Genomic DNA, 128,931 nt, shown 5'->3' with positions numbered 1-128,931 from the left:
TAATAAAGAGCAAATCATAAAGAATCATAGGTCTGTTCAATGTTCCTTTGATTATAAACCAACTCGATCTTTCATTACTGTATTGGATACCCAAACTTCATATGTGTTCTTACAAACAACTACCGGTATATGTTGCTGTGTCTTATAAGTGCTCCACGAACAAACTTCTTTTTAAATTATTTATATCAAATTGATCAGCAATCGAAGTTATTGTGAAACTACCTATTCAAGAGATGGCATGAATAGTTATCAATGGTACCAGGCTTATAATGTAATATGCCACACGCGTGTTTCGTCTACATAAGACTCATTAGTGACGCTAAGACAGATTATAATATATAGAAAGCCATACCAGTACATAGTTTACGAACATTGAGTTATCTAAGGTAATCTATGCATGGGATAAGACAATCCTTAGTATTTCGCATAATTCATACTTATTGACAAACAGTCAATTTATAAAAATGACCATATAATTGATATTCATGTCAACACCGAATCTAAGTAACATCATCAGAAAACCAATCAAAACTTACTTTGTTACTTAATCATATCAAGATGGCGTGTGTATCTAATGAAAAAAAAGCTTTGCATTGCATTTTGATGCGAAGCAAAGAAGAAGAGTAACAAAATATTGGCACCCAGTTACTGAAAGCTTGTTCAAAGGATAACATGACTTTATAATCATGTTCTATTGACTAACAATGCCAATCAGCACATATCTGACGGAATTAGTGTACAGACGACGTGGCGGTCCACAGCGATATAATTTACTCACTACGACCGCTGTCTTTTGATAAATTTTTTCACATTTTGTGTGTGAAATGACAAGTTATAGGGGGTCGGGCCTGCAGCTGTAGTATGTTCGATGACCTTTCATGCGTTTATTGAAATGCTGCTCTGTCTAGACAACATACTGCATGCCACATCGACACTGAAGAAGGTATGCAATATTCTGGGTTTTACCTGTAAAATATAGTGTACGTACGCGTGTGATGTGGCAAGTAAATGTTTGAATATTCAGTATTTGTTGGCTTGTCGGACATCATTTGTCACCACAGGGTTTGTAACATCCTGTCGTCGAAGAGCTTTTATTAGAGAATACATCAGCTCTCACAAATAAGTCTTTTAGACTTGCTGGTTGCCGAAAAGCTAGAAAGGAGGTTTGGGAAAGATCTTGGATAATTTTGGGTGTTTGGCAATAATCAGCCTATTGGCACGGATCAAACGTTAATGGTTAGTAAAGGCGGGATTGTACGTTAAAACAAACGTAAATATTTCGCTTCGCCTTTTCTGTTTGTACTGTAATAGATCATTGCAGTTGTTATTGTAAGCACGCTGAAACCCCTTATCTATGTCCCATTTCTCATAACTTCGTTTGGTCAAACATTCGCGAAGTTCCTGTAACCGTTGTGTGAAATCCTCCTCAGAAGAGCAAATCCGCTTTACTCTATGAGCTTAATATACGGGATAATGTTGCACAGTGTTTTGGTTGACAGTTTTGGGGTGAAAGGTACAAATGTTTATCTGTAGGTTTACAGTAGAAGTCTGTTGATATGACAGATATTACTTTATAAATGTAATTGTGTCAAAAAAAGAATGTTTTACAGTGTGAAATTTCATATATAGATTTAATTTACTGGTGGATGTTGTTTGCATATTTTATCAAAAATTGCAGTTTTTGTTGGGATTCAATCCATTTCATGTCAACATGATGTTATCGATTAAACGGCAACTAAGACAGAGCTTTAGATTAAGATGTTGAAATGATAAATTGATTTGTTTCTCTTATCTATTCAAGAAAATATTGGCGTTATATGGTGCTAAAGTGTTGTGCTAGTTCCATATTTCCTTACACGATGGTTTCCCATCATCATGAGGTATGTTGGTGTACAATGAAGACAAGGAGAGTTTCCATAGGAAGAGCGTTCGGGGATTCTATTTTAGAGGTAATCTGTGGTGTCTTGAATGTGAGAAAGAAGATTTTCTACATGAGATCTTAAATGGAAGTCTACGAATTCCGAGATTGTCTCAGTTTGATGGTCGTTTGTGGATACAATAAGTTTACCAGTGTTGTTTTGGGAGGAAGATACAATCGACCATCCTTGCCGTTCTCTGGTTTCAAATATCCGATTATGTATACATATTAAAACCATATTGCACTTCGTTTAAATTTCATGTGATTTTCTCATGTGACAAATTACAAAATATAAAAACTGGTTTGATGCACCATATGAACACTTATAAAGGAGAGGTGAATGATACCAGAGTGACATTCAAACTCATAAATCGAAAATAAACTGACAACGCCGTTGCTAAAAAAAACACCAGACAAACAATTATATACAAAATACAACATATATAACTAAAGACTAAGCTACACAAACCCAATCAAAAACTGGGGGTTCTGGTGCTCCGGGAGGGTAAGCAGATTTTGCTCCCCATCTGGCACCCGTAGTGTTGCTGATGTTAGTACAAACCGGGTTACAAGTCTGGTTTGGTAGGTCACATTCGTGAAAAGGGAACGGGATTGTTGTACGACATTAGGAACATATCCACTATCACCTGTGAAACGGGTATTTTATAACTGTCAGCAAACTAGTAATGACGTTTGTCTTAGATTAATAATTTATACCAACTCTACCTGTTGTATCATTTTATCTCATGTATGATGGAATAGATGTGTTCAACATAGTCACCAAATTTTGAATTATTTAGTGAGAAAACATCATCTATAAATAAAGGTCCTAAACCGATTGGATGAAACAAATTCGGGTAACAAACTTAAACCGAGGAAAACCCATCAAATATAAGAGGAAAAGAACGAAACATCCGAAAACGGAAGTGCAACAAAAACAAATGACAATGCAACACATACAGAAACGCTTTCATATAAATCCTGTCATTTTCCTGACTTGATACAGGACATTTGAAAAAAATGGTGAGTTGCACATGGTTTCTTCTTAGAAGTTCCTATATGAAGTCAGCCTTATAAAAATAAAAGAACAAGTCTGCTAGTAGAGGGGCACAGTTGGTTCCCATGGAAATGGCAATAGTTAGTCCTCCAAATGTAACAAATCAAGCATCTTAATAATGTCAGTTCTAAAGATTTTTTTTAATGTAATCAGAGTAATTTTTTCAAAGTGGGATTCATGCCTCCCTAAGACGAGAAACTTGTTTCTACGTTGGGATTTCTTTTTATTAAACTAAAAAAATAACCAACTTTGTGAATTTGTGTTATAGTTTAAATGGGAAATACTTGTGCTAAGTGTAGAAAAGCAATTTTTTTAATACAGAGTCTAAGATTTGTATATACACTATAAGATTGGAAACCCCAGCAATATACCGTTGTTTTGAAGGATACATAAGTAGTTCAGGTATCCAATACAGTGATGGAAGATCCAGTTCTTCCTCGTTAGTTGAAATTGCAAAGGAATATAGAATAGCCCTATGATTATCCAGGATGTCCTATTCAAGAAGTGTCGTGGGTGGTTTAAGTTGAGTTTTCAAGTGAATTGTCCATACCTTATCCATTTATTAAGCAGTTTATGTAATGTGATTTATGTGAAGCAGGATCTGCTTACCCTTCCGGAGCACCTGAAATCATCCCAAGTTTTTGATGGAGTTCATGTTGAAATGGTATCCCTATTTTTGACATTTTTTCCACGCGTCATTTTCAATATAATGGAATTTTATGCGACTGTCGTTCAAGTGAGAGGTTTAGCGCTATAAAACCAGGTTCAATCCACCAATTTTTACATTGAAAATGCCTGTACCAAGTCAGGAATATGACAGTTGTCCATTCGTTTGATGTGTTTTATTAATTGATTTTGCCATTTGATTAGGGACTAAAATTGCAAAAAGGGGATGCACAAACTTAGATTACGTATGCATCGACATAAAGATGATACTATTAGAAATAAACACATTTGGTCTCCCTATGTCATGATCTCAAAATATGTATTCTTTATCAACACATGATAAAAAAAGGCAAAGAAGACATTTGCATTGAAGGAGAGAAGAAACAAATTTTATGAAATTGAGAATTGAAACGGGGAATGTTTCAAAGAAACAACAATTCGACCAAAGAGTCTTTGTAAACTGAATGATAAGTATTGTTCTGCTCGTCACTATAGTTATTGTCTTGTAGTTGCGTTCGCTTTGCACAATTTGGATATGCAGTACAAACATGCCAATGATAGTCCAATGCTGGTGTTATAAAACGAATATATTGACAGTAAAATAACAACTACATACAGTAGACAAAAAAAATGATCTGAGATGAGTTTAGACAGGGAAAAAAAACTGAAAGCAGTTCTCAAAAGAATGATCAGAAAACTAAATATCGAGAGGCACGAATCTCAATAATAACTCAGTGATTCACTCTTGCGCTCCGGAAGGATTTATTCAGGTCTCTGTTTACTAATGGTCATATTGGTCACAGTTTTTTTTAATGATTTCATCGAGGTAAGGTGGACCCCATCAATGCAAAATGCATGATATATGAAATACTTAGCTGTATTTTGCAAAACTTTTAGGAATTTTGGTCCTCAATGTTCTTCAATTTCGTACTTTATTTGGCCTTTTCACTTTTTCGGATTCGAGCGTTACTGATCAGTCTTTTGTAGACAAAACGCGCGTCTGGCGTAAATACAAAATTTAATCTTAGTATCTATGATGAGTTTATTTATACAGTTTCCTTTTCTTTGATTTGTATATAAGGTGTGTTTGATAATCGATGTATAATTAATTAATATCTGTTTATTTTCAAGACTTTCATTAAGTGTGAACTATTCTCACGTTTTCAATAGAGAATATTATATAATGCAAAGCATTTTTTTTTCTTGCTGATGTAACCTTGTGTTCGGTTCAATGTAGATCTATATCTTTGTCTGTAAAAAGTAAAATAACAAATAAATATAGATTGCCTGACAAATATCTCCACACCCTCTTGTTGTTACTGTTCACATTGATAAAAAGATAATTAAAAGTTCTATCCTTCTTTATTTTCCACATCGTGATCTTTGTTAAACCTCTTATTGACGTTATATATTACTTTGTCATTACTCATATAAAGGATGTGGAATAAAATTTTCGTCTCACGAACAAATTATTTGGAAGATGTCTGGTGAGTTCTTTTTTAGTTCGATTTTTTTAAAGAATAATTTGATTTTTATTCCAGGTACAGAGGCAACAAAAATTTGGCACATTGTACTTAATTTTAAAGCAATCTTTCACATCTAAAAATAATAATTTATTTCCTAAACCATTTAAATAATTTACCTGCAAATCATTTGTTTTTCATTTTAAGATGCTATAATGTAAATAAGTTTAAATGCGGACCAAACTTTCAAAAGATTAATGAAAAGACTTTTATGGTTGACTTTTAAGCATTGGTTTTTAAAATGTAAGAACTAAATTGGAATGGACATACATTTTCTGAAATGTGGATGACAAATATATTTCAAAATTAAGAATTGTAGATATGTTTTAAGGTATAAACTACATAACACGAGGACGCGAACTATAAAATGTACTGTTCAAATCTTTCGATAACTTTCTTGAATAATCATTATAATAATTTCTTTTTCTGACCGATTGTGAAAATTGTAACATCAAGATTTCCTCGATCATATTAACTGCTGTCTTCTGAAAATAAATTCAGACTTGAACTTTAATAACAATATAAAAATAAACAATATAAAAATAAACAATATAAAAATAAACAATATATAAATAAAGGCAACAGTAGTATACTGCTGTTCAAAACTCATAAATCCATTGACAAAAAACAAAATCGGGGTAACAAACTAAAACTGAGGGAAACGCATTATATATTACAGGAGAACAACGACACAACATTAGAATGTAATACACACAGAAACGGACTAAGCATTAGACAAAACCCTATGAGAATATCAAATACAACATCAAAACCAAATACATGAATTTGGAATAGATAAGTACCGTGATACGTCTTATAGTAATGTGAATTCACACTCAAAAATAAGAGAAAACAAACGACACAACGGAAACACAACGTTAAAATGTAACACACCCAGAAACGAACTATAATATAACAATGGCCATATTCCTGACTTGGTACAGGACATTTTTAAAGGAAAAGATGTTGAGTTGATCCTGGTTTTGTGGCATATCAAACCTCCCTCTTTTATGGTCATGTGAAATATAAGATTAAAATGACAACACAACATTACAGGACTACAATATAAATAAATAGGAGAACACAATTGACAAAGAAACACACGAATAATAGCTAACAAAAGGCAACAATTCTAAGATTTTTAATACGCCAGAAGTGCATTTTGTCCACTCAAGACGTACTAGTGACGCCCAGATACAAAAGTTTGAAAGCCGAAACAAGTACGAAGTTGAACAGCATCGAGGACCAAAAGTTCAAAAAAGTTGTGCCAAAAACGGCCAGGGTTTTCTGTTAGGTTCAAGAACAGCCCTATTATTTGGAATAATTCATACTTTTGCAAACAGTAAATTTTTTAAATGACTATACAAAAGATGTATTTCTTTTGATTGTTTTTATTTGCAATCAGGTCACGTCTCATGTTTTAATATTTTCTGATTACACAATTATTTGTAAATCTAAATGGTTGCCATCTTTTCAGTTTCGAATATCTACAACATGTATTGTCTTTTAAATTTCCAGTATTTCGGGGAGGGGGGGGGGGCTTTTTATGCAACGTCATTTGTGTATAGCGTGTTATTTATATTTGCAGGCTCATCAGCGTCGCCAGAAAACGTGACGTCAATTCCGTTTAATGGTACTACATCCGTCTATGATACCTATGGATACTTTATTCATCCACACTGGAAGCAGTTTCCACCTGTTCCTGACGAGTATCACTACATGGTTGGAATTTATATAACTTTTGTCGGCATAACTGGTATAATTGGGAACTCAATCGTCATATGGATCTTCAGCACGTAAGTTAAAATATATCAAAGAACATAAGTTATACGAACCAAGAATGCTTTTGAATCTGGTAGAGGAACATAAATTAAAAAATATTATTTTTTTCAAATTTTTATTAAGGAGTAGATACAAAAATCCATTTTAAAATCATGTTCTATTGCCTTTCACAATACATTGTATTCCTTACGTTTTACATTATAATTTAACTATTTCGCTTTTCCTGGCATTTATATATTATACCGTATATATAGTTTGTCATGGTACTCTATATTAAAAGATATTTAAAAAAAATAGAAATTATTGACCAATACCTGTTAACGATGCAGATAAAGGTGCACTACTGATTAAATTTGGCTATTAATTAAAACGTTAAATAAGGTACAACACAATTATCGACGTTGTTAAACAACAATTAACAAACTGATATAGCATCGATGCACACTAATGATGGTTGTAGTCCAATGAGGAGACGAAGTTTCTACTGATCGTTATTTCACTAGAAAGACGCATTCATTTCTGATTCATGTCTCCTAATTACTATATATATATTATACATATTATTTTACAGAACGAAAAATTTGAAAACGCCTTCAAATATGCTGATCATGAACTTGGCTCTTAGTGACTTGGTATTCTCAGCGGTCAACGGGTTTCCACTTCTTACAATCTCTGCCTTTAATCGGAAGTGGATGTGGGGTGATGCAGGTAAAGGCAACATAAATATTGTTCAAATCTGTAATAAGAAATTAGAAATGTGAATCCGTCTAAAATGTCTACAAATCTAGTATGTAAGATATGTGTCTCATGCACAGCAGTAGATACATTTCCAGTCCACAGCTTGGATATCACTTCAAAGAGCGACCATTGAATTAAATTCCTATAAACTTGCATTTAGTAAAACAACCTTCTTTGAGGTTTTTATCCCTAATCATTTAGCTTCCCTTGAACGCTAGATCTCACCCAATTTCCGGCGCAGAGCTCATATCCGTTTCATACATACTCTGCAATACTGCACTTAATACGAGTGTAGTGTTACAAAGTATTGAACGGAACGGATATGTGATCTCTGCGCCAGAGATTGGATCTCACCAGATTCAGCCCCTGTACATCTAAGTTTTCCGAGTATTGTCATCAGACAAAATAAGTGTGTGTTCACACTTGTAACCAGATAAAATATATAATATAAATATAAAGTCAGGCTATTACAACAATATGTCGCAAATTCTCCCAGTCGTCATTTAAGTTTTCTTTGTTGTGTTTTGTGTACTGTTTTGTGTTTACCCTTTCCTTTTTTAGCCATGGCGTTGTCAGTGTAAATGTCTCATTGATATCTTTTACATTTCTTTTACTAATAAATTAAAATTTACTTGCAGCTTGTCAGTTATATGGATTTATTGGAGGATTGTTCGGCCTAATGTCGATAATCACCTTGGCAGCTATATCAATTGATCGTTACTATAACATAGCAGAGCCCCTAAAAGCTGCACAGTTTATGACAAGAAGGAAGGCCTTCATGATGATAGTCTTAGTGTGGATATGGTCATTAGTATGGGCGGTTCCTCCGATATTTGGGTGGGGAGCATACGTCCCTGAAGGATTCCAAACCTCGTGTACATTCGACTATATCAGTACCGAGCCCCATATGAGAGCATACATGATTGGCATGTATTTAGGGGGATTTGTACTTCCTTTAGTCATGATAATCGTCTCATATGTTTTAATCTGGAAAGCAATCAGGAAACACGAAAATGAAATGTTAAATATGGCAAAAAAGATGAAAATTGAAGATATTCGCAATAATCAAGAAAAAGCAAATGCAGAAGTTAGGATTGCTAAAATCGCTATGATTATCGTTCTCTTGTATTTACTTTCGTGGAGTCCATATGCTACAGTGGCACTGATTGCTCAATTTGGGCCTGCTGAATGGGTCACACCATACGTTTCAGAACTACCAGTGATGCTTGCAAAAGCTGCAGCTATGCATAATCCTATTGTATATGCGTTTAGTCATCCCAGATTTAGACAAGCTTTACATAAACGAGTCCCTTGGTTATTGTGTTGCTGTGATGTAACACCAGCCAGATCTGCCAGTACTTCTCATTCCAAAGTCACAACAAAACGACAAGTTAGCCGACAAGTTAGCAACGATAGTTATTATGATGGTAGGGCTGATAGTGAAGTTTCCAGCTGTATAAGTCAAATTGATGATTACGGTCAATCTATTGAAATGAAAAAGGCGGTATCAGACACATCCTTCTCAAGACGTTCTAATAAAAAGCCTAGTAAGAGTAGTCCGATGGCTTCTCCTGATTCTGAAGATATTGTACGAGAACTAATACAGGCACTGGTGAGCGTTTCTAACAGACCACCGGCTGTTCAGTCACAATACACCCCAAATATCCCACCACAAAATAATCTTCAAAATCCAGATAATGCACAAAAAGGTGTTTATGTTATTGACAATGGAAAACAGATTGACATGGCAACATATCTGGCACATTTGGTTGCAACGGGAAAAACGAGTGACACTATTACCAAAAAAACAGAACCAAATTTACCCACTGTCATACAAAATATAGATAATACGGATGCAAGTGTAAAAGCTAAAGAGAAAAAAGCACACCAGGATAAACAAATAGAAGTGCAAAAGGATCATGGTAAAGATAGCGTTACTAGTAATCAACAAACTCGTGACTCTAGTTCAGACGAGGGTAACTCTTCTAAAGTTTGTTACAGTAACGATGCATATGATAAAGGAGCGGATGATACTGACAAAACTGCGGTTATTGATGATGGACATGTATAAGTCGGAAACATTGCCTTAATTTTTATTTCACGTGCTCAAATGCGTAATATATAAACTTAACATTTATTAAGCCGTTTTCAATAATATTTTGATGAATTTGTACAAATATAGTAGTAATTATGAATAGTAATAACTGAAAGAATTTGTTAATGTTTACTATTTTAATTTCAAATTAGTTGTTTGTGTGATTAATGTTTACAATGCCATACATTGTTCTAAATGACTTACTAGTATTTGATAGTAGAAAATGTAATAAAATATATAAAATGTCTTCTTATATTTTTATGGTTTCCTATTATGTAAAAAATTGTTAACCTTGTGTGAATATACTGATAAACAAGTTATAATAGAGATTTCCAATAAAATGACATACGTACCTAACTCGACGTACGCACGTAACGGGACCGATTATTGCTAAACGATTAATTTTGTTAAATGTGTCACTCAAGTTTTAACTAAGTACTTCTAAATTAGTAAACCCATTCATAAGAAATTTTATCAATATCAAGTATTTCTAAGATGATGAAAAACAAAAGAAATCATGATTTTTACGTGATTATTGAGATTCCCGCCTAAACTTCACTGTCATAAGACCACGTATATATACGTATCTTTACCTATCATACGATTCATTTGAGTTGTCTTTCATGCTTTTGACCATGACTTTGTTTTTCCGATATACTTTGCAAAATTTAAGGAACCTTTTATTATTTGATATTTTATTGCTTTTGTTTGTCGTTATCAGATTGGTGTCCCTTCTTCTATTCGTTTATTTAATGTTTTATTATAAATATTTAATTTCCGAGTGTATTTATTTTTAAATATTTTTTTTTAGCAATTCAGAAAAATTCTCAAAGTGTTAATCAGAATGAGTCTCTGTTGAAGTTGATAACTGGGATTGCATCATACTTTATTAAGCATCATTTCAAACGTACGCTTCTTCTGCAGATAGTCTCCTTAATTTACGATCTCCGATTTTTTTTTTCAACTGGGAAAACGTACGACAACAGGATGTGTATATTTAAAAAAAAAAAAAACAGGTCTTGTACGTTTTTAATTTTTTTAATAGTTGACATACACTTTTCTTTTAAATGGAAGTGAACGAACATTAAAACAAGGAATATTGTAATTGATAATAATGTATGTAAATAAATGTGTACACCAATTGAGTATATATATCGTAATTTGGAAGGTGTAATTGATTAGCAACTGATGAATAATAATCTGCATATAAACATTGGCAACTGTGGATAGTAAACTATCAGTTTATAGTACATAGTTATTTCCTAAAATATCCTGTTCTCAAGTATCTCTGATTAAGAGTGGATGAGAATGCAAATTTACATACTTGTTACGTTTTTGAGACAACTATAATGTCACTTCAGTCTTTACGGGAATTTCGTTTACTCATACTCATCCAATTAGAAGTGGATTCTAAAGCTATCACATAATTTGATTGAGTTAGCGAAAAAATGTTGTTTCAATTTTTGTATCGCTTTGGGAGTATATAATATATAAACAAGTCTAAATTGAAAACTACGTTCAAACCTATGATTGCGTTGGATAATAACCGCAATTTTTATACGTGTGCGTGTAAAACAAATTTCGTTGTAGAAGGGTCTAAATACAGCACAAACAACATTTTACAAAAAACCAACAAAGTGAAAAAGTATATTTAAACAATATATATATATATATATATATATATATAAGTGACAACTCTGCGACATATCCATGGGCAGGATCACTAGTGAAGGTGATACACGACTAAAAAACATTTTATATTCATAATTATATACTAGTGGCCACAGACCACAATTAAGTCCTCTATCAGTTCTTTATAACCTTTTGCATCATTAAAAAAATAGCACCATGCACTTTTGTCCAATTTTTTGTGTGTGTAATGTATAGTCCTAGTCCAAATATATATCCAAAATTCAGAAAGATTGTAACAATCACTTTTACAAATTTACCCAATACACATCCATACCCCTATTGACAAGTCAAGAGATGTTCCGAAAACTGTAAATATTACCTTTTTGCACTTGACCTAATCACTCATTCCAAATCAAAATAAGTTAAAATACAACATCCAAAAATTTATTTCACCTCTCTTCTTTCATTTCCACCAAAAAAAATCTAAGAAATGAGTGAGGAAGGGAAAGAAAAAAATTAAGGAAAAATACACTCTAATTAAAAGGAACTATATTCGTGGACAACGAAAAGCGGGGTCATTAATTATGGTCTTGGGCCTAGTGTGACAATGTATATGGCATTGACTGGTAGCAGGCTAGCCTCGAATACGGTTTCAATGATTTTGTTGGACTCCCCTGATCGAATGACTTTAAGACTGTATTTTATTTCGGCTTCTCCACCAAGCATGATGCATTCCTGAGTAAGAGCAGGTATTGGTTTACTCGTAAAAAGACAAGTGTGTCTTTATAGTGGTTACGCTCTCTTGATACTTACGTGTTGGGCATGTACAAAAAGATATATATGCATTTATCATTTTCATTCATCCTTAATATATATATACTAGAAGACACCCATGATATCGCGGGTCCGTGACTGATATATAACTATGCGTATGCCTTATTTTAGTATTGGTATTGTCATCTGATAAAGTTATGCCGATTATAACATGTATAAGGTGCACAGTTTTCTCTGCTTTCAAAATCTTTCTGTTTGAACCCGTCGACCTGGAACCTATCAATTATTGGTAATATTAATAATTTGGCAAACAAAAGGGCCTGGAATGGAGTATTTTTTACTCAACAGTATACAGCAAAATTCTAAATACACTGTTTGGTGGTGCGCCTGTCAGATGCGGAACGTACAGATAAGGTAATAGGTAACAGGTGAATATACTATTGGTATCGGTGTCGGACTCGATCCGGAGCTTCTTAATTATTGGCAATATTAATTACGTGGAAAACAAACGGGCCTAGAGTGGTGTAATTTTTAATCAACACCATTGTACTATATTAGTTATATATAAAGTTGAATTCTTTGATTCATCGTTTTTACGTGATGACGGCTGACAAATTGGACCTCGTAATTTTAGTATTATAGATATATATGTAATACTTGCCGCTGGATATAAGACATGCATCAGTATCATCATCATTGTACTTGAGGCTAATTCTCCGTCGTAAGTACAAAAAAGTCGTGTATTATATATAGCTTGACGCTTCTCCGTCGTTAGTATTATAACTTGAGGATTTATTATTATCTGATATTTTAGCCAATCTATGCCGAGAACTTATGTTACGCATGCATCTTTATACTACATATAAATGTCCAAGTTAAAGCCAATAGAGATCATGTCAAAATTAAAACAGTAACAAAGGGGTTGACTCGTGAGTCTGAAACGAAGCATAAAAACAGCAATTTATAGTATTTCCAAATAAACTCCATAAAATTGAGAATGGAAATGGGGAATGTGTCAAAGAGACAACAACCCGCCCAAATAAAAAACAACAGCAGAGGGTCACCAACAGGTCTTCAATGTAGCGAGAAATTCCCGCACCCGGAGGCGTCCTTCAGCTGGCCCCTAAACAAATATATACTAGTCCAGTGATGTGAACGCCATACTAATTTCCAAATTGTACACAAGAAACTAAAATTAAAATAATACAAGACTAACAAAGGCCAGAGGCTCCTGACTTGGGACAGGCGCAACAATGCGGCGGGGTTAAACATGTTTGTGAGATCTCAATCCTCCCCCTATACCTCTAACCAATGTAGTAAAGTAAACGCATAACAATACGCACATTAAAATTCAGTTCAAGAGAAATCCGAGTCTGATGTCAGAAGATGTAACCAAAGAAAATAAACAAAATGACAATAATACATAAATAACAACAGACTACTAGCAGTTAACTGACATGCCAGCTCCAGACTTCAACTAAACTGACTGAAAGATTATGATTTCATCATATGAACATCAGGCACAATCCTTCCCGTTAGGGGTTTAGTATCATACCATCATAACATATATGAGAAGAACATAACCCGTGTCATGCCAAGAACTGTTTTTAGAATAAATGTGTTTAGTTCCGATGCAAAGACCTTATCAATGACTCAATATTAACGCCAAAATATGCAATCGTTAATGACTTGACAACAGTATCGTAATTATATCCCTTCTTAATAAGTCTATTCAAAGGTTTTGTAAGTTTCTGAGGTGAATACTGACACCTTTGTGCTTTATAAAGAATATTACCATAAAAAATTGGATGTGAAATACCTGAACGTATTAAAAGTCTGCATGTTGAGCTATATTTACGAATAATGTCTTTATACCGATGATAAAATTTAGTAAATGTTTTGACTAGTTTGTGATATCGAAAACCCTGGTGTAATAATTTTTCAGTAATACATAAATTTCTCTCGTTAAAATCTAAAACATTGTTACATACACGAGCGAATCGTACAAGTTGAGATATATAAACACCGTAAGATGGTGACAAGGGAACGTCACCATCTAAAAACGGATAATTAACGATAGGAAATGAAAAATCATCCCTTTTATCATAAATTTTAGTATTCAGCTTTCCATTAGTGATATAGATATCAAGATCGAGAAAAGGGCAGTGGTCATTGTTAGTATTAGCTTTATTTAAAGTAAGTTCAACAGGATAAATTTCATTAATATACATACTGAAGTCGTCATTATTGAGAGCCAAAATATCATCCAAATATCTAAAAGTATTATTAAATTTGTTTATCAGATGTTGTTTCGATGGGCCTTTGCTTATTTTTGTCATAAATTGTAACTCATAACAATACAAAAACAGGTCCGCAATAAGCGGTGCACAGTTAGTCCCCATTGGAATTCCGATAATCTGACGATATACGGAATCCCCAAAGAGAACAAACATGTTATCTAGTAAAAATTCAAAGGCATATATAGTATCAAAGCATGTCCAATTAACATAGTTTTTTTGTTTATTGCTACTAAAAAATGACCTAAAAGAGTTTGAACATATATATTCACATTCTGATTTTTTGAATGCCCATTTAATTAGGTGTGTCAATTTTTTCTTAATGAGAATGTGAGGCAATGTGGTATACAGGGTAGAAAAATCAAAACTTTGAACAGATTCAAAATCACCAATATAAGCATGCACCGATGTACCGATCTGATAGTATCTACAGCTGCTGAACACTATCTTAAAAACAACTACAACTAATGCTTAGAGAATAATTATCCAGTTTATAAAATTGATCAATTATGTCGTACTGTTACACCATTGTCCTAGAATACATGTGCCTGTTCCAAGTCAGCAGCCTATGATTCAGTGCTTATCGCTTGTTGTTGTGTTTTCGTTCATTTATTTTAACCTTAATTTGGCCGTTAATTTATTCGTTTTAGTTGTTTAAAATTTTAATTTTGTGGCTCATTGTTGAAAGCCATACGGTGGCCTATAGTTGTTAAAATTTCTTTGTCATTCGGTCTCTTGTGAAGATTTGTTTCATTAGCAATCATACTACACCTTGTTTGTGTACATATCACAAATTAAGTATAAGAAATTGCATAGACATTCTAGAAAAGTAACCCTTTTAGTTTTGTCATGTCAAAAGCTCGGAGTGTCTGTAGGACCATAAGTGGTCATAACTGTGTAGCAGATTATATGTAGTTTCCAGGTGTCCATTAGATTATATGTAGTTTCTAGGTGTCCATTAGATTATATGTAGTTTCCATGTGTCCATTAGATTACACGTCAATACATATTCTGTGTTAAGTGAGCTAATAAATCACGAGAAAAAATCCAATTCAGTATGAAGTCTTAAACTTTTAAATCTCATGCGAGATGTCTAATGTTCAGACATTCTTGTTTTCAAAAAGTATTTATCAAAGTCAAACGACAATCAATTAAGTTTTTTTTCGTGCAATACAATTTGTGAATATGGCCGGATCCAAGATATTTAAGGTTCATCATAACAAACAAACAAATAGGGCTGTATTTACATGCCAAAAATTACTCTGAGTACAGACTTACCTGTGAAGTTGGAAAAGTTTTAATGCCTGGCATCCACTAGATATAATAAAGTTAAATGCATTTTGTGTTTCAGAAAGATAAAATCTCTTTTGGATTTTGATGGGCATTTTTTTTCCTTCATGCAAAAGGTGTGAAAATTAACTAAGTTGTAGTACAACTATGAGATGCTCCCTCAGGTAAAAAAACCGGTTTTTATTGTTTGATTGTCCTTAATTGACATGGACTAGAGGTATCTTCACAACTATAGGTGAGTTAAAGAGTTTATCTGAGTCAGTCAGTGGACAGTATCAAAGTAATTCAGGTGTTTGTTTATTTTTACACCTTCTGCAGAAAGGAAAAAAAATGCCCATCAAAAACCAAGAAAGATTTTATCTTTCCTAAACACAAAATGCATTTAAGTTTTATATATCGAGTGGATGCTAGGCATTAAATCTTTCCAAACAGCACAGGTAAGTCTGTACAAAGAGAAGTTTTTGAGGTGAAAATTCGGCCATATTTGTCCATTTGTTATGATGAACCCTAATGAGTGTTTAATTCCGATAATTGGATTTATACTGACGAGCGGAGCGATGAGAAAAATAATTTGAACGATTTAACGGTAAAAATTTGTATAGATATTGTGGAAAACATGAGATTTTCAAAACTATTTAGCGTTCGAAAGGGAGGGGTACGCCCTCTACCCCTGTATCCTGCAATGCGCCACGTTTAGGTTTACAAGGACAAAAACCTCGTCCCAAACATTAGTATAGGTAAAGACGAAAAAGTACTATTTGATAAATATATCAATGTTATGAATTTCAGCCCACATCAAATTATCTTCAATTAAATTCTAGAAAAATAATATTTTAAAAAAAATATTCGAGTGTTGGAATCTACTTTAAACGTTAAAACTTGTAAAATAAAAATAAAACAGCCAACGTTCTCGCTTCGGAATTCATTATTTTAATATTGTCATGCTAAATTTGTTTTGGTAGTTTTTAAAATTCATAATTTGAGAAGAAGTAGAGTATGGGTCAAGTGAAATGACAAGAAATGATGGGTGTATTTAATCACAAGTTGCTAACTTACTTATTCCATTATAATATTTGTGTGAATAAAATCATTCAAAGATTAATGACAAAATAGTCAAAGATTAAAACAAATGGTTGGGATTGATTTTACATAAAGCATATTCCAGCAAAAAATGCGTGTTCAAAGAGCAAAACATGCATGCAGTGTATTCTCCCCTCCGTCATGCTTCAATACAATAGGACGAAATACGATGAGTTAGGTCGGTTATGTCGAGTAAAGTCACTTTATTGGAAATCTCTACTTCAACTTTAAAATAACGTTACAAAGAACCATTATTTTGATATGATTATAGTGTTAATAACATGTTAACTTCTAAGGTAAACTGAAAAAACCTTGAGTAACTAAAATTAAAATCATCTGGAATATATGAGTGAAAAAATTCCAAAATACACAATATACAAATTGAAAACGACTTTAATCTTTAAGTACAATGTATATGTTGGAGTATCTCTTCCTTTCCAGGTGTATCAGATCCCTAACAATACATTTTCATGTGTGAAAGGTCTCTTACACCAGCTCTTCCTATGTACTCGATGTCTTAAAACAGCTCTTCGTATGTACAACATCACTTGCACAAACTTTTATGTAAAAGACCCCTCCCTACAACTCTTCTTGTGAACAAGGGTTCTTACTACAGTTCTTCCTATGTACAAGATCCCTAATCGCTATACCTATGTAAAGATCCTTTACAACAACTCGTCTTAGGTATACGATCCCTTATTCCTTATAACAACATGTTCCTGTGTACAAGATCCCTCACAACAACTCTTAAGGATGTACACCTCTGAGGAACCAAACATTTCTAGAATTAAACTTTTTTTTCTAAACCTGATTTTTGGGTTTATATAACTGTAAAAAAATAATTGGTTTAGAAAAAATCATATGATGGTGCACTTCTTTTTTGCTACGGCTCTTTCAAAGTACCATATTTTGATGATTTTACCATTTTTCACCAATTTTTACCTATTTTTGGGCTATTATCTTAAAAAAATATCACAATTTCACAATTAAACTTTTTGTCATACTTTCAATAGAGATGAAGGGGACCAATCTGTATAAATTTGAATTAACAAAACTATAGGTAGGTGTTAATATAAGAAAGTTTTATCATATTTTGATGATTTTTTGTGTCAGATTTACCATGTTGTCAATTTTGTAAATTTGTGATTCTCCGTTTTAAGTACAAATTGCATATGTTCTTAACTTCTTTGTAATAAATGATTGAGAAAATACATTAAGAAATTTGAAAAGAAAAAAGGGGTGTGGGATGTACATGTTTCTGGTAAAATCGTTGTTTGTATCCCTCGCCCATTTTCTCAAAAATTTAAAAAGACTGACTTGATTGGTAATAAAATTTGAAAAATTGATAACTCAAAATCTACATATTGGAAATACCAAATCACCAAATTTTTCACAGAGTTAAGTTTGAATATAACATTTTTTAAATTCATTGATATTTTCCACTTGTATCAGATATTTTATAAATAATTCCAGAACGAGATTTCAACGAGACTGAAACGTCAGTGTCGTGTGTACTATTGTTTGTCTGATTGTATTTTTCATTTTTAGCCATGGCGTTGTCAGTTTATTTTCGATTTATGAGTTTGACTGTCCCTCTCTCAGAAGAATACATCCTTAAGTACAAAATCATTTACCAAAAAAAAATTATTTCCAAATTCCTTTACAACAGGGGTTTTTATGTCCAAGAAATCTGTCAAAGACATTTACAATTTATGTTATGTAAGAGATCTTTACAAAAACTTTTTCTAAACTGATTTGGACATATCTGTATGCCTGAATTTGGTAACTATCGATGATGGTTTGGTACCTTGATAAACTAGGATTTTATTGATTTAAAGTGTCATTAAATATCGCGCATATGTCTCAAAAGTTATTTAATATTAAATTCAACATTAATCGATCGCGTTTTTTTTTCTAGTCTTTCTTTTTGTCAAAATGATTCAAGAGGTCAAAATTAAAGATTTGTATATCATGATTAATCGTCTAATTGCATGCAACCGGGTTGGAATGTAGAGTTGACAAAGTTTTACAGACACGGCTTCCGTCTCCTCATTTTAGATTATAACCTGGAATTCGACATAAATGGTCATCTCAGTACCAGAATCCATGACAAACGAGATGATTCTAATTTTGAAATAATCAACTTGATACCACCTCAGAATTGGTTGACAATTGTGGAAACAACCATTTGGAGTTTTTCTTAGCAGCAATATACCATCTTAACATACATAAGGGAAATACATTTCCTCTCACATTCGGTATTCAAGAGCTTGCAGCTGCTACACAGACTTTATAAAAACGGTAAAGATATATGTGCAGGAAGTTGATAACCAGGATTATATCGCAATACGTCTCTTCTTTTTTTTCTTCAATAATTCATCGGAAAAAAATCAATGCCTTGTTGATAAATATTCCGTATCAACTTCACAAATAATACATCATGGTCTTGTGGTATAGATTGTCGGTACTGACGTTGTTTGTCATCTTTATAACATGTTATGCTGTTATTTTATTTATCTTTGTATTTTATAAACCTTTACTTTTCAGCCAAATTTTGGTAACATCTTTTTGGTGTGACTCTGTATTAATACATCCCGCCATTGTGTTATTTGTAACCCGGATTTATTTTTTTCTCAATCGATTTATGAGTTTCGAATAGCGGTATACTACTGTTGCTTTCATTAATTGGTCTATGGTAAAAAAAAATGCATTCTTGTCTGTCATCTTTGCTTGTGTGCTGTGTATATATACCGTTTTGTTTTTCTTTCATAATTGTTAGTTTCTATCGATTTATGAATTTCGAACAGCGGTATACTACTGTTGTCTTTATTTTACAATTAGACTATTGAGGTAATAACACAATGTTGACTGCTATATCCCAATTTTTACACTAGTACCCATCATGTCTGTTGAATTTGTTCCTACATTGTTGTAACTATACTTGAATGTTATGTGATTGACATACAAGTAAGAGGTTTAGCTAGCTATAAATATATGTCTAATCGAAAAGTCCATAATCACATGGCAAAATCAAATGACAAAACACATTAAAAACGAATGGACAAGAACTGTCATATTCCTGACTTGGTACAGGAATTTTCAAATGTAGAAAATGGAGGATTAAACCTGGTTTTAATTATTGTCCTTGGAAAATGTCTGTACTAGGTCCGGGACACGACACACATATGTCATCAATTCGTTCTGTTAGTTGATATAGTAGAGTCTTTGATTTTGTCAGGTTTTATGAACTTCTCTCTTTCTAAATTTATCTTGGGAGTCGGTATTTAAGTTAATAATTTTCCCCATTGTAATTGAAAAGTTTAATAACACTATTGGTTACCTTGATGACAATTTTGCTTGAAGAAATGAAGAATTCTATAATCGTGTTTCCGAAATTTACCCAAGCGAATTTATTTAAACAAATCCTATATTAACAGCAATTGTTCTTTTCCAGATTTTAAATATTTCAGTTTCAAACGAGAAGTACCAATAAAAATATACCTTAAAATTATCCTGGTTTTCGTTCCCTATTGTATATTTATTTTTTTACACGAACTCATTTGGTGCATAGGACAGTCGGAATCAACGGAATTAGTAAGAATATCTGAAAGCTGAAGCACAACAAATTATTTTGCGTTTGGTTTTAAATATTACGAAATATACATTCTTTTTTTTTAATAGCTAAACTCTGAAAATTGTAGTCTTAATTGTTGTCTGCTTTATGGTCGGGTTGTTGTCGCTTTGACACATTCCCCATTTCCATTCTCAATTTTATTAACAATGTTTTTCCTATCAATGGTAAATATATTGTTAATCTGTTTTCGCTATTCTTTTATCTGTAGCGAAAGTGAATTTGACGACAGCTCGTCGAACTTGAAAAAGGCCGTTTTTTTTTTATTGTATCTCAAATAATGTCCAGCAGCAAATTTTACGAATATCAACATATACAATGATTTCAATACAAATGTGTCAATATTGTATTCACTTATATATCTTAGAATTTTTAACCGTCATTTATAGACGATACCGTCTACAAAAAACAATGAATTTATGTATAAATATAAATGAAACCCTGTATGCGATGCCAATGACTGTCACGGATAAAATTAAAGTGTCGGACTTCACGAGTAATTGGAATTATGAAATAAGCTTACTGACCTAAACGACGGCTAAAAAGTGAAGCGCTTGAAAAATATCAAAGTATATCTATGTTGTATACCTCATGAATATTGATGATAAACGAAACAACAATACAATATTTTCCAGCTTTACTAATCGAAATGCTGGAAAATACTATTCATGGTACTTACATTGATTTTGTTTCGATAAAAAAAAGATTATGTATAAAAAATTATTGTATTTTATACTGTTGATATTAAGAATTTGTAATTCGTCATTGCGCAATGTTAGTTTTCACATTTGAATTGTTTAAATATAATTGGCAATTCGGCGTTTTCTATAGTTAACTATGCAGTATCAGTTTTACTAACTATTAAAGCCAGTACGGTGACCTGTAATTGTTAACCTCTATGTCATTGGGTCTGTGGTCGAGTGTTGTCTCATTGGCAATCATACCACATCTTCTTATTTCATACCAGTGCAACATATCAAACATATTGGTGTAAAGACGTCATAGAAAAGCATGACAGGCTGCTTAATGTACAAAACAATCAGCGAAAAAACACCTTTTTGGCTTTCTAACTATTTTGATCTGAACGTCACTGATGAGTCTTATGTAAACGAAACGCGCGTTCAAGTTCACATACGACATTTTGGAAGCATGCATTTTGCCAAAATTTTCAAAGCCTGTTTGTGAGATATTTTTTTCTTGAAAAATTTGTTATTTACAACATTTTAGAAGCCCAGCGACGATAAGCCTTGTACCTCTGATGACTATTTACACAACTGGGTCGCTGCCATTGCTGGTGGGAGTTTCGTTCCCGAGGGTTTCACCAGCCCAGTAGTCAGCACTTCGATGTTGACATGAATATCAATTATATGGTCAATTTTATAATTTTACTGTATGCAAAAAAAAGTAAGAATTACTCGCAATACTAACGATTTTCTTATCCCAGTCATAGATTTAGCCTAAGCCGTATTTTGCACAACTATTAGAATTTTGGATCATCAATGCTCTTCAACTTTGTACTTGTTTGGCTTTCTTAATATTTTGATCTGAGCGTCACTGGTGAGCCTCATGTAGAAGAAACTCGCGCCCTGGCGTGTTACATAATAAACCTCAGAGCATACGTAGTTATATAAAGATGATTCAAAGCCAACAGCAACTAATGCATGTATAAATGATGCATAACTTTATCTAGGTTGCATGATTAATGCATTAGTTATTGGCTTTGAAAGAGCAACTGTGAAAACTCTCGCATCTGGAGTGTCATTTGTCCTCTTGTTCATTCTTTTTGTTTTTCGGACCAATCTGAGTCAAGAATTTTACAACTGATAAACAGCTTGACCATACGTTGTGTTTTACACCATCGTCTTTAGTTAAAAAAGACATTAGCGATCACAACAATGTTTAAACACACAATTCTATATGTGTATGTCCTTATTCAAGAGACTGTAAAGCACTGGTTATTTTATATATTTATTTAACTTATAATGAATTTGTTTTCGTCATATTAGCAATTTTGTAGATCTTGTTCTGCTGATCATTTTTGCCTTTACGGTTTCCACCTGTGTATTATAGTATTTGAGATTATATGCAAAACAACGTAAAAAGGTTACGACGACGATTTGAGGCCGACTTCAGGCGACAAATGAGAGCAATAACGTGCAGCTCTATGATAAATCTGTTTTAAACTATTCTTGGGTTTCCTCGTTGCGCACATTGTTTACACACAGTACTTGTGGAAGGAAAACTAAATAATCTTATGTAACTCACTTATATTTCTTGGGTTTTTTTTTCATTTCGATACATTATGTGCAAATTCGCAACAACAAAAAAAGTATTGTATTTCTAGTACAGTCTTATGGTGTAACTGATACTCCTGTGGGTTGAATTGTTTTAAAGTAAATCAATCTATTACTCTCCCAAATCAATAGATTTTCAAATGCATCTTAGGTATAATATATCATGATAGTTCCAATACTAAATTATCTCAAAATTGATTTCTGTTAAAGGAGATATGATTGTGTGTATATCTATTTCACATCTTTCTTATAAGTAATTCATAATTTACTACCAAAAGCAAAAGATAAATTTGTTCCCGAATGAATGTTGATGTCTGTCTTAGGAATTATCAATCTCCTCAATATTATATGTGGCTGTCTTTCTTACCAAGACATACAAGGTAAATATAAAATAAAATTATCAATTATACCAACTTACATGACTTAAAGTTCTGGTTATGTTTTAATTTTATTTACAACATAACGCAAACTATTTTTTTCTGTTAGATGTTAAACGTGAACAAAAATACCAAATGGAACAGCCTTATCATGATACCACATTATTTATTCTTATTGGACAGTCTTAGTTAAACATTGTTTCATGGGTTTTAATAGGAACAAGAAGAATACAACTATCTAACATGCGACCGTTTACTATAAAAAGAAATGTAACCATTTCATTAAACAAGAATGTCATAGTAATGAATTAGAGAATACGTCCAGCTTTCGGTTTGATATTTTAGACTTGTAAAAATTCATTTAAAATTTTGACTTCAAAAGAATTTTTGATGTATAGATCTATCAACCTTGTATAATGGCATATGAATATTTAATGTGAAATTTCTCAAAATTATCAGATCAGAAACTTACCTTGTACCTTTTTTTTTTTTCTAAACTAAAAAAACGAAATTTTCAAATATATGAAAACACAGTTTAAAGGAGAGTGTACTGCAGTGAACGCTTTAGTCTGATCTTTTTGGCCAAAAAAAGAACAAAACATTGTTTAATTTTGTTTGTAAATCACTAAAGGATATAGTTGAGTATGAAATGTGATTTGTGTAAATAAAACGATTTGGATCCAAACCGTTGGTATTAAGATTAAAACTAACACATATATGTCATTTTATCTTATAGACGAACTCAAACTTTTAATTGAAACAAAACCTTAGAAAAAATATTAACATTAAATAACTGTCTTAAATAACTCTGCAAATAAAACATGTTCACTCATGTAGGTATAGACTGGAAGACTGACTTATTGGGAGCATCATACAATGGAACATTAAGTGTTACAATCTCAGGACGTACGTGTCAAGCATGGGGATCTCAGACCCCACATAAACACTTATATAGCAAAATATCCGACCAATATAATTACTGCAGGAATCCTTCGTTAGACTATCCTGGACCCTGGTGTTACACAACAGATCCTAATGTTAAATATGAATATTGTCCTATCTATCTATGTGGAGTATGTAAGTAGTTAAATAAATATTTTAAAATTTCATCACAGATGAGTCTTTTGTAGACGATATAATTTTGGTATCTTTTTGTGTATTTTAGTAGTGTCCTTCGTTTTGCTTTCCAGATGTTTGCTTTATTCATGAGTTTAAGAAGACTTAATTTTTATGCATACATACGCACAGTGCATTCGAAAGGACTGGATTGTTATCAGTTTGTTTTGAATCCATCAAGAGAGCGACACAATATATGTACTTTTTTCTAAACTATCGGACTCTCTTAGACAATGGTATTGTGTAGTTTTGGCGAGGATCTGAATTTCAAATCGTCGCCATCATTTATGTACAAATGAATCTTTAGATTTTATGTCATTCACAATTAACGTTATAATGCTGGATCTTTCATGTGCTCCACAACATACCTACGATAGGTGTCAATCTGTTGTAGATACTAAACGTTCCAAAGATCAATAAGAGTACATAGTTGTTTGACCGTTATGGAACATCTGCTAAACAGATGATATCGGATATGTTCCTTATGTCATGACTACAATTCCGTTCCCTTTTTCACGAATATGACCTACGGAATTAGCCTATTTACCGGCTTTGTAATAAAATGAGCAACACGACGGGTGCCACATGAGGGATATGCTTACCCTTCCGGAGCACCGAAAATCAACCCAGGTTTTGGTGGGGTTCGTGTTGTTGGTGTACCCTTATTTGTGACATTTTGTTCACGCATAGTTACAACTCTATATAATGAAATGTGATGCAATTGTCGTACAAGTGAGAGGTTTAGCGCTATAAAACTAGGTTCAATCCACCATTTTCTACATTTGAAAATTCTTGTACCAAGTCAGGAATATAACAGTTGTCCATTCGTTTGATGTGTTTTATCATTTGATTTTGCCATTTGATTATGAACTTTCCGTTTGAATTTTTTTTACAAGTTAAGTTTCTAGTAAAAAGTAAACAAAATTACCCTTTAACTTCATCTCACTAATTATTAAAGTTTGGTGACTATGTTCGATGTTGAACGTATTTATTCCATCGTACTTGAAATATGGAGTATATCTCCCAGTTGATACAATATTCTAGAGCTTACATTTCATATAATGTCAATTTGTTTACGACTTATGAGTGTATATATATTATATTTACCTTATGCCTTTGTATCGCCTAGATTGTAGTGGTGGATTTTTCAAATGTGACGACGGGGAATGTATACAAGAACATTTAAAATGTAATGGATTTGAGGATTGCTCCGGTGGAGAAGATGAACTGAATTGTTACGATGAAGGTATTATGTAATATCGTACAGTGGTGTTCGTAGAATGGATTTATTATAGTATACCGTTTTTCGTCTGTTCCGTCAGTCCACGCCATGTTCAAAATCAAGAGAATAACAGCTTACAATGTTTTTTTATCAAATTTCATAATCCTTGTATGGAATTGTTGAATTGGTGTCTTTCATTCGTTTTAAATCATTGTTTACATATCAAACAATAAGGCGAGTATGATTGCATCCATTTACTTGAATTTGTAGGGTATTGTTGTTATTGTGAAAAATAAGCTCCTTTTCATTTTTAGAATTGTCTGGGTGATATTGAACCTGCAATTTTTTTACGTTTTGCGCACTTATTCGAGTATGCTCACAATATTCTATTTTCTAATGCAAAATTGTGGTTTAATATATGTTGCACTTTGTAAATACAACTACAACCATGCCTCTTTTGGAGAGATGTATAATGTTCGTAGAGTTTACTAACTGGTTTCCAGATATGATCACTATGTTTTATTTCATAGTTACATATCTTAGAACTGTTACCAGTATAAATACAAATGATATTGAATTCTGAGGGAAACTCTACGAAGTTCGGGGCATATAAATGCCGGGGCACTTGGCCTTTTACATTACAAAAAAGGGTTATATGAGTAACAGCAATGAGAATTTTTCTATAAAAAAAAGGAGGAGGCCATTTGCTTAAAAGTGTGGGAGTGTATACATATGCGAAATGTCTTGCTGCTATGAAGACCCATGAGGGGGCTTTGGCTATCAATTCTATATAGTGTACAGAATAGAAACGTCACAGATTTTAACTAAATACAAAGGACAAAAAATAGCATGTGTCTTTAACATCCAAATAGTAAATATAGTTTTTCAAAGATGATTTATTTCATTATTTGCATATGCTTTATTACAAAAATTAGAAATGCTTTCATGAAGTTTGGAAACTAGTTAAAACGTCGAGATGAAACGATATTTGAAGGGCTGTTATGTTAGCAGTACATACATCCTTAAGTAGAGGCATTCTATTATAACGATTTTATTATATAACATATTTTCTTCTCGGAAAAACCATTATGTTTCGACACCAATTTTTTTTAAATTATAAAACTGTATGCACAGATAAATTAAACAACACCGTTGTTATTGGTTTTTTTTAAACTATAGTGAACGAGTGTATGACAGAGAGCACGGGGTTAACATACAGAGGAAAGTTCAGTACGACACGGTCAGGAGACAAATGTTTGCGCTGGACAGATACAACTTTCCAAAGACAACTAAACCACTCGTATTGTAGAAATTTTAGCGCGAAACTGAAAGGTCCATGGTGTTTTATATCTTCTGATGACTGGGGTTATTGCGAAGTACCTCTGTGTGGTAAGATATGTGACTGTTGATGCCTCTATCCCCACCATGGGAAAAATGTGATTATGTGCACTTCTTTTATATTTATCTTGATCAATCAAACCGTCACTGAAAAAAAATCGGTTATTTTAAAATACTACGTGATATGATTTCCCCGACAAAAAAAACAACCCAACAGAGTCCAAATTAGCTGATATAAGAATAAGAAGATGAGTCAAATCTCCACCAGAATTCCAAATGACATAGAAGTTAACAACTCTGGGTTGCCGTACGGCCTTCAACAATGGGAAATACCCATGACTGCATACTAGTAGTAAAATATAATTATAGGCCCGAACTAAAAACGAAAAACATTACAAACGAGATAAATAACGACCTGATGTATGTACAACACTATTAACGAAAAACACATGTTATACAACATCAAACACCAATTGCTGAATTACAGGGTCTTGACTTGGGACAGACACATACAGAAAGTTCATTTTAAACAGATTCACTATTATATCGTGAGAATCCCCTGATGGATATTAAAGGGGTGATTTAGTTTTGTACTAATTTATTTCATTTCTGATGACTTTTATATTTGAACAATGATCATTTTCACCAAATTCCTGAGAAATACCGCTGTAGTCTTATACTTAACGTAACAAGAGTATGATTGAACACATTGTGTTCAGACATTTGCTCACCATTTGGGTCGACTGAAATAAAAGTTCAGTTTCATTTAGATTAGTTTATTCCAAGGACCATATAGATTTACTTTAACAAAATGCTGAAAACCTTACTGCATTAGAGGGGGCCCTAAGAATATGCTCAATCAATTTATCAAAAATTACTCTTCTAAAACAAACACGAGCCCGTAAATTCTTGTAAAACTCTATAGATTACCAAACTAACTCGTGAGATTAACCCGTTAGATTATGCTTAATATGTTAAACAATTGTGACATTGCTGGTTCTATTTTATCTAGAAAAGCAAAGAGAGGATGATTGTGAATTAGTTCGACAATATCGTAAGTTAATATTTCAAATGATGCCGTATTTTCAATTTTGTGATACTGAAAAGGATCGATAGTTAAATGACACATTCTTCTAGAATACATCAAAGTGTCATTTAAGAATATGCTTCTAGGGAAATTATACACTGCATTGCATTGCCATTTCAAGCATTGCGTTATTTTCGGTATATACATGTAAGTAAAAAAAAAAAAAATGGTTATGTTATACATTAGTAATGTTCAATGTTTTGCTCTCTGTCAAGCTTGTCTCTCTTTTTTTGACCAAGCGTAAATATGATGTTTAATTCGACATTTGGTCTACAATGTTAATCTTGCCTCTCAAATTGTTACAATTAAACAAATATTCAACCAATAGTGTGTATCAAACATGTATAATGGCATTATATCATGTATCATTTCTTATAATATTAGACTTGAAACTTGAATTTAAATCTCGACACACTAATGCCATAAAATAAAACATTTCTGAATTTTTAAAAGTTTTTCAAAAAAAGTGTAAAGTAGTGAACAGTTTGGTTTGAACTGTACTGTTGACAAAAAAAATCCATATTTTTAAACGCAAAAAAAAAAAAACACGAATGTTTAGTAAACCACTTGAAACTTGTTTAAATAGACAATAGACAATATTTTATTGGCACAAACGCATTTACAATAAATGGTAATGACCGAATGGATAAACAATTTGCATCGTAGTATAATACAAACAATTGTATATATGTAAATAAAAAATTAAAGGTATAATGAAAATCTATCTTTCAACATAAAAATGGTAGCATACGCTATAAATTTATTACTTTGGGATTTCATAAGGCATATTTCGTTAATAGTGACAAACAAAAAGGTAAAACATGCTACACAGAAGAATAAGTGGTCAGTATGCTGGAGTTTCTTATCGACAACATATTTGTTGAGTTTGGAGGTAGACTTTTTCAACAAATTGTCGGCATTCCTATGGGAACAAACTGTGCGTCTCTTCTTGCCGACCTCTTCTTATTTTCATATGAATCGGAGTTCGTTCCTCCAGACACTTGTCAAAAACAAGAGGATCAAAGAAGCCAGATTATTTAATTTCACTTTCAGATATATTGATGATGTTCTTTCCATAAACAATCCGAATTTTTCTGATTGGGTTCCATTAATATATCCCCCAGAACTAGAGATTAAAGAAACAACAGACATGGCTTCCTCCGCTTCATTTTTAGACTTATATCTCGAATTTGACTTACACAGTCATCTCAGTACCAGAATCTATGACAAACGAGACGATTTTAATTTTGAAATTATAAATTTTTCCCCACCTTAGTAGCAATATACCAACTTCACCTGCATATGGGATATATATTTCCCAACTTATTCGATATACAAGAGCTTGCAGCTCCTACTCAGACTTTGTAAAACGTCATCAGTGTCTGAGTAGAAAGTTGATGAACCAGGGGTATGTCAAAGAACGTCTGGTCCTTTTTCTAAAAAAGTTTATCGGAAGGTACCAAGACCTTGTTGATAAATATTCCGTATCAACTTCACAAATAATACACGATGGTCTTGGTGTATAGATTCTGCGTACTGATGTTGTTTATCATCTTAACAACGTGTTTTATAGTTCTCTCATTTGTCTTTGTTCTATTATTAATATTACTTTTGCTGTTGAATGGTTTTATGTGATATTCGTTTGACGTGGCTCGGTACTTATACATCTTGTCAATGTGTTTGTATTATCTTTCATTTTTTAGTGGTGTGTTTTGTATATGCGACTTTTTGTATTTCTTTGGTTCTTATAACGTGACTCTGTACTTTAAAAGATCCCGTCAGTATGATATTATTCTAATTTATGTCATTATGATATATTTCTATTATGAATTACTATATACGTTGAACCACAAACGACACAATCATTCAATCGCGTAGTGGAATTAACTATTTGTGGATTCTTATAAATTCTATATATAACTTTTGGACTAGTTTAAATTTCGGTCTATTTCTGAAATTTATTCTTACATCTTTTTCATTTTTTAACCCTGTATGCTAACATTGTCTAGGTAAATTTTAAAATTGTTTGTATGCACATTGAACGACAAATCTATGTGACGTATAAAATTTTCTGACGTCAGACACACAAATCAATGAATGTGTTTGTAGATAGATGTTTTTGTGTTCTGTTAAATTGCTCCTTTTAAAATTGTTATACGATCATGACTGATGAACCCATATTCTGACTATTCTATTTATTGTGTCTGTTTAGTTAACGCATCAATGTAAATATAACGGAAATTGATGAGACTGTCATCAAAGTGAGAGGGTTAGCGCTATAAAACCAGGTTTAATCCACCATTTTCTACATTTGAAAATGCCTGTACCAAGTCAGGAATATGACAGTTCTTGTCCATTCGTTTTTGATGCGTTTTGTTATTTGATTTTGCCAAGTGATTATGGACTTTCCGAATTGATTTTCCTCTAAGTTTAGTATTATTGTGATTTTACTTTTTGCAATAGATTACTTCTTGCATTTAAACAATTTGTTACGAAAGAGAAATATAGTTTTAATGCCATGTAAGATTTGTTATTAAGTATAAGCTTTATACAAAAGTCTATCTAAAACTGGAGCTACCTCTGCAGTGGGACAGCATGTGCTGTTCATTCTCAATTTCGCCACTTTTACAGATTTCACAATTCTTTGATCTCTGGCACTTTAAATATCTTCCTCTTTCAATGGCAAGGTTATGAGCACTGACTCTTTATCTACACAATCATGATCGATCTGATCTATTTCTTAAAACATCAACCGTTCACTTATTTTTAATCATTCTGGAAAAATGTTAATTTTAGAGATACTGAAATATTTACGTGTTGTTCCTGAAAACCCAGGATGGACAATTAGTCTTTGTTTTATTAAACCAAAAAGGGGTCTAATAGAAAGGTAAACGTTTGACAAATATGATTCCCTTCAGGTATAAATCGTAGACATATATGTTAATGCCAACATGTATGAAAAAAGAAATATTATCATCTTATGAACAAAGTAAACATTTTCATTGAAATATAACATTGGGGAAAAAAATCAACGATTGTATTTCAATAACTGTGACAGATGAGCATGTTTATTTGTGTAGGTATAGATTGGAAGACTGACTTGTTAGGAGTATCATACAATGGAACATTGAATGTTACAGTATCAGGACGTACCTGCCAAGCATGGGGATCTCAGACCCCACATAAACACTTATTTACCAAAATATCGAACCAGTCTAATTACTGCAGGAATCCATCATTAAACTATCCTGGACCCTGGTGTTACACCACAGATCCTAATGTTAAATATGAATATTGTCCTATCTATTTATGTGGAGTATGTAAGTAGTAAAGCAATAATTAAGCTGTGGTATGGCTTTCATATTCCAAATATCATCTTTATTCATTGGTTTACAAAGATTAAATGTTTGTACATACGCACATACTCTGCTTCTCAATGTTTATCACAGTGAAAACACATAATATATTAACTTTTCCTATATTATCGGACCTGTAAGACATAGGAACATGTTTTATATTTTGATTCCTTTTTAGCTGAGATTGTGAAAACATCATGAAAATTCTGACCATACATTACACAAATGCTATTACACCGAATGAAATATCATCTATTAGAATGGCTCCTTAGAAAAGAATGTCACCCTAATTGGTCAAGTATTTTTAGAAAGAAAAGGGGATGTAGACGAAACGCGCGTCTGGCGTACTAAATTATAATCCTGGTACTAGTAGAAATGGGCATTTTGCCTTACGTCATACGACGTAGAACCCCTTAAATAGTTCTTTCCGTGGTTCTTGAATGTGTAAAGGTCATTGCATTCGTTCTGCACGATGCGTTGAATTTATATCTTTTAAACAAATATGTTTTTAATAGCAAAATATAAAACGTTTAATGGATAAAAACAAATTTGAAAAAAAACGTGAATCGTTTTCTATAACACATTTGGCAATTTTTAATTATTTTAATGCAATATGCATTCAATAGGTATCGTTTTGTTACGCTCATTTTGTTCCATTTCGTTGCCAGTTTGTACTCGATTGATGAGATTGAATATTCCTTTGCAATTATCCGCCTCTCTTTTACATGATATAAACTTTACTGAATCTTTTTATTATTTCTTAGATTGTAGTGGTGGATTTTTTAAATGTGACGACGGGGAATGCCTACAAGAACATCTTAAATGTAATGGATTTGTGGATTGCTCCAATGGTGAAGATGAACTGTACTGTTATGATGAAGGTACCTTAGAATACAAGTGTCGTTTTCTAGGGATGTTCATAGTTGGGAAATCATGACATACTGCTGTCCATTTCTTTGTCAATTAACTCTAAATTCAAAAGAAAGAGAACATCGATACACCCATTTCTTTTTTAATGAAAGGTGTAGGTTCAGTAAGACCCAATTTTGGCCCAAAAATATAGCAGTTTAACAAAATTGTTAAGATGTAAACTTTTATCTATTTATTGAAAAGAATACTTCTGTTACATAAGTATGGGCTCTTTTTGACAATACAATGCACATGTTTCGAGTACTAGCATCATTAAGTCATGATAAATTACCGAAATCTTCACAATATTAGCATTTAAGTTACATTGTATACGGTTTCTGTCTTAAATGGAAGTGGTCGTATTCGCGCTCATTCTTTATATTAAAAAGAAAGTTATATTTGATGATAATACATAAAGGTTGAGAGTGAACACGGATGCGGCCACTTTCATCTGAAAAGTGACATATTATGGCATATTTAATAGATGTTACTTATCTAAGCTTGAAATTGATCGTCTTTAATGACTAACTCAGTTGAAATCTCCCTAATAAACTAATTGAATCAACTGATGTAGACACGTAAGTATTAAAAAAGTGTCCAAAATCTTTCATCAGATCAACCTTAATTTTGAGGCCCAAATCGGCCCTTACCAGACCTTCTCTTTTCTCTTTTCCTGACACTTGTATGGAATAAAATGTATTTGGTTCGGCTACAAGACAAAAAGAAAAAGCACCTTGCAATATTCTTTTATTTTACTTATAGATATATATGTCATATCACTGAATAACCCATATTTCTGTTAGCGCTTGCATCACATATATCCCAGTGAACTTGAAATTAAGGGTTCTACTGATACAAGAAGAACTGCCCCATATCTTGATCTTTTCGTCGTTATTAAAAAAAGATGGACGACTTCACACTAAAATAAATGACAAACGGGATGATTTCAACTTCCAAATTATCAATTTCCCATTTCTCAGCAGTAACTTTCCCTCTGCTCCGTCGTACGGTGTTTACATATCTCAATTGATACGTTATGCTCGTGCATGTTCACACTATAGGTTGCACTTTGTACAGCTGTTTCTCAAATCACGGCTCTTTTGGGGAGATCTTGAATATTCATAGAAAATTAATTTTGTTTACATACTGGTTCCCAGTTATGCTCTCTGTGTTGCATCTCACAGAGACATAACTTGGGAATATTACCAGTAAATTTACATGTGTTTATTGTTTATATTGAAATCTGTGGAAACCCTACAGTCGAGGAGGGGGCAGTTAAGAAAATGAGTGTTAGTTTAAACTCTTAGAAGTTCAGGGCATATAAACGTTGAAAATATGTCGCACATCCCTATAGTTTGACCTATGAAAAAAATTGTGGTGTATATAAACTTTCAATTCTAGGATATGATTTTTTTCAAAACTTCATAGTAAAAGTGGTACAGTTTTAGTCGTAAAAGGATTCCTATGGGAAATTGCATTGTAAATATTTACAGAAATGCAACCTATACTGGCTTCATATACAGGAGCGTGCTCCTTACCCAGAAACTGTTCCATCATAGTTATGAAGAGGAAAGATTAGAAATGACACTCCGTTTATGTTATGGACACCATCACGATTGGTTGATCTATATGATGTGTCTTTGTTGCTAAACTAACTGTTGGCAATTTTACCACGTCTTAGATTGTGGTTAAACATCTATGTTGTTAAGTTCCGAACTTGACCTATTCCCGAATATGACTGTCATACCGAGTGTACATTTACATTGCTATACGATGTGTCTCGATATTTTGTACATCCGACATTCATGTAATTATTTTTTTTATGTTTCTGTTTATGATTTCGGCTCAATATTGTGTTTTGTCTTATCGTTCATAGTCCAAATAATTATAAATTGCCTTTCAATACCAACATTGTCATGCAAATTGATTAAACTAGTAATGTGAAAATAATTGTTTAAAGTTCGAGATTACATGTTCGTGACGTAAATGCGCCACTGTTTGTGGTATCCTGTGGTGTATGTCGTTGATGGAAGATGTTCGTTGTTGTTCTTTGGTTTGCATGTTGTGGCGACAATTATATAATTATTGTGCGTTTTTCTGTGATGAGTGTTCTTGTGTGTGTTGGTGTTATATTTCTGTTATGTAGTGTTGTTATTTAAGCGATATTTTTTAACATTGTCATTTAAGCAGGAGGTTAGATTAGCCATAAAATCAGGTTCCATCCACTATTTTTGCTTAAGATGTCCTGTACCAAGTCAGGAATATGGCAGATGTTACCAAATAATTCGTTTCTATGTATGTTGGTGTTTGTTTTGTTGCACTTCATTGTTCCTGCTGTTCCTTTGTTTTCCTCTTATAGTTGATGTATTTCCCTCGGTTTAGCTTGTAACCTGGATTTGTTTTCTCCCATTCGAATTATGGCTTTTGAACACCGGTATACTACTGTTGCCTTAATTTATTGTGTTGTTTTTTTAAACTTATAGTGAACGAGTGTATGGCAGATAGCGCGGGACTTACATACAGAGGACAAGTCAGTATAACACAAGCAGGAGATAAATGTTTGCGCTGGTCAGATACAACTTTCCAAATACAACTAAACCACACGTATTGTCGAAATTTTAGCGCAAAACTGAAAGGTCCATGGTGTTTTATATCTTCTAATGACTGGGATTATTGTAATGTATCTCTGTGTGGTAAGATACTCGACTGATGATGCCCCTATTCACACAATGTAAAGCAAAATTATGTGCACTGTTTTTATCTTTTTCTAGATCAATCAGGACATTGTGTTTATTAATTTAACCTATAAACTTTCGCTGAAAAATATTGTTATTTTAAATGAGATGTGAAATAATTGCCAGCGAGACAACTATCCAAATGAAGCGGATATTCACTTAAAAATATTCCTCTAATATCGTGATACCCTTATGGTAATTGAATAGGTCAGGTTGATTTTGTATTAATTAATTTCATTTTTGAAGAAACTATATATAGAACAATGAAAACCCTGTGTCTTTAGGTTATCATTGTTTTTATTTGTAATTCATGAGAAGTCCGCTTAATTTGTATGCTTAGAGCAATTTGAGTATGATCAGACACATTTTCTGAAGACATTTCAGCACCAGTTGGACTGGCTGCAGTAAAAAATCAGATTCATTTACTGGTATTTGTACATGTATTAGGGGTCACATAAATTTGGTTTTATGAAATGTAAAACACTTTACAGCATTATTAAATTGGTACCAATAAAGAATATGCTCAATCAATTCATGATCAAATCCCTTCTCTAAAGAAAAACTACTAGTAAAACAAATGGAACTACAAAAAACTGTAACACACTATAGATAACCTGTTAACTAACTCATGAGACTGAAGCGCTTAAATATTATTATAATATTGCACGATATTGAAATTGTTGGTTTTATTTTATCCAGAAAAGCAAAGAGAAGATGAGTGTGAAACAGTTGAATTATACCGTAAGTTAAACTTTGAAATATTGCTGCATTTTCAATTTGTACTGTTGATAAGGATTCATGGTGAAATGATGAGTAATTTAAGAAGACAATCAAGTTATTGTTTAAACACTGTTCAGAATGTACAGATTGTTTAACAACCCAGTCCTATCATGATCTACGGCTTGTTACCAAATCATCACAAAGACAGTCTATCTGTATACCAGTAGTTTAATCATGCATACCAACTTCAGCTGCATGTATTGCTATCAATAAAAGTGTATAATATGACTCGGTTTACTATGTTTGGTGTAGATAACAAATCTCAGCATTACATATGCAAACAGATATAGGAAGATGTGGTTTGAGTTCCAATGAGACAACTCTCCATCAAAGTCACAATTTATAAAAGTAAAACATTATAGGTCAAGGTACGGTCTTCAACACGGAGCCTTGGCTCACCGTGACCGAACAGCAAGCTATAAAGGGCCCCGAAATTCACTTGTGTAAAACCATTCAAACGGGAAAACCAACGGTCTAATCTATATAAAAAACGAGAAACGAAAAACACTTATGAACCACATAAACAAACGACAACTACTGATTATCAGATTTCTGACTTGGGACAGTTGCAAACAATTGCAGCAGGATTAAACGTTTTAATGGTACCAAACCTTCTCTCTTGTCTGAAACAATAGTGCAACATCACAACATAGAAAGACTATAATGTCGTTCATCATATTTGTCGTTTTTCATAATATTGATCTTTTTAGGGAATGGCAGTGTCATTGACAAGCCAGGAAAGACCTTAGCAGGTTGTATATCTTTTTAAAAAGAATATTGTATATTGATCTCGATGTCTTTTTAAGATATTCAACGTTTTGAAACTAAAAATGTTGAAAAATCTTAATCATCTGCTTTTGCAACAAAAAGGACATTTGTAGGTATTTTGGTCTTGTGTCTCTTCAGGTGTTTTGATTTTATACATCCTTGGCAATCATATGTTTTGGTTTGAGCCCCTAATTAGATAAATCCAGAATTGAAACCGTAAATGGATGCGCTAAATTACTAGTTGTCATTTCGGTTTTTTTTTCCATTCCATAGCGAAGTACGAAGCTTTTATCCGTTTTTCGTCTTTTTTACACAAAAAAAGACATTTAGACTATTTTTAGAATCGAAAGCATCAACTGTGAGATTAAAACAATAATAAGAAATATACTGAATATAACTGATTGTACACAAATTTCTTAGGTTTCTAATTTTTTTTTAATATTGATGTTCTACCTATAAATATAGATGACCCAAGCTAAATGTTTCACCTGGCACCAATTTCTTATTTTTGTATGTTTGTTCATATGCACTTTAACTTGGTAGATTTATTTACTCTTTTATCTCTATTGATTTGAGCGCCGCGGTTTTTTATATATTAAAAGACAAGCGCGTGTGGTGCGCTAGATTATATCTTTGATGACTTTCTTCGTTTAAAAAAAATCATAATCACATTACTCAAAGAGGAGTAATCAATAGAGTAACCTTTTCCTGCTTTCGATGTGGTATCCGTCAAATGAGTCCAACGTCATGTCCTTAACTTAGTCTCAAAACCAAGACTATGATGAAACGAGTAATAACGTCAGACATGTGAAACATCTATCCAACCAAAATCCGTGCATGCATATCAGAGTTGTAACATACAAACCATATTCAACATTCAAAAATTCAGTCAAAGGTTTATTATTACGACATAGAGTTGCTAATTTGACGAGTGATAGCATTGGTGAATAGCAAAATAAAATGATAAGTATTATCAAAACACTTTTTTCATTAGTATTGCTATCAATTTGTTTAATTTTGCGAATAGTGTGACTACCAAACAAAAGTGTTTTACACTTTAGAAGTCAGACAGTTGAGACAATTTTAACAAAATTCATGTATAGAAGAAAATCAAATATATATTTGAAGGATACACTATTACTACAGTTATCGGCATTGCTGGTGCTTCGTCTGCAGTTATTGTTCTTTACCAGTTCAAAAAACTTCTGCGAAATAAGATTGGATCAAAACAACAAACGAAGGTAGAATACGCTAATTTGATTCCAGAATACTTTCATATCTTTTTGTCAGACGAAATACATATACTGAGTAAAACAAAGTAGCAACATATATTTAAGGTTTCATATTTTCAAAAATATACTTTACTTCTAAAGCATAGCAAAACATGCATTAGTATATAAAACAAAGAAAAGAAACCATAAGGTTCAACTTTCTGAAATCTTGGAATTTTCTAATTTAATGTCTTTTAATTAAAATTTATGTTGCTGATTTTATTTTGAAAAAGTTAATAACGCGCAGTAAAAAGTAGCTATTTCAAGGAGAGAAGATATCTAGAAATGTAATGTGAAGTAAGTGATATGAGGATACGTTAATGAGACAATCCACAACGAGAGCAATAACCAAAAGTCATCAAGAGGGCAATAAACATTCTTAAACAAGGGATAGCCACGAGGGATATTCAAGATGTTAAATTTAAAATCGTCTATATAAATTCAGAAACAATCCTGAAAAAACTCGGATCCACCCTGACTAAATGTTTTCAACGATACACCTGGGGTTTTGTTTATTTCAGGTGCGACCAAAGAGCAAAAAGGACAACAATCCACCGAAAACATTGCCTATTCCAAGTGTTCAAAGTAAACTTGGGATTGCACAACGCCAAACTGTGCACGTCAATACAGATCTGAAATATATTTAACAAAGTAATAAAGAATTTATTTACCAATTGTGTCTTAGACTTTTATTAAAAACTATAAAAAAAAATGTTGCTTGACTACTACATGTTACTGGTAATAACTATCGTTAATAGTAGTATTACATGATGCATTAAATTTTAACTAGTTTGCTTAAACAGTTGTCCGATAGACAGGTCAGTAGTTAAATCTACCAACTACCGACAGACCATTTGCTTTTTAAAGCTAGCTCTTACTCTAAATATGATTAGCATGATTAGCGGGAAAAGTAGTAATATTTCTATTTACGATACATGTACATGCATTTAATGCCTTGGTATTTAAATTCAGACCAGAGAGCAATTATTGCAGTTATCGAAAAGCGTTCCCGTTCCCTCCTAAATAAACTTTAAGGAGGTGGGGTGTGTATATGCAAAGTCTTTGATACACACAAGACGTGTAGTTTTAGAGGAGTTAAAGATTTTGATAAGAAAGTAACATTTATACACCAGTTTTGAAGGTGTCGTCTCTTTCATAACAACAACAAATCGATCGAGTGATTGGGTCGTCATTGTCTTATGTCCAGGGACAACTTAATATTTGAAGTTTGAGAAACCCATGCTTTAATTTAGTGTTTGGTTTGGGAATTTAACAGGTCTGTGGTAGGGTTTGATATGGGTAAGAGTTAGTTTGAAGTCCCTGTGCTCCATTCTGAATTTGTATGTTTGATAATGTGTTGTGTAAACATTTGAAAAATATCTTCGGAAAATTTTATGGTCATTGATATTAAATTTGTGTGCATTCTTACATTATTTAATAGTCAAAGGAGGAGGAGCTAGACTGTGCAATAACAACTTATGTGATGGTCTAAGCTCCTCTCATTCTTTGCTTTATCTATAACAAGCGACCAATAGTTGGATTGGATAGTACAATAACTAAGATATCATTCAGATAACGCGCTCATCTAAAAATAACAGAAGGTAACGCACTCGAAGATATAAGCGAATTAAGATTACCATTCATATATAAATATTGTTTAATGTAATAAATCTATAGATTTTTGTATAGAACAATGTCTCTGCTTTTATGTAACATTGTTTTAACATTTATAATGTACATTGAACTTGTTAAGAGATGATACTTAAAACATTGGTTTTAACTGACTAAGGTGTGCAATCGTCGCCAGAAAATCCGCTAATGTAAAACCAAACTTTCATAATGATTCAATATTTCGTCATATGATGATATGAAGATTTTTACCTTTTAGAAATAACAATATTGATATCATTAAATCTCAAAATGACGTCAGTCCAAATAAGCGTATGTTTAAAGGTGGAAGTATTATATTGACAACAAAATTCTTCCATGGTTTAAACAACTGTGGTATGTAAACTCCAAAAGGAGTAACCAGTGGGAAATAGAAGAAAAAAAAACACCTCAGTTGAACAGAAAATGTTGGTCTGTTTAACATTTAGTCCCAAGATGGACGAACATCACATTATTTTTAACTTGTATCTATGAGCAACTGAGTATGGCAATAGAGATATTTACCATAATAAACCGTTATAATATTTTGAAAATACTATAATTTCTAGTTGTTGAAACAAATTGTTGCCATACATTATTCGCTTATTTGTCAGCTGTCAACGAAATATGCAAAATTTTATGCAGATGAACATGATATATGTCACCTCATTTTTTTCTTGAATCATCGAAAACATCTTTAACATATATTGCTGGTACACAAATAACCTCGATTTGACGAATGTGTATCTTACGTCAAAAATGAATGGAATTTAAGATTACTTCTTTTAATTGTTCAATGTTGATCTTATATTTTCTATACTGATTGAACCTTTAATATTTGATATGATCAAAAATGATTAAAATTGTATGACATGACAATAAATAGCGCAGCGAATTTAATTACATGTTTTAAATGTTGACTGAATTGAGAGTGCCAAGGAATATCTAGTTACGTAATCTATGTTGACAGCCGTATTAACAAAAGTTACAAAACACTTTTTATGCGTATCTTCCTATGTAGAAATTTGAAGTAGACGTATTAAATTATTTAAATTAATCAATTTCCTTTATCAGTCATCATTCACATGCGATTTTAAAGAGTTTGATTTACATAAACAACCATTGTTGTACACTGTGTTCCTGTCTGCATCATATATATACATTTGTTGTTCATAATCGGCAGACAATGAAATCGAAATTCTTTATTAAAATAACTCTTCCTGTGTGTAAAATAATTCCCCAAAACATGTTTTTTCTTACGTTAATACTGATGTTCTTTGTCTTTTAGCGTGTCTCTCTTTGTGAAGCATGATATAGGGCCTACAAACAAGACACACGTTTACTCTAACAGAAATTCAGTTTGTATAGTCATTTTTTTGCATTAATACACTGCACTGGAAAATATATGACTGGTATGAATTTGATGCATTTCCATAAAATAATGATGGACGTACGATATTTTCGGTTTATACAATGCGACTTATATTGAAAAAAAACCACAGCTCAAATTAAACTGACTGTAATGTATGACTCTAATAGAAAATACTTGAAAATTTCAGACTACCGAAATATAAAGTTTCAATATCAGATCAATGATGGTTGATTTTTCCTTGTTTGGTATTGAAGGTATTGAAGTGTCACCAGGTGTCAGTTTTGAACTATTAATTTGATCAGTAGACTTGCAGTAATGGTCATGATCCGTTTTGGTGCGCTTTTCTTATTGTTCGCTGGCTTGTTTGTCATCTTGATGAAGTGTTATACCATTCTTTTATTTGTCTTTATAAATAAAACTTTTACTGTTTAGTCTTTTTTTTATTGATACCCATTTGACATGGCTCGGTACTTGTACATCCCGTCATTATGTTATTCTGTGATAATTCTCGTGTTCTTGTCTTCATTTGCTAAAGAGCTTTGTCTATATGCCTTTTGGTGTTTCTTTGATTCATATGGCTTGGTTTTGTGCTTGTAAATCCCGTTATTGTGCAATTGTAAAACAATTTTGTATTCTTGTCTTTCATTTTTGCTGATAAGTTTTGTTTGTATGCCTTTGAGTGTTTCTTTAATGGATATATGATGTGGCGCTGTACTTGTGCATCCCGTCATTGTGTTATTGTACTATGGTAAATTTGTGTATTCTTGTCTTCAGTTTTTGCTAATGTGCCTGGTTTGTTTGCCTTTTTGTCCTTCTTTGTTGCATGTTTATTTGTTTTTATAGTGAATTATAACACAATGTTGACTGCTGTACCCCTATTTTTGACATTTTAACCTATTATGTCTGCTTGTGTTGTTCACACGTCATTGTCAATATAATGGTATGTTGGTGTGACTGTCATATAAGTGAGAGATTTAGCTATCTTAAAAACCAGGTTTTATCCACCATTTCTTCACAAGAAAATGCCTGCACAAAGTCAGGAATAAGACATTTGTTACCCATTCGTTTGATGTGTTTAAGCTTTTGATTTTGCCATTTGATTAGGGACTTTCCTTTTTTAATTTTCCTCTGAGTTCATTACTTTTGTGATTTTATTTTTTATTGTTTGCATGATGCTTGATGCAACTGTTGTTCGCTGGTTTGTAGTTCGCTAGCTTGAGTCTGGTTAATTTACTTCAATACATCAAACAGACAAACAACAGTCCATGAAACAATACACAGATAGGTATCCATGAATCTGACTGGAAATCCAAAGTTTAGTCAGGTCGTCTAGAAAGGTTTCCGCTACACTAGTGGCACCAGTTGTGTCGCTCATGCCAATGAAACAAATGAGAAAATAACCAAAAGTACATCCAGTCTTCAACAGCTCACCGGTGTCTGTATAGTCTGTCAAACTCTGTATCACCGATTTTAAAATGCCTGTTTGTTTTGTCCCCTGGCTTCTCAGGAAAATTTACATCGTGAAACAATCAATATTAACTGACTTTTTGATTCTCTTCGTGTATAACTCTTGCAACATAACAGATGGTGATCTGCATTTTACGAGCATTGATTGACGAAGTCTTTGTGATTTATTCATTTTTTTTCTGATAATATTATATCATTATTCCGATTCTCTATTTTTTTAAGTTCTTATATATGGTTTAAACCATAAAATCGAAAACCTTAATAATGATAGCATTCACTAAGTAATTGGTGTTTTATAAAAGCTTTGTTTCGAGCCGATTGACGGACAGGCTTTTGGAATATCATGTCATAGCCAGCTTAATTGCATATAGTATGAGGTATCTCGTTTATGATAACACCTGTTGATGTGAAAAAGATCCACATCAAAAGTTTAAAGGGATAGTTGTATTTAAGCCTTTTGTTAAAAAGGCATTAAAAATTACTTCTAAAATCTTTAAATGTTGTCAATTGAAAACAGTTTAGCTTTTGTTAATTTTCATTCAGATAGAAACTGTTATAAAGAATGAGTCTAAGTTATTCCTTTGGATTATTGGAAACGACTTCTAAATTAGTTGAAAACTATAAATCAATTTGCAATCTGAAGTTGTAGCACAGCAGGCGTTTAATAACAAGCGAACCTTGAATCGAGCAATTGGATAGCGACATATATTTAAGAGTAAAACAGACATTTTTATCAATTTATATATGTTGAGTGTACAAATGAATCTAAGCAGCATTTTAATCGTACATACAACTTTAAAATCTTGATTTCAAAACAACTCGTACCCAAGTTCTTAAACAGCAGTAAATAAAGGCAACAGTAGTATACCGCTGTTCAAAACTCATAAAGCTATGGACAAAAAACAAAATCGGGGTAACAAACTGAGGGAACCGCATTAAATATTAGAGGAGAACAACGACACAACAAACATTAAAAAGTAACACACACAGCAACGGACTAAGCATTAGACAACATCCGATGAGAATAACCAATATAACATAAAAACCAAATACATGAATTTGGGATAGAAAAGTACCATGACACGTCTTATAGTAATGTGAATTCACACAGTAAAAGAGATATTTTTATCTATTTTCTTGTTGAGTGTACGAGTGGATCTATGAAGCATTTAATAGTATAAACAAATTTAATATGTTGGAATCAAAACCTCTCGTTACCAAGTTCTTAAACAGCAGTAAAAGTGACATTTTTACAATTTTCTACGTTGAGTGTACGAAAAAATCAAGGAAGCTTTTAATTGTATGAACACATTAAAAATGTTGAATTCAAAACCTCTCGTTACCAAGTTCTTAAACAGAAGTAAAAGAGACATGTTTACCAATTTTCTACGTTGAGTGTACGAATGAATCAAAGAAGCGTTTAATGGTATGAACAAATTTTAAAATGTTGAATTCAAAACCTCTCGTTACCAAGTTCTTAAACAGCAGTAAATAAATTGAAATATCGATTTAAGTGATGTCAACATTTTAATAAATTATCATTTGTTTGGTAAATGTCTAAAAGTGTATGATATGTAAGTCAAATAGTTACTTATATTGTAAATTTAAACTGTAGGATATGAATAGGACTTTTGTCGTTTAATTCAATAGAGAACTGTCGGACATATACATACATAACATAATCACTTGTTTGAAAAGAGGTAAATTTATCCGTGTACAAGCAATAAATTTTCAAATTCATTACATTAAAGATTAAAAAGATTTTAATTTGTACATAAGATTAGTTTGTGTAATTTAGTTAACATACAACCTCCTTCAATATTTGCAGATTTATTTAACCTGATTAATTAGCTTAAATATTGGTCCAATTTATAAAACTAAGTCCAAACTTTATAATATAGAATCTTTTTAAATTAATCGGTTTAATTTTTAATGAAGAGTTGTTATAAACTTAACCCGAAATATATTTGGGTTAATACTTGTGCTGTTTTATTTCAGATAGAAAGAAATATTTATAGTCAGATGTCGTATTATGAGGACGGTTATTTATTTCTAATAAACATGTCATGGCGGGGTTTAAATTGTAAAAGAAAAAACTACTTTTGTATGTTATTTTTTTTAAATTAAGAAGAATACCGTGAATCATCAATATTTTACAAAACACTCACCAGTGATGCTCGAACAAAAAAAGTTAAAAAGCCAAATAAGGTATTGATTATTTTCTGAGCGATTTTCTCTACTGAGAGGAGAAATATCGCTAAACCTTGAAATACAGAAATTTGGTGTTACCAATGTGAACAAATCTACACAATATATGAAACTATAAACAATCCCCTCTTTTTAAATAACCCATAAATATGAAACAAGTTAAATAAAGTGACACTCGTCTAGAAACTGATATAAGAATGAAAACAATTTTAAAGACGGGCAATTATAGTCATATTGTGATTACATAGTTTAGAGCAAGATCTACTCACCCTTCCGGAGCACCTGGGAATCACCCCAAGTTTTTGGTGGGGTTCGTGTTGCTTAATCTTTAGTTTTCTATGTTGTGTCTTCTGTACTATTATTTGTCTGTTTGTCTTTTTATTTTTAGTCATGGCGTTGTCAGTTTATTGTTTAATCTATGAGTTTGACTGTCCCTGGTATCTTTCGCTCTTCTTTAAAATACACTTGTACGGTTTAAACTCAGATTTATTATCCCTTTACCTCATCCATTGACTCTTGGCAAAGCAGAAATTAAACATGAATACGGCAGATATGATCAGCTGTCGATCAAGTCTTTGTGGTGTGACAAACTAACAACAAAACACGTTAGTCTCATTTAATACTTGGGAAAGAACTAGCAATTTTGATACACAAGGATTAGCAAAATTACCTTTACTTAGGATAGGATTGGACGAAAACTTAAGAACACACGGAAAGTTGAGTAAGCTGGTTAGTTCTAACCAGAAAAAGCAAGAACTAAAGCAAATCAGTTGCCGAACAAATCAAAGAACCAATACCAGTTACCAAACTAATGAACAAATCAAAGGACCCTTAACAGACCAGTTACCAAATTATCAACGAATCAAATGACCCTTAGCAGACCCGTTGAATAACTAAGGAACAAATAAAGGGACCCTCAGAAGACCAATTACCAAACCAATAAACAAATCGAAGGACTCTCAGAAGACCAGGTACCAAACTAATGAACAATTTAAAGAACAAGTAGATCAATTATTGCGCTGTATCATACGAAGAGCAGTTTAAAAATGAACCAAATGACCAAATATTCCCAGACTGTGTTGTCATGTAAGGCTCCCTTGTAAAACACGCATTAACACAACTTGGAGAAAATACCGTCTTCTTAAAAGTTTATGTGTGTTCCAAATATTTCTCATAAATTACATACCTAAACCCGTCTTTAAATTGTTAGGCGTTCATGCTAAAAGATGTGTTATACAAGGCTGAAATCGTGATTCAATTGTCATATTTCTATTCGTGTTTTCGTATGTATACATCATAAGCATTTCTAATAAAACATAGCATATGCTGCAGAAACACCTCTCATTAACTATATTACTTTATTAGCACATTGAGAAGGACGTGTTGCTTGTTTATTCAATGACATATACATTATGAACAGTTTGGTTTTTGGGGTTTAGAAAACATAAAACATTATCTTTTATATGCAAAATTTTTGGCTTAATTCTCTTTTATAACAAGTTGCAAATCATATTTAAAAAATACAATAAAACGCATCATTGAATGTTTTAACGTTTTTGTAAATAATTTAACGACAAAATGAGCTGCTTCATTTTTTATTCATTAACCATGAAATGTGGGTCATATGAAAATATTGAATGTAAATATAATGTCAATGACTTCATATTCAGGCTTTCAGAATTATTTGGTTTAAAAATCTTTTACGATACATTCTTTTGAAATATGATTGAAAAAAAACACATCTTTTCTAATCTTTCAAAGCATTTTACTTTTAACTACATGCCATGAATAACATAAAAGTTTGCAAGGTCTTAAGAGTATATTATAAATGTTTAAATATGTCTGATTTTACCCATTCAAGCTAAACCGGACTCTCCTGCTAAATGTACAAAATTCTGATTATACCCAACTGAGCAAAACCCCACTTAACTACAAAATGTTAAAAACAAAATACACCCAACTTGCTAAATATATTGTCGCATAATCCGTTTCACACCCTTTTAATAGAGTAAAATTCATTATACACGCTATACACCAAACACTTAACGCAATTCCAAGCATCAATCTAAAGTAAGACAAAGTTGTCTGAGGTCGACTTAGTTGGACATTATTTAAGTACTGCTTAAATATATATACAGCAAAAGATGGGTACATTCACCAAGCGGCGCATGTGAATTAAATAATTTATCATTGATAAATCGAACTGTTGGTCTTAAAAACAAAGTCGATTTATAACTCTTTCAATTTATTATTGCATCGTATTTACTGCCCTAGGTAAGTATATTACTTCCACTTCTGACAATTTGCAACTTGGGTATATCAACTAAAATAACATATATATATATAATAATGGAGTCAAAAGTCTCTTTGGCAAGGATCTTTCGTCACAATATTTTAACAAGTCAATTTCACACCACGAACCACAACTTTTTCAATTGTTCATGAAACTTTAATTTTCAATGACGTTTTTGAATGCTTCTTGTATATTGTAATATATTTCTCCTCTATTGTTTTATTTTTTGTCTTTGGCAGTTTTCTTCTCCTTTTCCTTACGACCCGACTTTTTACCAGATGAATTGTCCTTTTTGTTTTTCCTTTTGCCAAATATTATGGCCATGGTTGATTTCTTTGGTCTACCATCACCCTTCTGTGATTCAGGAGTGGGAACTATAACTCCGCGACGATATGATGACGTTTTCTGGTCAGCTAATTGCGCCATGATATTGGCCAATGTGGCTTGTTGTACGTTTGTAAGCTTTTTCTGTGGTGGTTTTTTGAACGTCGCAAACTGTTTATTTGCTGACAAATCTAAGAGCGCAAGTGATCCTCGGAAATTCAATGAAGACGGCGGAGTAAGCTTCCCTCTGTTCGTGATGTTGCCATCACAGTTGGTCATATATTCTTGTTCAAGATCGTCCATATATCTAACGGATTTTGTTTTGGAAATATCCGGTTTCTGAGCTACGAAAACTGTATTACGACGTGGCGTATCGTCTGCGCATGAAATTCTGATTTCTGGTACAGACCGGGATAAATTTTGAGAATTTTGGAGAGAATTCATAATACGGCTTCGTCCACTTATGGCAGCTTGCTCAAAATTGCTCATTCTTCTTTTGGCTTGTTGCCTTTCTTTTGCCTTTTTCCCGACTTCTATCCAGTCTTCGCCATTCCTGAATGTAAACCTGTCTGTTTGTCCTAAGCTTGCATTGCCTTCTTCTTGAAGTATTTTAGCTATGTTGTGATAACCAAGTCTTTTGGCATGTAAGTAAGGTGTTAGACCTAACTTATCGTGGACATCTACAGACAAACGGTATCTACGACACTCTTTACATAAAATTGATACTATTTCATCATTACCGGACTGGCAAGAATGATGTAAAGGGGTCATTCCGTTACAGTCCTTCTCCAAAATATCGATTTCTCCTAAGAATATATCGAGAAGCAATTGTAATTCTAAGGATCTGCCTAGGATACAAGCCCATGCCAAAACCGATCTACTGTGTCTTTCATCTCGAAATGCTGGATTTGCGTTTCTTTTGATGAGAAATCTAAACATTTTCCCTCTATTTTCTTGATCCTGTATATGAAGAGCAGCAATCAACACGTTGTAACCATAGTCATTCAGAATGTTAACATTTAATCCTTTGTCTAACATTAATTTCACTTTTCTGAATCTGCATTTGTATACGGAATTGAATAGATTGTTTCCCATGCATCTTTTCAAATGATCGTTCTCTACATTCCATTTTGATTTGACTTGAGGTGGAGGTTTGGCAGGAAAGATGTCCTCCTCCATTTCATTCAAATCCAATGAATTTTCCATTTGATGGACTAAAGACTCCACTTGTATGGTAGTTTCCTCACGCAGCACCATTTCGGAAAATGTTGTTTCAAAATTATCACTTAAATAAGTTGCATACACAAACTAGAAAAGTGTGTTAATAATTGATGCGTTTTAAAATTCCATATTGATCATTTCAAGTGAAAAGTATATTTCTAGTCAGATTTAAAACATACCAACTGATCTACTGAATACACGAACATATGTGAAATATCTTTTCATAAGTTATTAAAATTCAACAATTAAATTTTAAATTCCAACACAATACCTTATAAAATCCTCACTGGCTTCAACGATTAAGTGATCAAAACGTGGCTAACGTTTCTTGATAAAGCTGATGTTTTATATTCAATAAAATAATCCAATTCATTCCACGTGTTGTATCCAATGACGGAGTGATATAAATTCCCGTGAACCTTGATCAACGAAATAATACTTCCATGTTTCCAAACAACGTATCGTGGTTTTTATTTTAATATTTTGTTTATCCACAGGGTAAAATTACATCCGAGAGCCGTTTAAATTTTAACCATTTAAATATTTAAATGATCCGTCTATGATTGTCGGATTTAAAGATGGAAAATCAAAATGTACATTTACTGTTAGAAAAGGTGAAACAATTTTGACAGTGTGACAAATCTACCGTGAAGTTTGTCATTAAATAAAACTAAAAGCAAAGATTTATATAGAAAGATCATTGCTTTAAGCAATATACAATTATGAAACCAATAAAAATATTCTCTCATACGTCAATCGTTTATGCTTTTAAAAGTCTATCAAGTAACAATTTCATGAAAGATCACTAATAAAAGAGGCAAACTTTAAATTGAAACCCTTCGATAAACCTGATAAATGAATCCAATAATGTGAAATGTTATTTGCTTTTAATGCTTTATCCAACACTTTGTCTAAGATTCATTAGGTGATATGTCAATAAGTATTGTCAAGAATCAAAGGTAATCCAGGTACAACATCACCGAGTTTCTTGGGAAAAATTTCATTTTAATATAAAACACTGCTTTATTAACTTATAATTGGATATAAAATCAACATAAAAAGAAAATTAAATACCACAGCCATGTATGTTGCCACGCAGTGCATGCGTATGTATGTAATATGTAAGATCAGTAAGTAAAGATGAAGAGGTTTCCGTCAATGACATTACTAAATGGGAATACATAAATCTAAAACACCCATGTAATTCTCGTAATGGAGATTTTCACCTAATCCTGCTATACTTAATGGTCTTTTGTGACGTCTTCTTTCGAATATATTAACCGAGCAGAATGTCGAAAACAATTTTATGTTTCTTTTGAATAAATGAAGTAAATGCACAAAAACACTTAAAAATTGCTTCTTTTTGTAAATTCATTGAGATGTAAATAGTTATCAATAAAGGTACCAGGATTATAAATTAATACGCCAGACGCGCGTTTCGTCTACATCAGACTTATCAGTGACGTTCAGATCAAAATAGTTAAAAAGAAAAAACAAGTACAAAGTTGAAGAGCATTGAGGACCAAAATTTCCAAAACGTTGTGCCAAATACGGCTATTGTAATCTATACCTGGGATAAGAAAATCCTTAGCATTTCGAATATTCATACTTTTGCAAACATTAAAATTTATAAAAATGCCCATATAGTTGTTATTCATATCAACATCGAGGTGCTGACTACCGGGCTGGAAAAAAGTGCTGACCAAGATGTTGTGGCTTTTTTGCATGACCTGTATCTCCCTCTTTGACGAATCTGATCTGCTTTGCCTCTGTTGTTGGTGGTCTCTTCTTTTTTTCTCAATATCAAGGACCTCTGTCACATATTTTTGGACCTTGTCGTGCCGCCATCGACATCTTCTTTATGTCTGAGCAACTTCACACCCTAAAAGTATGTGTGTCATAGTGCCTCTTCGCCCACATAACTTTCAGCTTAGTTCTTCTATCAGTCCCCACTGGTGTAAGTTTGAAGGGCAAGAAAGTGTATCATAGACTGACCTAAGCATTAATGAAAGTCTGAATGGTTCCATCCTCCATAGCTCTGCCCATGTGATCTTTCTTTCTAGCAAATTCCTTGCTCCTTGACGGCTAAGCTCTACTGCTTTTTTGCCCTTCTTGGTTGTTGTTCTTGTTTTATTTTACTGCACCATGATGCTCTTTTCTGTTGGTGTTGCCTTTGACCACTGTTGTAAATATGTCATTCCTAAGCCCTGTCTCCACCAGTACAAGTTTTGCCCACTACGTCTTTGTGATGAAGAATACTTTCTGCTTGATCTATTGTACTGTCTTCACATTGATATTGTCTTTAAAGGTGTCATCAAACAATTTCCCAAGGCGCTTATAGGGTTATCGTCTATTGCCGGTATTTTGTCTACTTAGATCTTCAACTGCGTTGTTATCTGACCCTTTCTCTATAGCATTGATCTTGACTTCTTTGGCTGAAATTTCAACCTGGCCCAAGTGACTACATTTTCCAGTGATATCAGTATCCATCTTGCTTAAATATGGGATGACGTTGTTGTTGTTAGGTCATCCATGAACCTCGAAAAATGTCTGAATCCTTCTTTGGACTTCTTGTTTTTTCTTTCTGTTGCTTTCATGATATGCATACTCATCATGAATAGTATCGGTGAGATGGTACAACCTGTAACGTTTTCTTTCTCTAACTACTGTCATGATGTTGTCTTGTTTTCTACAGTGAGTCGCAGCTGTAGTGCACCTAAATACTTTTGAACTATTTTTTTATGTGATCTGGAATGTGGTAGTGATCCATCGCCATCTCTATCAATTCGTGTAGTACTTAACCATATGCGGTTGCCAGGTCTAACCATACAAGATAACAACCACAAACTGCATAACTGCTAAAAAATGACATTTCTGGGATAATGGATTGTCTGCTTTTTCTGTAAATTTCGTAATTGATAGACCCTCACCAGCTAACCATTTCTTCACCAAGAGATTTCTCCTGTTACTGCTGTATATAATGTACTTTTGCATGATAGAAATAAGTGTTTTCTTTGTTGCACCAACACATCAGAGGATGACTTGATAGGTTCGGGCCAAACTTATCCTAGGCATAGATTACCTGACCCCTATTTGGCACAGTTTTGGGGAATTTTGGATCCTCAATGCTCTTCAAACTTTATACTTGTTTGACCTTCTAACAATTTTTATCTGAGCGTCACTGATAAGTCTTATCATATGTAGACGAATTGAATAATAAGTCTGATACTTTTGATAACTATTAACAATGTCATTACATTTTTTTTTACGCTGGTCCACAGACACTTGCTCTAAAATTTTGTTTGCCTGTATGCTTAGTATATTAAAGTATATAGGTAAAGATATTTAGAGACAAGTTTTTGACGACACAAAGCTGTGATATGCAATTTTATGACGCACTGAGCAGAGTGATTCAGACAGTGGGAACACCGATAATAAAACTTGCACCGTACAGTAAGGGTGGTTGGAAGTAATTGCTTTCATGATAGAAAATTTAAAAAAATATTTTTAAAAACATTAAAAAAAAACCAGTTATGCTTGATAATTTGTATTTATATTTAGCGAAATTGTTTAAAGTTTTTTTTTTATCGCAAAATCTCCCAAATTCGATGTCAAATGTTTGATGAGTGCCATGTTAATGATGCTCTCTGTTCTTTATCGAACATTTTCTGCAAGGACCTGCATACCCCGTGTTATAAATAAATAATTTTTAGCAAATATTTTATACGTGAAAGTTCATATTTAACTTTACAATTGGGTTTTAATTTTCAATTGATAGTTTTTACAATGATGTTTAAAAAGATAAAAAGAAGTCTAGTTTACGCCATTTAAACTTATGTATTTATGAGAAGACATTTGTAGCAAAACGGGCAGATTAAATCATTTGACATGCAACAATTGATCTAAATAATTTAAAGATAATTGGAAGACGGAAAAGGGACATTGATAAAATTGTTGATTTAAATTTAGCCTTGAAAAAAAATATGAACTATTGTTAATAGTATAAATCGAATAATTATTCTGTAAATGTCATTTTTGTAAACATACCGAAAGTATTTAAAACCAAATGACGCCTGTGTCAGAATTCGTTTGGAAAAGAACAAATCTAGAGTGCTAGCATAAGGCAGTTAAACTACCTAAAATTTGAATGACCAAAAAGCAGTTTTAGCATTTCTTGTTTAATTGTAAAAATTTCAAGGATACACTACTTTCATGGGTTGTTAAGCCAATAATACATATCCGCTCTATGTGGTTGGAGCTCATTTGACACCAAACCTCATTAGATTAATCCAAATCAGATATTCTCTCTAGATATTCACAAGCAAACTTATATTGCACCTTCCTCAAACATTTTGCTTTTTCAAAACTTTTTACATAGCTTGCTTTCCATATGCAAGCCAGAGATATATGATATAAGCTTTCTGAGACTAATGTAACAAATGTGTGAACTAAACATGCCTCTGTACAAACTAAATAATATATAATCGATCTGAATATTTATGAACATGAAATATTTATTGGGATAGATACAAACCACTATACTTCTCTTCTCAAATGAAATTTAAATCTTCTTTTGCCATGTTAACGATATAAGAATATCCTGTGCACTACGACAATTTATTTATAATAATAATAATATAAGCTGTGTCTATCACTAACTAGATGCCCCTCAGGACTGAATCTCTCACATGCCAAACGTTTATTTTGTATCATTTCCCAACTTTTATAGTTTCTGCAAAACAAATTGAGGAAAACGGACTTTCAGGGGCAAAAACTCCTTAAATGGTTGATTGGACGATTTCTGTGATGATTTATACATCTTATTGTTCAGGTCATATTCCTTTTTTGAAGATTCTCTCTAACTATACTAGTTTTCAAGATAACAACCACAAACTGCATAATTGCTAAAAAATTACATTTCTGGGATAATAACTCCGTAATGGATAATGGATGGTGTGCTTTTTCTGTAAATTTCGTAATTGATAGACCCTCACCAGCTAATCATTTCTTCACTAAGAGTTTTCTCCTGTTACTGCTGTACTTTTTGAGATAATAAACTTCATTAAAACAACAGACTACCCTCATGTTATATTTTTTTAGCAACAGCAGCTTGCTTTGATTATAGATCAAATAACCTAATATTATTTTAAAAGTTAATACCTTCAGGTAATGTCTTGTAACATTTAGCTGGATGTTGTTAGAGAAGACAGATTCTGACAGTTGTAATCAATGAAAGGACGAAAGGACAACAAACGAGGATGGATACCAAGTGATGGCAATAACTCACATGGTCCTGTGGGTCTAGTGACCATAAAATATATGTTTTAAAGATACGGTTGAACCCAACATCTCCATTTATTAATATCATGCTGAGTTTCAATTGAAACCTGTTCCCTGATAACTTATATATCATTTCTGTTGAAATTATCAATGAAGTTAAAACAAAAATATTTTCATTATATTAAGACTAACAGCTATTGTTCTACAAACAGAAAAGATAATTGGTGACATTTCTGACATTAGAATAATTCTTTGAAACTCAATGGTGCAAAAACACTTACAAAAAGAATCAAGAGGAATACTATTTTTAGAAGAGATGTAAAAATGAAAAAGTTAGGTATAAGATGGCAGTTATTAGAGGATGATAGATACACTCATAATCCCCATTTGGTTATTGGTGAATTATGCAATAAAAGAAATCCAAATTCATTATCTATGTGAAAATAGTCATTTATTGAGAGTAATGTTTTCATCCTGAACTAGTGTTTATACAAAACCAATGAACTTTGTAAGTGGCCAACACTTTCTGTGTAGTTGTAATCTTTAAATCAATCTGCTAATCAAATGTCTGCTGTTCCACTATTGTCCAGCTCTAGTGGTCAGTTCAAATTATCTTTTCTCTGTGTACTATTAGTGTCCAGCTCTAGTGTTTATTCCCGAATATCTGTTCTGTCTCCTACTTGTGTCCAGCTCTAGTGGTTAGTTCAGATTATCTGTTCTCTGTGTACTATTAGTGTCTAGCTCTGGTGGTTATTCATGATGATCTGTTTTGTGTCTAACTAGTGTCCAGCTCTAGTGGTTATTTCTGATTCAGCTACTGAAAAACTGTCTAGTCTATAATCCATATGTAAATGATCTGCCATCTGTTTTATAAGATCTTGCTGTTGTTTCTGTAGATCATGTAACTTTGTTATCCTGGAAAGAAACAGCAAAATAAGTGTTTATATCTTTCTATTTTGACTGACTAGTTGATATGTATAGATATCAGGTTTTTTACACATTGATATCATAAAATATTACCTACAAGCCACAATTTTAACTTTTTTGGTGAATGAGCAGCAAACGAGCTAAAAATCTTCACATTGTGTCGAGCGGCTGATATTTCATTATCTGTTTATCTTTCTATTACTGGTCTTTCTCTCTAGGATAATTTTACACATGATGAAAGCAAGCTTGATAATTTCTCCTCACACAATGATTACTTCTCCGCAGACATTGTGATGTAGCTGATAATGCCTGCTCTCATCTCAAAGCTGTGATACAAGAATTACGAAGCGACTGAGCAGGGTGATATAGGCGCAGGGAAGAAAGATAAATACTGGTATATGAGGATGAAATTTTTTTCCCTTTTTGTGATTTTGTGTTACTCAAAGGCTTTCTTTATATTTCATTTACAAAGTTAGAAATGAAAGAAACTATTTCTTTTTCTATATGTTGTCACTTTGTTACACCTATAGCTGTATGAAGTCCAAGTAGCGAAAATACAAGATTTATTTGACTGTAAAATCACAGTATTTCATTAGAACCGATGTAACAATTCTCTTTTCTTATTTTACATTTTATACTCCTCATTGTGATGTGAAGGACATTTGAATATATTAATTTTCATAAACATCGGTAGACATGTCTTTGGAAGAAATCGGTAGACATGCCTTTGGAAGAAATCGGTAGACATGCCTTTGGAAGAAATCGGTAGACATGTCTTTGGAAGAAATCGATAGACATGCCTTTGGAAAAATCGGTAGACATGTCTTTGGAAGAATAAAATTATCATGATTTATAAGTATTTTTGTGAATTCATTGAAACTGTAAGTACTCTCTTTCTCTTCAACCACCATACATCATAAGCTACTCAACATTAAACAAAGCATAACAGTATTACATTCTTTTTGTTTTTTGTTTTGAACTGCAATGAACTTTGGGGTTTAAGAAAGCTAGAAAGGAACTCTTAGTTAAAAGTATTCAGAAGGGGAAAGTCATATCTTAACTTATAATTCTCTTTTTAAAACTCAGTAGAAGTTAACCTATTAACTTCAAAAACACTCTACATGGTTATCAAAAGGTATAAAATGTATTGCTCCCTCTACATGGTTATCAAAAGGTATAAAATGTATTGCACCCTCTACATGGTTATCAAAAGGTATAAAATGTATTGCACCCTCTACATGGTTATCAAAAGGTATAAAATGTATTGCACCCTCTACATGGTTATCAAAAGGTATAAAATGTATTGCACCCTCTACATGGTTATCAAAAGGTATAAAATGTATTGCTCACTCTACATGGTTATCAAAAGGTATAAAATGTATTGCATTAAGTTTCATGGCTCCTCATTCCCAAACAGTCAAAACAAATTGTGTAATAAAGAAATAAGTGTGTATATCTAATTTCACCATGACAACTATCTTCAACATCATTTACTTACTGTGAACTTTGCTTTTTAATTAATGACTTTAATTCATCTGTCTCATCAACATGATCAGCCTTCCCTGTATCTAAATATCTTTTTATCAACTCTTCTTCACTCCCAACCAGCACTTTCTTTACCTATTGTGTAATACAATGTAACAACAATTATGTTTTTCATGCTGGAATTATTCCTGATGAAGGAAGTAGTCAACTGGTGTTTGTTGTTGAAGGATATATGTATGTATATTGCTATAGGTAATATGATGTCCATGTTAATTGAACCACGAAATAGGGGTTAAAACCCTAATTAGGCACATGTTTTAGAACCTTCATCATGAGCATGTGTGCTACATTCCTGGTTGATATGATCCTAACTTCATTCGGGAATAATCATTAACCAATACTATAACCTGACAATAAACTCAGTTCACACTATCACATTTCCATGTTCAGTGGACACTAAATTCTGGTAAAACCTTAATTTTCAAAAATTTTATTATTTTTCTTCAAAATAAATGACAAGGGGTTTGCTTGCATCATTCAATTACTTCTTAAAAAGTACACAGTTCTATAACATATTTGTAGAATCTAAACCAAAGAAGAGGTTGATTATTAATCTGTTGTGACTCAAATGTTTTGTGTTTCACTACCATCACAGATGAACACCCTTTTCTTGTCCATGATTACCATTCCTTTTTTTTACATTATTTAGATACTAGTGTACTGGACAGGTAGCAATGTAAGGATAAACATACCTTTTTCCATACTGTACCTTCTGGCTTGTTTGGATATACAGTATGTTTTAACTTTTGCCATTTTCTCTGTACTGATCTAGGAAATCTAATTTCCATTAGATAGCTTTTGTCAATCTAAAAGAGGTAAAAAAAAAAAAAAAACATGTGAGTTTATATCAACTGTATTGTTCCATATGTTCAAAAGTCTTTTGAAGAAAAAAAACATTTGCATACAAATTTGAAGTGAATAGAGGGAATTTCAATAAGAGATCAGTGTACCAAAAATGTTTTCTTTTCTAAATTGTATTTCCTGATCTATATTAAGTAATAAAAGCTTTGTGCACACTAGTTAAGATATCAAAAATGTTTTATTGGATGTCTTACGTCCAATGTAAAATTAATATTCAAAACAAATAAGCAGGCTTCTGAAACGTGATAATCTGCAAAGCCTAAATCAAATCTTTCTTATTAGATCTCATCAATTAAAAAAGATGTCTTTTTTATCTTCAAACCTTATAAGAATAAATTCATTAGAACAACAATTATCTGAAAAAGATGTCCACAAAAAGTAACAACAATGAATACCACAGAAAAAAAGCTGTATAAAACAAAAATGTGTCCATAGTACATGAATGCCTCATTTGCACTATAATTTTTTATGTCCTGTGTACAGTAAAATTGAGGTCAAAACTCTAATTTGGCATCAAAATTAGAAAAAATAGTCAAAGATCTTACAGGGAACATGTGTACTAATTTACAAGTTGATTGGACTTCAACGTCATCAACAACTACTTTGACCAAAAAAATTAACCTGAAACAGGACAGATTGGTTGGACGGATGAACGAAAGAATGAATGGATGGACATATCAACCAACACATGCACAGACGGATAAACATATTGCTTCTAGCTGGGGCATATAAATAACATTTAACTCAACTTACAAAGATTGATATTTTGGAAATGTATGCACCAGCTCTTACTTTTTCAATGTCACCAACAGCTATACCAGTCTGTATAATAAAAACACAACAAAATTAAAAAAAAAAAAGGTAGGTTTAATTTCTATCTATGGTTAAATCTTTTGGTATAGAAGGATTATCTGATATTTTTATCTTAAAAGTAATTCCATCAATTATGTCTTGTCTGTTGTGCAGATGCTGATAGAGAAGACCAGACCTTGATCCTTAAACATATTAAATTAAATCCTATCTTTAATTGATTTTGAAAACTTACTACATTTTAGTGATCAAAGATAAAACAGTTTAATAAATTTAATGTTACCATAAATCAACTATTTTATGTAAATTGAAGTACTCAGATTCTACAACATGTAATGCATGGGTTGACAAAAAAGATATAGTGTTTTAATAAATAACATATTTGACTTGAATATTTAATTTGTGGAAACCCTGTGCTCTGCTTTCCAAAGCCTTCATTGGATGAAATCTCAAAGATCTTGTCAAATTGCACGAATTTTCTCATAAGATCCCATAACATTTGCTTTTTCTTATGAAGACTGTTTAAATATTGATTTTGCTGAATTTTATAATGGAGTTTCATTAAACATGTAATAAGGGGTTAAGAAATGATGTCAAATTTTGTTTTGAAATTTTACAAATTTGTATTAACTTAAAGAGAAAATATTAAAAAGAGAATAATTTTGTCCCCTTGCTGGCATAAGATGTGGTACAACTGGTATTAGTGTAGACAGTACCACATTTTTTCAAATTAAATACACAATTTGACATTTAATTAAATGGAGTAACATGGAAGACCGTACAACTTCTTCTAAAATGGTACCATTTATTTCACAGATGTTTTACCATTGTCTTCCAAATAATTATACTTGTTATAGAATTTAAAAATACTTACAAGAAAATTCATCAATGCTAGTGGCATCACTAGGAAGAATAAAAACATGATGCAGTAACCATCTATAGCAAATGGATCATTTGCTCCTGTTGTGAAGGTATCTATATAGTTAAATTCTCCTAACATCATAGACAATGAAGTTAGAGGATACACATCACGATCTTTAAACCCTGGCTGTAACAGAAACAAAGTTATCAATGTAGTTTTATATACTTCTCCCAGCATCATACATGTAGAAAATTTAGTTAAAGGATACACATCACTATATTAAATCCCGGGCTGTAACAGAAACAAAGTAATCTATGTAGTTTTAAAAATTCTCCTAACATCATCGACAATGTAAATAGAGGATAAACAGCACAATCTTTCAACACTTGCTGTAACAGAAACAAAACTATCTATATAGTTTACTATTCCTAACATCATAAAAAATGTAGTTAGAGAATATGCATCATGATCTTGAAACCCTGGATGTAACAGAAACAAAATTATCATATGATTAAATTTGATAGAGTGTGTTATGGTTTTATTGTTTGTTTGTTACTTTGTTGTCTTTGTCTGTGTTTATTTGCTTGTTTTTTCAACTCTATTTGGGAGAGAAGGGCGATTTATTTTCATTTATATAATATAACATTTATTTAATACTACAATCATGGGTTGGGAAATGGGAACCCCCTTTAAAAAATGGCTGGATCTGCCCCTGGACCCCCCTTATTTGTAATCATAATTGATATAATTATGTTCAGAACACTAGGGGTCTAATTTGTGAAAATGTTTAATAATTGAATCAAGTAAGAACAACAGCTAAAGGAAATCTTCCGTATCAAAGACATAATTTGTCATCTGTAACCAAGCAATTTGTCATCCGCAGCCAAGCCGTAATGACCATTATTAATTACCACTATTACAACTAACAGTAACAGTTATGTAAGACTATTGAACAATTACCCTGACCCATTGGTACATGCATTTATAAAGTTGAGTCGTCTGCAACGGTCTGATGTTCTATCTTAATGGGAAAGTGTTGTCGTCTGCAACGGTCAAATGTTCAACCTGGATGGAAAATTTTGAAAATGTGACCTACCGGGGTATTTGGTCAAACGAATATTTCTTTTGTTTATATTGTTGTTCAATAACATCTTAGCCTCCCGAACAATTATACTTACTGTATTTGCAAGTGTTATGCTGAAGGCTGAAGAAAAAGCCATCAGGAATATACACAATATCAAAACAACCTGAAATATATGACAATGTAGCATTAAAAAATTGAGTTTTTAAATAACTCAAGTAGATAGATAGAAACAGGGTTGGCAAAAACCCGGGTTTTATGAGTATTGCCCAGCCCAGTGGGAAATACTGGGAAAACCCGGGTTTACTGGGTTTTAGTGGGTAATACTGGGCAATACTGGGTAATATAAAATATTTGTCTGAATTTTAAAGAGGATTCAGTGATAAACACAAATGCAATACATTTAATAAGATATGTATACCCTATTTTGTTTGTTTAGCATTTGTCTAGATTGGCAAACTGTAAACTAGAAAGCAAATAAATCATTTTTTTTCAAATGAATATACATGTAGCTCCTATTAAGAAATAACAATTACATGTATTAAAGAAACTTCCCATTTAAATAATGTATATGTACTGTCACTAATTAATAAGTAATTGTTCAGATTAGAACACAGATTTGTTTATGTAACAATAATCAGTCCTTTCAATTTTATAAAAGAGGGACGAAAGATACCAAAGGGACAGTCAAACTCATAAATCTAAAACAAACTGACAACGCCATGGCTAAAAATGAAAAAGACAAACAGAAAAACAATAGTACACATGACACAACATAGAAAACTAAAGAATAAACAACACGAACCCCACCAAAAACTAGGGGTGATCTCAGGTGCTCCGGAAGGGTAAGCAGATCCTGCTCCACATGCGGCACCCGTCGTGTTGCTTATGTGATTACAAATCCGGTAAATAGTCTAATTCGGTAGGTCAAATTCATGAAAGGGAAGGGGATTGTAGTTACGACGTGAGGAACATATCCGATATCATTTGTGAAATGGTTATTCCATAACGGTCAACCAACTCGTGATGGCGTCCGTAAAATTTACGAAGGGATGATTTCAACTTCACCATTTGGAACTCTTGATTTAATAGCTTCCTTGTGAGCAGTAACCCTCTATCAAGAAAATCATGATAGGAAATGCAAGCACGGGAATATCGTATCATTTGAGAGATATATACCCCGTATGCAGGTGCTGCTGGAATGTTGCTACTTAGAAATGGAAAGTTCACAATTGGAAAGCTGAAATCATCTCTTTTGTCGTAGAGTTTTGTCTTCAACCGACCCTCATTGTCAATTTCTAGATGTAAGTCAAGATATGAAGCTGACTTAACTGTATCTGTAGTATCCTTTATCTCCAATTCGATGGGATAGATGCGTTCCACATAGTCACCAAATTTTGAATTGTTTAGTGAAAGAACGTCATCTATATAGCGGAAAGTAGAGTTAAAGGATATTGCTAACTTCTTATCTTTCTTCCTAAGAAGTTCCTGCATGAAGTCAGCCTCATAATAATAAAGAAACAAGTCAGCAAGTAGAGGGGCACAGTTTGTTCCCATTGGTATGCCGACAGTCTGTTGAAAAACACGTCCTCCGAACGTAACAAATATGTTGTCAATCAAGAAATCAAGCATCTTGATAATATCGGTTTCAGAGAATTTTTTGTTTGAATCAGAGTGATTCTTTACAAAGTAGGATAAGTGTTAATGGCATGACCCTGTAGGGTGTTTATCTAGCAATATGAATGTATAACAATTAAAATTAACAATTCACCTAAACACTGCAATAAAATGCATTTTTCAAAGTTTGGATTATAAAAACAATACTTGGTAATTAAAAGGTATCTTTAAATGTGCAAATCTTGTATTCTGCCAACATTTAAAATTAATAGAGAAGCGATGAAATTGAATTTTCTAGAAATGACTGTCAATGGTTATCTGTATAAAAAGTATATATTTAGCTGTTATACTATGAAAATATAACAAGTCTTTACTATTTTGTGTTAAAATAAGCTTAAAAAATCATATTGCCCAGTAATGCCCACTATTACCCATTTCTGGGAGTATTGCCCAGCCCGGGAAAACCCGGGTTTTCCCGCCCGGGAATTCCCGGGTGGGTAATACTTTGCCAACCCTGGATAGAAAGGATATGAGTCATAACAAATGTCTATAAATAAGACATAAATGTGAAACGTAAACAAAGTAACTCAAATATAAACAATTAAGAGTATATACTCATATAGTGGGACCATACATGCATAGTCTAAGTAATTTAATACAATGAATGTTGAAAAGTTGTTTTATTAAAAATGCCTACGGTATGAATAAATCTTGAAGCAGTCATAAACTAAGAGTTTCTACTAGAAAAAAAATGTTTGGTGGAGTTCTGGGGGTTGAAATTCAATGCTTTTAAATAGGGGATATTAGTTGGATTGTCGCCTTTATGCTGAGTGGGAATCCCTCCTTTTAAAAATGGCTGGAATTGCCCCTGCATTGTTTTTATATTTATCAATTATTTACTACATTACACCTTTATCTACTTACCTTCAACAGTGTGATTATTACTTCACTAAACATGATAAAGTATATTCCAATAGAACTGAAGCTGAAAATTAAAGTAGACATTATCAAATTATGTACTGTAAATTCAAAATTTATTAACTGCATTTATCATTGCAATTTAACCATGTTCAACTAAATAATTATTTTAATTTAAGCGATATTGAGAAAAATCCAGTTTAACTCTTATAAAACAAGAATGTGTCCACAGTACACGGATGCCCCACTCGCACTATCATTTTCTATGTTTAGTGGACCGTGAAATTGGAATAAATTCTTTAATTTGGCATTAAAATTAGAATGATCTTATTAAAGGGAACATGTATACTAAGTTTCAAGTTGATTGGACTTCTACTTTATCAAAAACTACCTTGACCAAAAACTTTAACCTGAAATTTGCACTATCATTTTCTATGTTCAGTGAACCGTAAAATTGGGGTCAAAACTATAATTTGGCATTTAAATTATAAAGATCATATCATAGGGCACATGTATTCTTAGTTTCAAGTTGATTGGACTTCAACTTCATCAAAAACTACCTTGACCAAAAACTTTAACCTGAAGCGGGACAGACGGACGGACGAACAGACAGACAGACGGACGGACGGACGCACAGACCAGAAAACATAATGCCCCTCTACTATCGTAGGTGGGGCATAAAAATTCAAAATGCTAGATTAAATTATTGCGATTATAACCCTGTTGCATCTTTCATAGAACTTGACATATAATAGGCCTACATAGAGCTTGACATATAAAAGGCCTACTTAGATCTTTACATATTGTAGGTTGACTTAGAGCTTTAGGTAAAAAGTGTATTTTTCCAATGAATATAAACTAGACTTAATCACAAACTAATACATTGTTGACGCCGCCACTGCTGGTAACAGCATACCGATGTCTTGCTTTTTGACTCTGTCTAGCGTATAACCAACTATACAACAATAGAAAAAATAAGGAAAACAAAAATAATTGTCAGCAAGAGTTAAGCCATCACTTTAAATAATCATGGTTAATATAATAACAAATGCAAGTGTTGGTCATATTTTTCACGATTATAAATAATGGAAAATTACACAAAAGATATTTAACTATTAGGCCCTAACTATTATGGAACTGACCCTCTGAGAATGTTCATCAACATTAACCATCCTAAGGCAGCAGCCATCCATCCTGCTCTCCAATTATTCAAACAAGGAAGATTATTAAATGGTAGTAAAAACACTATAGTAGCTATAATGGTAGTCCATGATAACCAATTATCTAGTGATGTAAAGTATTTCCATCCCTACAAAATAAATATAACTGTCAGATTCAAAAATGTTCACTGTATTTTATAAACTTTCAATAATACATAAAAAATACATCTAGTTATCTGGTTGATCATATTAGTTTTTCATTTATTGTTTTAAACATAGTCTGCAATCATACATTATTTTCTTAATTCTAACATTTAAGAAATTAATTCATAACGAGTCAAATTTTTAACTTACTGTTGTGAAACACATAGTTATCTGGTTCAACATCAGAATAATAACCATAAAAAATACACAAGCTTTCAGTGCAACCATTTCCGTCTTGGGTATTTCCATTTTAGAATATAAACCAAGCTGAAAAAATTATTAGATCACATTGTTATAAAATTTTGTTAAAATTAATCATAGTTCTTTTAAACTATACTAGTAAAGCTTTTTTTTAAGTATTGTAAATAACATTTCTACAATATTGCAATATTTTTTTCACATTTTCTTTCGTTTAAAGAGTAGGTGAAAATTTAATAAATCAAATTTTAAAATCAGTTTCATAAATAGTTCTCTTTTTAATGTTTTTTTTCATAAGCATATCACTCTAACTGAGACCTCTCAGGATATAGCAAGAGTTTAAAATATTATCATTTTGTAAGGAAGTTATCTATTATTTTGTCATGGTTTAAAATGGTAAATGTTATGCTTTTAAGCGATATAACATCGTAAGATGTGTCTTAAATACACAATATTCAATCAGAAATTTCCAAAATGTTTCCATGCCTTGATTGGAGGATTATAAATACTCTCGCAATCAATATAATTATTCCTTAATAAAGCAATGAATGCTACGCCATGAAACACATGTTTGTACTTAAAATGAGCAACACGATGAGTGCCACTTATAAAACAGGATTGTTTATTCTTCAAGAGCACCTGAAATCACTCTAGGCTGTTTATGGGGTTTGAGTTGCTTAGACTTTAATTATCTATGTAGTATTCCATAGGCTGTTATTTGTAATTTTCTTTATTTTTCATTTTTTGCCCAGGTTTTTCCTAATCTCTCTTTTACTAATGAGTATTTATTAACACTTTGACTAATGAGTATTTATTAACACTTTGACTAATCAGTATTTATTAACACTTTGACTAATGAGTATTTATTAACACTTTGACTAATGCGTATTTATTAACACTTTGCAGTGTCTTTCCCCTCTTCTATTTAAATTGTAATGGCAGAAAGAGTTTTCACATTTGTATATTTTTGGTTTCATCATTTGTTGAATAATATGAGCAATCTTACCTCTTTGTGTTGAGCTACGACAACAGGATTTGCTAACAGTGTGGCATTAAGAAGAAGAGGACGCTACCGTACATTATCAAGTACTTTGGTAGTTATCTTACCTCTTTGTGTTGAGCTACAACAGCAGGATTTGCTAACAGTGTGGCATTAAGAAGAAGAGGACACTGTCGTACATTATCAAGTACATTGGTTGTTATTTTTGGCATCATGATTGAGAAAAACTGTAGACAGCAGAGAAAGGCAAAAAATACCAGGAAATTAATATAGAAATATATATAACCCCTTTCAAGCCTGAAAATAAAAAAGAATAGAGTTCTAGTATCCCTCACATTACACATTTTAAATCTGCCCATGGGCAATAACTAAAAAAAAAATATTATTTTATAATTTTTTAAAGACATGAGATCACTATACAATACTATTTCAAAGGGTCATAACACAAACAAACAAAAAATCAACTCAACTTTTTAATAAATATCTTATGCGAAATGTAGCATGAGATCACTCACAGTGCTATTTCCAAGGGGATACACCATATCTCCTGTAAAAAATAGTTTGCCAGCAATCTTCCAAGATCTTTCAGAGAATAAAAATACTGTCTGTTTTTTAGGCTATAAGTTATAACTAAATAAAAGTATTGTTCCATAAGCATTTCATAAAGTGTCTAATATTAAGAGAATAAATCAAGACTTACCATTTGTGCATCAAATTACTTTGCACCAGTATATGTGACAACAAACTTTCTCTTTTATACCGAGCCATTGCCTGAAATACATTAAAGAAAAGTTTTGCCCATTTTTTAGAGATTTTTGCCGCTGGCCTTACTCAATTTTCTTTATTACCCTTCTTAACTACCTGGATACAACCCAATCACAATCATACATGTTATTTAAGGAATGACTGTAATATTTTTTCTGTCTATGAAGAAATAACATAAAAAATTTGGTGCACACTGAATAACGCGCGTAGCGTGTTATTTAACAGTGTGCACCACATTTTTTATGTTATTTTGAATAGACAGAAAAAATATTACAGTCATTTCTTATATTTTAATTCTAAATTCCATTTTAAAACGTAGAAAACCATGAAAAAACGTTGATGACGTCACAGCCACATGACTAAATTATGCAATGGGCTCATAACTAAATAACGTCAGCCAATGAGAAGACGCGTTACATCAAAAATTAAATTATAATGGTTTAATTACTAAAATAATGTAATGTGTTCCTTTATTTAATTTTTAAACAAGAAAATAAAGAAAGATGTCAAAACATTATATCTGATGGTAAGGATTTGCCAAGTAAGCCAAAAGAAAACTTTTGTTACAAATATTCAAGGGATGTTTGTATCATAAACCTTCTTGATAATAACCTTGTTAAAAAAAAATTCCTGCTGAATAAACATAAGAAGATGTGCAATAACTGCCAAAGAAACATTTACTTTCCACATGAAACCAAATGACATGTTAGCCACTACAGTCTTTATCAATAATCAAACTCATACAATATAGTAAGCTATAAATTTAAGTCCCAGGCATGAAAGAATGTAAATGATTCATAGGAAAAAACAATTGCCAATATTTCGTTATGAGTGAAGACATGCACAGATTTTCTATTATGAGTTTTGTTGCTGCTTTTCATTCTAAGCATCCAATGATACATCTATTAGGTGAGTGAATCATACAAAGATATTAATTAGAAGAAAGAAATAATTGTTTAAGAGGACAGTGAAATATTATGATTCTTTAAGGTTTAGATAAAGTAGTAATTAAAGACCAATTCTATTTAACAGTAAAAGGAATTCTACTGCAGCAAATTCATTCTGTGGCATTAATTGTCTTGGATTTCATGTGCATAGGAAGCAAAGAATTTAAATATTCATTTCCTTTAAGATTGTATGTATACATCACCAAGAACACAAAATCAAGTAGCCATTAATCTACAATTTTTCTTCCTTCAACTTAAGTGTATATTATGATTAAGGATATTGCCCACTGTAACATATAAAATTCATCACTATAACGTAATAAAATTATTATACCTTTGGTGCATAAAACCTGGATTTCTTAGACATAATGTCATCTACTCCAGGGTCAATGTAGGTGTAATCAAAGGTCACCTGAAAATATAAGTTATCTAATTGTAAGATTATCAGCATTGTTAAAAACATTTCACAATTGCAGAAAAGTGCATTCAATGGACCAGATTTAGACAGGTTTTTTCAACTTTGTGGAGTATATCAATTGTTTATATCCAACCTTACCTTTTTACTCTGATTACCAGTAAGCATAATTGTGTTAAGTTATACTGCAATCAGTCTTCATGGTGTGGGCAATAAGATTTATTTTCAAATTCATCAGTTTCTATTTTACTATAATAATCGTCAAACTGATATGTACTGATTGTTATTAAAGCAACTTTTAGAAAACATCATTGGTCTATCACAAGTATTTCTATCAAACTAACTTTTAAAAGAAAACTATTTTTTATGATGTTCACGATATTTAGCTACACCAAATTTGTCGATTTTTAATATGAACTTTCAAAACATATCCACTTCACTATTTTAAACTTCTTTATAACATATCTATTATCTAACTCTCACTTACCATAAAATTTGGATCATCTTTCTTTTGTTTAGAGTATTCAACACAGTTGTCTAAAACTACCTATAATGAGATACTGTAAACATGATAAGCGTATCCCTAATTTATTTTCAGTGGTTTCTCTTATAAATAAAGATTGCTATTTATTTTGTTAGACTGCTTTCCATGTGCAACTGTAATAACTTTTTATTTTCCATGATGAAATGTGCAATTGCTTTAGAAATACATACGGGTATATGATCTAGATCCTAGATTTGCCAGTACAAGAGATCAAGATAGTTCACTGATATTTTAAACATGTGTAAATTCAAAATCATAAATTCAAGAAATAGTAGATCCTTTTATATAAAGTTTATTTATGATGAAGAAACTTTTCATCATTTCTGTTGTTGTATATTCTTGAAAAAACAACTTATAAACCACAAGTATATTGTTTCTTAAGTGATACTGTTTATTAAATATTTATAAATGATAGTGAACTCTTTTGTTTTCTTTAGATTATAAACAGACCAAAGCAGCTTCAGGACATCTCTGTATAAGTCTCTTCATTGGAGTAAATCCATCAGAGTTTCTTACATTCATACTGTCTCTCCAACTGTAAATACATATATGTATGACTGATATATACTGTAGTAGACAACCTTATTGCTATTCATTAACATATACATTGTTGTTGTTTTTTTTGGCTTTGTAAAAATTGACTTCCTAAGAGAAATTTAAATTATTTACTGTGTCCATAAATAAAATGGTAAATTGATAAATCTATGTACAATTATATAGGCTGTTGGTATTTGCAATGTAAATATCATAGAGTTACCTGCTCTTACTGAACTGATTTGTTTGTTTGTTCTTCTATGTCATTAGTGTTCACATATTTTACATATCATCAACGTTTAGCTGCTCACCAAATATGCAGTCAATCTGTTCAGTATATTTTGTGGTATTAGAGAAATGAGTGCCGAGAAGTTTAATGTTCATTGAACATATGGAATTTTTCACAGTAGCTACAAACAGGAAGTTGGTGTCTGACAAATCCTCAGAAGAACTCACATATTAAAACTCATCAATGTTAATCAGCTGAACTAACATTAGATCATTCTGTTCAGTGATTGTTTAGTGGTGCATGAGAAAAATGTGGAGAAAATATTTTGTTGTAAGATTGGCATATGTAGATTTCATCAATTCAGTATCAAATGTAATTCTATAAAAGTATTAAATCATGTACACTTTGCTTTAAACGTGAGTTACCTGGAATGGCTCAATAAAGCTACAGCTGCCTCTGACTCATTACCGTCTACAGCCATACCCAGTGGAGTACATCCATACGAATTCATCTGAGTCACGTCAGCATTGTAACGTAATAATATCCTTATACAATCCACATGACCATGTTCACATGCTACATGTAGAGCTGTGTTCTGAAACGTATAATGAAATTGTCATATGAAACTAATAATTAAATTAAAATGTATCTAATAGTAACAGTGACCTTAACTTTGACCTGTAAACCCAAATATCAATATGTTTCTTTCCTTTCATTATATCTACCATCTGTGAATGTTTTATTCCATTAAAGCAAGGGAAAATAAGGCTATTAGTTAGAATTTTTTTTTTCTTCAAAAAAAATCTTTTAGTCACAATAGTGACCTGAACCTTTGCTCTATTGACCCCAAAATCAAGACTTCTCCCCCTTCCCTGTATCTTCCATTTGTAAAACTTGCATTCCAATCATGTAAGGGAAACTTAAGTTCCAATCATGTAAGGGAAACTCAAGTTCCAATCATGTAAGGGAAACTTAAGTTACAATCATGTAAGGGAAACTCAAGTTCCAATCATGTAAGGGAAACTTAAGTTACAATCATGTAAGGGAAACTCAAGTTCCAATCATGTAAGGGAAACTCAAGTTCCAATCATGTAAGGGAAACTCAAGTTACAATCATGTAAGGGAAACTCAAGTTCCAATCATGTAAGGGAAACTCAAGTTATAATTAGAAGACAAATTATAAAACTTCGAGAGAATACTAACCAAAAGACATAGATAGAACAGCCCAAATTGTCCAGAGTCATCTTTAGAACATTTTCAAAATTCTAAATAATGGAAATTTACAGAAAAAATGTATCATTTAAATCATATTAAGCATGTTAAGCAAGCAATAACCAACTCGCACTAACCATCAGTTAATCTTCCTCCGTATATGAAAATCAAGTATTTTGTGTATTAAGGCTCCCATAGTTAGCAGTAAGTTACAGGTAATTTGATATTATCAGAGAGTAGTGGGTTTGAGGGAAGAACTTTCCTGTTGGTATATGGAAAAAGACCCATAACTAATAACAAACCTTTATCTTATCAACTTGATTAACCTCTGCATAATTGTCTAGAAGTACTTTGACTATGTTAGCATATCCATGTCTAGCAGCAAGTATCAGACCTGTACAGGAATCTTCATCTCTGCAATTATAATACAAAATATGCTAATAACTTTCAGGTAAATCAAAATATGAAATCATTTTTGTTTTACTAGTAAAAATATATCTGCTTCAGAGTTAAATAAAACATGGAAAAATTAAGATAACAATTAAGACTGCTCAAGAGGGCACTTTTTATTCCTCCTAATATACTAAACATTCTAGTTGGTAAGTTCTATGGTCATATGTTTAATAACCCATAATATCTGTCTAAAAAGTTTGTGCTTATCAGTATAAAATTATTAATAGAAAGACCATTCACTAAAAGATTTTCTTATTTGCTACTAACCAATCAGATTTTTTTTATCAGTAAAATGTGGCTATTCTTCTACATTTTTGTCTTGACAAACTGTTATGCAAAGGATGATAAAATGTTATAGTAGATAAATAACTCCACTAGAATTACAAATTTAAAGAAATATGGAGAACAGTTTTAAAGAAGACCATTTTCTTCAGTCAAATGTTTAATTCAATAGATGATGAATTATTACCTCCTTGCTACATCCATTCCTTACACCACAAAACCCATACTTTTTAATATGACAACAATATTTGGCAAAACTTAAAGAGCTGAGTATCACCATACCTTGCAGAGATGTCAGCACCCAAAGTAAGAAGTGTCTTAACTGATTTATAGTGTCCTGTTTGACAAGCTAACATCAATGGGGTCCTTCCATCATCATCACCATCATTCAACTCTGTCTGACTAGCATTATACAGAATCTCTATAGCATTATCATTGTCATTCCTGGTAATAAATAAGACATATTAAACAAGTGTGATCACACTTAAATTCTTACAATCTTGATTATAAATGATGGGTAAAAGTATTGCTACATTTTCTCACAAAGAACTTGCTATTGATGAATGAACCATTAAATAATGTTGTTGTCAGGTGACCAATATCATACTAAGATACAAACATTATAATGATATATTGACAGTAATCTCATTGACAATCAAACCACAATGCAAATCTTATAATTTTTATATAGGTACTTTGAAGACTTGCTATATATTTTTTTGTTGTAGAATAGTTACTGGAATGTTCATTAAAGAATTTTTAACATGCTATTAAATAGAATTATCTCCCATGTCATAATTTACAGCAGTCTCAAATTGGGTTATTTCCCTTATCACAACTTTCTGTAGTCTCAAATATTTATCTCCCTTGCCACAATTTTCTTTAATCTCAAATAGAGGTATCTCCCATATCACAATTTTCTATAATCTCAAATAGAATTATCTCCCATGTCACAATTTTCTATAATCTCAAATAAATTTATCTCCTATGTCACAATTTTCTATAATCTCGATTAGATTTATCTCCCATATCACAATATTTTATAAATTTACTTTAATCTCAAATACAGTTATCTCCCATGTCACAATTTTCTATAATCTTGAATAGAGTTATTTCCCATGTCACAATTTTCTTTTATCACAAATATGAGTTATCTCTCATGTCACAATTTTGTGTTTTCACAAATAGAGTTATCTCCCATGTCACAATTTTCTATAAATTTTCTATTATCACAAATAGAGTTATCTCCCATGTCACAATTTTCTATAAATTTTCTATTATCACAAATAGAGTTATCTTCCATGTCACAATTTTGTGTTTTCACAAATACAGTTATCTCCCACATCACAATTTTCTATAATCCCAAATAGAGTTATCTTCCCTGTCCCAATTTTCTGTTTACACAAATAGAGTCATTTCCCATGGCACAATCTTCTGCCGTTCAAATACAGAGTTTTCTCTCATTTCACTTAATTTCCAGGGTTTTTTTTATTAATGTAACTGGGTGAAAATTGAAACAATAAATCTAGCTTTTTTTGACATTTTCCAAAATGATTGTGTAAATTGCTGCTTCAATCTCAGAAATACAAATAGTAAACTTACTCAGCTGCAATGTGGAGTGGTGTTTTCCCATTAATATCTCTACTGTCTACAATTAGGTTGTGTTTAATCAATGTGTTCAGAATCTGTAAAATCAAAAACTTAAAGGAGATTTTCATCAACATGAAAAGCAAAACTGTTGGATTCTCCTAAAGTGAAAACTATGATTTCAGTAAAACTATCATTTCCTTTTAAGCTAGAACCATTATAAATGAATCATAATAGTGAATTTTACATATAGTCAGTTACAAAAAAAAGGGCAATATATGAACCTATTAAATTTGATATTTGATTTTAGTTAATACCTCAGTCCCACTAGGCCACAATCACACTAGGATCTGTGAAAAAAATGAAAATTTTGACAATCGTAGTGCGATCCTGCAGATTGCAGTAAGGTTGTAGTACAGTAGTGGTGAGGTCTTCATGATCGTGATGAGCGTAGCCAATTTTGAACATGTTCAAAACAATTGTGGTGAGGTCATGGCAAAATCAGGTCCTAGTAGAAGTGTAGTGAGAGCGCAGTAAGGTTGTGGTACAATTGCAAAGGAAGCTGTACTATAGTAGTGACAGCGTAGCGAAAGCGTGATTCTCGTCGGGGAGAATGCGTTAAGATCTCACAGTGACTTTACTATGACCTCACTACGACCATCACATTCTTACCGTGACCCAAACATTCATACTATGATCATCAAGCTTATTGTCATTGTCATATAAAATTTGGAAAGCCTTTATTTTGTCTGTAAGTAATTTGGACCCCTTGTCCTTTATCCCTAACGGCTCAATCATTCTTGACACATCTGTGTCATCCCTACTATTGCTCACTAAAGCATCGACGTTTGATCTTGATGGACCAGCAATAAGTTGTGATTCAGGTTGGATTGTTCAGTACGACATATATCTTCTGGATCAAGATTGGTTACTATCAGATTTCCCTCTGCCTCTACCCTTACCCTTAACGTAGATTTTGGTAGCATGACTGTGTTGTTTCAAAGAAACTTTATGTATCAATGAAAAATAGAAAGAATGATACAGTATTTATATGGAAAAGGATATTGATGTCATTGCTGGGAGGGTGGTTAGATCGCGGTATGAACTTGTTATGATCGTAGTATGGTCAAGGTAAGAGCATGTTTTAATCGCAGTCCAAGTGTGGAAAGATCGTGTTGCAATCGGATAAATTGTGGTATGGTCATAGTGAGGATGTGATGAGAGTAGAAAAATAGTAATAATCATAGTGTGGTCACAGAATTAGAACGTGGCATAATTGTAGTGGGGTCTTTGTAGAAGCGAAATGAGGACATAGTAAAAACGTGATTGAAACGAAAATTTTAATATTCATGCCACTTATACTGCTAGCTCACCTGATCTGAATTTATTTTAGATCGCGGGAGCATGGTGCCATCGTGGTCTAGTGAGACTGGGGCTTAACCTGTATTCTCCCTTTTTTGTAGCAGCTTATATGAGGCTCACCATAGAGAGGCTAACATAGTATATTTACCATTGTATTGCCATTCTTGGCTGCATAATGTAAAATGGTCTGATCATTCAGGTCAATGGCTTCTATCAAATTAAAACAACCTTTCTGCAATTAGAATTAGAACATAACTAAATAAAATGCCTTAAATACAAAAAATTATCAGCATCACTGAATCCTAAAGTATTTTGAAAAGTGAGGATGTTGCATTGTCTTTAAAAAGGAATTGTGTACATAAAAATGAAACAGCTATTGTGAAATGATTAATGTTGGGTTTTTGAAATCAAAAATAAAATATTTGTCTTCTTTCTGGTTAAAATAAAAAATAAATTAAAATTATCTATTAAAAAAGAAAACATATGTCTATATGACACCTAGCCCTAAGCAATATTACATTTCCATCTCAATTGAACAGAGAAATCTGGGTCAAAACCCTAATTTGGCATATCTTAAACTACATAAGGAACTAAGTTTCAAGTTGATAAGCTATTCAATTCCATTATTAAATTCATACTGCCTTTGGCCATCTATAAATCATTTTACCTCTTTCAGCAAAGTTTCTATAACCGGTAAATGTCCAGATTCTACAGCTAGATGCAAAACAGTTTTGTTATTTATTTCTGTCTCAGCTATTTGTGCTCCACTTGATATTAACAGCTGTATGGTCTCAAGGTGTCCTTTACTACTGGCCATTAACAATGGTGTATACTGGTCAATAGCTGTACTGTTTATGTCAGCTCCCTGCAAAACAAGGACCAATGTTTAATATCAATTTTTAAAGTACATGGACAATTGTATAGGAATATATTTAGTATAAATTGTCTTTGGTTACATCTCAATATTGTTTGTCCTTTGGAATTAAAGTTTGATTTTGGTTGTGACAGACCTCTGATAGTTGCTGTCATATTTGTTTACCACTTTTCTAGACATAGAGCTGTTTTGAGCTTGTCATATTATATTTGTTGAAGACCTGTTCAACCAACCCGGAATGGTATTTGGTTAATTTGTGTCATCAGGTTGTTGTCTCATTAGTATATACATTTACCCTACTATTCCTTCTAAATCCACAATAAAAATTATGATCTGTATCAGCATATTTGATTTGAAAACTAAGTTTGCATATTTCTTATTTTGTCTCCAAATTTTTTCTAAACATATTTATATAGCTCAGTCAAGTAAATAAGGAAAACTTAACAATTAAAGATAAAAGTCCCAAAACTATCACACAAAAAAAATTAATTTAATAAATTACCTGTCCCATAAGAACACTGATGATTTTATGTCTGTTATGTAAAGCAGCCCTACAAAATAACAGTGAAACATAAGAAGGCATGGTACGATTGCCAATGAGACATCACAGACTAAATGACTTAGAAGTTTGCAACAATAAGTTACTGTACTGCCATTTGCAATACCCAAGAACCAGATATGACAAAATTAAAAATGTGATAACAATACAGTAAACTTCAAAATAAAAAAGATGTTATGAAGATAATGCAGTTTTATGAGTGATTCTTTGCTGACTTTTGTTTATCACAGATCTTGTGTTATCAAACTATAGTGTTGGTGGTGAACTGCAAACAATTCTACTGTACTCTTCATGCTTTTTCATTAGAAGAACAAATTAACATCAAAGTACCATAGATGTTACGAGCCAGCCAATCGGATTATCAGAAAATGAAGCAAACAGACACCTGAATTATAATACTAAATTTTGCACTTATGAAAGTGTTATTCAAACCAGTTGTTATATGGATTATTGAGTGGGGATGACAAATTATTCATAGTTTCTATTCAAGTCATTTTAAAATTTCCCTAGGTACTTGAATATTCAGTGCAAGACATAATGCAAAGACTTGTCTTTTGTGTAAAAGCGAATGCTGACCCCTAAATCATTTTTGATTCTGTCATTGGGTTGCTGTCTCATTGATGTGTTGTAAATTCAGACATTAATTATGAATCACTGATTGCTGGTACAAATGTCAGATTTAATTAATGCAATTGCAAAAATTTGTAAAATCACTACTGAAATGATGAATATGAGTTTTTATGATTACAAACCAAATACTGTTGTATATTTTGCATTGATAAAAAAACATTGCAATAATTTCTGAAATATACCTATGACAAGGAGTCATCAAGTCTTTGTCTAAAACATTAACATCAGCATTATGTTTCAGCAACAATTCAACCATCTGTATATCACCATTATTGGCTGCTATTGATAGAGGAGTTTGGTTACAGTTCTGAAAAATAAAATTTAAAAATTAAAAAATATACCAGTTTTGTACTATAGATAACTCAAACTACTGTAAAAGTAAAAAATGAAGACATTTCTTTTTTTTAGATAATGTAGTAAACTTTATTCACTTTAAAAAACTTACATTCTTCAGCTTGCTTCTTTTAACCTCCCTCCTGAGATACATATGTGTACTGTTAAAAAACTTTTTTAGATACTGATAAATTTTTTAAACTGTAATTGCTTATTTTTACAAAATAGTCCGGCGGCTACAAGCAAATTTCAGAAGAATTGTGCACATCCTGCTACAAGCATGAAATTTGGCATATACCTTCCTCAACTATTACTCTTTTATTTCAGATAGGGAGGCAATTGAAAAAAATGTCTCACTTCCGGTAAAATCTAAAATGGCGGACATCATACTTAAATCAGCCCTATATCGAAGGCTAGACAGTGAAAAGGTGTTATTATCATGCTACTAACATAATATTGGGTACCAACCTTTGTTATATACTACTTTTGGATATATGATATAGATAAGATGTCTTAAAAAATCCTACTTCCGGTAAAATCCAACATGGCGGATGTAGTACTAGAATAAGCTTATTTTTAGGGAGGGTAATTGAAATGTGTTTTAATGTATTGCTACTATCATTACATTGGGCAGGAACCTTTCTTTTGTGCTTTTCATGGATACAATGTATATGACATATCTCTTTAAAACCCTTACTTTCGATAATACTCAGAATGGCGGACATAGAAATATCAATTTTCTATTCAAATATTCAACTTTTTTCAAAATGTAAAGAAAATGTTTTTTGTTGTTATTTTTTGCTTGTCCTTAAACTATTGGCTTCTAGTTATCCTCAAAACCACTAGTTTTATTCTGTTGTAAACTTTTAAATCACACTTCCGGTAAAACAAAAACCAAGTATGGTGTTAATTTCAAAAATGAGTTCTCAATCCATATCTTTGATTTAGAGTTATAGATAGATTGGTTAAAACAAAATAAAATTACTGAAGTACTAAAACATTTTTCAAATTACAACTAGTTGGCTCAAAATACATGTTTATTCACAGTCACAACAACACATGCCATCAAAGCAGTGCACGGGGACCCTATTTTCCACATAAACAACGACCGCGACATCCTCTGTATCTGTATCTGTATGAATTCGTTGTCAATACCAATTCTGGCTTTAATATAACGGTTAAAGAGAGCGCCGGTGATTAACTGACGAGGCGTAAGAGCAGATTTGACGCTCTCTACACTTGATATGCGCTCTACAGTGTCGTCTAGCTGATTGTACGCGATCACAGTCTTTACAAAGAATGAGTTTGAGTATTGTGGTGTTTTTCTTAGTGGAATGTCAAAACACTTAGAGTGATTCTTTACTTGCTTTTTCACAATATTTGTTGCGTGGTATTCTTCGAACTTCTTGGCAGTTATGTTTCTCTTAGGACGTGCTTTATTTTGAGAAATCAGCCCCTAATCCACTTTGTACATCAATATCAACTTCTAGCTTGTTTGTCTTGCAATTTTCTGGAGGTCTTGTAGTTCCAGTTGGGCAAGCATATTTGAGACACAACCGTCCTCTCTTGACTCTTGCCGTTTGACGTTGTATCCTTTCTAGCTTATTTATGTTTGTTACCGTGTAGGGGTCACATACTATGGCTCCAAATTCCATCGTTGATCAACGAGCGAGATGTAAGCTGTTTTTTGCAATCTTCAAGTTTCTTCTTTGAAAGCCTAGTGTTGAAGTTGCTTTTTTTGCCACGTTTAATATGTGGGTGGTCCATTTGAGGTCTTCCGAAATTTGTAGGCCTAGGTACGGGTTATGCTTGACTTTTTGTAGTATGTGTCCATTTAAACTGTAGATTTTATGGCTTTTGTTTCTGATGCTTAGGATGTAGCATTTTTTGGCATTGAACCGCATTCCCTAGCACATCCACAATGTACAAGCTTCTGACAAAATTATGAGGCCTTAGAAAGAGTTATTTAAAAGTTATCCTCTTTGTCCCTTCGCCATCCATTAGTGCCTGAACTGGGTAGCATAACAGTCAATTCCAAGCTCGTCCCCCTAAACACCTGCCTTAGGATATTGCACGTTTTACATGCTTGAAAAATTAGCTTAATGGTGTATGTGTCTGATGCAATGAAACACGAACTTGCAGGAGTCATGATTCGAATAGTCGTTCCTGTTTCGCTAGACCAAGTTGAGAGAATACCCTCAATTAGTCTTCCCTTTTGCGCAAATAGTTATTTTCTTTATTCGTTAACCATGTTAACCCTATCTGATAAGTTTGTGTGATCTTACAGTTAAACCTCGGTGATTTAGGTTGATTAATCATCATTCTTTATGTCAAAATTACATCTTCAAATGCGATCAATGTCTCCCACGCAGTCTTTTTTTCCTTTTCAAGCATTCAGAGAACCATATCAGAACTTGTAAAGACATGGAACACAATAAGTGTGTGTAATCACTCATTGCCAGGTACATTTGAAAGGTCATTGATATATATTTATCCACAGCTTTTTGCCCTCCCAAACACAATCCATAGTTCGTCTACCCCTTTCACGGAATAGCGAAACAGTAACGACTATTCGAATCATGACTCCTGCAAGTTCATGTTTCATTGCATCAGACACATACACCATGATTCTATTGTCAGCCTCTTAATGTGAACATGGTAATAAACTTGAAATACATCTCGAGGTAGATAAGATAGAATATCCTGAGCATTTGTTATAAGAAGCAAGAGCTACATTTAGGGGAAAGGAGATACACAGACGAATCCAGAGTCAAAACAAGATTACGACAATAAGAAAGAACTTTTTAGTTTTCATTCGCAACAGCTTGCTCAATAGATTTTGCGGAAAAGGTAGTTGTAGCAACAATTGTCAGGATGTTCTGTGTTATCCACCACATGGTGATGTTTCAAGTTTATAACCATGTTCACGTGCATGTGCCTGATGCAGTGAAACACAGATTTAACTGAGTCATGACTCAAACAGTCGATACTGATGTTGCTGTCATTGCTGTTTCGCTTTTCAGTGACATACATTTTAGGGGCAGACAAATTTTGGCTTGCATTTGGAAGTGGAAAAAGCTTCAGATATATTTCTATCCATGAGCCTTTAAATACTCAAGGCATTGAGAGATTACACGTTTGCTGGAAAAGGAACTGCGTTGGTGACATAGATGGTGTTTAAAGATGTGACTCTATCATTTAGAATGATGATTAATCAACCAACATCACCAGATATGGATTTGACAATGTCACTGATAGAACGATACGTGGTTTTGTTGTAAGATCGAACAAATTTATCAGATGGGGTTAACGAAGCAAGACAAAATGTGTTTTTGGAAGAGGAAATACTTATTGAGGCTATTCCCACGATTCGGTCTAGTCTTTTCAGCAAGTAAAACGTGCAATATGCCATGGCGGGTGCAAATAAGTAACAAGCTTGGTATTGGTTCCTATGCTAACCAGTCGTCTATGAATGGCGAAGGGAAAAATATGGTCCATGGGAACCTTTTGGACAACTCTTTTTGTGGCCTCTTCGTCTTATCAGGAGCTTGTACATTACACTAGTAGATGTAAATACCACAATCTTTGTAAATTTGAAAAATAAGCTCCCCGAATGTGAATAAACATGAACTTGCGGCCATAGATAAGTCATTCTAAAGATGTTCAAGAACTTTGAGTGATTTTATTTTGTTTTAATCAATCTATCCAAAACTCTACATCGAAGATATGGATTGAGGACTCATCTTTGATCATCTTTGTAATTTACGCCATATTGGTATTTTTTTCACCGGAAGTGTAAATTTTGTATTCAAACATATAAAGCTGAATAAAATTAGTGGTTTTTAGGATGACTTAAAGCCAAAAGTTTAATGACCAGCTAAAAAAACCCATTTTATTTACATTTTGAAAAAAGTTGAATATTATCAATAATTCTATGTCCGCCATTTTGGATATCACCGGAAGTAAGGGTTTAAAAGACATATGTCTTATTCATTTTATCCATGAGAAGCACCAAAGAAAGTTTCCTTCACAATATGATAATGAAAATATATACTTTAAAACACATTTCAATTACCCTCACTAAAAATAAGCTTATTCTAGTACTATATCCGCCATGTTGGATTTTACCGGAAGTAGGGTTTTTGAAGACATCTTATCTATATCATATATCCAAAAGTAGTACTAAACAATGGTTTTTACCGAATATTATGATAGCAGCATGATAATAACACCTTTTCACATACTAGCCTTCGATATTGGGCGAATTAAAGTATGATGTCCGCCATTTTGGATTTTACCGGAAGTGAGAATTTTTTTTCAAATGCCTTCCTATCTGAAATGAAAGAGAAATAGTTGAGGAAGGTCTATGCCAAATCTCATGCTTATAGCAGGATGTGCACAATTTTTCACAAAGCCACCGTACTAAAAGGACTTTGTCTTTAAAATGTTAAGATATAACAACTTACATTCATACCATTTACATTTGAACCTCTCTCCAAGAGACTCTGTGCAACCTATTACAAAAAAAATTAAAAATATACAATATATTTGTCCCAGTCCTTATTCAAATGAACACTATATTCATCCTAATCAACCAATCATTATTCAAATGAACAATGTATTCATTCTAGTGAAATAAGCATTATCCAAATGAACGCTATATTCGTCCTACTCAACCAACCATTTTTCAAATATGAACATTATCTCCATACTGGTCAACCAATTATTTTCTAAATGAACATTATCTCCATACTGGTCAACCAATTATTTTCTAAATGAACATTATCTCTATACTGGTCAACCAATTATTTTCTAAATGAACATTATCTCCATACTGGTCAACCAATTATTTTCTCAATTAACATTATCTCCATACTGGTCAACCAATTATTTTCTAAATGAACAATATATACATCTTAGTCAAAATCCGTTTCATAAAATTCAACCCCTGCAATATTCTATATGAGCCTTTCCCAAGTCAGGAACCTGTATTCAGTGGTTTGTTGTTGTATATCATATTTGTTTTTTATTGTTTTGTACATAAATCAGACTGTAACTTTCTCATTTCGATTATCCACATTTGAAATTTTGAGGTGTTTTATAGCTTACTAAGCAGTATGGGCTTTGCTCAAATTTGAAGGCTGTATAATGACCTATTGTTGTTAACTTCTTCATCATTTGGTCTATCATGGAGAGTTGTTTAATTGCCAATTATGTCACATCTTTTTATTTATTATTAATCAGTATAAATGATCATAAATTATCATGTGGAAGTTGGTATAATTTTATAACTCAAATGTTTTTAGATTATTTTAGTGACATTAAACTTACCTGTAGTTTGTTATTGGTAACAGCTAGATGAAGAGCAGTAGTCCCTTCTTTATCCTCATGATGTAGTAAGTTCTCCTCTGACTCTGTTCCTCCTTGCCGCAAAGCTGAATAACATATTAGAAATAAAGGTATGTATTTTTTTTCTATTGTGTTTTAGGGGAAATATTTCCTTTGTAGCAGATACAGTGCAATTTAACCTAAAACGCATGGAGCTTTATCAACTAGGCAAAAATTCAAAAATTTATTCATTACCAAAAGTACAATATCAAATTATGTTAAAAATGGACCAGGAGAGAAGCGTTTTCAACACAAACAATTAGAGCAGGAATAACTATTACATGTAACTGCTTACCTGTCTTTAGATAATAAGACATTGTATCCTTCATGTCTTCTGCTGCTGATAGGAAGAAGGGTGTGAAGTCATTTATGTCTGTAGCAAATATGTTAGCTCCATTCTGCACCTGTAATTTTATATTATAGAAACTTTAACATAATTACTCATTAGAGAATTTTCTTTAGGCCTAACAAAGGGAAAATACTACATAATATCTGATCATGTTTCACATTAAGGATGTTTCAACACATCTATACTATTAAACGAGAAGAGACCTCATTTTGGGTGTCGCTTCTCTTCCTTCCACAATAAATCAATCATCATGCCTCTGTGTCCTATAGGTAACATGCATAGTCGCATTTGTCATCCATTCTTATGATTATTCAGATTGAGTTATTTTAAGAGAAAAACGACAAAAAAGGAGTCCCGATATGATTCCGTCATCAGACTGACTTTTAATCATAGATAAGATTTCCGGTTTGAAACATGCACAAATACAACCAATCATACGATACGATAGATAACAAAAATGAAAAATAAATAAGCCAATCAGAGCGTTCTCCATATTATGGTGTTTAGATCGCAAGAACCACAACTATTATACCTCCTTATAGAGGACAATTATGTTATGCTTTTATCTACATGTAAAGTACGATTAAACTACTTTAATTTATAGATACTCTCTGTATTCTGTCTACTGTTTTCTTTGAAATGTTTACTATTAAAGGGGTCATACCAGTTGCATATTATATATATTAAAATAAGTAAAACATGTGACACAAGTACAACCAATCGTATGATAGATAACAAAAATGAAAGATAAATAAGCCATTTAGAGCGTTCTCCATATCATGGTGTTTAGATCACAACTATTCTTCCTCCTTAGAGAGGCCAATTATTTTTCGTGTTTCATATATATCATGGTGTTGCATCGAAAGAACCACAACTATATACCTCCTTAGAGAGAACAATTATGTTTCGCGTTTATCTACATGTAAACTACGACTATACTATTTTAATACATAGAGACTCTTTGTATTCTGTCAGGGACTTTCTATGTTAGTATAGAAAGTCCCTGATTCTGTCTTCTGTTTTCTTTGAAATGTTTACTATTTAAGGTGTCATACCACTTGCATATATATTAAAATAAGTAAAACATGCTCAACTTTATCTAAAACTACCTCGACCAAAAACTTTAATCTGAAGCGGGACAGACGGACGGAAGGACAACCGAACGCACTGATGCACAGACTAGAAAACATAAATGGGGCATAAAACTTTATTGTTGAAAGGGAAAATAGTGATTTGGCAAAAATGAAAGTAAGGTAGAGATTAGAGGGAGGCAAAACCTTTTTCGGGGCGTCGGGATCGGGGGTTTTTAAGCTCGGGATTTGGGGATTGATCCTTACGGGATTAGGGAATATATTTTTCGATTTTGGGATATGAATTTCTTTGAATTCTGCATCATTTCATGGTTATAAGTTGATATATGAAGATGTGGTGTGAGTGCCAATGAGACAACTCTCCATTTAAATAACAATTTAAAAAAAAGTAAACCATTATAGGTCAATGTACGGCCTTCAACATGGAGCCTTGGCTCACACCAAGCCCGGGATTTTGGGATCAGGACCCCTCCGACCACCCCTCAAATTAGCCTTAGATGGTCTTAGTCGTTTATACATGATTCATATCCTACCAATGTCATGTTGATAAGGCTCTTACCAGAAAAAGCACTGATGGGTTGTCCTAGAAGCATATTTTGTTAGAATCATAATGGTCTATATATAAGCAGTTACATTTATTACATGTTTGAAACGGTGCAATTTTTTTAATTTGTTTTAACTTTTACCAAACGAAGCATTGTAGCAAAGGAGAAGAATCCTTGTGGTATGAGGCCAGCAACACCAAAATAATTGAATTTAACAGAAAGGAAACAAATATCGGACTTTGGAAAAAGGGAGAGGGCTTTTGGTACCTTTTATGAAATTCTCCATACGTTATATATTTTACAAAAAATCATCCTACAACAGTTCACAAGCTGTATATGCCCGCGATTTCGCGGGTGTGTTCTAATATTATATAAATTCCTAACATGCACAAGTGTAGACATAATAACACTTACCAAAAACTGCACTGTTTTTTCTTGTTTATGTGCTGTTGCTTCATGTAAGGCAGTTTGTCTGTCCTCATCTACAGCATTAACATCACATTGATCAGAGTCCAGTAACACCTTAAATTAGAGACAATACTTTAAGATCTCAGGTGACCAAACACACTTTGACAGAAATAAATTGGATATTTCATATCAATGGTTCAGAAGAGTGATGTTCAAGTTAAATGAAATATTTAAGATAAAAAAATTACAGGTTTAGGATATACATGAAGTTTTGTTGTAGACTGTTTTGATTGAAAATTAAACTAATTAGGAAAAAAACATGATCAAAATTACTAAATTATATAAGAAGATATTTGGGTTTCACCAGTATTGCCAAGTTTCACGAAGAAAATTTATGAGATTTGGCCAAAACTGTAAAGATCAAAGAGAAAAACAGTAGATAAAATAAACATGAAAATGTGTGAGTCTCAAACTATTAACTATTTGCCAGAGACTTAGCATAAATAAGACAATAACCCAAAAACAAAACAAAACTAAAAGAGGTATCAATATTTGATTTTCTATTATGAATTCTGACCTTTATAACAGGAATATTACCACGTCGAGCTGCCACATGAAGAGGAGTTTTCTGTTTAGCTTCTCTAACATCCACACTGGCGCCTTGCTGTATCAACATTTTAACAGCCTCCACACAATTATTCCTGGCAGCCAGATGAAGTGGAGCAACACCATAAGGTCCTTTAACATTCTTGTCTACAATAAAATATCTCATTAGTTGTATGATGAATACAAATTTAACTTTTACAATAGGTAAAACAAAAAGATTATCTAAATAGATTTTTTACAAATATCTCTAAAAAAAAAAGGAAGTATAGAAATGCATAAAATGTGGCTAATAAATGTCCCGTGTAGATGATCTAAACATCTCATCTTTGTACCTATGTATAAAATTGTATTGTAACTTCAATTTGTAAGATTTTTTTACTGAACATAGAACAGCATCTTCTGCAAAATTCTAAATGTTCGATGAGAAAATAAGCATGGCTGAAGACTGTGGTTGTCGTTTTTTGCTGTATACCATGTTTGTATTTTATTCCTTTTTTTTTATAAAGTCAGGCCACTTCTTCCCTTGTTTGAATGGCCTTTTGTAGCTAACTGTGCAATATGGGTTTTGTTTATTGTTGAAAGCAGTTCAGTGACCTGTAGTTGTTAATTTCTATGATATTTGGTCTTTGGTGGAGAGTTTTCTCATTGGCAATTATACCACTTCTTCATATTTTTATGCCCTGTCCTCTAAAGGTCTTGTGCTTATTGTGTGTTATTAGGTTGCTATACCCCACTCATGGGCCCACATTAATTAGTTAATTTTTTTTCCTGAGGTTTTTTCCTATAACTTTATGACATCCTTTACCAACCAATATGCTCAACATCATAGTCAGTATAAGTGCATTTTTTCTTGTCAATTCTCTAAGTTTTTTCTTGTAGACAATCAATTATTGACTCCATTGAGGTTAATGTACTAATACACTGAAGCACTTGATTTGTTTACATTTAGTCAAGATTTTTCTTTGAAAATACTTCTGAATATTTATATCTCACACTGTCCTGCAAATCACTTAGCTTATGTAAACACATTAATACCTGCATTGTATTTAAGAAGAACTTCAATAATCTTTGATTGATTTAATCGTGAGGCATAATGTATAGGTTTAAAACCATGACTATCTGTTTCTGTTGCCTTTTCTGGGTTTTCCTGCAGCAAACTTTCTAGTTCTTTCGTTAAGCCTTCTTTCACAGCCTGCATCAATAAATCAACTAGCTAAGACTCAACTTATAATATGCTGGATAAGTAAAACCTAAATCACCCATTTTGCTCCTAAATTTTTTTATTGATAAATATATATTGATAAAACAAATGATTTTTTAAACTAGTTCACTTTGGACTATGTAATTGGCATTTTTAAATGATTATGAAGACAGATTTATAATTTGTTGCAATATTTTTCAATAATTTAAAAGGACATGTTAGGAAAATTTCAAGCTCTTTAAATGTTTAACAACTAATGGAAGTCTTTAACGACCTTTACTGGCTATACAGCCCTTGCACGGTCAGCTAAATGTTTAATAAGAACTACCGCTACAATGTATTTTTCATGAGGTGATCTGTAAGCCAAGTTAGTTGAAAGGCAAAATTTAACATCTTGAATATTGACATATTAGATCAAAAGATTTCAATATAATATTCATCAATCACTATTCTGTAAACAAGTTCTCGTCCTGAATATACTGGTTTTGATAAGTGCAATTAATCAATATTTGGTTTGTTTAAACTAACAGAACAATTAATGAGCTAACATTGGTAAATGTACAATTTTTATCAATTTTTATAGTCTGATTTTTTTTTAACCATAACAAAGTAATTTTACTAACCTGGCTTACTGTAACCTTTTTAAATACTTGTCTTTGACCTCCAACCTTTAATCTGTGTTTATCAAGAGCTGGTGCTACAGCTGCTATGCCTTGTACTTTAGACCATTCTGCACCATGATGTGAACTTTCAGAAAACTCAGCATCTCCATTCTTCTGTGAATCATTTTCTCCTCCTTTCAATGGAGTAGGATGCACAGCAGAAATTGTATGAGCTTTGGACCAATGATGATTTGTTGGTTTATGAGATTTCATGTCCTTTAACAGAGTGTTGGTTGGGGAAGGATTTTCATTGGCAAGGACCATGGGTACTTCTGACACTGTTGTCTGTTTTGGTGACTCTATTTCTGTAACATTACTTTCTGTTTCATATTCTTTATAAGTGTGGTCCATTTCTATTTCAGTTCTGCAACATAAAATCAATAAACCAATTCAAATCTTTTACAGAATTTTTTATAAAGTGCCTTTCATTGTCTTATTGTATGTAGGTCAACAAAAATAATGTTCTGAAAACAAACATATTGAATTTGCCAATATTACTCTTTCTTTATATAGAAAATAAAAAATGCAATTAACTATTTCATCAGCAATTAGTTATTTTATTGAATATGAATGTCTTTGAACAAATAAGATGTAAAATAAACACAAACTTTGTTTGCAGTGTTCTAGTTGGTGTAGGATTTGTAGTAACCATGGGTACCTCTGATTCTGTTGTAAGTTGATGTAATTGTGGTTTTGAATCATTTTTTTCCATAACATCACTTTTTGTTTCTTTTCCTGAGTTATTAAAGACATCTTTATTACTGTACTCCATTTTATTCTACTTCAGTTCTGTAACACAAATATATTTAACATTGTACATGTATAACTTTTTAAACATAAGCTAGCTTTACTTTTTTGTGTTTTGGCCCACAGACTGCCTTAGATGGGGCCGCTCCAGTCATGCTTCACTGATTCCCAAAATAATCAACCAAAATTTTCCCACAAACAGAAATAATGAACGCATAGAAAACAAAACTGATGAAACCAAATTTGGTTACTGGTAATTATAAATAATTAGTTTTAGTTTATACATAAACCATGGATTTATTTTTTGATAAATATTTAATAGTGAGAAAGTTTAAGTTGTATTTATTTTAAATACACTTCATTTATCATTTATTTATTTTTTTATATCTCAGCATTTAAAGTTTTTATTTAGTTTTTTGGAAACACTCATCTATCAATATTCAAACACTTCATTAAAAACCAAAATGACTAGTTTCAAATACGGTCAGTTCAATTAAATTAAATGGAAATAAGATATGAACATTCAGTTAAATGTTTGAACTAAAATACAATCATTGAATAACAAAATAACAATATGAAAAGAAAACTGATTTTTTTCTTTTTGTTCCCTTTGGAAAATAACATCTTTTCGATTCTTTTCATTATCAAGTGTGTATTGTCAATTTTTTGGTTCTGTTTAGCATATTGAATTTGCCATTTTAGTTTGGATCTCAAACTCATAAATCACTACATTTGTATTTTCTTAAGTTACATATGGTAATTATGATAGTTAAGTGATTTTATTTTGAAAGCCTTTTTCACTACTTTTTGTAATCAATCATAGAAGTTCTATATTGACTTTAGGATAGAAATCTTTTAAAAAAAAAGATATATAACAAACTGCAACAGATTGATCTGGATTCCAAATTTAACACAACATCTAGCTGATAGAAAAATCCACCTTCCAAGAGGGTTAAAGTCATGCTCTACAGATTAATGTTCTCTTTAAATAATTATTTTTTACTAAAATTGTACTTATAATATTTCAGGAAGAAAGCCTAGTTCTAGATGTTTGATTTCATATACATTAAGTCAATTATTGTGATACAAAATATGTAGATGCTATCTACTTCAGCATGACTGAGGCATTTATCCACTAAGGACCATGGGAGATGAAATTAGACATTTCTGTATTCACATGTGATTGTAAGGACTTGAACAATGATTAAAAATCTCAACTATGATTGATAGATCAAATGTGCCAGATTTAAACTTATCTGTCATCTCCCCAACCCCTCTCCCAGACATTGACAGTAATTTCTTACATTTACAAAAATCAATTAGAATTTGACTTAACTCGTCATATATATCACAGGCAATATTTTCCAACGTGATTTTAACATTGGAATCACAAGATATACACGTTGTTCATACCCGCACTTGAGTAGAACGTGAAATGAGCAGAAACGTAATTTTCAGGTTGTGAGCACAATGTGATATAAACGTTCTTCAAACATGATATTCACCTTGCGGATAAAGCCACATGATATCAACGTGATAATACAACATGATATTCACTTTGAATATAAAGCTACGTGATATAAACATGATAATACAACGTGATATTCACTTTGAATATAAAGCTACGTGATATAAACGTGATAATACAACGTGATATTCACTTTGAATATAAAGCTACGTAATATAAACGTGATAATACAACGTGATATTCACTTTGAATATAAAGCTACGTGATATAAACGTGATAATACAACGTGATATTCACTTTGAATATAAAGCTACGTGATATAAACGTGATAATACAACGTGATATTCACTTTGAATATAAAGCTACGTGATATAAACATGATAATACAACGTGATATTCACTTTGAATATAAAGCTATGTGATATAAACGTGATAATACAACGTGATATTCACTTTGAATATAAAGCTATGTGATATAAACGTGATAATACAACGTGATATTCACTTTGAATATAAAGCTACGTGATATAAACATGATAATACAACGTGATATTCACTTTGAATATAAAGCTACGTGATATAAACGTGATAATACAACGTGATATTCACTTTGAATATAAAGCTATGTGATATAAACGTGATAATACAACGTGATATTCACTTTGAATATAAAGCTATGTGATATAAACGTGATAATACAACGTGATATTCACTTTGAATATAAAGCTACGTGATATAAACATGATAATACAACGTGATATTCACTTTGAATATAAAGCTATGTGATATAAACGTGATAATACAACGTGATATTCACTTTGAATATAAAGCTACGTGATATAAACAGGATAATACTAGTACGTGATATTCACTTTGAATATAAAGCTACGTGATATAAACATGATAATGCAATGTAAAATTTATGTCAAGAAGACACATGGAACAAATGAAATATTATCTGTTGCACTCATTGACAACATTTTGTTTCTAAGTTATCTCATTTTGAAGACGTCTTTTTTTTTGGTTCTTAATTAAAGTATTGTAAAACATTTTTAAACCGTCTTTTTGATAATAATGATTATCAGCTACCTCTTATTCATATTTCATTCACATGCGTGACTGTGTATGCAATATTTGCAGCTGGATCATCCATCAACTCTCATATAACTATAATTGCAATGGATTGTACTCCAAATTATATTTTCTGGTTGTATTCAATGAAGACCTATTGGTGGCCCTAATTAAAGCTGTGTTCATGTTCTTTGGTCAGACAAAATCCCAGAAATTATTTGATTACTATAGTACCTGTACTACAAATTTGACAGTGTAAACAAGAGCACTACATTTGTAATTTAATTACTAATAAATACTTACATGATAAACAAGCCTTTCCTTATGTGATATTATTCCTCTTCTGAATAATTCTTAAAAACTAATCACAATCGTGAAATTTCCATATCTTATTTTAAGCCTTCTGTTTTCCTGGTGTCTTGTTTCACCTTATGATAAATCAGATAAAATGTACATGTAGCTAGAAATTTAAAGGCAATAAAATTATTACCATTAATCCCTGTACACATATATATATATATATATATATATATATTACCTTGCAAGTTATTTTAAGTAAAGGAAATATCTTTTAAAAAATCTAATTATTCTAGACATAATTAAAATTTTTAAACTTTGTAGAAATATCAAAAACAGATTTGTATGATAATATGGTAAGATTCATTACAGTTTATATACTAGATGTTCATTATTGTCAATAATTCTACATATTGAACTTTGACATCAAAATTTATTAATTGCTTTTAAATACATCCATACTATTATATTAATAGTTATCAAAGGTACCAGGATTATAATTTAGTACGCCAGACGTGCGTTTCATCTTCATAAGACTCATCAGTGATGCTCATATCAAAATATTTATAAAGCCAAACAAGTACAAAGTTTAAGAGCATTGAGGATCCAAAATTCCGAAAAGTTGTGCCAAATACGGCTACGGTAATCTATGCCTGGGTTTACCTGCATGAAATAATGAACAAACACTTTCATTAACTTGATATTTTAATATACTTCAAAATGTTGTACTGTTACACAAGTGTTGGTTAAAATGTTCTCAAAATATTTGAAAAGTTAAAAAGTTTCTGACCATATAAGTACAATGTAATACAAATATTGTTTGGGTGATTTTTAATATCATATATTCATACATTTATCAAATATAATATGTGAGTAATAGAGATTTATGATGTGTCAAAAAATAGCCAGTAATTATTAGCTTTAGGTATATTTTCCATACCAAAAAAGGATAGAATAAAATTTCATTTCAATAACTGTATAAATATTTGAAATGAATTATCTTCTTATCAGTGACTTTTACTTGACTATAAGATTAGAGATTATGTCTTCAGGCTTAAATATATATATATTTTTTTAAATATATATTTAACCCCAATGCAAATTATAAGAATAAAATTTCATTTCAATAACTATATAAATATTTGAAATGAATTATCTTCTTATCAGTGACTTTTACTTGACTATAAGATTAGAGATTATGTCTTCAGGCTTAAATATATATATTTTTTTTAAATATATATTTAACCCCAATGCAACCGTACAGTGACCCAAAGCTGTTAATTCCTGTGTCATTTGGTCTCTTGTTGAGAGTCGTCTCATTGACAATCATACCACAACTTCTATTTTATATAAAACCAGATGCTCCGCAGGGCACAGCTTTATACAACTGCAGAGTTCGAACCCTGAACATTGGGGCAAGTATGGACACAACATTCAAGCTTGATACAGCTTTGAATTTGGATTGTGATTAAACAGTTGACACAACACAGGTTTCTGACACATAATGAATGTGGTCTAAGAACTTAAACTTAAAAACTTAAAATTTTAAATTGGACATTACCTACACAGCCAATTTTGCATAGGTACTATGTATGTACCAAAAATTTGTAGTACTGGAAATTCAGTACTATTTTGTTACTCTAAAATTATTGTAATATTTAGGTACTTGTATTTTACAGTACTAGATTTGTACTTGAAAATTCAAGTACTACATATTTTTGGTTACATTTTCAGCATTTTGATAGTATGTCTATTTTAAATCTCTTAAAATTATGATTTTCAAACATGGAATATTGTGATCCCTTTTGGTATTATTTCTGTACCAAAATTTTAAGTACAAATCAAGTACTGTAAAATACAGGTATGTAAATAGTACAATAATTTTAAAGTAAAGAAATAGTACTAAATATCAAAAGTAAATTTTCAGTACTACAGATTTTAAGTACAAAAATAATAACTATGCAAAATTGGCTGTACGTTTTATGGTCCAAGATCAAAAATCTAAATACATGGTTAGATTCAGCTTAACAAAGAAACGCCAAGAATTCAATTTTTGATGAAATCAAATAAAGTTCAATTTTGAACCTTTAGACCTCAATGTGGACCAATTTGATAACCGGGCCTAAATATCAAAAATCTAAATACATGGTTAGATTCAGCATATTGAAGAACCCCATATATTGATTTTTTGTTGAAATCAAACAAAGTTTAATTTTGGACCGCAATTTGGACCAACTTGAAAACTGGGCCTATAATCAAAAATCTAAATACAGGTTTAGATTCAGCATATCAAAGGACCCCAAGGATTCAATTTTTGTTGAAATCAAACAAACTTTAATTTTGGACCCCGATTTGGACCAACTTAAAAACAGAGCCTATAAGCAAAAATCTTAATACTTGTTTAGATTCAGTATATCAAAGGACCCCAAGGATTCAATTTTTGTTGAAATGAAACAAAGTTTAATTTTGAACCCGGATTTGGACCAACTTGAAAATTGGGCCCATAATAAAAAATCTAAGTATATGTTTAGATTCAGCATATCAAACCAGATGCTCCGCAAGGCACAACTTTATACGACCGCAGAGGTCATACCCTGAACAGTTGGGACAAGTATGGACACAACATTTAAGCTTGATACTGCTCTGAATTTGGATTGTGATTAAATAGTTGACACAACATAGGTTTCTGACACAGAATGAATGTGGTCTAAAAACTTAAACTTAAAAACTTAAAAATTTTAAATTGGACCTATATATTATGGTCCAATACCAAAATCTAAATACATGGTTAGATTCAGCATATCATAGAACCCCAAGAAATCAATTTTTGATGAAATCAAATAATGTTCAATTTTAGACCCTTTAGACCTCAATGTGGACCAATTTGATAACCGGGCCCAAATATCAACCAGGTGCTCCGCAGGGCGCAGCTTTATACGACCGCAGAGGTCGAACCTTGAACAGTTGGGGCAAGTATGGACAAAACATTCAAGTGTGATACAGCTCTGAATTTGGATTGTGATCAAGTTTTGACATTATAGGGGTTTTTTACACAAAACAAATGTCAAGATTTTACAAATCAATTAAAGATTTCTTCTTCAAACTTATTTAAATCTAAAATTAAATAGTTGACACAGCATAGGTTTCTGACAAAGAATGAATGTGGTCTAATGAACTTAAAAGATTTTTTTTGCCTTTGAGCAATTCACTTTGCTGTTGAATATTAATCCTCTCAAAAAAATGTTTGAAGAAATTTTCTTTTTATTTATGAAATCTGAAATGAGAAAAATTTAACCCCCCTCCCATTTTTTTTTCACATCCCCCTTTCCCTTTTTCCAAAACTGATATCAATTCAAATTTCTAATGGAGTTTGCAACAATAACTACTCTTAAATACATCATAAAATATTAAAATGTAAAATAAAGTGCTTGTTATCACTGAATGGTAAAGATTGTTTGGTAGTAAAAGTGAATATACATTGTATATTGTATAAAACAATGATTTAAGTTGATTCAACTACTATTCTGAACAAAGAAAGATAACTCCAATTGAAAATTTCTTGCTATTGCACAATATTGTGCAATTAGATATTTCTTGCTATTGCGCAATACTGTGCAATTGAAAATATTTGCTATTGCAATACTGTGCAATTGAAGATTTCTTGCTATTGCGCAATACTGTGCAATTGAAAATTTCTTGCTATTGCACAATACTGTGCAATTGAAGATTTCTTGCTATTGCTGAATACTGTGCAATTGAAAATTTCTTGCTATTGCACAATACTTAATGTAATAATTTTGGATCCTGATTTGAACCAACTTGAAAACTGGGCCCATAATCAAAAATCTAAGTACATGTTTAGATTCAGCATATCAAAAAAGCCCAAGAATTCATTTTTTGATAAAATCAAACTTAGTTTAATTTTGGACCCTTTGGACTTTAATGTAGACCAATTTGAAAATGGGACCAAAAATTAAGAATCTACATACACAGTTAGATTCGGCATATCAAAGAACCCCAATTATTCAATTTTTGATGAATTCAAACAAATATAAAAAAGAAGATGTGGTATGATTGCCAATGAAACAACTATCCACAAAAGACCAAAATGACACAGAAATTAACAACTATAGGTCACTGTACGGCCTTCAACAATGAGCAAAGCCCATACCACATAGTCAGCTATAAAAGGCCCCGATAAGACAATGTAAAACAATTCAAACGAGAAAACTGACGGCCTTATTTATGTAAAAAAAATGAACAAAAAACAAATATGTAACACATACACAAACAACAACCACTGTATAAGAAAAATGCTTCTGCACTGAAACGATTCAACCCTTTCATTCTTACAGTATTTTTTTGGAACCCTAGGCACATGTCAAAGTATATATCCTTTTTAAATAGCACCACAGAGCAGTAGCCAAAGTAGCTTTAAAGAGTCCTAAAACTTTTTATATTCAATAAGATATTGAAATCAAAAGTTGATTTTAAAAATTTAGCTTTGGGCACTCTCTCTTGATCATGAAGAGCTTCCTTTATAAGGTTTGTAACACGGCTGAAACCAGGGCTAGGGGTTGTTTTAAACTTCAGTCAGGTGACAGATTTTGCACTGTATTGAAGGTCTCGCTGTAACTTTGAGATGAATAACAGCAATAAAAGTGATGTTTCTTTGCTTTTTTGTGTATTTTTCTGTGCACATACTGAATTTCTCATGGATGGATACCCCAGACAGTTTTCTTTTCTTAAAATTAACTGAAGGATTGATGAAGTAATTGATCAAACAAAAACGTAAAACCATTCATAAAATGTAACTGTAACCTAAAAATTACAAGTTTGACTGCAATAAAATATCTATTTGTCTCAGGCCAAATACTTTTAAGTCTTAATGATAGTCTAACCTAAAGCATCTTGTCATTATTTATTAAGCACTGTTTTTTTTAGATGTAACTGGAACCATACATACTATTTTATTTGGCCTCAACATTTGACATTTGTTGCAGGAGAGACAAACAGTATAGAGGATAGCAAAGACAACTCCATGTTGTACATTTACCCAAGCTTTCATATATATATATATATATACATGATCTCTAAATTGAAATACATTAACACAATATGTAGGACATTAATAAATGATTTTAGGTAAAAAAACAATGTGACAGCAACCCAAAACGTTTTGTATAAAAAGTATAAATATTGTTACTTATAAACTTAAACTACAAAATTCACACACATACTTCATTTCAAAGTTGTTTTTCTCCAAAAAATAATTTCCATATAAATGGTTATCCTTGAAAAAATGTAGGGTATCCTCTATAATCCAGCTAAACAAATGTTAAACTAAAAAATATCAGTTGATCAAATAGAAATAACCTCAAACTGATATATATAACGAAATGCATACTATCTGATAAAAGCAGCTAATTATTAAACCACTCTCCACAGTAAAACTAAAATTTCATTCTATACTCTTTTCAAATCAAAAATCTAACCAAGTATCTATTTTGCATAGACATTTTAACATTAGTTTCTTGAGCTTCCCAAGTTAAATATCAAATTTAAATACTTAGATCTTAATAATACAGAATTAAAAGTAAACTTACTATACATGTGACCTGTTCAGGTAATTCTGTTTTAAATCCTTGTTAAACTATAGTGACATCTTTATATAACTGATTAACAACAAAATTTAAACTGTGGAAATCAGTAAGCCGTTTAACCTCAATAAAAGTCCCAAAAAATTTCCATTTTACCTGTCCAAGGATAATTAGGATGATTATCCTAACAAAACTTAACTTTTTGATGATAATAGAAAATATACAATACATATACAAGACTCGTATTTAATTTGACTGTTTGTTTAACATGTAAAAAACGTATCTGAAAACATTTGCTTAGCGAACTTTTAACAACATCTTCTTTCATATCTATGGACAGTAAGGGACAACATCAAAAGATCAATGTAAGATAAAAAAATTAATTCAAATAGTTTGGGGGTGGGGGGTTGAACTGCTACAAGATTTGGTTATCCGACATTGATTTTTACATTTATCCATATGGGTCAATCAATTTTTACCAAATTAAGTTAAGAAGGGGGTGGGGGTTAGTGAAACAACTATGTGAATTAAGTTTTTTATCCTTCATTGAACTTTTGATGTCATCCCTAACTGAAAGTTAAATTATTAATGTTTAATCATACCAAAAATTGACCAAATACATTGTCCAGGCTAACGCCAAAAGTCATAATTCTATTTACAAATAGATATCTAAAATAAGGAACTTTAATTAACAGTAATGAAGTAATGAAGATGAATTCATGAATAAATTTTCAATTGGTTTTTGGTGGGTTTTTTTAGGGGAGGGACAAAAATGACTGGTTCTGCCTCTGATTTAAACATGTTTAAAATTGATCAGTATTGTTGAAGGTCATGTCTGGAAAAAAAGAAGTAAAAAAAAATCCTTATACAGTTCCATATAATTATTATAAAGTGTACAACTTCAATATATTTGCAATCTTCCTGTGAAGTTTCATGGTTTTAGATCTAAGAAAACTGTAATAGGATTTGTTTACATAAAACTTAAAACCCTCTTTTATAAATTTTGCTAGAAAAAAAAGTTCTAAAGTCTGAAAAAAATAGCAGGAGAACAACTTCAAGATATTTGCAACCTTCCTGTATAAATGTTTTAAGGATCTATGTTGAAAACTTGTACCCCCTTTCATAAATTTTGCTGAAAATGAATAAGTTCCCAGGCCAAGTCAAAGAAAAACAAAAAAAAAACAAAATCAACAAAAACAAAATCAACAAAAAAAGAAAAAGAATGTCAAACACTACACAGAAAACTCATGACTTCATTAAGAAAATGTACTCCACCTGAAACTGGGGATGACGTAAGTGCCCCAGAGTGGTAAACAGACCCAAATGTATCATCCCTCATGACAACATATTGAACTTAGAAGGGACACCAACTTTTAGAAGAAAAAAAACATTTGAATCCAAGATATCTGAAACAAAATAGATAAGTGGTACATGTTCTACAATTACATGGAAGAAAGTTAACAATTGTATTGACCAATATAAAGTTTACAGTACATTGGATCTTCAGTAATAAATTCATAAAACCAAAGGAAATTCCTAAGTTATTATTGAATTGAATTTCATTACATTTACTATAGAGTATCTTTTACAATAATGCTTCTAAATTTAAAACCAATTTGAAAATAATTGTATCCATTAAAGATGAAACTTCATCAATACCTTAATCAATGTGCCATTTAAGTTATTAACAAATCATTTTTAAAATAGAACAACTAAAAAAGTAATTTTAATGCAATCAAGATTTTACAAGAATGCACTATTGTTGTGCTAAGCATTATATAACCTCCACTAGTAATTTAAAGTATCCAGAGACAGAAAGTAATTGTGTGGCAGATTCCATAAAAGCACATCACGATTGAGCTGGTCACCAAATATTAAGTCATTCTATTGAATACTTTCCCAAAAGTATGAAGAAAAATGTTAAGGTTCATTCATCATTTTAAAAATCCAAAGTATCGGTAGACAGAAAGAAGTTATTGGAAAGATCTCAAAAATAATTAATGTTACCAGACATCGATGCTGAGTTGTTGACCAAATATGAAATAATTCAGTGTTTTAGTTTGAGAAAAAAAAGTGTGACTAAAACATTTTCAGACAACGTGATTGCAATACATCCCTCACTTTTAGAGTGGAGCAATAAAAATAAGTGTAGTAGAAATTGCTTACCCTTTTTTGAGCACCTTTTTTATCCTAAAACTGGCTGATTGATGCGAAATACACCATTTTATTTTATTTTCTTGCTGTTTTTCCTTTTATCTGTTGGGCATGGTGTTGAAGACCTGTCTTTAAACTTATCAAATTGATTGTCCACTTAGTAAAATGCTATGTTTTAACAATATAAAAGTAAGAAAATGTGGTAAGATTACCAATGAGATAATTCTTTACCAGAAACCAAATGACATAGATATTACCACCTATAGGTCACTGTACAGCCTTCAACAATGAGCAAAATCCATACAGTAAAGTCAGCTGTATGCATATTGTACAATAAAAGTATTGAAATATTTATCATTTGTAATACTGCAATCGGTTTCGAGGAGAAATTTAAATTTCCTATAAAATGAATACCACTGAAAACAAGTCATTATATTTATATGTCACATATCACTCTGGAAAACATTGTAAATAACCAGGTTAACACTAAACTCATTCTGTTTTGTTTTTTTTCCTTTCCAATAGCAGTTTATACCTATCTCATACAGAATTTGATTTAATAGGCATAAAAATGAAAATTAGCCAAAAATTGTCAGTTAAGGGTAATAACTCCTGTGTGCAAACAGGAAATATGTAGATCTCAACATTCTAAGCGTGTTTGTCACTATCAGATAAGTTCTTTTATAGTTTATAAGACATATGACAATAAATGCATGTTACCCAGCTGTTCTTTTTTAGCCAAGGCAGTCATTATTCTTGACAGACAAGAGTAAAATACAAAAACTTTGTATTGGATATGCAAAGGAACAGTTCAAAACGGTTTTGTAGGTTCAGAGAAAAAGATTTTAGAAAATGTTTACAACAACAGACCTAATAGACCTAGGAAGGCTAAACGCTAGGCTTATACTGCCACATGTAAATTTGTTTTGTTGAACTGGTATTGTTAAAATTCCTGTATTTCAGTTTCCAATTTTTGTTTCCTCAACATAGTTTATTAAGTGCTAAAAGAACACCTTTTTTTTTAATTGTCACAGATTGACATTTTGTTCTTTACTTATGCTGTGTGCTTACTGTGCTATATTTTTCTTCCCATAAAATTATTTGCCTAAACCTCATTTCTCAATCTGCTGCTATTGGCCATTTTTAGAGTTTTTTTGAAACACTAGCACAGAGGTCAAAGTGAAATATTTTCTGTTTGATAGAAAGGTTAATACTACTTTAAAGATATGTTTCAGAGATACTGTATTATGTGGGGCTGGTGAGAATTTTAAAGCAAGAATATACAAGTTATTTTTGATCCTGAAGATTAAAAAAGTCAGGTCTTCAGATCATAAAACTAACAAATAAAAAACTATGCCCAACAATAAAATGAGTCAAGGTTTCAACAAACATAAATTTATTTGTCCTTATAATACACTAATTCAAACAAATATCGTTCTTTTCACAATGTTTTTTTTAAAGATTCAAACTGTCAGAGCCATCTACACAGCTTCAGGTGACTTTCGTCTTTCCCAGATCATTCTATGCTTTTGTTTCATGTAAGCCTCAACAACAGTAGAATTATATCCTAAATCACCATCTACAAAGGATGAATAAGTTATACTTAAAAAACATGAAAGAATAAAATCCAAGTTGTGTAAATCACCATCTACAAAGGATGAATAAGTTATACTTAAAAAACATAAAAGAATAAAATCCAGGTTGTATAAATCACCATCTACAAAGGATGAATAAGTTATACTTAAAAAACATGCAAGAATAAAATCCATGTTGTATAAATTACCATCTACAAAGGATGAATAAGTTATACTTATAAAACATGCAAGAATAAAATCAAAAGTTGTAAAATCTCAGTATTCTTTAAAAGACTTTAAAAAATGTTCTCTTCACACAAGGATAACTTTTTTTACAAGAAAAAATTAGGTGCACAACCACATAGTGACATACTACCTGAGAAGTCTGAATACATTTTAAGAAATGTTTTCCAAAACTTGGACTGTAAAAAAAGGTGTGCAATACATTGCAAGTAATGTTTTCAAAAATTTATACTGCAAAAAAAAAAGGTGTGCAAGTTTCAATGTAACAGGATTGGGAAGGTTAGCTGTGGCTATAGTTAATTAAGTTACATTAGTGTAGTATTTTCATACATTCACATAGAACATGTGTATCAAATTGTACCAAACTACCATCATTATGACAATTGATGGAACTGTGTCCCTATTTAAAGTGTACTCAAGTCTAATATTTCACTTCAGTAATCTGATGATCATTCTATTTTGATATTTTTATTAAATTTGTTTACAATATCTAATCACTGCCAAAAATTTTATTTATCCATTTTCCAAATAAAGTTTAGTACAATGTATAGCTTACAGTAAATGAGATTCAAACTAAACCTTGATCACTGACCCTTGAAATGTGGTCCATGTGAGGTGACCTCTATCTGATGGACATGTAGACATTGCGAGGAACTTATACACAAAACATAGTTATCCTATTACTCATATAAAGTGAATATTTCACATGAACAAACAATTTTTTTTCTAGAAGTCACTGAACCATAAAAATAAGGTCAATGACATCAAACATATGACAGATGGAAAGTTTGTAACAAAAGACATCTTTACACGAGGTATGAAGCATTTCACTTCTACCTTCTTTAAGGGAGTTCGCTTCTCAGTTTCAAAGTAATTAACTTTTCAAAACACTAGTTTATATTGATAGGAAATTAATAAAGAAATCCAAAGAGCAAAAAATATATATAGGTCACCGTACTTGTTTTCGAGATATAAGCCATTGAAATTTTGGCGGGAAAATATTCTCTCTTGACTTTTCATAGCTTTATCATTGACAGGTTGAAGTTCTCAAAAACTGTTAAAAAGTAATTAAAATTCTATAAGACTATTACAGATGGCTTATCATTATACATGCAAAATATTTACAAAAAGAAAAATGGGGGTCACCGGGCAAATTTTTTCAAGGCATTCAAATGTATAAAACCAGAGGATTCCGAAAATCTGACAAAAAATCCAAAACATGACAAGCCAGCTTCCTTAAAATAAAGCTTGATCAAAATAATTTATTAGTTGTCATAGAACATCTTTATAATCACTTCCTTATTTCTGTTTTGGACTTTACATGTACTGATTAAGTCTGATTTTAAATAACATAAATTGTGTAATGCTAACAAGTTCAGATTTGTTAAAAATGTTACTGACAATGAATAATGCAGTCTTCATTTTAATTAAGGTGGTACCCAACACCTTACTTAAATTAATTTGGCTTGTTTAATTTTCATAAAATTTAGACAAAATATTTACTTTTTTTCAAAACAAATGAACCAATCACTTTCTCAGAAAAAAATGGTTGGATACATAGCAGTTTGACAAACAGTGGCGTAGCTTGCATGTATGCTCAGATGCTCAAGCATCCACATCATTTTAATAAAAAAAAAATTTTTTTTAAAAATTAAAAAATGTATTCGTAGGAGTTGAACTCGTATGTATCCAAATGTAACAAGGATGGAGATATGAGGATAACGTCCAATCATTTCTAAAGCAGTATGCACGGTCTTTTATGTATGATCAATAAGTTTATGTAAACAAGATGTATCAATCGCAGAAAAGTGTTCTGACTTTCTGACTTTTTTCGTGAAAAGTCTATGTCGTCAGCTACGGCAAGCCCAGACAGAGGATGATGACAGGCAAACCCCTGGAGATGTCTCATCTGAAATTGGGCCAAGCGGAGAGATGCTTCTACATCTGACGTAGCAACGTTACTAACAACTAAACCACCATTTATATCCTGGTATCGTTTCCTCTGACTTGAAAGAAGAAGTGATAAAAACATGAATTGAAAAAAAAATAGAGTATGATAATTAATTGGCTTATATTTACCCGTTTCCATCTAGATACAAATAATATTTTTTCAATAAAAGAAGAGCCAATGCCCCCCATATTGCAATTTTTTTTATCTATCCAAGAAGCAAGAAAATAACTAAAAATAATATCTAAAGAGAAATAAAAGCTTCAGAGCAAATGCAATGGGATTTCCATTATAATTTTTATTTCAAAGGGGCATAACCGGTTAAAAATATTTGATCAGGACTTATTTTTGATAGTGTCAAAGAGATTGCTGATGATTTAAGTTTTTTAATAAAAATCTGGAAAGAATTATACACATGAGTGCCAACAAGACCGAACAGACGGAGGGACGGATGCCCTATATTTCCATGTCCCCTGCAACGCGTTAAGTGAAAGAATAATCACTTCGGTTCCTATATTCCGAAGTTCCAGCATATACAGAAGTGCCGCTGTAATGGGTCCGTTTTTGAGATGTCAAATATAAGATTTGGTGGAAACTTTTACATCAAATATTTATCATGTTTATGAATTGAATGATAATAGTTTTGAGAAAACAATAAAATTATGTTGGAAATATATAAATGGGTGGGTATTTTGAAATTACATAAAAAATCTAACAAGTGATGGATTCTGGGGGAGTACACGTGCAAATAGGAAATGTCAGAAAAAAATATATAATTTTCTGCATAAAAAGATCTCTAAAAAAAAATTCGCCTCGCTATGCTCGGCAACAGTTTGGCATCCACATCATTTCAACCCTGGCTACGCCACTGACAAACACTAATTTTAATCATTGAGAAGCTTAATATATCCTTAACAATACGACGTGATTAAAACGTTTAGCTGATTTTACAGAGTTTTCTCCGTGTAGTGTTAGGTACCACCTTAATAAAAAATCTTACAACACAGGCCAGTACAAATATTGTTGTACCAGCAAAATTTTTCTTAAAGACAGATTTCAAAGTTCAAAGTTTTTTGTGAAGAAAGATTATTTTGATGAGAGAAACAACAGTGTTTGGATACATACATTTTATAAACCAGTTTGTAGCTGCCTCCTCACTCACTGCTGCTATAGATGCACACTTAACAGGAGCATCTTCTCCCTCATAGTAATTACAATCTATATAACGATCTTTCAATATTCTTACAATTTTACTGTCCACCATTCTGAAAATATGAAAAGAAGAACTTATTGATAACTTTAATTTGTACCTATATATGAAATGAAAGTAATGCAATAACTAGTAATGAAAATGAGATTTGTTTTTAGTTTTTTTTACATCATAGTTTAAAATCTTTTGATATACATAATGCATGTAATATTTACTTACAGTACCAACACAAATACCTGAACAGTTCTCATCAACAGGATCTTTAATTTGTTTGGACTATCTTAAATCTACAATCAATGTCAAATTTCCATAATGATACAAAAATATAAAGATATGACACACAACCACCACTTTCAAACAGGGATAAACTAGCTTTTTGATTTTAAAAATTGATAAATAAATTAAGCATTGACTGCCAAAGATTGGCCAACAACTCCTTGTCTCCTGACAACAATTCTTTTTTTTCAAAACACATGAAGATATGAAATTAGGCAACCACTGACAAAGTCCTTGATTGTGGGTTAAACTAATAATTACTATACTCTAAAATCTCATCCCTTTACTGTTTCAATCTCATCCAATGGACTTACAAAAGGTTCAAGAAAGAACACACAGTTGACTCTCATTGTCTAAAACTTATTTCAAACTTCATGTTCTCTCAAATTTAAATGTATGTCTATCCCAATTTGAAGATTTACCTTATATTTACTCCTGATGTCTCAAAATTCTTGCAATTTCAATTTGTTTTAGTCACTCACAGTCAGTCGAATAAACTTTTAGGTAACAAGAGTGAACTGTATGTTCAAATATATGACAGAAAAAGTACTTTAATTCTTTAGTTATATTCAAGTAAAATAAAAACAAAAACAGGAGTACCAATACAAGAAAAACGATATAAATCATATAATGGTCACAGTTACCAGTGGATATGATGTCATGACCATTCTTCCTTCTTCTAATGTAGATGAACTTACTTGTCTCGTTTCCACTGTTCCTGTGCTTCGTATATACATGCTGTTTCATTTACATCACACTGATCAATTGTTGGTACTCGGTTAAACCTTCTGTGGTAGTATGGGTACTTTTTCTGGAATGGCTGAACAAATGTTTCTGTAATGATAAAAAAATTCTTTACAGTACTACATATTAGTCTGCTTAAGCATTCAAATATTTTTACATTTCAGGCTTTCAATTTTTATGCTGTTGAGGGTTCCTGATAAAAGTAGATTCAGAAAAGCATGCAAGACTAAAGTGGTGGATTAAGAAGGCTTACACACATCCCCCCTTTTTAGATTGGAATATAGTATCCTTTTTTAGCATAAACTCATACTCACTTTTGCAATTTTGCCTCCACTTTAAAAATATCTGGAAAACCCCCCTGCTTTGGACACAACAAATGTATATAGAACTAGTGTTATTTTCATTCTGCTAAGACTAGCCGTCACCAAACAATTATTACTTGACAATTACATGTAATGTGACATACAATTCAAGAATCAGAATTAAGATTAGTATACCTTATAAATATTGTTAGAGATGATATTTTTTTCTTTCTAATCAGTCGTTACCAAATAGTAATTACATGTATACAAAAAGAAAGTCTCCAAGAGTCCAAATACTGTGAAAGTACTTTCATTTTTGGGTATAGATTTTAGTGGTTTGAGCAAAAGTTATGTGTTAATGGGTTTTTAAATTCATGGATTTTAGTCTTCTAAAAAAAAAAAGGAGAGAAGAATTGAGGCCATGATAACCACACGTTTCATTGTATTTTATAATGATTTAATGACATTGCAAAATGAGATGTTCATATTAACTTACTATACTGTAGTTCGTCTTTAAAAACTGACAATGTTCAACAAATTTAAAGTAAAATAATTGATTTCAGAAACAAGCCAATTCATCTATGCTTACAAATTTACTCGATTGAAGGAAATTGCAAAGTAAACATTTAAATTATTGCACACATGTAAATCGTAGTAATGACACTAGTTAGCCCAAGATCGAGTGATCAACAGATAATTAGACTATCAAAGGTGTTAATTAGGCCATAAACATGTAACTTAACATGCTTAAAGAGAACTTTTACATAAACAAATGTTATAAATGTACATTGAATTGTAATATTTATTCTTATCAAAAGCATGCCCAACCTGAAATTACTAATTGTGAGGCTACTAAAAATAACACTTTATCCTAGCAAATCATGACCAGAAATCTGACTTTCATCAATAAAATTTCATTTTTTTAAAATTGAAAGATCACAAGTTTGAGCTTTTAACAAAGCTGTGGACCACATCGCTCTATCCTAATTTAAAGTAATATGGGTGTATGTGGTTGTTGATTTAGTATTGGAAATTTGGTATTTTTAAGAAATCGATTAATATAAAATGGATTTTTTAGACTTGGAATATCAATTTTTGTATATATACTTTTTTCTGCTTGAAAACAATTATGTGATTGTGGGTACATTGGACAGAATGTGAACTTTATTGTCATTACAGAGACCGTGATAATTAAACTTTAAACTTTAAAATTTATTTTACACATTTTATTAAATTAATTGTATGTTTCAATTATTCTGGGAATGTTATGCACAAACCTTCAGAACATTAACTTATAACATAATGTTGCTACGGCAACCACAACTGTATATTTCTTAGTCATTATTAAAATACTATCTGAATAATCAAGTCTTGCTCATCAGATCTTTAATACAGGAACCCAAAGGCATTTTCATTTGATTATACCATAATACATGTACATGTAGCTGAGAACAGTATATCTAACAATATATCTATGTTCCTTGTAATAGGTACTTCTATGAGTAAGCATGAAAATTAACTATAATTGTACACTTGAACACTGAGGTGAAAACATGGAAGCATCTTGAGTTTACAAACTTGGTGAAGCAGGAAACAAAAATATAAATTGGCATTTCAACATTTGTGCAAGAAACAATTTTATCACCTTCTGCAGGACCGGCAAAATCCAGTTAAGGGGTCTCTTGGGGGTTCCAATCCTGGATCCCGCTTACTGTTTTGTCAGATTCCCGTATCCCGCTTACATGACTCAATAAGTTGACTTTCACGTGTCACGCTTACAAAAAATCAGCAATCCCGCGTCACACTTACTTGTAGACCCCAATGAGACCCACAGTTAAAACTTAAGTTATGAATTTTTTAAATCATACAATGCATTTGAATTGATTATTCTATTTATCTAGAGCATGCTATGCCTTAAATCTTTTCCAGATGCACAGGTTTGTCTGTACTCTGATTAAATTTTGAGGTGAAAATACGGCCATTTTAGCCATAGGGTCCACATGAACCTTAAACAGTTAAGGGAATACGATACAGTAGCAGGGGCAGATAATAACGTTTTCAAACCTGTTCGTGTTGTTTTCGCGACGTTGGTAACCAGAACGTTGTAATTTCGCGATGTTTCTAATAAGAACGTTAACATTTCGCGACTTCGCTTTAAAAGAAGTCATATTTCGCGGAATATTCACTGACGTCATTAATTTCAGTTGCGCGAATTTCAAAAAAAGCATCTGCTAAAAAAGTGGCCATACCGTTTCTAAAAGACGGAGAAATCCACCCAAAAGCAGTGAGATTAAACTAAAAGGAAATACTTGAGATGTACAAAAATAAATCAAATTCAATTTTTGCATGACGAAATTGAATAAATGGTGATAGACACAGAAGAGAGTACTTACAGTATAACATGAAAAGACGGAAGAAGAATTGTGGAGCTTTATAGTCTGGCACTGAATAACTGACAAAACTGCACAACCCAGCGGAATCTGCTCAACGTAGAGAAAAAAAAATTGCAAGGAATTGGGGTCTATCTTACTATTCGTTGCTTAAACTGTCACATGCTGAAAAACATTTTACCAATAACGCAATTCGGAACAAAACGACCTGCAATAGCTAATTATGAGTATTGGTAGCTGCTTAATGTCCAGCGGCAAATATTTAATTGCACATTTATGACATCCAAATGTTATTTTAATGAAACTTAAAGAAATGAGAAAAGGTATGAACCCGTGATAATCATACCACGTCTTCTTATTTGTATAAGCATGTCCCTATTGTACTTCAATGTATTGAGAGATAAAAATTGAAGTATCGGCAAATGTACACTAATTGCAGACAGACAGATCAGAAAGTGTACAGAAATCAGACAGACGAACAAAGTGTTTTCAATATAGCTCTACTTCTAGACAAACAAGTACGCCATATTCATACGTATACGCCGTAAAAAGGTTATGTAACTTAATTATCTATTGATAAAGACATCGTTCAATATTATTCTCTTATACCAGCTGCTGTACTTCCTATGAAATATTATATTACAACTTCATTTTGGTCGATTGAGGCAATAATGGCATGAGTTAAATTGCACTCTTATTATAAAACAAGAAGTACTGCTTATAATTTAAATTTGAAAGATGATTATCTTTTGAATGTAAAAAAAATAAAATCAAAGTACGTCGGGACCTTGTAAAGTTGACGATACGGTATCGGTTTTGTCATTGTTGAAGGTTATACTGTTGTCAATTTATGGTATCTTTTTTTTTTTTATTATGAAAAGGTTTCTGTCCAAATTTTGTTTTGTAAATGATTAGCACAAATGTTTTTTCTATTTTATTATTAACCATCTTATAAATTTTTATGATAAGTATCAACGCTTTCAAAAACACCTGCATATACTTGACAGCGAACGCGTGTACGGCGGGAATGATTGCACGACGTTGTTGCGATTAAAACTTAATTTAACGTAATTTAGCGCCATACTGACAGACGTCGTAAAAAATTAAGGTATATGGCTTTTATTGAAAAAACAAGCACATGGACCCCAATTTTTTTCTTTTGCAATCAATCAAGTACTGTTTCAAGAACACTCCGCCAAAATTTCAGGAAAAAATCAACGATCAATTTTTTTCTGCACTTCCGAAAAGACGCAAAAATATGGTCAATTTCTTTATTTCGGATATAGCAATCTAAATCCGGAACATGATGATTTGATTGAACCTTAAACTTATTTCAGCATGTTGATGTCATGGATCAAGGGAATATTTTACAAAAAACCCGGTTCAGTTATGACTTCGTTCAAAAGTATTGTTACTTTCTTTAAAAGTCATAATTTATGAAATTTCAGGGATTTTCTTCCAAATATGCAAATTTCGAACCAAATTATCTCAAAAAGTAAGCCATGAAGGTACTTTTTTCTTTGCATATTTGAAAAGTACACATTAAAATTGACCTTCTATCCAAATTTTAAGAAAAAATCAACGAGGGATCTCTACTGTATCGTATGCCCTTAAAGTATAACAAAACCGACTTTCTGTGCCTTATATAACAAATTATTCTTCCATACTATAGCAAATTTACCTGACCATATCGGGAAATAGGTATTTAGTCGGATCTTAACACGTACTTGTGATTTGTTTAAACCAGTTTTGATAAAAATAAGCAAAGAAATGTCGAAATGTTCAGGACTTAATTAAATCCCTATTTCGGTAAGATGGTGCAAGCATACGATTTTTATTGCGTCTATATAAGTACACTTTGAAAAGCGAATAATCTTTTTAACACTACTTTATTCAAATATAGTGTAAAACTTAATTTTGAGCTATGAAAGTCAAGTGGCTCGAGCATTTTTCTGAGGAAGTTTTAACAAATTGCAAAGAAATATTTTTACAGTGGGTTAGCTTTCATTAGTCTTCACTATCTATAGATAAACAACTTTTGGTTATATTTATAATTTAGAATCATCATTAAAGGTGGAGCACGACTGCAGAGTTAATTAATTATACTGATATGCCATTTGTATGCAAGAGTGACATTCCGTTGTATTATGTGCCAATTCAAAAAAGTTATGCGAGTATAGTCTCCCCTTAGCAGGTTCATTTTTTTATAATTAAGTTTAGGTTTCTGATATAATTTTGAATAATTACAAAATGTATCAATTCAATATATTTCAGTTTTTGTTATTGGTGTATCAAAAACATTGATGTACGAATAAAATTTCATAAATTTGAAACGTTTAAAATGATTACATACCAATATAAAGAACCGTTCATCATTTTTGAAAAAGACTATGAATGAAAATCGAATTATTTACTTTCCCTTGATTGGGACATGCACCAGAGTTATCTAATGGTAATCACAGAGAGGGATTAGCAAGTAATTTTTAATTGTAGCTTATTCAACGTTAAAAAAAAATCCACTATAAACGAATGTTACTTTGTACAAATATAAGGACTTTGTTAGCTAAATCTACAAATTTTATTAGATTTTTTATTGCAAAAGATTAATATGCTACATACTAGTTAAAGAAGACAACTCATTTACCCTTAACCCAAGATGTAGGACCATCAAGAATTTTGTACATTGCCACCAGACCACGATCTACTCCTTTTGGGGACCTTTCGTCATTATTAGCCATTTCATGCAGTTCATCGACAGAATACGGAATCCTTCATAAATGACCTTCACCGATACCTTTTCTGTTTTACGGCATTACCCTGGAATAAAATATCATATATAATGAGGTCATATAATTAAATCAACAAGTGAAAAGAAACAGTTTGGGTTTGAATGCTATAATCGAGCGTATAAGACATTATTATTTAGTTTAATAAGTGTTGCCCTTTAGCTGGCTGTCGTAATGGTGAGGCCGTAGGCTTGAAGGGTAAATTACGGAAAATTTTTTTTATATGTTTCTTTTTGATTACTTTAGAAAAGGGAGATACAGTCATGACTTAAAATTTTTCTTGAAGTCGATTTTTTTATCTTCATTGATGTAATTCAAATATTCTTTATTGAAAGTTTGATGATTTATATTTCCTTATTGTACCTCGTCTGTGGGAAAGCGGAAGTTGCCGTACGCCTAATCTTTCTTTTTGCATGCCGAATTCAGACGATGGTAACGTGTAATTTCTATCCGTTAAAATCCGTTCATTTTCAACGATATAAATGACAATTTTATAGCCTTATTTGCAAAATTAAACATTTAATTACATGTCACTTAGTTTTGAATTAAGTTTGAGACATATTTTATATTTAAAACTGTCCTCGCGCGGAAGTCTGAAAACTGACCATTTGCCGAAGAAGTTGCAACTTCACTTATGTCCTTCTTTGGTTATAAGTATATCTTTAAAATCGAATACCAAGTACAGTTTTTACTTAGAGTGTTATGTTATTAATTTTACCAATTTGTTCGTAGAAAATAAACCCGATCCCTTGGTTCTTTAAGGTTTATGGCCCCTTCTGTAGCCATTTTTGTACGAAATTTTCAAACTTCAATTGTATCAAAACTATAGATATAATTAATAATAGAGATGGGTCATTTTGTACATATACCGAGGGGAAACTTGATGCAAAGCATTATTTTTTACTGTTTCATTGCATTAAATAGAAAAAGAGTACTTTGTGGCAAATAAACCCAAGATTTTTATAGAAAATCCACAGCCTTTATTACAGAGATTTTTGTTATAAAATTTAAAACAGATTACTCACTTGCTTCTATGATGTGCTAGTATCTATTTTTTACAAAAAGTTCTAACCAACCTGTAAATTCCAAAATACCTCGTGCTGAGTCACTAAAAGGTGTACTTGATTTGGTCCATATTTTTGTTTGTTTTAACCAATAACTACATTAATAAACTTGTTATAAGGAAATCAATGCTAGCACTGCATGGAATAATCCTATATCAGTCATCAAATTGCTAAATTTGAGATTACAAGGATGAAGGCTGTGGATTTTCTATAAAATTTCCATATGTTTAACATTGAATCAACACAAGGGTACATAATCCTTAAAGCAAGACAAGATAAATTGCCCCATTCTCGTTAACCAACTCTCCTTATTTAATGAAAAAGTTTTAATTCCAGACAACTCGCCAAACTAAAATTATTCACAGAAATGCTGATATTTCTGCTTGATTTGCACCAATAGAAAAAGCAAAGATGACAGACTGAGAAAAGACCATACACCATATTGCTAATCCCAGCTGACTTTTGACATTCAACAATCACTTTTCCATTGTTGCATCAGATATCATTTTGTTTTATGATGTTGAAATTTTATGGGAGGCTGTGTGATATCCAGTAATGGCAGACAAATAGCGATAAGGTGTATTACAGAGCATATTAAAGGACTCAAAAACTGCCATCGCTCCACAACTTGTGTACATGTTCGTCTTGAGAGATTACAGTTTTGAATATTGCTCAGCTCATAAAGTCCATAGGCAAAGTTGTTACATGTTTTTGTAGCTCTTCCTGTAGACAGTTTCCATGAACATTGTCAATTCTTTAATTTGGCTGTCTTTAGTGCTGGCCAAGTACTTCTCCATCTGCTGTGAATTTCAAAAACTGCATTGCGACTTGAACATGTGTAACAGAACTTACTAATTTTTATATGACCGCTAAAATTTAAAAACATTTGGTCATATATAAGTAATAAAGAGAAATTGAATGTACACAAGTGTTTTGATATCTGAATATAATAAATTGTAAACAAATTATAAAAAGTCCTCATATTTTATTTTTATATTTTCAGTCTCATAGAAAATTCTCGGCTCCTCGGCACGGTTCCAAAGGCTTCCTCCCCAAGAAGAGGGCCAAACGCCACCGTGGAAAAGTAAAGTCATTTCCCAATGATGACAAGAACAAGCCAGTTCATCTCACAGCATTTATTGGATACAAGGCTGGAATGTCCCATATTGTCAGAGAAGTTGATAGACCAGGATCCAGTATGTTGTTTTTAAAGTTATTTTATAGTTAACTAGAACACACCCGTGATATCGCGGGTCCGCAACTGAATTAAAGTATATAACTATGCGCAAGCCTTATTTTAGTATTAGTATTGTCATCGGATAAAGTCGTGCCGATTATAAGATCAGTGTTCTCCCCAGGCCGTTTTAGCGCCGCGATTTTCAGCGCTATTTCAATTTCCCGCTGTCCTATTGCACTGACCGCGTCGCTATCCCGTTCAACCGCGTCGCTATATTTTTTTTCGTATTTTTTAAAATTTCCCGCTTATTTTTCTTTTCGGATCACGTGATTGACTGGTTAACGATTTTTGAAAGAATTATTTCCTTTGTATTAAAGTAACTCCGCGGGACCAGTCTAATAAATTTTACAAAATGGCGTCGTTGAGGGATCAAAATAAACAAAGATTTCAACATTGACATCTATTTAATGAATATATAGAGGCATATATGAATGAAATGAGAAGAAATAAATTGACCGCATTTCCCAACGACATTCACAAACTTGTTTAACGAACTTTGAACAAACACTGATTTTAACAACGATCAAATTGGCTTCAATGAGCTAGTCTTTGAAGTATTAATTATCACCCAATCGAACTAATACCTGTTTAATCAGCAATTCTACAGTAATGAATTTTACCCTTTGAAAACAATTAAGAGGATATGATTAGAAAAGCAAACCCCAAGCTGATACTAGACTTGAGAAATTCACTTTCTCGATGTCCAGCTTGGGTGAAGCCAAGTTAAACGTCGTAAGGTTAACAGAACACTGCTACATTTTTTTGCTTTATAAAGATGCCGAAACGTATGAAAGGAATGGACAGTGCTAACAGAGACATATAATACATGTCTCGGGTGCTGAAAAGTTCATTTCCAAATTATATAAGGGAAGTTTTACCCCCTTCTCTGACAACGTTGTCTCGACCATTTTTTGAACCATCTACGATTATATCATTACTTTTTTTGCGTTTACAACCGAACTGTCGAACCTGTATTGCTTGAAAGAAGCATCCCTGTTATCAAGGGATTCATTATAAGCCCGTATTTTACGATTACTTGACCATACATGGCTCTTTTTCAAATGGATAAGGGAATAAAACAAAACGAAAATTTCGTGTAAATATATATAAAATATCGATATTTGTCAACCAATCATCAATATAACTTAATTTAATATTGCTTTAAATTTAATGTAAACAGAGGATGGCTTGGATAAGGAATAGTATTTAATGCTAAAAAAAGACACAGGTGTAAACAGGAAGTTATGTCAGCCAGTAAGGGAGATAATTTGGGAGGGAAAGACCTAAAAGAAGTATTGTCAAATCTTGGCAAACTTATCTGGTGGCATGTATTCAAATGTTTATAAAATTGTCAAACAAAACCGTTAAAGGTGGTAGTTGTTTCAATTGGCATACATAACGTATTTGATTGGTAATTCACCTTTGAAATAAAAAAATCTCTTTAAAATATTTTTAAAGGATTTCTTTCATATTCATAATTGGAATATTTTAGCCTTTTTTTTAAGCAAGTCTTTGATAAGATTTGAATATTATTAAAAGGGCAATTTCATTTCTTCCTTTGAAATACTATACTCATTTTTATTGAAAAGTTGTACTTTGCTAGAAATGTTAATAAAAGTAAATGTAAAAAATACCAATCTTGTCTTTGAAAACTTTCTCACAGAAGCTGACAATGACTTTATTGTTGGTCCTACATGTTCTGCAACATCACCTGTTAGTGATAAGAAATCTTCACATCTAGGCAGTCTGGTATAGACCCACCATGGAAAAGACTTCTCCTTGGGTTTTATAGACAGATGATATGAGGATTATATGTATTTACAATGGAGACAAAAAGACTTTTCTTCTATCATGTCTATATCCAGACAATAACATTAGCAAACAAAGGGGTAACTTCCATGAGCATGATGAGGACATCATTACAAGAGAAAACATCAATAGCATTATATAAGAAAAACACATAACAAATCAATTACAAACCAACCACGCGCCGCGACAAAGTTACTGAGAATTGTCGAAAATCACGTGCTTACCACAGCGCTATCCAAAAATCCTGGGGAGAACACTGAAGATACAAAGTTTTCTCTGCTATGAAATCTTTCTGTTTGAACCCGTCGAACTGGAACTTATCAATTATTGGTAATATTAATTATTTAGAAAGCAAAAGGTCCTGGAATGGAGTATTTTTTAATCAACAGCATTGTCCTTTATTAGTTATAAATAAAGTTGAATTCTTTGATTCGCTGTTTACGCCATGCCCGCTAACAAATTGAAAACTGTACCTATACGCCTTATATTTAGTCACAGATTTTTAGTATTCGTATTGTTATCTTAGAAAGTCTTACTGATTAAAATACTACAATAGGTAACAATTTGACAATTTAGTAGTGTCAACCCTGTGATTATGACCCGTGTATATAGCATATTAATCCTGAATACACCGTTTGGTGGTGCGCCTGTCGTATGCGGAACGTACAGATAAGGTAATAGGTAACAGGTGAATATACTATTGGTATCGGTATCGAACTCGACCCGGAACTTCTTAATTATTGGCAATATTAATTACGTGGAAAACAAAAGGGCCTGAAGTGGTGTAATTTTTAATCTACACCTTTGTACTATATTAGTTATATATAAAGTTGAATTCTTTGATTCGTCGTTTTTACGTGATGACGGCTGACAAATTGGACCTCATAATTTTAGTATTATAGATATAAAAGAATATTATCAGACTACATTTGTAGTAAAGGACATGTATTAAATCTAGTACCATAAGTGTTCTTCCTGGAAGGTTTTTTAAATGCAACGCATTGCTATTCATATCTATATAGTTTCTAATTTCCTGTGCCTTTCATAACACTTTTACCCGACAATATGATCAAATATCAAGGTAGTATACAAGCTTTTCAAATGGTATAAACATTTCACTGATGGAAACTAGGTCCGTGACAATTTTGTAACTTATTCTCTAAGATTCAATAAAATGCCAGCTTCAATTTTTCAAACGATTTAAGATGTTTGATGGGGCAATCACCAGTGCTCCTGCCTACAAGTCGGATGACATTTTTCCTAGACTGGGTCTTCGGACTACTCGTTCAGACTATTTTGATTAATATAAAATTTAATAAATCATGTGGTTATTTTAAAGTTGATATATACAAACTGACATTTCAATTTTATTTTATAGAATCTCACAAGAAAGAGATCGTAGAAGCTGTAACTATTTTGGAAGCACCCCCCATGATGGTTGTAGGTGTCGTTGGATATATTGAAACTCCAAGTGGTTTAAGAGCATTTAAAACCATCTTTGCTGAACATCTTAGTGAAGAGTGCAAAAGACGTTTCTACAAGAATTGGTATGAACAAAAGTTCTTTATATATTGCTGTAAAAATGATACTTCACGGAAATTTATTGGCACAACACAGGGCCTACGTGTGTGATCTCTGTCATGATCTCTATGGATTTTCATTTCTCACAATTTGATTATTTAAAAATTCCAGAGCAATTGAAAGACATATTTTGGAATTTGTTTCCCACAGAAATCATTGTTACCAGGGAATGTAGTTTTGAAAATTTCCAATTTGAATAATTATACAGAGAGGGCCTTTATAATAATTAATATTAGAGCTATGAGCTAAAATCTAAACACAAGTAGAACAGACTGGATGATTAACATATAGTATATCTGTCTAAAGGTTGTTGAAAGTTCAGGATTGATATACATATAATTTTACATTTATTGAATAGAACTGATTTGCTAATTTATTTTGTGCACTCTTTTTCTTTTTCAATATTTACAGGTGATTGATGCCAAGAGATTGACAGTGTCTCATTATCAATCACTAGGAAAGTGGCTCAACTTGAAGCTCCTCTTGGTTTTAAACCAATGAGCTTGTTACAATGACGTTTCCGCTCATGAACATAATTTCATGATGAAACGGTTCATATTTATTTAAGGTACCGATCAAAGAAGAAGGCATTCTCCAAGTCTGCTAAGAAATGGCAGGATGAGGCTGGAAAGAAAGAGATAGAGCGCGACTTCAACAAGATGAAGAAGTACTGTAGAGTCATCAGAGTCCTTGCACATACTCAGGTAAGGCAATTATTTCGATGCAAAATGTAGATACAGTGCAGTCGAGTGTATCCACACACCTAAGACTTGTGATTTCATTTCGTTCAACTAATAAAACCAACAATTGGATAATACTTTTATTTCATAAAATCTTCTGTTTGTATGGTTTCACCTTCAAGATTTTGTGTAATGTATGTCCAAAATTATGGGAACCCCTGTTCTGAGAGTTCCTCAAATATCTGGTGATATGGTGCATGCCTTCCAAAAATATCTTACTTTGAATAAAGGAAAGATTTTCTACTAAAAATTTGGCTGAACGATAACCAAGCACACTGCCAAGGATGCAGAGCAAAGGTTATTTCTATCTGATGATGTAATTATTTTAATGGAATTTGGCCAAATATTGTAAATCGAGGGATTGGAGTAATTATTAACTCTTGAACTTATATAAATTTTATTCTTTTTTTATCCCTTCAGAAGGCTAAAACAATAACAAGAATAATTTTATTTGATGAAAACCGCTAATGGGCTGCATCATCGGCCGCTGGACACTGGGGACTCCACTGTACGTCTTTAAAGAAACACCACAGTAATCTTAATTTGTGGTAGCGAGCTGACTTTGAGTGCAAGAGGTCTGGTTTAAATATCTGGTGCAGTCAAACCAAAACTGCACGTTCAAAACGACATATGTTACATGACAACACTCGAGACATAATAAAAAAAATCATCCAAAAATACAGAAATGAAAACAATTACAGTGAGAGAAAAAAATCTAAATGATGTGTTATTACCAGATAGGCCCATTCTAGTGTTTGAATCTAATACAGCATAGCTTAAACATCAAAATATTGTTCAACCCTAAATGAAAAGATCATTCTTTCTATTTCTGGTGGCATGATTTACGTTGTGGTGTTTAGCTTATATAATATAGTACTGAACATTGTCTTTATTGCAGACCAAGTTGATGAAGAAACGTCAAAAGAAAGCCCACATTATGGAGATCCAAGTTAATGGTGGCACCATCTCCCAGAAAGTAGACTGGGCTAGAGAATACTTTGAAAAGAGCATCCCAGTAAAGAATGTGTTTGCCCAGGATGAAAACATTGATATCATTGGTGTAACCAAGGGTAAAGGAGTAAAAGGTAAGATTGTAAACAAAAGAAAGGTGTTGAATAACATTCTGTGTCAAAAAAGTTTTAAAATCCACTAGTACAGAAACTAAATATTTCAGCTTGTATCCCTATATGACTACAAATTTTTTTTTTATTTTTTTAATTTTCACCTAGTCCAAATCAATAATTATTAGTCTGGGGCATAATACTAGTGGCTAACAGTGCAGACTGGTACAGTATCTTTCTTTTAAAGAGACTGTTTATTACATCAGTTCAAATCATGAAGAATTTTTTCATATTTTATATAACATCTGTAACATCTGTATTCTTAGATTGAGTTTCTGTTAGATCTGTCTTGTGACTACTGAAAGATCCACTCGTGTTTAAAGGATAAATGCAAAAATATCAAAAGTATTGGTAAAGCTCTCTGTGACAACTCCCAACATTTCCTCCAGTTTAATATATATAATGTATTATGTTAATAGGTGTAACATCCAGATGGCACTGTAAGAAATTACCAAGGAAGACCCACAAAGGTCTACGTAAGGTAGCCTGTATTGGAGCTTGGCATCCAAGTCGTGTCCAGTTCACTGTGGCCAGAGCTGGACAGAAGGGTTACCATCACAGGACTGAAATCAACAAAAAGATCTATCGTCTTGGTGATGGATACCATACTAAGGAGGGCAAGCTTATCACAAGCAATGGTTCTACTGAATATGATGCTGATGAGAAGCCAATTACTCCAATGGGAGGATTCCCTCATTATGGAGAAGTATCAAACGACTTTGTCATGGTTAAGGGATGTTGTGTTGGACCCAAGAAGAGAGTTGTCACACTTAGAAAGGTACATTTTATTTAAACTTCAACATCATTATGATAAAAATAAATTGCTGTCAATAAAGAATAAAACAAGTATGTGTTATTATTATAACACTATAAATGTTTTCTATACAGTTAATTATTTTTGTTAAATTTGAGAATCGATCAATGATGAAACACATGGAAAGTATCCCTGCCAGGATACTCTGAATTTGATGAAGATTTCACCCATGTTGCCTTCCTTCTGATGATTGATTCTTGAAATACATGTCAATTTTAAACTATACAGAGAACAATACCTGTTGTATTTGTTAGATGGGACAATAGAACGGCCAAAAGTTTAAATGGACAAGTAGTGTGAATCTATGGAAAGGTTCAATTGGGTTCGCAATAAATACAATTAAAATAAATACCATCTGGGAACATAAGCACATTGTTGCTTTACAATAGTATATAAATTTACATTTTATGTTTGTTTCTGTTTACAGTCTCTCTTGGCATCATTCAAAAAGAAGCAAATGGAGAAGATTGACCTGAAATTCATTGACACTGCCAGTAAATTTGGTCATGGACGTTTCCAGACATTCAAGGAGAAACACAACTTTATGGTAGGTTTACTTGTATACTTTCAGGCATCATTATTTAAATAGATATACTGTATAAGGATGTGGTGTGAGTCCCTATGAGACAACTCTCCATCCAAATTACAATTTTTAAAAGTAAACCATTATAGGTCAAGGTACGGTCATCAACACGGAGCCTTGGCTCACACCAAACAAAAAGCTATGATGGGCCCCAAAATTACTAGTGAAAAACCATTCAAATGGGAAAATCAAAGGTCTAATCTATATTTTAAAAAAAACGAGAAACATGTAGTAAAGACTATAAATAGAGGGGTAAAAATAAGTTGTAGGGAGTTGCAATATAACCCTTGTTAATTTAGAGCTGTTAATCTAAATGATGAAACACGTGGATGATATCCCTGCCAGGATATCCTGAATTTAATGAAGATTTAACCATGTTGCCTTCCTTCTGATAGATTAACTATTCAATTGTTGGGCTTTCACAAACACCAAACTATGCAAAACTACAGATCACTATAATGATTTTGGTAATACTTTACAAAATCACTATATAAACGTACATATTTATTACATTTAAGTGTTGTTTTATTTGCATTACTCTTGTAAACAGGATGATACTCTTGTTTAAAAAGTATCCACCATGCATACCTGCATTTCTAATATATATGTTTTGCTTTTTTTAGGGTCCATTGAAAAAAGATGCTGTAGCAAAAACAGAGGCTTCTTAGAAATGGGACATTTCAAATGAATAAAAAATCTGTGATGTAATAGTACATGTCCATTTGTGTAAAAGTTTACTCGTCTAACTTTTTTAGTTACTATATATTTTTTGGTGGCCTTTGTCTGTTGTCTGCTCTATGGTCAGGTTGTTGTCTCTTTGACATATTCCTCATTTCCATTCTCAATTTTAGTGAGTCGTTTTGTGCTGCTATAATAACTATATATGTTCTCATTTGTATGCAATATATACTACTGGATGTTAAACGCCAACAAATGAAAAAATATCAGTTTATCAATGTGCATGTGGTGTGATTACCAGAGACAACTATAAATCAGACCAAATGTTGAGGAGTCACCTATTGCATTTTTTACTCATTTGCCTTCAACAATTTGAGAGAAAAAAACACCTACAGCATTATGAATTGCTGAGAAAAGACGAAGTAACCAAGGTATGCAAGTCTGATTTATAAAAATTATATATAGCAGCAAACGAAATAGTGTCAAGATTATGTATCGAGAGACAATGTACACCAGTCACTGAAACTGTAACTTGAAAAGTTGCAGTTAGTATAAATCTGTCCCAACACATAATGTAAGTTTTTCTCAAGTCCGTCCAAGAAAAAAATTGTCGAAGATGTTTTCAAATCCCCATTGATGTCGAATAATTTAGTTGCTGCATTTGGCTTCTTTGCTTTAAATCTCTACAAGTTTGCCTGATTGGCATGCTGCAGTAGGATTAAACAAATATGTGATATGGCCTCGTCTTTGTTACTGTTTTCAAAATTGAAATAGAAATCAGATGTAATTAAATGCCAATGAACAATTACAGATTGTTAAAGTAAGCCACGAGAACTTCAAATCTGAATTACGATTGAGTGGAAATATGTTGTGGCATGAATTCTCGTTGATTTTGTAACATGTCTTGACATGTCAAAAAGATTGATTTACTACTAAAGGATGGGTTTGAATTATGGTTTACAGATTTCAAGAGTCCCCGGTCAAAATGTCCAGTAGCAAATATTTCTGCCATCACCTAGAGTTGTAATTTGCAAGCAGCTGTATGGGTTTCTGATGCATTGGTCAAAGTTCAATTTTTGTCTCTATTAAACTTGGATACTTCCATCAATTATGAGACCAAATGAATTGTTTCTGTCTTGCATCATTTTTATACGACCACTAAAAAAATTTGGGATCGTATAATGAATGGTATGATGTCGGCATTGGTTTCCGGACAATAACTAGTAAATAGATCTTTATAAAAAAAATTTCAGAATGATCAATACAACAAGTATATAAGTATTTCAATTGGTATGAAATAGTACCACAAGTAGAAGGTTTGAATTCAGATTTCAGAAATTAAAAAGCGTTTTTCTTCAAATATTTTTTGGAGGGGATTAATATTCAACAGCATAGTGAATTGCTCAAAAGCAAAAAAAAAATAATATACATTTAAGTTCATTGGACAACATTCATCCTTTGTCGGAAACCTTTGCTGTGTCAACTTTTTAATAAATCCAGATTCAGAGCTGTATCGAGCTTGAAAGTTTTGTTCATACTTGCCACAACTGTCCAGGGTTTATAAAGCTGCACCCTGCGTAGCATCTGGTTCTCGAATCATGACATCCTCCAGCAACAGTTAAACAATAGTACACATGACACAACAGAAAACTAAAAAAAAGTCGACACGAACCCCACCAAAATCTAGGGGTGATCTCGGGTGCTTCTGAAGAGTAAGCAGTTCCTGCTCGACATGTGGCACCCGTCATATAACTATTTTGTTAGAAACCGTCAACAAGACAAGTATTTGAAAGTATACAAAAAAAAAAAAAAATATAGAATATCCTGCCTAAAGATTTGCAAGTATCACTAAAATGATGGAGATACATTGTTACCAAATTAAACTTTGGCCAATTAGGTGTAAATAAGATGTGTTTTATTGCTAATGGTTCTCATTTTAGTACAATGATCGGTTTATGAAAGTTTGTTACCCACCTACTACCAGAATCCATTCTCCGTACTAAACCAATATTTGATATAGTGCTAGCGGAACAGACCGACAGATTTGAAAGAACCAAAACTAAATTGCTTGTAAATATTTACTTTCAACATCAATTTTACTATACAGAATTATTCGGCACAAGGGGGCTGCCCCCAACACAACCCCTGCTTACAATTTATAATCCAGTGCTTAAGAACGTATAACTATTGGTCAATAATCGGGGATTTATTTATAATTGTTGTAAACTCTGGCTTTGAAAATCTGTATGTGTATACATGTTTAAACAAAATTGCCATTTAGCTCATCTAAGCCAAACAGTCGGTGTCAGCTTTTGGAGTTAGTTGACTCATCATTGTATGAGTTATTGCCCCTGGATAATAATTATTAACCATTTTCAGTTATTTTGCGAAAACTTTAGTGGATGAAGGGAAACTAAGAAACAAAGGATCATCAAAACAAGATCTCTAATGGCAAAAAAAAAACATTCCCCCTATCCCCTTATAGAAGTTATTGTCCTTGAACGTTGACTTTAAAGTCGTAAGAAACTTCAAATTAAAAAAAAAATGCATATGTTTTTTTTATAACTCAATGGATAGTTTTCATTATAAAACTTATGTACATATACTTTTTTCTGAAGAAAGTTCTTTAATTTGTTCATATCTAGAAGACGTTTACTTTATTTTAATTTTTTCCTTCCAGGAAGCAATTCCCCGAATTTTTTTCCGTATGCAAAGTGACCTCAGTGTGACCCATCTCGTAAAAATCCGGTGATCGCAATACGCATGGATGTGCCAAAAAAAAATATAATATCTTACACAAAAGACTAAGTTTATGATGTTTGTATGCATTGGTTCAAGAATTGGAATAACATTTATTTTTCACCGGTCACTCGTTTTATATGACTTTAAGCCATTTTGTGTTGGGGAATTTTAAGACTAAGTTAGTAAACAATTCTGCAGGAGTTCTAGCCTTTGAAGGATGTTACCTTTTTATGCGTTTTTCTTTTTTCTTTCTTGGAACTATTCGAAATGCTCTCATGCATTGTATGAATTTTATGCAAAATTGACAGCTCCTTGATGTCTACAGTTTTTATTGCATCAGTGGGTAAAAAGTTTGTATACGCCCATTAATGGTAAACCGTTGCCGTCTGTCCATCCGTCGTCAACATGTTTGACATTAACATAAACACTTTAAGCAATTTGCATTAAACTTTGGTGAAATGTTTTAAAATATCTATTGGTGTAACCTCCCTTTTGATTTTTTATAAATTTTAGATTTTACGTTTCCGACTTATGGGGGTTTTATTCATTAAAAAAGTGTGATTTTACAGTTTCGGACTATTAATTACAAACACTTAAGCAAGTTGCAAGATACTTTGGTAAATTGTTGATATCTATTGATTTGAGCTCTCTTTTGATTTTTATAAATTTTAGATCTAAGTTTCTGAGTTACGTGGTTTTATTCATTACAAAAAAGGGGATTTCTAGTTTTCAGACAATAACTCAAAAATGCTATTAGCAGTTTTCATTAATCTTTGTCGACTGATTCATATCTGAGGGCCCTCATGGGGTTTTTGATTATGTGATTACTTGGCCGTTTTTTTAATGATTATTTGATTATTAAGCCAAATATTTCAGGATTATTTGATTACCTAGGACTGTATTTTTAGTTTATGATTATTTGATTACTAAAGATAAGCAAATATTTAATGATTATGTGATTATATTGGCAAAAAAATGGTGATTATGTGATTACTAGGACCCCCCCCCCCCCCCCCATGAGGGGCCTCATATCTATTAAGATAACCTCCCTTTATTTATTTTTTTTATATAAATTCTGATGACATTGAGAAGTTGTTGAACTTTCTTCTTTGAAAACGCAACGGGCGTATCGTGCGCTCATGGCGCAGCTGTTTATTGTTATTGATGCAAAACAACATGCACTTATCAATATACTCATGAACGTGTCTAATAACAATCACATTTTATCTGCATTATAAACGCAGTAAACTTGTCTTATGTTAAAAAGGTGATATCCCCGGCAGAAAGCATACCTTATAAATTATCAATCCAGATTAAAAATTTCTCATATATATATATTAAGACGACATATGCCTCAAAACATGCTTTAAAATCTGCGATGCAATCACAGAACTATCAGTATGTTAGAGCAACGTTTTTGACGTAATTGTCTTAACGTCAGAATTACTTCCTTAGCAACATATAATCTGGTATAATGGAGGTAACGTGAATTCGACGACCGCAATTATATGGTATAGACATCAACACGTAAAGACTTTTGACGACTCATAATACACTGGCGATTCGCAATGTCGTCGGTAAATTTGCCGCCAATTAAGAACCATGTTAAATTCACAAAATCCACCAAATCAATCTCGGCTCTTGATACTGAGAACGTAAGTAATAGTAGAAGGAAATCAGGAGTAAAGAAAAGCAAAGAATTCGATCCCGACAAAATTGCAGCAGAAGTTCGATATTCGCAACTGCAGTCCATATTTGGAGATGCTGAAGACGGTTTAAACATAGAAGAGTTTAAAAGAGCAATGAGAGAGACTCTTGGTAACAAAATGACAGATGATGAAATTGAGCTACTCTTCATGAAGGTTGATGCTAACTGTGACGGAGTAGTTGATTGGGAGGAATATGTAACATATAATTTGTTAGAATATCAAGGGAAATTACTGATGAAAGAGATGATGAAAGAAATACCTTTTCCGCACGAACCAAAAGAAATTCCGAGTCGTCACCGAGAGGTAATTGTTTCGATTCTATTTTACCCAAACGTGCGGAGACGAGACGGTCGTTGTTATATAGACCATGCAAATGGTAGGTATGTTACGATCAGCAAAGAGGGAATTTTGTCAATTTGGAACGTGCATATGAAATTTATCACAAGCTATAATACTATATCGGAGATTGGAGACAGAGCAACACAGCCATGGTTGATCGACTTGGCGTGCATTTACAATGTAGGAATGGTAGCAATTTCGTCAACAGATCGTGACATAAATGTTTTTGATTTGCAGGGAAACAATTTTAGAAAGAAATATCATCTCATAGGACTAGATGACTGCATAACATGTATGCATTACTGGGTAGACTTAAATGATATGAATGAAGCAAAACTCCTGTGGGGAGACACATCGGGAAGCGTTTGTGTAATTGTATTCAAACAATGTCTTCGCGGAGGCCTGTTTGGTTCATTTGGTGTTAAAAAGGGTGGATTTAAAAAAATTAGCTTGCCTGAAGTTATTAGGGGTTTCTACAAAGGTGCAAGGGGATATAGATTTAACCGAGTACATAGTGATTGGGTGTTGCGTTTAAGGTATATTCCAGAATTAACCGCCTTCATATCTTGCAGTCAAGCTTCTGAAAACTCACTTTGCGTGTACGAAATCGGAAAGAAAAAGACGAACTCAGTGATTAAGATCAATAAGGGAATCCTGTGTTTTGATTACTGTCCAGGAAATAACATCATTGTTACTGGTGGTATGGATTACTGTATCCGAGCATGGAATCCCAAAGTTAATGCAAAGTCTATGTATGTGTTGAAAGGATACACTAAACCAATTAATCAAGTTGTAATTAACTCCCGAAAGAGCCAGATCATTGGTATAGACAAAAGACGTACTATACGAGTATACGACATGAAAGACCAATCATGTCTTCAGCATGTTAGTGGTAGAGTGGTCAAACTTGGGAAAGTTCCATTATCAGCGGTTTACTTTAACCCAGTGTTACAGACATTAATCATAGCTACAAATCATCTTGCCGTGCTTCAGAAATCTAATGAAGAGGAAAGGGCTGCAGATATCGAGTCTCATACCAAACCAGTTGTCTGTGTTCTATACAATAAGCTCTTCAAATTCGTAGTTAGTGCTTGTCAGGATTCTGTGATCAGTGTTTGGGACCTGTATACTGGAGAAAAAGTTATACATGCTGCCAATGCACATGTCCGTGAAGAGAAGGGCATCATAGTACCAGTAGAAATAACATCAATGGCATTTGATGGTCCACTGAGACGTGTTATCACTGGGGCAATGGACGGTAGTATAAAAGTGTGGAATTTTAATAACGGAAGTTGCTTGCAGACATTCAACACTCCGGATGGAGTAGAAATAACAGGGATAGTTAGTATCAATCATCGAATATTTGCCACTGGATGGTCAAGGAGGATGCATATTTTCATTGATGGTAGAGGAGAGGAGCATCGAAAGGATTGGAGGCAGAAACACAACGAAGATATCCTGTGTATGTCTTATTTAAGTCCAAATATCATCGCAACTGGTGCTTACGATGGAGATGTTGTTGTGTGGTCACGGGACACTGGACACGTTTACTGTACTTTAAATGCAGGAAAGAGTATAAAACCGATTGGAGATACAAAAAACAAGAACAAAGATGGCAGACCAGACACAAGCCAAAGTGGAAACTCGGAAGCTAAATCAAGTGAATTAGGTTTTTCATTTAACATATTTGAGAATCTTGCTTCAGAAGAAATGCTGAAAAAGAGAGTAAGAAAAGCGAGTTTTTTACATAAAAACATAGACATTTTAAACAGAGTTAAAGGAAACGTCTTAATGAAAGAAAACAAATGGTCACAGAAAATCGGTCGCTTAGATGATACACCAGTAGAACATCCGTTACTCCCATTGTATAGGAACCAAGAGGATTCACCAGTAGATGGGACAAATCAGAAACCTCCGAGTCGAGCCGCGAGTAGACGAGAAGATTATGATGAACTTTGTAAAATGTATGAGTCGTCTATTGAATGTATCTTATTTTTAGAATCGCGTGATAGAGAAAGCGAGGAAACTGCCATCTTAATTACGAGTGGAGCAGAAGGATGGGTTCGTGCGTGGTCAATTTACCACCAAGGAGGCCTTTTAGGTCAATTCAATGCTGCACACAAAGTAGGAGAAGGTGTACATACAATGTGTACTGACGAAAAAAATAAACTGTTATTCACAGCAGATAGCTGTGGATATGTTAAAATGTGGGATTTGTCAGAATATTGCACAAAGAAAGTGCTTACCAAGGCATGTAGGACAAAGCGATGGAAGTATCTTAATGATACGTTCACATTTGTTAAATTTTCATATTGTTATGAACAGCCACCGGAAATCCTTATCTCATCAAACAAAATGCCATCAAACATTAACAATAGACCACCACCAGCATCTTCCTTGCCAAAGATAACACTAAAATGGCCCTTACTAGTAAACTCATATCGGGCACACACAAAAATTATCAACAAAATGGAATATGTTGAAGGCGAAAAACTTCTAATTACTGCAAGTAGCGATTGTGCCATTCGACTTTGGACTCTTAATGGACTTTATATAGGTACGTTTGGTGAAACATGGGAATCTATTCCGAATTTAATAAAACAGATGCCTACAACAAAAGTCCGTATTCCATCTGATTTGCGTCGATCAGGTTCGGCAAGTACTTTAAAGGTATTAAACGGAGGACGTTCAAGACTATGGCAGCAAGCACTCGATGGGGCAAAGAAAATTATCCGCGATAAAGCAGAAGAAGTGGAGATTGAAAAAAAACTACAAGAAGAAAAATTCGAAACGAAACCACCATGTGATGACGGTGATGGCCCGGAAACTGCAAGGTCAATCCCAGCTAGTCGTCAAAAACCCAAACCAACAGGCGGTGTTTGCAGTGACATTCTGGGGAAATCATACAAAAAGACAATGAGACACAAGATGCCTCCTAAAATGGACAAGTTTGTGGAAATCAATTCATCGGTGAGTATTAAACATTTGACAGTGATTTGCACGCGTGGTCAAACTCATGAAAATACTAGATATATGATATATAGATATAGGAAGATGTGGTATGAGTGGCAATCAGACAACTCTACATCCAAATAACAAGTTATAAAAGTAAACCATTACAGGTCAAGGTACGGCCTTCAACACGAAGCCTTGGCTCACACCGAACAGCAAAGTATAAAGGGCCCCAAAAATTACTAGTGTAAAACCATTCAAACGGGAAAACCAACGGACTAATCCATATAAAAACGAGAAACGAGAGAAACATCATCTTAATGATAAGTTGGATATACATAGTGGTTGTAGAACTATTTTTTATCCTTGAAGTTATCAATACCTGACTGCCCTTTATCCCGAGTGTCTGAACCGATCTCTGTTAGTTCTGTAAACAGTATAGCAGGGTAAATTATGTTTGATTTTACTAATGGTTCATCTTGAAATTTAAAATTTATACATGGTCATCGTTTTAGAAAACATGAGAAACATAACAATATGATAACTAACAATATACATGAACTTTGTCCAAAATAAAGCCACACGGGGACAGGTTTTTTTTAGTCTTTAGCTTTTTTTCCTTCCAATTCTTTTTTTGCTATTAATTTCAATCATTTTCACGTTTTACTGTATAATATGAACACAAATATACTAGAAATAACTTTGCTATTAACTATCAATTCGAAGGTTACTGTCCAAAGATTTTGCAATTTGATCTGTCAACTTCTGAAGCAAAGTTGTCATAACCGATTTTCCTCTATGTAATTTCTGTTATTTCAACGTATTTGTGATTTGCAAAGATATCAGCAACTTGTATACTAAAACACAACAATATATCTAAATCACAATACTAAAAAGTAACTGTGTATCGACACCCCTTAGCAATGCACTATTGCCATATTGAAGTTTATCATGTCTCTTTTTCTGCTTTAATAGATTGCAGTGTATCGTTGCCTGCCATTCTCAGAACTCAACGTGGACAATGATCCAGAACAAATGAAACGTATAGATGAATTAAGAACACTTTATTTCGGTGGATCTCTTCTGTCTAAAATGAAGGGAAATTTATATGCCCGCAATCGAGAGAAAGGACCAGCGTTTGCTGGGCTATACAACAAAATTACACAGAGGCAGCCTTTACCAAAAGGCATAAATCAAGGTGGAAGAATCAAACGAGCCCAGAATAAAGTCAAAAAGACACCAGCATCTTTCTTTGACGCACTCACTATTAAAGAATTCAAACATGAAACGGATACAATAGACAAAATACTCAAGAAATGAACATTGTAAATGAAATGTTATTACGTAGATGTAGGATAAACAGACGAGTATGATACTTCCATTTCAAAAATAAACTGAAGAAGATATTGAATTCAACGATGGTGGTGAATAAAAAGTTGTAAATTTATGTTGAATATGTGTAACAAATGAAAATAAATTTTATTTATATTCTCAGAACATTGTAAGACATTTAGTTGATTGTAGCCAATTAGATCTTGACTTTTTTTTTACTATAATCACTGACCAGGACCAGCTGATACAAAATGTTAGCTACTATAGTAAACAATGTCCCGTATCAAATATTACATGCACACTCAATATATTAACAAAATCAAATCTAAATTCTGTAGAAATAGCGTTATATTATTATAATTTCGTTTGGCATATATATTTACAATTATACCTTAAAAAAGTTTGTTAATCATGCAGTTTACATATTTTGAATCATTAGTTCCCGGGAATACACAGAACTAATCTACTAGTCCAGTAGATAGGTGAATAATTGTGCACTTTGCGTTAAAAGCATGAAACTTGGAACCATTCTAAACAAAATAAGATATGGAGGCTGCTCATCACAATCTGCATACGAAGGCCAAATTGTAAATGCAACATGTCGTGGAAAATCTAAGAGATTTATTTCCCATGTATTCCGTAGTACCTTTTTATACATTGCCTTGTTGAGCGTGCAAATGCTCGATTGACTGATTGGTGTTTAACGCCAATTTCAACACTATTGTGCTATTTCGTGGCGGTCAGTTTTTATTGGTGGAGGAAGTCGGAGTTCCAGGAGAGAAGCACAGTCTTTTGGCAGGAAACTGCCGCTGACTGAGAATCCTTTTCAATTAAGATTGAAGTCGAGCACACCTTCTCAAGTTAAACCATCGGCCATCGATGTCCCTAACAGGCATATATAAATGTGGTTTTATTCATATCAATACACTTGTATTTATTGCTTTATTTATTGCTTTGTAACGGAATGTCTTTTTGCTGGCTTAGTGGATATTCTATTGCAGTATTAATTTCGGTCTACCCGAGGCCGGGAAGACCATGAGGATTCTTGGTAAAGGTTGGAATAAAGTTCTGTAAAAATTTACAACTTAAGAGTGATGCTTTTTGTGGTAAGAGAAGCCGGATAAAAACGGGTATTTTATTGGTTTAAAATCCAAAGTTACAGGATATATATATATCTAGGACTCTAGAGTGCGATGGTACTCTAAAGTGCGATTGTCACGCTAAAGTGCGATGGTTTACGCTAAAGTACGATGGTGACGTTTTCAATATCGCATCCGTATCAACCCGAGACACCAATATAATCCCAAGAGCTCTGCAAATGTGATGTCATTTTGGTGTCTTGTGGACAGTTCTCTCATTGGTGTTCTTCTAGCACCCGATAAAAACATATTTGAGTCAGCCGACACATTCACGGTTAGGTCTGAAATTAAGATATGGCCATTTAGATTAAAAGATGTCAATCAAATATTTTTAATTTGTTTTCCGGCATATTCAGTTGAAAAGCATGTCCTTAGTTCATTTTTTGGTTTGTATAAACAACTGTTAATGTCATAATCCTACAACTTTTCTTACGTCTTTATACTTTCGCAGACCATCGTACTTTAGCGTATGGAGGCATCACACTTTAGCGTAGACCATCGCACTTTAGCGTGACCATCGCACTTTAGCGTCCTACATATGTCGTATGGAACTTGGAATATTGAACATTTTTAG

At 32.3% G+C, this 128,931-nt stretch overlaps 7 protein-coding genes across 7 annotated transcripts; 4 read left to right on the top strand and 3 right to left on the bottom strand.

Moving 5' to 3' along the window:
* Positions 1-6,757: 6,757 nt before the first annotated feature.
* On the top strand, positions 6,758-10,020 carry LOC143047061 (rhodopsin, GQ-coupled-like). Its single transcript, XM_076220039.1, has 3 exons — positions 6,758-6,960; positions 7,518-7,654; positions 8,323-10,020. The coding sequence occupies exons 1-3, from the start codon at positions 6,884-6,886 to the stop codon at positions 9,753-9,755; spliced, it is 1,647 nt and encodes a 548-aa protein (XP_076076154.1). The 5' UTR covers positions 6,758-6,883; the 3' UTR covers positions 9,756-10,020.
* A 13,979-nt stretch (positions 10,021-23,999) lies between these two features.
* Positions 24,000-38,410, top strand: LOC143047060 (plasminogen-like). Its single transcript, XM_076220038.1, has 11 exons — positions 24,000-24,231; positions 25,400-25,516; positions 26,672-26,881; positions 27,843-27,884; positions 30,998-31,237; positions 32,038-32,154; positions 34,666-34,875; positions 35,617-35,658; positions 36,408-36,449; positions 37,594-37,706; positions 38,258-38,410. The coding sequence occupies exons 3-11, from the start codon at positions 26,683-26,685 to the stop codon at positions 38,381-38,383; spliced, it is 1,131 nt and encodes a 376-aa protein (XP_076076153.1). The 5' UTR covers positions 24,000-24,231; positions 25,400-25,516; positions 26,672-26,682; the 3' UTR covers positions 38,384-38,410.
* An 8,247-nt stretch (positions 38,411-46,657) lies between these two features.
* On the bottom strand, positions 46,658-48,889 carry LOC143046069 (uncharacterized). Its single transcript, XM_076219045.1, has one exon. It carries the CDS (start codon positions 48,302-48,304, stop codon positions 46,943-46,945), a length of 1,362 nt encoding a protein of 453 aa, XP_076075160.1. The 5' UTR covers positions 48,305-48,889; the 3' UTR covers positions 46,658-46,942.
* A 4,983-nt stretch (positions 48,890-53,872) lies between these two features.
* On the bottom strand, positions 53,873-89,457 carry LOC143046067 (uncharacterized). Its single transcript, XM_076219044.1, has 31 exons — positions 89,297-89,457; positions 86,316-86,496; positions 85,669-86,071; positions 84,880-85,036; positions 83,816-83,991; positions 83,245-83,352; positions 81,141-81,249; positions 80,789-80,892; positions 79,924-79,971; positions 75,307-75,431; positions 74,438-74,486; positions 73,729-73,926; positions 73,210-73,293; positions 71,715-71,797; positions 70,395-70,556; positions 69,680-69,791; positions 68,591-68,760; positions 67,853-67,937; positions 67,346-67,405; positions 66,778-66,855; positions 65,432-65,502; positions 64,839-65,028; positions 63,684-63,800; positions 63,312-63,478; positions 62,176-62,236; positions 59,732-59,800; positions 58,566-58,739; positions 57,635-57,703; positions 56,713-56,826; positions 55,974-56,095; positions 53,873-54,463 (listed from the first exon to the last, which is right to left on the bottom strand). Exons 2-31 carry the CDS (start codon positions 86,477-86,479, stop codon positions 54,328-54,330), a joined length of 3,765 nt encoding a protein of 1,254 aa, XP_076075159.1. The 5' UTR covers positions 86,480-86,496; positions 89,297-89,457; the 3' UTR covers positions 53,873-54,327.
* Positions 89,458-98,423: 8,966 nt separating this feature from the next.
* LOC143046066 (NADH dehydrogenase [ubiquinone] 1 beta subcomplex subunit 10-like) lies at positions 98,424-108,537 on the bottom strand. The gene is made up of 4 exons (XM_076219043.1): positions 108,376-108,537; positions 102,994-103,129; positions 101,935-102,074; positions 98,424-98,623 (listed from the first exon to the last, which is right to left on the bottom strand). Exons 1-4 carry the CDS (start codon positions 108,467-108,469, stop codon positions 98,526-98,528), a joined length of 468 nt encoding a protein of 155 aa, XP_076075158.1. The 5' UTR covers positions 108,470-108,537; the 3' UTR covers positions 98,424-98,525.
* A 333-nt stretch (positions 108,538-108,870) lies between these two features.
* LOC143046065 (large ribosomal subunit protein uL3-like) lies at positions 108,871-118,174 on the top strand. The gene is made up of 8 exons (XM_076219042.1): positions 108,871-108,949; positions 110,585-110,777; positions 114,006-114,174; positions 114,777-114,912; positions 115,847-116,033; positions 116,489-116,847; positions 117,311-117,430; positions 118,090-118,174. The coding sequence occupies exons 1-8, from the start codon at positions 108,947-108,949 to the stop codon at positions 118,132-118,134; spliced, it is 1,212 nt and encodes a 403-aa protein (XP_076075157.1). The 5' UTR covers positions 108,871-108,946; the 3' UTR covers positions 118,135-118,174.
* A 4,155-nt stretch (positions 118,175-122,329) lies between these two features.
* Positions 122,330-127,383, top strand: LOC143046064 (WD repeat-containing protein on Y chromosome-like). Its single transcript, XM_076219041.1, has 2 exons — positions 122,330-125,904; positions 126,862-127,383. Exons 1-2 carry the CDS (start codon positions 122,455-122,457, stop codon positions 127,204-127,206), a joined length of 3,795 nt encoding a protein of 1,264 aa, XP_076075156.1. The 5' UTR covers positions 122,330-122,454; the 3' UTR covers positions 127,207-127,383.
* The last annotated feature ends 1,548 nt before the right edge of the window (positions 127,384-128,931 follow it).

This window comes from Mytilus galloprovincialis, chromosome 9 (assembly GCF_965363235.1).
Source record: "Mytilus galloprovincialis chromosome 9, xbMytGall1.hap1.1, whole genome shotgun sequence".
NCBI classification, from domain to species: Eukaryota; Metazoa; Mollusca; class Bivalvia; order Mytilida; family Mytilidae; genus Mytilus; species Mytilus galloprovincialis.
Note: the sequence above shows the minus strand (reverse complement) of the source record. Positions and strands in the feature narration are given on the sequence as shown.

Excerpts from the sequence above, each read along its gene's own strand:
- LOC143047061 (XM_076220039.1), top strand. The coding sequence starts at position 6,884 with ATGGTTGGAATTTATATAACTTTTGTCGGCATAACTGGTATAATTGGG. Across the intron at positions 6,961-7,517 it reads GTCATATGGATCTTCAGCAC|AACGAAAAATTTGAAAACGC; the intron begins GTAAGTTAAAAT and ends ATTATTTTACAG. Across the intron at positions 7,655-8,322 it reads GTGGATGTGGGGTGATGCAG|CTTGTCAGTTATATGGATTT; the intron begins GTAAAGGCAACA and ends ATTTACTTGCAG.
- LOC143047060 (XM_076220038.1), top strand. The coding sequence starts at position 26,683 with ATGACAGAGAGCACGGGGTTAACATACAGAGGAAAGTTCAGTACGACA. Across the intron at positions 32,155-34,665 it reads ACTGTACTGTTATGATGAAG|TGAACGAGTGTATGGCAGAT; the intron begins GTACCTTAGAAT and ends TTAAACTTATAG. Across the intron at positions 34,876-35,616 it reads TTGTAATGTATCTCTGTGTG|AAAAGCAAAGAGAAGATGAG; the intron begins GTAAGATACTCG and ends TATTTTATCCAG.
- LOC143046069 (XM_076219045.1), bottom strand. The coding sequence starts at position 48,304 with ATGGTGCTGCGTGAGGAAACTACCATACAAGTGGAGTCTTTAGTCCAT.
- LOC143046067 (XM_076219044.1), bottom strand. The coding sequence starts at position 86,479 with ATGGAGTACAGTAATAAAGATGTCTTTAATAACTCAGGAAAAGAAACA. Across the intron at positions 85,037-85,668 it reads AAAAGGTTACAGTAAGCCAG|GCTGTGAAAGAAGGCTTAAC; the intron begins GTTAGTAAAATT and ends TTATTGATGCAG. Across the intron at positions 73,927-74,437 it reads TCAGTGTTCTTATGGGACAG|GGAGCTGACATAAACAGTAC; the intron begins GTAATTTATTAA and ends CTTGTTTTGCAG.
- LOC143046066 (XM_076219043.1), bottom strand. The coding sequence starts at position 108,469 with ATGGCTAATAATGACGAAAGGTCCCCAAAAGGAGTAGATCGTGGTCTG. Across the intron at positions 103,130-108,375 it reads TCCTACATCTTGGGTTAAGG|AAACATTTGTTCAGCCATTC; the intron begins GTAAATGAGTTG and ends TTATCATTACAG. Across the intron at positions 102,075-102,993 it reads GAACAGTGGAAACGAGACAA|AATGGTGGACAGTAAAATTG; the intron begins GTAAGTTCATCT and ends TCATATTTTCAG.
- LOC143046065 (XM_076219042.1), top strand. Across the intron at positions 114,913-115,846 it reads GAGTCCTTGCACATACTCAG|ACCAAGTTGATGAAGAAACG; the intron begins GTAAGGCAATTA and ends TCTTTATTGCAG. Across the intron at positions 116,034-116,488 it reads CAAGGGTAAAGGAGTAAAAG|GTGTAACATCCAGATGGCAC; the intron begins GTAAGATTGTAA and ends TTATGTTAATAG.
- LOC143046064 (XM_076219041.1), top strand. The coding sequence starts at position 122,455 with ATGTCGTCGGTAAATTTGCCGCCAATTAAGAACCATGTTAAATTCACA. Across the intron at positions 125,905-126,861 it reads TTGTGGAAATCAATTCATCG|ATTGCAGTGTATCGTTGCCT; the intron begins GTGAGTATTAAA and ends CTGCTTTAATAG.